The 120,051-nt window shown below is 38.3% G+C and overlaps 1 protein-coding gene and 2 pseudogenes across 7 annotated transcripts; 2 read left to right on the top strand and 1 right to left on the bottom strand.

The window, feature by feature from the left end:
• Positions 1 to 27,494: 27,494 nt before the first annotated feature.
• Positions 27,495 to 80,084, top strand: TMX3 (thioredoxin related transmembrane protein 3). 7 transcript variants are annotated; one of them, XR_011472167.1, is made up of 17 exons: positions 28,457 to 28,559; positions 28,666 to 28,720; positions 32,330 to 32,369; positions 33,841 to 33,964; positions 42,034 to 42,079; positions 43,434 to 43,514; positions 45,729 to 45,828; positions 46,810 to 46,887; positions 49,545 to 49,611; positions 50,577 to 50,675; positions 51,622 to 51,679; positions 51,868 to 51,921; positions 52,689 to 52,745; positions 56,502 to 56,631; positions 58,158 to 58,226; positions 59,694 to 62,228; positions 70,139 to 70,205. XR_011472167.1 is itself a non-coding variant. In XM_070420442.1 (17 exons), exons 2-17 carry the CDS (start codon positions 28,680 to 28,682, stop codon positions 79,879 to 79,881), a joined length of 1,188 nt encoding a protein of 395 aa, XP_070276543.1. In that variant the 5' UTR covers positions 28,544 to 28,559; positions 28,666 to 28,679; the 3' UTR covers positions 79,882 to 80,084. The 7 variants fall into 7 exon arrangements, 6 of the variants coding, with proteins under 6 accessions (XP_070276542.1, XP_070276541.1, XP_070276543.1 ...); XM_070420442.1 differs by lacking the exon at positions 59,694 to 62,228 and adding an exon at positions 79,780 to 80,084 and having other exon boundaries at positions 28,544 to 28,559; positions 70,139 to 70,180; XM_070420443.1 differs by lacking the exon at positions 59,694 to 62,228 and adding an exon at positions 79,780 to 79,855 and having other exon boundaries at positions 28,544 to 28,559; positions 70,139 to 70,210.
• A 144-nt stretch (positions 80,085 to 80,228) lies between these two features.
• Positions 80,229 to 81,055, top strand: LOC139013938 (mitochondrial pyruvate carrier 1 pseudogene; annotated as a pseudogene).
• A 33,839-nt stretch (positions 81,056 to 114,894) lies between these two features.
• On the bottom strand, positions 114,895 to 115,524 carry LOC139014583 (glycolipid transfer protein-like; annotated as a pseudogene).
• Positions 115,525 to 120,051: the final 4,527 nt, after the last annotated feature.

The raw sequence follows: 120,051 nt of genomic DNA, 5'->3' as shown, positions 1-120,051 counted from the left end.
CTGTAACAGTATCTAGCTGCAGAAACAATGGGGAATAAATGTTAATCAGAACTGATTTTACCCCAGATTCTTATCACCTAACTTGGGAGTCCAGACAAAACCATGAAATTGAAAACTCCCACAGCAACCTTTCCCAATGTTACAGCTACTTCTCACCACCTCTGTGAGGCTTTTTCTCGCCCCCACAAATAGCTCATGTACAGCAAAGGGCTGGATTTGTATGCCTATTTACAACTCTGCTTTCTCAACCAACTGTGAATTTCTTAAGGAGATAATATATTATTTGAATCTGCTGCAAATAAACAAATAAATGCATAAGTGAATGAGCTATAAATGTATGTTCCATGAAAACATTAAAGGAAACAAAAATAATGAATATATCTCAGAATTGGACAAGTTGTAGAGAAAATAAATTAGAAATATATACCTTTATAACATTGATTAAATGTATGGCAATTTTTTTATTTCTCCTAATTTTACTTTTATAAATTGAAACAATAGAATCAGGAATATATATATATATATATATATATATATATATATATAATCAGTGACCAAGTAAGAATAATAGAAATACTGACAAAGTAAGACAAGTTGAAAAGATTTTCTGTGGACTTAATAACTATTTGAATCAGTTGTATTGTTAAATATCAACTGCAACCATTTTAATGGCTTTAAAAATATTTATAGAATTATTCTAAAGCAACACATGACTATCTCAGTAACTGAAAATTTCTTGCAAGGAGGCCAATTTTGGTTTTGATTCAAATGCACTAGGTCGTTTTAAACCGCAGATTAGAAACGTGTGTGCACAAAGTCACACAGTGCACTGTGATTTCATAAATACATGCTTCACTAATCAAGACAGACCAGCTGGGAAGCCACCATGTTTTATTGAACTAACTGATGCCTACTCACATACATCAGTCACATAAATCAGAGCCTCAAGATGTGAGTCTCATCACCTCATTATAGGAAACATGTTCTTCCTTCTCACTTTTGTAAATAGGAATTATTTCATAGTCCAGAATTTCTTTACAAACACAAGGTATATTTTCTATAAAAATGTATTAAGTTGTAACACAATCCCAACTTTATTTATATTTTTTTCAATTGAGGGAAAAGTTAAGAAAAAACTGTGAGGCCCAGCTGGTGTGGCTCAGTGGTTGAGCACTGACCCATGAACCAGGAGATCACAGTTTGATTCCCAGTCATGGAATATGGCCGGATTGCGGGCTCGATCCCCACTGTGGGGCATGCAGGAGGAAGCCAGTCAATGATTCTCTCTCTTAATTGATGTTTCTACCTCTCTCTTTCTCTCCCTTCCTCTCTGAAATCAATCAAAATATATTTTTTAAAAACTGTGAGAAAAATAAATCTGACTTACAATATAGCACACTTAAAAGAGAAGCAATCCTGATCTCTGACAGAGCTGGGTTTGAGTGTCAGCTGTGAGAGCTCAGAGTTACATCTATGAGCCTCCATTCTGTCATCTGTAAAATGGATGTATAACCTATACAGAGGTTCTAAGGGTTGAGATACAATGGGTATAAAGCCCTTAAAACAGTCCCTAACACGAAATAAATCAAAGTCATCCTGAGTAGTAATTGCTTTAAAAAATAGATATGTTGACCTAACTACAATAGTTTTAAAACAAATTTTATATTCTAAATAAGAATATTAAGCAGATGTAGGCACGGCCCAGTTTGACGGCTAACTTATTTTGCTATTTCCCTGAGTGCTCACTTTGTAGTTGTGGTCTCATTCTGTACCCAGTGCTTTGCCCTGACAAAAACCACTGGATATGTTTCTTATTCTTTAATAAGTATGTGACAGATTCAACTTTGCAAGATTTTGTGAAATTATTATTAATTTATCTTTGTAAGACTTTGAATGTTTCAGGAGCTTTCCTTGGGAATACCTACTTATGAGAAAATGGCCCAGAGACAAACATTACCTTTTAATTTTTATTTATTTATTTATTTATTTAAGAGAGAGATGAGAGAGAGAGAGAGAGAGAGAGAGATCAAATTGTTGCCCCATATGCATGCATTCATTGATTGCTTCTTGTACTAATATGTGCCCTGACCAGAGACGGTGCCCGAAACCTTGGTATACTGGGACTATGCTCTAACCAACTGAACTACCCAGCCAGTACCAAACATTACCTTTTTAAATAATAAGATATATTTACTATAACTAAGATTAAAGATTCAGGCATTGTGTTTTTTATCAAGCTCATAGCAGAATAAATGACTAATTGTTCTTTCCTTGCTTAATAACAGTGTGATATATTTCATGTTTAGGAAGGATTTCCCAAACTCAACATTGCTGACAATTGGACCAAATAACTTGTTATGTGGGACTGGCTTGTGCATTATGGGGTGTTTAGCAGCCTCCATGGCCTCTGCCCACTGGTTACCAGTAGCTCACCCACGATGTGTCAATCAGAAATATGTCCAGACATTGCCAGATGTCCACTGAGAGGCACAATTGCTATCAGTTGAGATCCATTGTTTAAAGTAACGGAGTAGTGGAAAGATGAGACTGAGACAGGCTTAGCTCTGCTAGTAACCTTCATTAGCTTGGTTATCCAGCTGTGGTCTTGGAAAAAGTGACTCTATTATTCCAACCCTTATTTCCCCATACAGTGTATATATAGTCAGGAAATTAGACTAGATAATCTCGAAAGCTTAGTTTATTAAAACATTAAGCGCCTTAATCTATCTATCCCTCAAACACACACACACACCACTACCACCACCACCACCCTACTCACACCTTTCAAACATAGTCACTCATGTAATTTGTATGCATTAAGTTATCAAATAAATAGGGAGCAAAAACAAAAATGTTACCAAAACCATTCTAATGCAGGTAATCTCTTCCCAATTCAGTTTTACAGTGTTATAATTAATTTTTTTGTAGTAACTTCAACTCCAGGATTACCACATATACAGAAACAAAACAGCTTCTCCTTGATAAGTCTAAATTGATAACATCAAGCATTGTTTTGTGTGTGTTTTTTCTCACAACTCAACATTCACTACATTGATGAAAAGTACCTTTTCTACTCAGGATTTATATTAAATTACAATTTAACTTGTTGACCAAACTGAGGAAAAACAGTCCATATAGAGAAAAATTAATTTTACTGAGATAATTTGGAAAATGTATCTCATTTTTTATTCCTTAAACTAAACGTGCTAGGCAGCCTTGCTAAATAATCTCACCCAAGACAAGAACTAGTCCTCCTCAATGCATTATTTTTTTTAATTCATGTGAGTAAGTATTCTTGGCAGCAATATAAAGTACTATTTGCTAAGGCTTACAAATAAATTTTTTCCACATAAAATGAGTTTCACCATTTTGAAATTTGTTATTTTTGCTAATCTATCCTTTGGAATTCTTGTAAAAAAAGAATTATTTATACCACTGTGAAAGAAAAAGATACAATTTCCTTATTGTAAGGGGCTGCTATATTTTGGTAATAAATCTCAGCTATGAACAAAATGAAATAAGAATTATCAAAACAGCAATGCTTTATAGCAAATCTACTGTTTTAAAGAAAACCAGAATCAAGCTCTAGGAGTTCAGGGTGTGTTCTTGACCCCAACCTGTTGCTTAGGCTAGACCAGGTACTTAACTTCACTGAAGGAAATTTTGGGAAGTAAACATGTGTACATACAGAAAGTTATTATTTTTCTCATAAGGATCGGATCTCTAGAAATGGTAAAACATAATCTTTAATAAAAACACTATCAAGTCTATCATGATGAATCATGAATTCTTAAAGGATTGCATTCTATTAGCTTTTAAATTGTTTTACAACATGAATTATTATCACAGTATTAACCAGACTTGAAATCTCTTAATATTTAAAATTCAGAGTAAATTTGAGGTAAACCAATGACGTTTGATATTTTTTTAAGATCCTATGAGACAGTAAAAAAACAAGGATGATGTTGATAAATTCAAATCTCTTTTATTTCAAACTACTGGAAATTAGAGTTAAAATGGCATCTCTCTGCCGAAACTGGTTTGGCTCAGTGGATAGAGCGTTGGCCTGCGGACTGAAGGGTCCCGGGTTCGATTCTGGTCAAGGGCATGTACCTGGGTTGCAGGCACATCCCCAGTAGGAGATGTGCAGGATGCAGCTGATCGATGTTTCTAACTCTCTATCTCTCTTCCTTCCTCTCTGTAAAAAATCAATAAAATATATTTAAAAAAATAAAAAATTAAAAAAAAAATAAAATAAAATGGCATCTCTGAACTGTGGAAGGACAAGTTTGAGCATCACCAAGAGTATCAAACTCCAGTGGAAAAGCAAAAGACATTTAAAAATCCATTTAATTTAAATAAAAATGATATAGGTAGTACCATTGCTAATTGAGTAAAGATCCTAATATTTTTATTATATAGGGGTGGGCAAAAAAAGGTTTATAGTTGTGTGCAAGCAAAACACAGAGTTTATTCTTGTATTGTTATTTATTATCTAGAGGCCTGATGCATGAAATTTGTGCAAGAGTAGGCCTTCCTTCCCTGGGCTGCTGGCACCGGCTTCCCTCTGGCACACAGGACCCGGGCTTCCCTCCAGCTGCCAGCAAGCACCCAGGACCCAGGCTTCCCTCGCAGCCCCTGCTTCGTCTGGAAGGATGTCGGGAAGGACGTCCGGTCTAATTAGCATATTATGCTTTTATTATTATAGATTACTATATTATTTATTTGTATTACAGCTGTAAACCTATTTTTGCCACACCTATATATCTCCCATTATCTAGGCATAATTTCTACTGATTTCAACAAAATATGGAAAAAAAGCAACAAAGGAACCAAGGTTCATATTTTTTTAAATGAACATTTTTGAAAGGTGATTTTATTTTGGATATCCTATACAATGAGGTCATAAAGATAAATATGTTGATCTTTAAAATGAATTTTAAAATATCCTTAATCAATAAAAATAGAAACTTTGTTGATGAGCCAAGCAAAAATTTACAATTTCATCTAAATGCTAGAAATAGGAAATTAAAGATATCCTAAAATTAGGCCTACAAATATTAGTAAACATCATTCCAAAAGAATTCAATGATGATAATGTGCTTGGTTAGTACAAGAATAGAACTATAATGTTTTCTTCAAACAGAAGTTGCATACTTATTGGTTAAAATATTCACCTTTCTGGTTAAACGATAGAAATGAACAAAAAATAGCTATACTAAAGGCAGCTTCTGTAGCTATGATCTTCTTTATCTGTTGATTTCTAGAAACTCTTGAAAACACCCAATGACTATTACCCTATTTATAATATCTCTGAGATATCAAAAATTGAAATTAATGTATATTATCACTTTAATTAAAATAATCTACAAGGGTTTGGCAATGCATGTTATTATTAAAACTTTTGAAGTATTCACAACCCAATACTTTGGTCTTCTATTTATTTGCAAATCATTACACATGCCAAGATCAGATAATGTTCTTGGCAATTTGAAAAAAATACCAAAATAATAATTATATTTTAACATTTTGACAGCATATAGTCAGAATTATCCTAAGAAAATATTTTTCACACAGGCTTTCAAAATGTTTTTTTAAAATAACAGAGTGTTTTCTTTTAAGAATTTATAAATATACATATGTATTTATGTTTACACAGAAGTCACGTACATCAGAAGTGGAACTTCTCCCAATAATACTTGGAGGATGATTGGAAACCTGCCACTTGGCAACTCTCCTCACATCTAATTTCCTCCAACAATGGCCCTTGGAGGTCATCCACTGACTCCCCAGCCTCTAAGGAACACTTGGAAACCAGCTAATATAATAAAACTGTTATTTTACAGATCAAGAATCTTTACTTCAGTGAGAAAAAAAATCATATGTCCACATTTTTCTTTTTACTCACTCATTTATCTTTATTAATTTTCTAACAATTTAAATAATTTTTGTTTCAAATATTTATTACATAAGTAGTAGGCATTTATTTTAAAGTGACTAGCACCAAATGGTGGCAGCCACTACTCAATTAAAAATACAAGATTGTCAGAGTTAAAAGAGTCTTCTTGGCAATAAGAGTCATAAATTTAGCATGTATCAATATATTAATTAAGAAAGTTTGTTTGCTGGACAATAAAGATTTTGGACCCAGTATCCAGTAACTCTTGTCATTAATTAAAAGAAATATGCTAGATCATTTAGGCATATGGGGAGGGCAAATTTCAACATCCCAAGGTACATCAAACTATCATAAAGTTGTTTTAGATCATAGATGCAAAAACCTTGAGTGATGTCTCTTATTTCCTTGCCAGAAAATGCTACCTCATTTATTAAACTTACTAGCTTAATTAATATCCTTATGTAATCCATACACATATACATATATATTTTACTAAATATAATATACATTCAACATATTTTATGTTTGGTATACTAAAATCAATGGATAAACTATAATATTTAAGTAACAACTATGAGTGATATTGGTTATATAATCAATATATATTAAAATTATAGAATAAAGTATACTATTTGTAAGTGACAACTATTGGAATGGTTTGATGGAGAGAACAAGATAGAGGTTAAACTTCTTTGAGTGTATCTTGTCTAGTAGATTTGACTTTGTGACCATGTAAAATTAAGTAAAAGCAATCAACCTCTAAAATTCCAAAATAAAATAAAACCAATGAGATTATATGTATATCCAGTTATCAGCATAACCACACAGTGAATAACAATTCCAAACTATTTGAATCATAACCTGACCAAAAAACTGCAAAAATTTAAGACTATTTTCAATAATCATGTTCTTGGTGGTAGTGTTGGTAATGTTATTCTGGGACTGTTGTTTGTATATCCTGGTTAAAGCAAATGACATATGTGATCTGTGACATGCTAATATTACCATCGACAGTCTTCAAGAACCAGGATTTGTAACATGAAAGGAAAGACATACAGATGGAAGATGTTAGTAGAAATTGTGGTCCTGATTGTTAATGGAAACATCCATGAGAATTCATTCTATACTTTTACATAAATAGGTAATTATTATATAAAAGTATTTATAAAATGATATAGTTTATAAAAGATATATCCTGGCTTTGCTAAATAAAGGGGCCTAAGGATAATGGTAACCATGTTAGCAAAGATCCTCCTTAAAAAAACACCAAATAAATGGTCTTAAAATACAATTTTCTTTTCAAAGAAACCAGAATTAAAAAGGAGCAATTTAAGCATGAATAAAAATAGTAACTTCAATGTTGCCTATTGGAGGACACTTGAACCACTTGCCTAATTTTAAATTTTATTGTGTTTTAATGTTTCCTTTTTTAAACAGAATACTTAAACTAATAATATTATGGTTGCTTTTATTGACCCTTTAACAAATAATAACTACCATCTGAAGAAAAGGCATACATTCTTCCAAATGTGAGTTTTTTTTCCTCTTAAGTACAAGCAAAATTTCACTCATGAGCAAAATTCATGGCTGAAATGATAAATATAGTATTTGACCAGAATAATTATGGTTTATTATTATTATCCAAAGAAAAGAATGGGTGTTTGAAGAGAATATTTAAGTCAAAGCTAAGAATGTGCTAATGTGAAAATCAATTATGCCATCTCTGTTTTTCCACTCAAATATTTTAATCCCAGTCAACATCAAATATGTTTATTTTTCAGACAGCTATCTTTAAAATGAAAGAATGTTTTTACATCTCTCAAAATCTTCACCCTTAATGACAGCCAATAAATATGCTTTTTTTTGTATAAGCTTGAAGAACAGAGTTCTTGTAATGAAAACTGTATTCAATTTTAAGACATAAAATTATTTTAAGCAAAGCTGCTGAAAAAAGTCAACTTGGCATTGACTACTAAGATAAATTTATACTAGGATGCTACGTAGGGTTTTTGTCATTTAAATTCTTAGAAATCCCAGCAGATATGTTTTATATATAAAAAAAACTTGATGGAAGAAATTAAGATCTAGTAGATTAACTTTAAAAACATTTATTTGAGGTAAATTTTATCTGCTCTTTACCACATATGAAGTAAACTAACTTCTTGGATACCGCAGGACGTATTAAATTAACCTCCGTTTTCTCCCTGGCTCCTGCCCAGTGTTACTAGTACTTCACTCTGCCTCATTCTAATAACTTCAGAGTGCAAATCATTCACAGCTGTAGGCATCCTCTAACACTGAAAACAATGACCAGGTTTACAATGTAAGAGAGAAAATCAGTCTGATTCCATCATCTTGGCATTTTTTTCTAGTTATGAAGAGATTACATCCAAGAATGAAAATATACTACAGTACTTTGGAAGAAGTTCTTACAGCTAATGATACATTTTTGAGTGCATGTTGATATTGATTTGATCCTTTTCTTTATAATTTTTCTTTTAGATTCCACCTTTCATAGTCCATGCCCTAGGAAGCAAAACTGTAACATGTATTTGCCTGTCTTCCCCTTAACAGAAAGCTTTAACTCCCTTTTCCAGACTCAGCCCAGCTCTCTCTCTCTCTCTCTCTCTCTCTCTCTCTCTCTCTCATCTATTTTTTATCTCCTTCATTTTATTTCTTCCAGAAAGTTTTCTGTTAAGCTATAGAACTCTCTGGAATGTGTACTCGCTAGCTTTCCCAAATAAGCTGTTAAACCTGTTCTTTTCATTAGGCTGTTTAGAATGATCAAGACAAACCTGGCTATACTCCATTGTTAACATTACTTCTTTCCTTGGACTAGAAAAATTATTTCTAAATCTCAATTTCCAAATAAACATAAAATCAATATTTTGATTTAAATTATCTATCAAGAGATAGTATATCTTAATGAATAATAAACAACGTATTAAATAGTTCAGCTTCATTTTACAAAATTAAAAACAAATTACCCAGTAATAGAGCTGTCCAGATTTTGCCCACGCCTGTGAAATACAAAGCAAATGGAAAGTTGGCCATAAGGACTGTAGAGAGAGCCAAGCCAGACAGTTTGGGTCAAAAAGCAAAATTTTTACCCAGTGCTTAAATATTAGAAGTTATTCACAGCTGCAGATCATTTGTACTCTACGAGTTCTAAGACTATAGTGCTGAGTTTAGCTTTGGCCTAATTATCTGGTTTGGCTGCTGCTGCTGACCAGCTTTTTAGGCTTATTTCCAACTTTCCATTTCACCTTGTGCTGGCAACAAAAAAGGTTTCAGTAAATAAATCCATTTGAGTGGATAAATCTTCATTCTGTTGAATGGGACTAGGTTGTGTACAGGCTCTGGCGGGCTGTGACTTTGATCATCCAGCCAAGGCATTCGCATTGGGGGTCGAGAACTCTTGGATCCTTGGCTGATATCATGGGGGAAGAATTTGATTCTGCTCCTCATTACATTTGATTGTGTACCTTGTTACATTAATCTCTAACCTTGGACATGTGTGGAACTGAGACAATAAAAATCCCAACAACCACATGGTAAAACAATTATTCTAAAGTGTTTCAAAACAGGAGGGACCTATTTACCTTAAGAGACCCTGACCAGACATTTAAGAACTAAGCATCTTGAGAATTCTTAGTTCCAAATATGTTCTGTGTTTATATTTCATAGTAACAACTCATATGTGCAGAAATGTAAATTTCCCTCTTTTCTAATGAAGAAACTCAACTTCCAGGTGACCTCAATTTTGACTCCTACTTCCATTGATGGCAGAAAGCTCTATTTTTCCCTAAATCAAGGTAACTCAGTCACTTCCAGGTTGAAAACTGAGATTGATAGATATCCAAATGTATTCATGGCCACATGTTTGCATGGCTCCAAAGTACTTGCTTGCAGGTACCACCCTTCCTCATTCTGTATAGCAAGTGGTCCCATCACCCTGTTTTACAAGCTCACCCGTGTGATACAAGCATTAAAAAAATGTATTCGAGATTTCTCCAAACCTCCCTCTCCTTTCCTTTTTATAGGACTTACCTAAGCTGCAAGAAGCAAGGGGTCGGGAAGCTGTATAATTGTCATTCATCCTGAGCCAGAGATGTGAGCACCTGATTTCTGAGCCATCTTCAATCATTGCTGTCTGTGACATAAGACATCCTGGTGATTTTAGGTGTTCAGAAGGTATACCTGCCGTGGGTGTCACTAGTCCCTTATGGCTGCTCATCTTGACTTGTCACACATTCTACATTTTCTCATTCTGATACAGGTCCCTTCTAATGACTCCCTTTCCCTGTTACAGGCTTGGGAACTCTGGGTTGCTATGGTTACAGCACCCTGGAGTATATCGAAGTCTAAAAGACTACCTTCAGGCCCATTTGCCTAAACACCATCCCTTTGGCCATTGATTATTTAAACAGATTTTCTGTCAATCTCCCAAGTCTATCACCTCCCCACTCAGAGGCTTTCTTAATTTACAGCATTAATACCAATCTAGGTTCCCTCGGAATCACCTCTTCTAGCCTACAGACTAAAACTTTTTCTCCTTTCATGGTAAAGCAAAAAGTACTTTACAATTTCAAATAATAGTCCATAATATTCATTGGCCAGAGCACTACATGTCATTTCATGGGGGTGACCTTTGTCCCAGCCTGGAGACCTTAATGTGGTGTGACTTCTTCCACACCAGCTCAAGGCTCGCAGAAAAGTGTCCTGGTAGGTTTTTAATAGTAATATATTTATCAATATACTAGAGGCCTGGTGCATGAAAATTCATGCACTGGACGGGGGGGGGGGGGGGGTGGAGGGGGGAGTCCCTCAGCACAGCCTGCCCCGTCTCACAGTCCGAAAGCCCTCAGGGGTGGGAGGCGACCCAGAGATCAGGGGAAGGTGATGCTCCATCACACCTCTGCTGCTGCCACTGCCGGCAGTGCAAGCCTTAGCCGGCCCTGGTTACCTGAGCCTTGGGTAGCTGGGCAGCCACCATCTGAGAGTTGCCTGCGCCTCAGGCCAGCCCAGGGCAGCTGGGGGCCTGAGGAGACTGGGGGACTCTGGAGGCGGGGCTAAGGACTGGGCACCGCCATCTTGTGGCTGTGGTTGCCATCTTTGAGGGTGTGACAGTCAATTAGCATATTCCTTCCTTATTGGCAGTGGGCACCACCATCTTTGAGGACAGGGAAGTCAGTTAGCTTATTCCCTCTTTATTGGCTGTGGGCGCCATCATTTTGTGATGGTGTGAGGGTCAATTAGCATATTCCCTCTTTATTAAATAGGGTTCTTTCTGCTTGGAGATTTTTTATGTCTTGTTTAAGAAATCTTACCCTGCCATGCCACGATATTAACTAAACATTTTTTCAGTTTAGCTTTTTATATGCCTGTCATCTATGCAGAATATTTTTAAGATGTGAGGTAGGAAGCCAGTTTCAATTTTTCCCATAGGGGTATTACCCCCTACAAATTCATTTACATACTACTCAGTAATCTAGTTACAACGTAAGCCTTAACAGGTGGTTTTCCTGCTGAAAAATCTTGAATGGTTCCTCATTATTTATCAAATACAGTCCAAGTTAATTGGTGTTTAATGTAAAGTTCATTATAGTGACAGCTTCCCCCAGATTCTTCCACTTCCTTATGCTCTAGACATACTAAATTACTTAATTTCCCAAATATGACATATTCTTTTCTTTTTTTAATATATTTTATTAATTGATTTTTTACAGAGAGGAAGAGAGAGGGATAGCGAGTTAGAAACATTGATTAGCAGCCTCCTGCACACCTCCTACTAGGGATGTGCCCGCAACCAAGGTACATCCCCTTGACCAGAATCGAACCGGGGACCTTTCAGTCCACAGGCCAATGCTCTATCCATATCCACTGAGCCAAACCGGTTAGGGCAACATATTCTTTTCTTAATAATTTACCTTTAACTTATAACAGTAACCAAGTAATGATATCAATTCTCTGCAGCTAAAGAGAAAAAGTAAGCAGCTAATTTAAGGGCTAATATTGGTAGGACTGAAGTAAAAAATCAAAAACTCAGATGAAGGAGAATTTCAGAAGTAAAATTTTTGCCTGTAGAGATAAAAGTTTCAAGATAGCATTTTTCTTCAGAGCTAAGAGGATAGTGGGCTCTCACCAGTTCTAAAGCACACATCACAGATGCTCAGAAACCCTGAGACCAGGGGCTGTGTTTTCCTAGGCACAGTCTCAGTGTGGTTTAGATTAGGAAAGAAGCATACCACCTTTCAGAGAAAAAGTTAATAAATCTTCCAATGGCCCTTTAAAATTTCTTTTTTTTAGAGTAGTATTCCCAGCTGAAAACATTTAAAGTGTGTTTTTAGTAATCTCCAAATGTTTTATCTCCTCTTCAGGTGATGAACTGCATTCAGAAATAAAGTGAGGGTAACCCTAAGGATCCCGAAATTATGCAAAGTTTGATCCTTTCAAAAGAAGCTCTGAATGTGGTAGGACTGTGTTGCATGGCTGGTTTCCAAGCATGCATCTGGAGTCTATTTCTAAGGATTAGGACAAGATGTCCTACATTATATGTAATATTTTTAATTTGCTATAAGTTAGTAAAAGCATTAAAGATCTAGTCTCTCCTATGTTAGATAATTCACATGACTTTAAATAACTTGATTGAGTAAATGATAGAAATACAGAGGGATTGTTTTGTCATCTTAAGGAAGCCCAATAAATGGTACCCTTCATCCCTACCAGAGTTCTGAACATAATAAAAATTAGGTTAGGAATAAGGCTGTTAGAGAGAAAACACCATCTTTGTTTTTCATAAAAGTTGTAGGAGGTAGCATGCAGGATAAGATGAAATAAGCTACAATCCTGGTAATAGAAGAGGTTATAACACCACATGTTTTCCCTATAAGAGCTGGGCCCCTTAAGGATATGATGTGGTCAAAGGAACACAGAATGTATGTTGCCTGTGGCCAGGCTGGGTCCCAAGGAGGGAAGCAGAGGATCTAAGCTGAAACAAGCATAACCCATTTCTTCTTAAAGTTACAACAAGTCCATCGCTCCCACTCCCACCTCTTACGGAATGACTGAGAAGGTAGAGAGACCAGGAGCATTGAAGGATCGCCTCTCCTCCTGACTCCAAAAGTGGGGGAGTAGATGCCTTCCAACATTGCTCAGCTTTTCACTCTTAGCTTACTAGACCCACTCCCTGGTCCACAGGGTTGTGGCTAGTCTTACAAAGGAATGGAAACAAATATTGATAAGGATGTCCTGCTTCAGCCTTAATTGAATTGCATCTCCAATGCCACTACTGCTCCCTTGGATAGATTTCTGAGTCCAGGCGCCTATTACAGTTGTATCACTAATCATTCAAACCTCATTGGCACACAACAATGACTTTTTAATGCTCACAGAATGACAAAGTCTAAGTGTCTTGTCTCTGCTCCACCTTCTTCATGGCCTTGACCAGGGCAAGTTGACAGTGGGGGTAACTGGATAGGTGGGGAGTCATCTGGAGGCATCTCCACACGTCTGGTGAATGACATGAAGTGCTAAACCTGTTGGCTGGGACTCAGCTGGTGCCATTGGCCGGAGCACTACATGTCATTCCATGAGGTCTGACCTTTGTCCCAGCCTGGAGACCTTAATGTGGTGGAACTTCTCCCACAGCAGCTCAAGGCTCCCAGACAAGTGTCCTGAGAGAGCCAAGTTAAGCCATATGATTTGTCCTGATCTAGTCCAGGAATGTAGGCACTTCACTTCCGCTGCATTCTATTCTCTACAAGCAGTCATCGAAAAGGTCCACATTCAAGAAAAGGGGACCTAAATCCCCAATTCTCATAAGAAAAATATAAAAATATTCCCGATAATGTTGCAAAACCTCCACAGTCCAATTGTTATCAGTGTTGATTTTTGTCTCATAAGGATCTGAAATTAGTCTGAAGAATATATGAACTTCAAGACAAGTCTTCCACCAAGATTGAAAATTACCTTTGTTCTATCTCCTATCCATAGTGTGTCCAGGTAATTCAACAGAGCATATCAGAAGCACTTCAATGAGATTAAATGACAACAATAAGGTCTCCAATAATAAAATTCCAACAACATAGAAAGGTCCCTTATGTTGTATAGTTTCTCATTAATAAAATTTCTAGTAAAAACTCAAATACCTGCCCAACTGGCTTGTCGACCTATGATCCAGGAGATCACAGTTCATTCCTGGTTAAGGCACATGCCTGGGTTATGGGCTTGATCTCCAGTAGGGGGGGGGGGGGGGGGGCAGCCAATCAATGATTCTCATCATTGATGTTTCTATCTCTCTTGCTCTCCTTCCCTCTCTGAAATCAATAAAAATATATTTTCAAAAAATCAAATACAAACACTGAAAGTTTTCAACTTCAAAGCCTTCAAAATCCAAAGGAATTAAATTCCAAATTAAACATTTTTTGCACCTGTAAAAGTTCAAAAAAATAATTCCTCCCCAATTTCTTTTTCTGAAAAAAAAGAAAAAGAAAAAGAAAGGTTCTTAATAACTGGATAGACCTGAGGTTTTTTTTCAGCAGCTGCAGGATAGAAAATTGCTTTCTGAAATGATGAAAGTTCTTCAAGCCTCAAAAGTTGTGTTTATTCAATCTCAAGTCTTCCATCAGCCTCTGCAAAGATTTCAGAAGTCCAGATATCTGAAAGGACACAGCTCCACGGAGCTTACTCATGCAAGGCTCTCATTAAAGGCAAAGGATTTGACCCATTAGAAAAAGAATGGAGTCAAGGCAAGCCCTAGGCTTTGGGAGACATCCAGGTGCTAACCCCAGGGGACTTTTTGTACATACACTGATGTGCTGTCTGGATTAAACCACCAAGATGTGTGCCATGAATCTAGGGTACCCAGGAGCTCAGGCAGAAGTGCCAAGAGAGGTTTTTAATGCACCTCTGACCACGCGCTCAGGCCAGGATGTCTAACCCATTATGCCAGTTGAAAATCTTAAGAAAACAAACTAGCCCCAAGGTTCAGAATTTACACAGCACATTACAAATGTCATTACCCTTATCCTGGTCAGGAGTCAAAACCAGATCTCCAGGCATCCACGGAAATAAAGATAGAGCTATTATTACAAACCAGCTTGTAAATTCCCTTATCCTACAGAATTTCTCTTGTGAATACCAGTAGGTCTTCAGGTTATGTCGGAGATCCATTCCTACGGTGCGACGTACCGCGATTTTCGCTGTAAGTAGGAACCTACCTACATAAGGACCTACGTCACTCACATGGAATACACACACAGCAGTAATGAAGTGAAACAGTAAACAAAATTTAAAGAAAGATAACAATTCCTGACCTTTACTTGTGGCAAATAAATAATAAAAAACATAAAGCACATATGTACATACGTCGAAATGACAGAACTTTTTTTTATAAATAAATGGGAGATGGCGACGTAACTATGAAACAACATATGTCGAGTCTAAGGTAACCTGAGGACTGTCTGTAGTTCAAAGATGATCGCTACAATGTCCTCATACCCAGCAAATTCAGAAAATAAAGCAATCTGCAACTGCTAAAGCAGTTAAGCCGCTGTTGTACCTGTTACCTAATAGTAGTGATTCCAAGGAGCATGGCAGATGCTCAATGGTAGAGGGAAGGGGGTAGATGGAGAAAATTACTACTTTCGGTTCCATCAGAACATCCAGCTGTCTTTAATGGATGTCCATGACCAATCAACTTAAACTTACATTATGGATACGTTAGCCATCAGGAAGTTAATTCTGGTGTGTGTCCATCTTATAGCCAGACACATACCACTTCCGCCAGAGAGAAGTATATGGAATTGAACTGTCTATTGTGGGTTGAATTGTGTCTCCAGAAAGATATACTGAAGTCTTAACCCCTGGTTTCTATGAATGTGACCTTCGTTGGAAATAGAGTCTTTGCAGAAGTACTTGAGATGCGAGTTAAGGTGAGGTTGGTTGGACTGGAGTAGAGTGAGCCTTTAATCCAACATGACTGGTGACTTCCTCAGAAGGGGACAATGCCATTTGAAGACGGAGGCAGAGCCCTGAGTGACACACCTACAAATGAAGGAATGCCGAGGACTGCCAGCCTCCACCACGTGCTGGGGAAGAAGCATAAAAAGTGTCTTTCCCTCAGCAATTCCAGAAGGAACCAACTTGGCAGAGTCATCTTAATATTGCAATTCCAGCCTCCGGAACTGGGAGAAAATAGATGGCTATCATTTTAAGACCAGTTCATGGTCAGTTGTTAGAGCAGCCCTAGATAATGGATACAGGCATACCTCGTTTCATTGCACTTTGCATTATAGAGCTTCACAGATAGCACATTTTTTTACAAATCAAAGGCCGGATCATGACGCGCTGGGTTGCAGTGGTCTGGGACTGAACCGCAGCATCTCTGAGGTCTGCCTGTACCCAGCCTGACTCCGTTATTTATGTTTGACTGCTGACAGGTTTTAAGCCTCACCCCTGCCTCTTCTGCTCCTGCCCCACATCTGGGAAAGCAGATAAGAACGCCCAAGGCTCCTTCCTTTGGCTCCAGCGGAACTTGAAACCACCTGCAGGAGCCCTTGCTCTGGCCACACTAACCACAGCCAGCCCTCCACCAGTCTCCTTTCCCTGCTCTCTGAGGCCATTTTTGGATTTGCTGTGAGTCACCCTGTCTCACCAGAAATCCTCATCATGTGGGTAATAAACATTTTCATAACTTCTCTGTGTGTCTATGGTGTCATCACTCTTGAGGTCTGGACCACAGTTTGGAGAGGTGTCCTTTCCCTTTCCTCAGGATGGCCAAACAGATCTGCCTGATGGCCAAGTTGGAGCACATGCATTATTGGCGATCCTATCCCTCAGTCTTATTTGCAGCACAATTCTATCCCATTCACCTCATTCAAAACCTCCTCATTTCTATTTCCTGCCATCCCAGGGTGGCACTGAAAGTTCTGTTTGGTGGCAGAGGCATCGGGTTTGGCTATGAAGAAGAATTCAATCCCCGGATCAGTTGCCCCTGCTGAGGAAAGGGGCATGTCACTGGCTCAGCCCATGAATGTTCGCAAAGGCTAGCAGCTAGCTGGACCCTGTGGGTACAAGTTACAGCGCTGGGACCAGCCCCACAGCAGGGCATCCTCTGGAATCATGGAACCAACTAGAGTCCTGGAGAATCAGAGCCCACATTGAAAATCTTAATGTGAGAAGCCAGTGGATGTGACCAGTGCGGGAGCTGCAGGGAATGCGTTATTGGGGGCCCAGATGCTCTTCCTTGCAAAATGCACAGATGACACCTTCTCCTAAGAATCGCCCTCAGCCAACCAGGAGCCATGCACCTTCCAGGTTACTCTTCCCCACTGTCTGAGGGCAGATTATGGCCAATAACCAATTGAAAACGGGGGGGGGGGGGGGGGGGGGAGGGGGGAGGGCGTACAAACGTTTACTCTTTTGCCTGGGGCTAGGGCCAATTTTTGTGTGCAAATGATGCTCTAGAGCTGGGCCGGTGAATGCGGTAGCCACAAGCCGCGTGTGGTTATTGAACACTTGAAATGAGGTAGGCTGTTTACATATTGCATTTCAAAAATTAAGTATGGAAAAAAACACACATAAGCTATCTCATCAATATGTATTACATTGATATATGCTGAAATGACAATATTTTGTTGTGTTGGTTTAAGTAAAATGTGTGTAGAGTGTCTGTTTTTTACCTTTGAAAATGTGGCTACTAGACAGTTTTAAATTGCATATATGGCAGGCCTATACTGAGTGTATTCTTTCTGGGCAATATTGTTCTAGAGCAGTGGTTCTCAACCTTGGCTGCACATTAAAATCACCTGGGAATCTTTTTAAAATCCTGATTTCTGGGCCTCATCCTCCGGAAATTCTGTTTCTTTGTTATGGGGTGAGGCCACAACATTAGTAACAAAGAAACAGAATTTCTGGAGGATGAGGCCCAGAAATCAGGATTTTAAAAAGATTCCCAGGTGATTCTAATGTGCAGCCAAGGTTGAGAACTACCGCTAGAGCAGTGGTTCTCAACCTTCTGGCCCTTTAAATACAGTTCCTCATGTTGTGACCCAATCATAAAATTATTTTTGTTGCTACTTCATAACTGTAATGTTGCTACTGTTATGAATCGTAATGTAAATATCTGATATGCAGGATGGTCTTAGGTGACCCCTGTGAGAGGGTTGTTCGACTGCCAAAGGGGTCGCGACCCACAGGTTGAGAACCGCTGCTCTAGAGCTTCCTGTGGGATCAGTCTGAATCTCATCTCCAGAAAAGACCACCTTCCTGCCTAGCTGGCTTCCCTGCCCTGCCCTGTTTCTCCAACACTCTTCTCCAGAGAACACTCCTCGCTAAATCGCCAAAACAGAATCCCACCTTGGGCTCTGCTAGGAACCAAACCTAAAACAGTTGATGTTTTCTATAAATTAGGTCTTCAGTGCTTTATAAGTAACTAGATGTGATAAAGGTCATCACATTAAAACTATGTGAAAAAAGCACAGTGCATATATAATAACTAGAACTATGGCATCAAGAAATGATTGCATTAGAATGACATGCTTATGTCAAGTGATATGGTGGAGGAACGAAGTAAATAATGATTTTGATCAGAATGCTAGAAAAACACAATCTAAATCGTACAGGTTGTATAATACTAGCTCATACTTGGTCAATGTTAACTCACTCTCGTTGGGAAGAGAGCTTCGTGTTTTATAGATGCCATTCCTGGGCTCAATATTTAAGATTATCATCATTGTTTTGATGAGCAAATGAAAATCGACACTTTATTTAAAATGTAGGAATCCATAAGATGTGATCAGGATTCAATTTTAAATTACCTTAACCTTCAGATCTTCTAAAAAATGACATCCCCTGGGAGTTTTGTTCTTTTGATCAGTGTTTGTCGTAAGATATTCTTCTGAACTATTACTCCAAATATGTATTTTGAAAACAGGTGTTTTTTAAAATTTTGAAAATTCTTGTCTAATTTAACTCTATTATTCAGTGATAAATTATTGTTTGGGCATAAAAGGGCATCGTATTTGGCATAAAAGAGTGCTGGAAAAAGTGTATCTGGTCACTGAAGAGTTGGCCTCATGAGAAAAGTGATTAAGCAAGTTATGTTGCTAACAAGCTGGCCTGCATAACCTCACACCACCACATGATGTCGCTCTAATGCAAGTTTCCAAGGATGGAGGAAAATCACAAGAAATTGTCAAATGAAATACAGTCAATAATATTGTGATAATTTTGCATGGTGACAGATGATTACTAAATTTAGTGTGGTGATCGCATCATAAGGGACCTAAATGTTGAATCACTATATTGTACACCTGAAACTAATATAGTATTGTATGCCAAGTATACATACAGAAATGCACAAATGAGAGGTAAATAAAAGAAATACTTTGAAGATGAAAATGTTCAGTTCGAACTACTGTGAGCAACACAGATCTTACAATATTAGGTGTTTCTAATTGGTGGGTTTACGTTAAATCTTGTCTCACTTATCTAAAAAAGGGGTTTCTTGTTGCAAAGCTCTGTACATACACAACAATCTGCAGTTTGTTCAGGACACCTGGTGAGAAGTGTGAGTAGTTTAGGAAACCAGGGGTCTGTGGGCACTCCAGTTTCCTTACCAGATCTACCTTCGTGCCAAACAGGATACATAAAAAATGTATACTTGGAAATCATGGAGTGAAATTTTAGAACATCAAAGATTATTTGATTATTAAATTTATAGATTATGGTATACTCTCACTATAGAATACATAATATATGTAGAAATTGTAATATATTATATTGTTCATCTCTTATAATTTCCCCATATAACATAGAGCTATATTATATTTCCAATTTATTATAATCTATATATATACAACATATATAGATGTGTTATTAATCTATAACATAAATGTATAAAGCTTACAATCAGAATAGATCACCTGCAAAGAAACAAGAATCAGAAGGATACAGATATTACAACAAAAATGGACACAAGAAAACAAACAGTGGCATGTTTTAAGTATTTAAGAAAAGAATTTCAGATATAAAGTCATATACCCAAGCAAATGTCCTTTTAAGTCTGTTGTTATAATAAAACTATATTGTTATAATAAAATAAAAATATATGTCTACAATATATGGCTTCAGAAATGTTTCTAAACAAAGAATTCCTTTATAAACGTTCATGAAGGAAATACTGACAAGTTGCTGGGAGAGACATGTCATCATGAAAGTGTCATGTGGTCTAAAACACCAAATCTCAAAGATATTCAAAAGAAATAATATCCATACTCAATTCTAGAAAATACCAGCAGGTCAGGGAGGAAGAAGACAGAGGAACTACTTGTCCTTTTCACACACTCTGTCTCTGTCCTGCCAAGTTTGTGGAAAACAAGATGGAAAATGTCTAAAGAACGGTAATTAGAATGATCACGAGTTTCTTTCAGGACACACACTTAATCAGGTTACCTCTAGCTTGAAGAACATATCTGAAAACAGTGACATTTATTAAAGCCTGAGAAGAAATGAATGGGGGGGGACTCATTTTCAGATGACTGAGTTAGGAGGCATTCCTTACTCTTAAAATTGTGACTTATAAAACCCTTGGCATTCATGGATTCCCATTCATGGTTTAAATATAGGTGATGCATAATATCTATCAGAAACCAGTTTATGAGGGTGATCTCTTGCTATTGTCATCTGGTGGCATTCAAGACACACTGCATCACACTGACTTTAAATGCAATTTGGACTTTGAAGATAATACATACATCGGTGCCTGATGTTTTTGCTCATCTCTACTCGGGTGCAGCAGCCCTGTGTAATAAATGCACTTAGAGACACTTCTCTGGCATTTGCCTTTTCAGGGCTGGGTACCTCCTGTCATCCTGGGCCTCTTAATGAGCCCTGGAACCTGGGGCGGCTCACTATTCTCCTCTGCTTCTCCCAGAGGACAGGTGTCCTTTTGCTGCTATAGCAACCACTGTGAAATGCTTTCTGTCTGACTTTTTAAGCTTCTTTGTAATATGGGTTTCTTTGCAAAGATATTCTAGAAGCTTTCAGCTCTTTCAAAATCTTGTTCAAAGAGCTGGGCTCAGTGCATAATAAAGCTTTATTATAAATAAAGTGTGGGCTTTGTTATTTCCCCATCTGCATGTGTATCTGTGACCTCTCCTGGGAAAGGCAGGCAGGACTTGGGTCAAATTTGGGAGCTGCTCAGGCCTACCTCTTTGGTGCTGAAACACAGGGTACCAACAGATGTCACCATTCTCTTTACTAACAGAAATTCAAACCTAAAGCTCCTTTCAGGCACAGAATCTATCTTCGCTCTTAGGAAAAGACCATCACCAAATGGAAGGAGCAAACCCATGCAATTAAGTGTCAAGTTCCTGTCCAATAAATGAACGTAGAGAGGAGGTTAGTCAGAAGGCCTCTTAGGTAACTTCTCATTATAGGGAAGTTATTGCTAGGTTATTTCTTAAATCTCAGTTTACTCATCTGCAGAGTTTACCAAGTGCTAAAAGTTGAAGTTGGTGTGAATGCGTTAGATAGTAACATATGGGATGTGCTTTGGGTGTGGTATGCCTTTGACAAATGCAAATTTACCTTTGTTTCAGGAGTGTAAGAATTTATTTGTCAGAGCCCAATTATGAACAACTCGGCCCCAGGTAGTCAGTAGTTTGAACAAGATAGTCAACAAAAGGACAGATCCTAAATATTGTATTAGAAAAGTATTACAACGCCAATGAAAGCTATATTTTCAGTGACTCCTTCAAACATCTTGAAGTTTCCTAACCCAGGACTTGGAGTCCAGCATCCCTTCCCCTGGTCAGCCTCACAATGTCTACTCTTCCCTGTCTGCTCTTCTGTTAACCACACAGGAACTGTCATTCTCAAAGGGGCTTAACCAGGTCTGTAATTGTAATGTATTAAGGAAGCAATACGTGACGTGCACTCCTCCCCTCTCCTTTATTTATGTTTTTCTTGTGTTTTTAAATTCTGAGTCTGTGGTCTTATTTTCCAGGACAAAGTCAGAACACGTGGGAGCTCGGTCATGGGTGTCTCACTTTCAGAACCACCTCATTTTCACCCCTTTGCTGTCTGGAGCTGACCTGCCAGGCTTTGGCTCCATTTCTGAGCTGTTTTAGTTCAGAAAGACTTTTGAATTCACACAAGGATCATAAACTAAGTCTGTTTGGCCTCTGTATCACCTTTTCCCCAGCTCGTATATTTCTACACAGTTCTCCTAAATTGGACATCTTCCTTGCCCCTAGGATGGATCACTCTATGGTAGGTTCTCAGCCCAAGGATGGGGAAGGGCTCCTGCCCTTGTTCCACTCACGTGTAACTGTCATGGCCCCTGGTCTGTAAACTTATCACTGGAATGACTCAAAATTACAGTCTTCCATTGAAGTGGGTCAGAACAGGCCTCCCCAAGATCTGCTACTTTGTAGATTATTTGAGCTAAAGGCAACTGAGACTCAAGAGAAACTTTTACCTCTCCCTTGAAGAATTTAAATTGGGGGCCTTCCTCATAATAAGAGTTATTACCAGAAATAGCTTTTTATGGCCTATCTGTATGACAGGACAAACACCTAACTACTGAACATCTGCTCTTCTTACCATCCTGCCAATGACCTTCCTCCCCCTCCACAGGCCCAAGTCACCTGACCTCATCCTGAGCTCAGAATGCCATACTTGTATATACCTCATTTTCCCTTTCTGTCTCTGAACCTACCATGTATGTGGGATTCCCATATGTATTTATTAATTAAGTTTTATTATTTTCTCTTGTTAACTTATCTCATGTTGCTTTAATTATTGTCCAGCCAGAAGAACCTAGATGGGAAGAGGAAAATTTCTTCCTCCCCAAAACTCTCCATAGTTCTGTGAAAACTGAAAAACTTCAGCCCTGGATAGATGAAGCCATTGCTTATCCGTGGTCAGGTCAGAGTTACAAAAGAAAGATAACCAGGAGACATTCCTCAGAAAAGCCCTCAAGAAATGCCAAACCGCCACTTAGGGGAATAAGACCTCAAGGTCTGATGACTATTTCATGAGCCCTTTGTGGGGCCCCAGAAATACTAGAAATATTAAATGCACAGGGCACTCACGTAAAAGCCTGGACTCCAACAAACTCCAGCCCTCGTGAAAGAGGTTCAAGATTCCTCCTCTGAAGCAGAATTTTTCTGAAATTAACTCTTCCACTCCCTGAACTTTAACATTTGAATACTTGAACATATATCCAAATGGAGAAAGTTCCTCAGAACAACCTTAGAATATTAAAGTCAGAGGACTGGAAAATTATTTTTATTTGAAGGAAAAAATAGAAAATATTTAGAAGATTCTAAAACTTAAATCTGGAAAACTGTAAATTATTCTCCTTTGATATAAGATGCAATCACAGTTTTATAAGAAAAAAATGTTTACTTCAAAAAGAGCTTGGACTACACTGACTCATATAACTTTCACTAAAGGGGAAATGGTGTGCAGAGATTTCAGTCTTAGGGACAATGGTCAGTTTGAAGGGCTTCTCTCCAGATGAATTTGACAAATGATGTACACCTGAATTAACATTAATGTGTAGATTACATAACAAGTATATATTTACAGAGACATGCTATTATTAATAAAATTGTTTTTCCTTTTGCCCACTGAAATGGCCTAGAGACCTGGCATCCCAGATAGGGCCAGACTGATAATGAAGAGGTAAAGACACAGGTACCAAATTAGAAAGGTTGGATTGTGACAATATGAGCATCAAAAATGAGATAATGAGCCCTAGCTGGTTTGGATCAATGGATAGAGCATCAGTCTGCAGACAGAAGGGTCCTGGGTTCAATTCTAATCAGGGGCACATGCCCGGGTTGTGGGTTCGATCCCCAGTGGGGGAGCGTGCAGGAGGCAGCCAATCAATGATTCTCTCATCATTGATGTTTTTATCTCTCTCTCCTTCTCCCTTCCTCTCTGAAATCAATAAAAATATATTTTTAAAAAATGAAATAATGACTATGGTTCACTAAAATACATTAAATCTTCTAAAGTCCTGAGTCTGTGATACACAAAAAGACGTGTTTCTTCATGGTCACAGACAAGAATTTAAGGTTCTTTATATTCCATTATACTCTACGGTCTAACTCTCTAGATGTGAATAACCTCATTAACAGGAATATTGTTTGACTCCCACAATTGGGTTAGCACCTTTCATCCCCAGGAGACTTAGAAGTAAATATAGATATTTTTATAAAAAAGAAAATAGAGCATTACATTTATATACATTTATCTTTGTAATAGGTAAGAGGATCTGACCTGTTTTAATGATAGCCTTGAATCTCACCTAAAACACTTAATCAAGGAATTTATTTTTATGAAATCTTACATTTTATATTTAGTATTAAAACACCAAATATAACAGGTACTCTTATATTACTCTTCTAAAGATTTTGCTTATTCATTTATCTTCTTTCTCCCTGGAATTAATTTTTGTCAATGGTGTAAGATTTGGATCCAAATCAATTGCATTGTGTTTATGGATATTGTCTCAGTGCAATAAGTTTTTTTGTTTTTTTTAATATACATATATTTCAGAGAGAGGAAAGGAAAGAGAGGGAGAGAGGGAGAGAAACATCAATGATGAGAGAGAATCATTGATCGGCTGCCTCCTGCACACTCCCTACTGGGGATCAAGCCAGCAACCTGGGCATGTGCCCTGAGAAGGAACTGAACCCTGACCTCCTGGTTCAAAGGATGATGCTCAACCACTGAGCCATACTGCCCGGGTACAGTAAGGTTTTTTAAATGTATGTGTTCTCTTTATTGCTATTTTAAAGAAATACAATTAATTTTTGCATGACCTTAAATCTACCTATTTTGGTAAAACTTTATTAGTGTTAATAATTTGCATTATTTTTTAAAATTTTCCAACATAGTCTTATCTGTAATCAATTACAGTTTCCTTTTCTTCCCATCCTTACACTATCCTTTTTGCTTCTCTGTTTTACTACACATGCCAGAACATTCAATGCAATATTTAATAGGTGTGGTAATAATAAACTTCTTATCTACTTCCTTGATATTAAAGAAAATTACCTTATTTTGTTTTACCTCTTTAGGGGAGTCTGGGAAGGACAATGGATCTGTTTATGCAAATTATGTAGATGAGGAGTATGAGAGGATTTACAAAGTAGCAGAAAACATAGGTGCTCAGCTGAAACAAATGGCCCAGGATCTGCAGGACAGTATTGAGCACCTGAGTATATCTGAAAGACCTGACACTATTGACCTGTCCCAGCAGATCTGCAGAATTCTGAATGCTCATATGGACTCTCTACAGTGGATCAGCCAGAATTCAGGCTGCTGCAAAGGAAGGTGGAAGCACAGGTTTTCCAAGATTCATCTTCACCAGCAGCCACAACGCAACGTCAGGATTGCTTTCTATTGAATGACCATACCTTCAGCACGTAATACATTATCTACAAATATTGGTGACATTCAATAGAGCAGAAGTTAACAACTGGTATATAACTTTTGGTTGCAATGAAGTGTGTGGTTTTTTTTTGTTTTGTTTTGTTTTTCACTGTGCTGCTGCCCTAGCTGGTTTGGCTCAGTGGATAGAGCATCGGCCTGTGGACTGAAGGGTCCCAGGTTCGATTCTGGTCAAGGACACATGCCCGGGTTGCGGGCTTGATCCCCAGTAGGGAGAGCGCAGGAGGCAACTGATCAATGGTTCTCTCTCTCATCACTGATGTTTCTATCTCTTCCTCTCCCTTCCTCTCTTAAATCAATAAAAATACATATATTTTTAAAAATATCGTGCTGTTGAGAATTATACTGTAGTCTGGCTTTTAGTATTAGCAAATCAAAGAGATATTAGCCCTTTTGTCTATTAGATGTTGACTGTTTTGTAATTTGTATCTTACTCTCCTAGATTCCATATCCTACCACCAGCACACATCCTTCTCACTCCAACCAGGTCATAAATGCTTGCCAAAAAATAAATGCCAGCTAGTCTTTGATGGGTGCCTGTTACATAGCAGAAGTAGATCAGTCAAGTCTCTCTCCTCAAGGGAACTTACTGTCTAGCTTGAGATATAATGAATGGCTATCTGTGTAAAAGCAATATAGATAATACAGAATTACAGAAAATGTGTTATAGAGATTCACAGACAGGAGGAAAAGTTAGGGTGGGTTTGGGACTTGGATTAGGTTATTTTTGAAAGGGTAAGTTTCAGGCAATTTGTTTATTTGTTATATACAGTTACCTTGGTGTTTTTACTTGGTGTTAGCATATGATGTATAGTTATTTGTTTTTGTGTATTTGTTCATTTGTTTTTCAAAAGAAGCCTTGTTCTTACCTTGAGAACAATTTGATCTCTTGTGTTTCATGTTTCACCTAAGGCACAAATGAAAGTAATGTTCTAAAAAACAACAAAAAAACAACAACAACAAAGCCCCAAAACAAAAGAACACCGGCTCTGGAGTCTGAGACTTTGTTTCGATAACAACTTCATTCTTTTTAGTTATTAAGGAAATTATCTCCTCTGAGTCCCTGGATCCTCATCCATAATATATTCTACTTTGAGAACTTTGAAGAGGATTACATATTTATGCATGTTTAGCTCTTAAACTAAACGCTCAATTAAAAATATTTTTGAATCTGAACGTCTGCATTGGGTACTAGACTAAATGCATAAAAGGGAGGAAGCCTGGGGCTTACTCTCAATCAGATTATAATTTAGCCTTCGAATCATGGGGAATAGCAATGTTTATGAGATTTCTGCCTGTTGGAATTTTGAACTTAAAGTGAATCGGCTGACATTGCAATCCATTTCTGTTCTCACAACAAACATTCAATAACTATCTAAATCCTGAAATTTTATGTTCTACAAAAATTTCATTTGAATTAGGTGTAGTGACTGCTGCTGAAACCATCCTAAAAAACTTTGTCGCTTTTACAAATCATTTTTGTTGTGTAGAAAGACAGCAACAAAAGTTTTATAGCAAGTACTTTATCTCTAAAAGAAAACATAGAGGAACAAATCATCAAAAAATATATCCTATGATCAACTTCATTTTTCCAGGTTTCAAGATTTAAAATTTTTTTTAAAGGTATTCCTTTAGTTGGCAAACACGAGCTTTCCATCCTAAGACAGATATCCTATTTTGCAAACAGGTTCAAAGACTGTTGAAATAGTACATGGAGGGTCCCGCAGCAAAAGAACCTTTCTAACCATTGCTAGCTACCGCACCTCTGCAGGAATCTCATCCTTCACTGCACTTGAGCAGCGAGGGAAAAACCGGGCAGAATCCAACCTCAAGCTGCGCTGTCGGAATCTACCTCCTTCTTCAAGTTCAGCCGGAACTGAACTTCCCTGAAACGCACCCACGCGGCACTGGCCGCTTCGCCCGCCCGGGTCAGCGACCTCACTCGCGGTTCCCACGCTCCCCGAGGCCACTGAGAACGCCAACCTGCGTGGACGCGACTGCGCATGCGCCCCAGTTCTGCGCGTGCGCTCTGGTTCCGCGCATGCTCCGAGGCGGAGGCCGGCGGGTCCTGGGAGCTGCCCCGCCCCTGCCCTCAGCGCCCAGCTTCCCTTCCGCGCCCCGGTTCCCCTTCCGGGAGCGCAGGCGGCCGCCGCTACTGCTTCCCCTCGGCCTGCAGCTCTCCTGCGGCGACCATGGCAGCTCGGACACCCGGGGCTGCCTTGCGGCTCTGCGCCACTGGTACAGGCCTGGCGGGGGTGGTGCGGGTGGGCGCGGGGACCCTCCCCGGATGGGGTCGGGCCTGGACCGGCCGCGGGGTCCGCCGAGATCTCCCTCACCGCGGCTCCTTCCTCCCACGCGGGCTGCCCGACACCAGTGTCACGCGCGGGAAGGATGCGTTTTCCTCCGTTCGGTTCTGATTCTGGGGGTGGCAGGAAGTTTCCGGAGCGCTGGCTCCACTTACAGGCGTGAAGGATGCTCCCTTCCGAGGGTGCAGCCACTCAGGGCTTTGGCTTTAGGTTCCGAGTCTTGTCCTGTGGGAAGAAGGGGGCGAAGGGAGGGGTGTCCCAGGGCCGAACAGACTCAGGTGCCCGGGGGAAAGTGCCCCGAATGTGGGTCGGCCTTTGCTCAGCCCCCGCGCCCCTGTTTCTCTCTGGGCTGTTTTCACTCAGTAACCAGGACGTGCCAGATCCTCTTCCGGAGTACGTATTGGTGGTGGAGCTCAAGACCTATAAAATTGGGAATAAAAACTAACCGTTTGGAAGAGATTAACCTAAGAACGTAAATGCATAAATGCAAAACTCATGGACACAGTCAGTAGTGCGGTGAACACCTGGGGAGGGGAAAGGGTGGGGAAGCGGGGGTTACTGGAGGGAAAATGAGTCACCTGTAATGCTTTCAACAATATAATTTTTTTTTTAAAAGCTAAGGTATGTGGAATGGTATTTGGAGTTTATACCGAGGAGATCATTGGTATTAGAGAAAAAGGAAAAACTACGATTTCTATCCCTATTCCAAAAAGATGGCATGTAACAAGGAAAAATGGGATGAAAGTGGAAGTATATTTAAAAAGAACCTCTGTGATTTACCAGCTTTTACAGTATGGTTGCATGCAGAGTGTTTATTAAACATTTGAACTATTTACGCTTTTTCATCACGTGTGCCCTGGGATGGTTCAATGAATTTTTTGGTAGGTTGATAAAAATCAAAAACATTTTTTTTAGATGACTGAGCTTATAGTACAAGCCAAATGATACACCAGCATTTATTATATATGTTTTGTCTGTTTCTTTCAGTTTTTTTACTTGAGATGGCTTTCTGTAAAGGATTCGTAGAAGATTTAGATGAATCGTGAGTATATATATTTTTAAGTAGTTTCTTCTTCCAACTCTGAATATTTGTATGAATCTAGTCTTTTAATAATAGAGCCAGTAATAACCAGTGCTTACTATATATAGCACTAATTTTGTTCAAAGAGTTTTACTAAGTTGTAAGATTTTAAAAAGTGCCAAACTCATCTGTGTTCTATTTTATCATTTCACCTGTATTTGCTATGTTTTTCTGCTTTAATCAGTAAGTGGCTGCTGGAATTTGGGACCGTGTGTGTGTGTGTGTGTGTGTGTGTGTGTGTTTTACAGTACCACAGCATTAATCACAAGGCCTTGCTTATAGTAGGTGAAGAATCGTGCTCCAGACCAAAACCCAACGTGTGATCTTTCAGACAATTTTAAGGCTTTACCTGGCAGGCCTCCGAGGGGAAACTACCCTCCCCACACTAAACTCGCTGTACAACCAGTGCCCCGCAGTCTCTGGAGGGAGTTGTAGTCATAGACTCAGGCCTCCAGGGCCAGCGCGCTAGCTAGGCTACATATTTGCATTCCTAGCCCACTTGCCTTTAGGCAGGAGGCAGGGGGCTCACCTAAGGCATTTCCTGTGCACCTTGCAGAGACCTGCTTACTGAGGGGCTTGGCCGAGGCACTTTGCTCCACCTGGACTCAGCGCTTTTCACCTCCTGTCCCTTTTCCCTGGCCGTTCCTCTACCCAGGGGTCCATAAAGAGGCAGAGGCAGAAGAAGCCTTTGGTTCACTGCTCCTCTGTATGTGCTGACCCTTGCCTGGTGCAATTCCACTTGGGAAAATGGAACACTGAGGAGCTGGCGCCTTTTTTGTGTGCCCCTTGGCTTGCATCGTAGCAGTAAATGAAGAAAGCCTCCATTGTTACTTTCAGTTTGACTTGTTGTCCTACTTACCACCTCCACATGACAACATTGCTGTAGCAGCAGGGTGGTCAGTTGAGCACATGCCGTTCTGACAAGCAGAAGCCTCAGGGGCCTATGGGGTCCTTTATCAGCCATGCCAGTGAGTACTGGGGAGTACTAGCAGATTGTTTACAGAAACTGTTTGATCCTGGGAGAACCATTGTCAACAGGGAGGTAATGTTCTTAAATGTTAAAGGTTAAAGTCAGTGGTACGGAGACAGGCTAAATAGCCATCTTAGACAGTGAAAAAGAATAATTGGATTTATTTAAGGAAAAGGGGATGGGTGATGGAGATATCCAAAGGGATGGGCTACACAGCACTGAGCCAAAGGGTATTGGGTCATGATGGCAACAAAAAATGTATTTAGGACAGTAAAACGAAGAAGGGCATAGAAGAAGCAACAGGAGAGCCTAGGCTGGGCTGCTTTGTCTCACTGGGAAGTTAGAGAAAAGGGAGCCTTGGAGACAGGTTCAGGGGTAGAGCCTGGGACAAGCTGCTGCTGCTCATTGCTCCCCTGGTTGCAAGTCTCATAGGGTCCCTTAGAGGTTGGGGGATACATGCCTGTGGAGGAATGGCAAGCGGTTGCTCTTTGCTGAGAGAGTGCGCACTGGGTCCTTTGCCTTGAGCATATTTCTCTCTCTTGCAGGTGGAAATAGAGGTTTCCCGGGAGAGTCTTAATAGAATATTCATCAGTTTTCCAGATGTGCTCTTTAAGCATGGTGTTCTCCACCAATTGGTTAGTGACTCCACCAGGGGGTCATTAGTCAATATAGTTAGTCCTGAGGCAGCCAAGGCACCACTTGTCTGGTTTTGCTGCTTTTCTGGGCCTGAAGCTGAAATACAACTGAGGCCTAGATGTTATCTTTAGAGAGAAAAGGGCCAGGGGTGGTCTAAACAGCCTGACCAGCGATATGAAAGATCAAGGGTCCAAACTGCATTACCAGTGATATTCTAGGGGAGGATACGTTGCCCCGGGGGCAAGGTTCTTGTTTTCTCAGGTTTGCCCCTTGGTAGGCATCTGGAGCTTTCTGCCCTAGCTTTCTGTACCTGGCCCATCGTCCTGTAGACCTCCTCCTTTAGAATGGCCTGACAGCCATGACTTTAGCCATGAGTTTACCTGGGGAGGAGGAAGGGAAGATGAACAGGCATAGGCACCCAAAACCCTCACCTTCTTTAGATGGATGTTCTGTTGTCTGACAGATATGGCCCACCATCATGAGGGGTGCAGTGTGTGCTACCTGCTTTGAATTCCCTGAACCACTGATGCCAGGGTTTGACAAGAAGGACAGGTTTTTCGTGCTAGTTTAGTGTCTTCTCACACCAGCCCAATCCAAGATGGTATCTGAATTTCTGTCCTCTGATGGACCCAGCAGGCAATCAGTTACACCCCTGTTTGCTCTGGGGTAACAATTCATTTCCATGTTTAGCTGACAAGCCTGGTATGCTTCTCGATTCCGTTTTCCTTTGTCAGCATAGAGGCCCGTGAAAATACAGCAGTGCTTATTTGCTAGGGCTGGAGTGAGGAATGGGAGGTGGGAGAGCAGTGGTCAGATCATCTTATAGTCCTAGCCATTAGGAGTAGCCTTACAAGTTCAAAGTACTCCACCATGTGTCAGGATGGCCGAGTGGTCTAAGGCGCCAGACTCAAGCTCTGCTTCCCAAAGTACTCCACCATGCTTGGTGAAGGCTGAATGGTGTCCACACCCAATTCTATTCCAGTAAGTTAACCCAAAGGAGCCATCATTGACCCAGGTCCAGGGGAAGTCCAGGAGGACTCTGTCTCTGGTTCCCCATTGGACTAGAGGAGGCTCCTGGGATGTTATTCCTGAGAGGTGGAGGGGCACTTGGGAGACCTTTTCATGGAGTCGTAAGACTCCGGCTGGGCTCCTGTGCCTTTGCCACTACACCATAGAGTCCAGGGTCTCCCTCATTAGCAGCATGATTGGAATTTCTGCTCATGAGCCTACTACTGCACTTGGCTGCCAAGGCCCAGCAACAGGCCAATAACTGCCTCTCAAAGGGGTGTATCTTTCAGTCAACTTGGGGAAGATATAGATCCGTGGAATCCAAGAGAAGAGACCCCTGGTGGCCTGCTGGAGGGCTGCCAGGGTGTCCTGCTAGTTGGGGCCCAACTCAAAGGCAGTGGCCTTTCTGATAACCTGGTAGATGAGTGCCATCCAGATCCCCACATGGGTTATATGACAGCATCAGTAGCTGATTGGGCCCATCAATTCCTAGAACTCTTTTCTATTTAGGGGTTGGAAAGAGCAAGAAGGAGAGCAGCTATTCTCACACAACCACGTTGTTTGCTCAGTGTAAAACCACTGAGTCATCATTATCAGAAGCTGAAATTCAAGTTCCCAGATGCCAACTCAGGGCAACCCAAGGCAGGCAAGCTTTACAAGGATAGCAGCCTCAGGTCTGCTGCATTAACTAACTCTAGGTGTGAATGGAGCAGAAGGCATAGGTGCTGAGCATGTGTCTGTGTTTCTACCAACTGCCACTTCATTACTTCAGTTCTCTACTTTTATTATGATGTTTAATGAATAAGATTTAGAGATCATTGAGTAAAATTTGCACGTAAAAATTTATTAAAAGAATTTGTTGCATGCCCCTATATTTATCAACTGATTATCCCCACCTGTTATTCAGTGGTAAAGTAGAAACATACAAAGACTTGTTTCCTTGTTTTTTTTTGTAGGTTTAAGGACAATCGAAAAGATGACATTTGGCTTGTAGATGTGAGTATGTAAAATTTTTGTACTAATTAACCACCCCTACAATTTTAAACATTATTTTCTACTAGAGGCCCAGTGTATGGATTCGTGCACCAGTGGGGTCCCTCGGCCTGGCCTGCACCCTCACAATCCGGGTCCCCTCGGGGGGATGTCAGAGAGCCGGTTTCGGCCCGATCCCTACAGGTCAGGCTGAGGGTCCTCTAGTATGCATATAAGATCTTTGGTTAATCTCTTCCTGCCCTCCCTCACCCCCCTTTTCTCTGAGATTCATCAGTCTGTTCTATGTTTCCAAGCCTGTGGTTTCCACTCCTGTGTTGAGCGTCTGCCCTCTGGTGGTCAGTGCACATCATAGCTACTGGCCAGTTGGCCAGTCACTTAGGCTTTTATATATATAGATTCTCTTTCACCCAAATATATACAGTTAGTACTGAGATACATTACTCAATTTGTTTTCTTAAGTAGTACTGTTTGGGTTTTTATATTAAAATGAACCTCAGAGCCTTAAGGTTCCTGGGAAGGAACTTGACTTTGATGAAGTTCTGGTGAGGTTGGCTTGTGGATTGTGTCTGAGGGAGATTATTGTATGATTTTTATTTCAGAATTCACTCTCGGTTTGTCATGTTACCCAAGAGACTGTGTATATTAATCACTTGGCAGTCAAAATCATCTTTCATCTTAATAGTAACAAAGTCAAATTTTTCTCATTTTCAAGTGTGGATTATATTCACACTTTATGGTGTGTGGAGTTCATTTTCACCTGCCTCAGTAAAAGAGGAGAGTGGCAGCGGAAGAGACAGACTCACGGTAGCAGAGCTGTGGGCTCAAGGTTCACTGTGTATTTCTCCCTCTCTCTCATGCTTGTATTTGAACATTGCCAAAGTATAGTATTCACAAATAGATAAGTCCTATTTCATGAAAGTACAGCAATACCATTTAACCTAACACCAGTTACCACCTCAGCCTGCTGGTGATTCTGAAGAAGGAAGAACTGTGGTTTTAGTTTTACCTGCCTTATTTGTCCCTCTGCCAAACCAGTCATCTTAATGGTTTCTCCCATTTTATCAATGGTTACTCTTAAACTAGTAAAGGCACCTGCTGTGTTGGAATTTTTGTAGTAGAAATAGATTCAAATTTATCATTAACACCTAAGGGGTGTGCACATGATGTGTGTTGTATGTGATGGTCTCATTTTATACATAACATGGACACATCACTTGGAAACAAAGATGCTTTTATTGTAAATCATGTATCTATATCAGTAATCATTTAAAGTTACCTTAAAATAGTGTCATTATTGAGGGGTATGCTTTATGTCTATGTTTTATGTTAACCAATTGAAAGTAATATTTAGTCTTTGTTTTGTCTAAAACAGATTATTATCAGATCATTTTGTCAAAGAGATTCTTTAAAATGAAGGCTGATATCCACAGTAGCACAGTATTTTAGTGATTGTTTTTGTTTGTTTTTTAACAAGTTTTATGCACCATGGTGTGGTCATTGTAAAAAACTGGAGCCGATTTGGAATGAAGTTGGTCTTGAAATGAAAAGCATTGGTTCGCCAGTTAAAGTTGGAAAGATGGATGCTACTTCCTATTCTAGTAAGCATTTACTCAGTTTACTTTTTAACTGTTAGCCTAATGAAACTAAAATTGCAAAGCTGTATTCAAGGTAAGAAGAAGGAATACATGTTTTTTTGCCCATGTGAAATTAAAGTTATCTTAAATTAAGACTGCTTTTTGAGTTAAATGAATTAACCATTGGATGTGTAATATGAAATATGTTAACCTAAAGCCTATTGGAGATGTGTAAGCTATTGTTTCTATTTTGAGCCCACTTGAGATCATTTGTGACTTACGGCAACTATAGAAATTTGAGCCCTGACCTATTGATATTGCTGTGTGAATTAAGAATGAGAGTTTGTTGTTTGAGTAGTGTGAGACGGCATGGCTGAGGATTAAATGGGAATATGAAGGACGAGTTGAGTTAGGATAAATGCAGGTGAGGGTCAGGAAAGTATTCACTTTAGAGAGAGTACTAGAGCAAATGAGTTTACTGAGTGCGTACCACAGAATAGACTGTTGTTGGCAGACTATGGCCCATGGCCGAAATCTGGCCACTACAGTATCTGGTTTTGTAAATAGAGCTCTACTGGAACACAGCACACTGGTTTGTATACTATTATCCGTGGTTGTCTTCATGTTTCATTGGCACAGTGAGTGGTTGTAACAGAGACTGTATCCCCTATACAGAAAACGTTTACCAGTGCCTGTCTTAAAGGATTTGGGAAAAGACAAAATTAAGTTTAGAGAAGTATGAGACATCATAGAAATTTGGAAAGAGGATGGCTTCAGAGAACAGATTCTGGCTCTGCTGTGTATATGCTTTATTTAGATATGCTCTTGCTGTACAGCACCAGGCAAGTGCCTTAGCACCTCTAACTTCGGTTTCCACACAGGTAAATTTTTATTGTAAGGCCTCTTAATGATTATTTTGAGATTTCAAAAATGTAGCACATATAAAGTCCCTTGTTCTATTTAGTAAATGTAGGTTCCTTTTTCCTTTAATTAGTGAAGAAAGAGGAAGTATGTAATGAGTAGTTCATTTTAGAAAATCAGGGTTATACTCTGGATACAATTTTGGAACAAGAAAGACCTATGTTTTCATCCCAACTCTTCCATGTCCTGCTTTTTTGGCTTTCGGGAAATACTTAATCTCTTCATTTCAGTTTTCTTGTCTGTAAATGGAAGAGTAATAATCTTCTAGGTTATGATTGTACTGATATTTCATATTCAAACCCCTTACCACAATAACTACTACATACAAGGTGCTAAGAGGTAATCCCAGATTTTAAGGGGCCCTCATGTGGGACAAAGTGTTTTACGTTTTATTGCTTATCAATTAAGAGGCAGCCGAAACCGGTTTGGCTCAGTGGATAGAGTGTCGGCCTGCGGACTGAAAGGTCCCGGGTTCGATTCCGGTCAAGGGCATGTACCTGGGTTGCGGGCACATCCCCGGTGGGAGATGTGCAGGAGGCAGCTGATCGATGTCTCTCTCATCGATGTTTTTAACTCTCTATCTCTCTCCCTTCCTCTCTGTAAAAAATCAATAAAATATATAAAAAAAAATTTTTTTTTTTAAAAAAGAGGCAATACACATTTTTGAGAAGGCCAATGGCTTGCTACATGTAGTAAGGAAAGAAGAGTAGAGACAGGAAAATCATCTAAGTCGACTTGTGTGCATCTTGGTGTAGAATGCTGGGAGCCTTGACTTGGGTGGTTGGCAGTAGAGTAAAGAGGAAACAGTAATTTTTAGAGACATTTTCAAGGGTGAAGATACAGATGTGATAGATTAGCTCTGTGGTAGAAAGAAAAACAGTTAAAAATAATAGTATAGGATTCTTAGCATAGTTATTGAACTGGTTATGTGGAAAATAATACTAAATTGAAATTTGTATGCATTTTCATGTTAGCAGCTATTTTGAATTTGTGGTATTTTGCTTTATGTTTTGGAATAGGGCATTAGAGTACATGTATGATGTTTGAGCTGGAATTACTGAGTCACACAAATGAATTGTTGAAACTTTGAGAGAAGAGATCAGTGGTAGAAGTTACTGTAGAGACAGACTAATATGCTTGAATTGGTATTTCTTGAAATAAGCTTTTAAAAATTTTTAAGAAATTACTCCTTTCAACTGTTACTCATGAAAGTAAATTATTGTTTCTACACTTTTATGTTGATTAGACATGCATGGAAAGATATATTCTTCATATGGTCATTTATTCATGGTCACTCGGTCAATGTTTGGTTTGTCAAGCCTGTACTGGTCTGTAGAAATTAAACAAGAACCAAAACAAATCCTTCTTGTCCTGGAAATACAGTTAAATGGAGGGAGAGAGATGAACAAACTAACAAGTGCAATAACGTCATAAACATGCCACAGTCTGTGATCCTTTGAGTCATTCAGTGAAGTAATAAAATAATGTGTAAAGGAATATGGGAGTATAAAGATAATGAGAAAAATAGTACCTATAAGTCAGTAAGCATCTTAATGGAGAACTACTCATGTGATGCTGCAGTGATAACAGTTTACATTATGTCAGAAATTCATATATAATTCATTAGCTTATTCAGTGTTTATTAAGTGCTCTGTATGCACTATTACATGGCATGAGAATCGGAAAAAAATAGTGAATACTTTTTCCTGAGTAGCTTAGAGAAGAAAGTATTTTAATTGCTGGGACTAAAAGCAGTTTTCTTATAGGTCTTAAGACTTTGTATATAGTTTGTAGCTTTTTAAATACTTTATGATGGACTTTTTTTTCATTTCATTTTCATAAACCATTAATAGGTTTAAATTTGCCTCTGATCTTACGATAGTTAGGTCTTATTTGTTCACTTAGCATTGTGTAATATGTTATGCTGAATTAAGAGGAGGAAAAATCTCGCCAGAGGTTATATTGTGTGAAACGTAGACATTTAATACATTATCTGAAGCAAACCTCTAGCTTTAAGAAAAGGGACCAGGAACTGGTGTGTGCTGAGGACTGCCCTCTGCCAGGCATTGTGGTAGATGCTTCATTCATTTTCTGTCCTTTACTCCTTGGATATTGAATAATAAACCTCCACTCCTCTCCCAACCAGCATACAACCTGTGAGGCTTGCTTGTAGATTCTGTGACTGCTTGACTCATACAAACAGCTTATTGAAAAGTCATTCTTTTGTTCCAGTGCTGTAGAGTAAGCATCCATTCAACAGGTATTTGATGAGCGCTTACCATATTTCAGGATATGACAGACATGTTCTAGGCATTGGTGATACATGAGTGAGCAAAGCAGACAAAAGTCTCTACTCATGGACCTTACATTCTTAGTGGGAGAGACAAACAGTGACCAGTAAACTTAAGAATATTGAATGGGACTATTTAGTGTTTGATGTCAGTGATGGATGCATTTTTCATTTTATTATAGAATCATGGAGATGTTTTATGTGCTATGAAGAAAGAAAAATTTATCTTCTTAGTATCTAAAAAAAGTTGATAAATATTCAATAACTATTATCTAGAGATTACAAATAGTTCTTTTGCATATAATTCTTAAAGTTTCCTTAAATACTTCAGGGCAACTTCAGTGCAGGTAGTTTCATAGAGCTTAGAATCAGAGGTAAACAAATTGAATTTGTTTTCCCAAGCTAGCTGCCAATATGATTCCATGTCTAACTCTAGGATACTAACAGATTGGCTATTTCATGGGTAGCTCTTCCATCCCCCTAGGTGGCTATCAGGCAGTCACGGAGCCAGTGTTTCTCAATGTGTAGTCTGCATACTACCTGCATTAGGGTTACTTGGGTTGCTCATATAAACTCAGATTCCAAAGTTTACACCAGCTCTACTGACTGAAAATCTCTGAGATTGGGTCATGAGAATCTATTTTTACATGGACTTCAGGTGATTGTGCTGCATGCTTAAGCTGGAGAATCACAAAGTTAAGTATTTTGATGGATAGTTATTTATAGAACCTTGATTTGAGTGGGATAGGATTATTCACTGGTCAACTGTAGAATACCTCATAGAGTATTTGTGAGGGTAGCTTATTTCTCAGTCGTGCACATACTTGCAGTGAGTGGAAGCAAATGCCATCACACTCCGTCCAGCAAATCTCGGTATAGAATTCTTGAACTAGAGAAATTTGAACTATCATGATTTATTCTGCCCTGTGGTTTTGTACCAACAATTTTTTGATGCATGGTGTCAACTAGTACTGTAACCAAATAACATTAAAAATTTGTGTAATGTCCAGTGCGAATTCATATATGTATTTTAGCTTCTCTCTTTGTACATATCCCTTCAACAGTGAGTGCTAAAAGTATGTCTTGTTTGGAATTTTAAAAAGTTATAATGTTAGCTGCAATGATGTATTGATTTTTATTATGAAACCACTGAAATTCTGTTTATTCCTCAACCTAAGTTGAGGAATTGTGACAGTTGTATGGTAAAGTTCATATTTTACCTCTCTCTGATTTATAAACTTGCAATGACATTCGGCCAATAACATTTGTATTCTGATTCCTTGTTCACAGATTATATTTGCACTAGTGATATTTGGGGCCAAATAATTCTTTCTTTGGAGGGAGAAGGAGTTCCTATTCATTGTAGGATGTCTAGAAGTAGCACTGTCCCCTTACTCCCAAGTTGTGGCCACCAAATAAGTCTCCAGACATTGCCCAGTGGCTCCTAGAGGTCAACCCTCCCCCCAATTGAGAACCATTGCTATATTTTATTCCCTTTCATGTCAGACACATAGTAACACTAAATGTTAAGAAAAACAGCATTTTTGAGCTGAAAAGGACTTTAAATTAAGTTCAGCTCTTTACTGCTCCTCCCTCCCATTGTATAGATGAAGTAATGGAAGGTAATTAGCAGTGAAATGACTTTTAGTGATTTCAGTCACTGAATTTAGAGGTAAAATTAGACCCAGAATCCAAGATCACCATGAATCCACTGCCACGCTTGTCTGTCCCTTCAAGTTTTCATTTCAAAGAGAAAATAAAAAATAGCGGTTTCACATTTCCCCTCAATTATGATTATTTAAAATGATAAGTTATTCATGTTACAAATGGATTCTTCAAGTTGTAAAGGAATTAATCTTAGATTTCTATACAAACTATTCTCTAATAATGAAACCAACAAAAAATGTAAATTAAAGCCAGTTATAAGTTTTCTACACATGCTAATGCTTATTAATATCATCTGTACATAGAATTATCAGCAGATAATTAAAAGTAAAGTCGGGATCAAGAATAGAAAGGAAATGGACCTAGCATTTGAGGATCTCTGTGTGCCAGATTTTCTGTTAGATTCTTTTTTACTTGTGTTCTCACGGTAAAGTCGCACCCGTAACCCTACAAGATGAGTGGTATCTTTAGATGGGGAAGCAATCAGAGAACTTAACACATTGCGGACCAGTAGTTTTATTGCTAGTTTTACCCAGTGGCCAGATAAGTTTCTATTGAACAAGTACAAAAAAGGTTTCACATAAATGTTAAAGGCACGCTTTAAAATTAAATACCCATTGCATTTTGAAGTTATTTATTAAATGTTCTTACAGGCTAATACCTTTTTAAAGTATGATACTTTGTAAAACACTGTGTAATATGAAGTGAGAATTCTCATGATTGTCCGCAATTTGTTAATAAATTATTCAGAGCTGCGCAGATGATAAATGAAGTTGGAATGCTAACGTGGGTCATTATATGTGTATAACTCATGCTTTGCTTGTGTGCTTTTATAAATTATACAACCATTTTCCTCAAGGGAAACCTAAGTTTGAAGTTTTAGGGATCACTGTCAATTGAAATTCTATCAGAAATAAAGATATGATCAAGGAGCAAAGGGACTGCAGAGTGGGTGGTATTATAATCTCCAGCTTATAGCTGGGAAACACTGAGGTCAGGGAAATGAAGTGATGGGGTTAAATTTTTCTGAAGCCTATTGTGAGAAACAACACCAAGTTACAGAATACCACCACTATATTTTCTTATTTGATTGCATATTTCATTTTTTCAATTTGATTTATATATAAATAAATGTTACACTACATTGTATAAGGAGTTGCTAGTGGGATGTGTCCTCTCAATCAATTATGTTAGTCTTTACCTTTGGCAGTTTTTAATGAGCTCTGGTTGAAGGTGATGCGGGCTTGTATTTATCTGCCTTAATTTGGAATGAGAAGTATTAAGAACAATACTTTACTCACATAATGTCTCCCAAATCATTTCTTTTTAAAATTTATTTTATATATTGATTTGTAGAGGAAGGGAGAGAGAAACATTGATTTGCTATTTCACTTTTTTATGCATTTATTGGTTGATTCTTGTATGTGCCCTGCCTGAATATTGAAGCCGCAACCTTGGCATATTGGGACAACGCCCTAACCAACTGAGCAACCCAGCCAGGGCCTCTCCAAATCATTTCTTTGTTTTTACTTGGAAGAAGGCAATCTCTATAACAGCAGTCTTCAATTAGAATATACTTGACAGAAGTAAGTCCTGAATTAGAGATGGCCCAGATAAATTATATAATTGGTCTAAGTCAGGGGTGGGCAAACTTTTTGACTCGAGGGCCACAATGGGTTCTTAAACTGGACCGGAGGGCCGGAACAAAAGCATGGATGGAGTGTTTGTGTGAACTAATATAAATTCAAAGTAAACATCATTACATAAAAGGGTACGGTCTTTTTTTTTTTTTTAGTTTTATTCATTTCAAAGGGGCCGTAGTTTGCCCACGGCTGGTCTAAGTTCATATGACAGTTCAGAAGCAGGACCTGCATCTTCAAAGCCTGAATCCTTATTTTTGTTACCGCTTCAGTTGCGTTGCCTCTAATAAAACCCACTTTCTGGTTCCCCCCTCCCCATGTTTAAGAGAGAAGCTTTAGGGTTGACAGAGATTTTGGATGTTATTTTGCCACAAATTTGCTTTGTCGTTATTCTTGTATATTGGTAAGGAGTGATTTGAAACCAAAGGTTAATAATTACTAAAATGATGACAGGTAAACCAGAACCCACGTGGAGACATAGTTTCCTTACACCCAGCTGTGATAATAAAATATTGTGGGAATAAAAAAAATTAACAAATGGAGAGATCAGTAAATACAGTGTACTTGTATAGTCCTGCAAATATATTGTATATAGTCTGTTAACTGAGAATTGTTACTTTTTCTTTACTGTTCTAGTTGCCTTGAATCTGTGAAGGATTAGTATTAATTTACTATCATGATTTCTATAATTCTTAAAGCCTTGAGTCTCTATTCTTTGCTTGTACTTGTTACTATTTCTTCTTTCCTTTAAAAAGATGCTACTGTACCAAATGTATCTCATTTGAACTTGAGGATCTATCTATATATATAAAAGCCTAATATGCAAAGTGTCCCCTTGGGAGTTTGACTGGGGAGTTCGATCGCTAACTATGATGTGCGCTGACCAACAGAGGGTGGTGCAGAATGAAGGAAGGCCCCAGCTGGCAGCCTCTAGGGACCCTACCCATGCACGAATTTTGTGCACTGGGCCTCTAATTTTAGAATAATCTTTGTTGTCTGTTGGAATTATTCTAGGTTATTACAAAAGCAGAAACTTCTAAAACCTTTTGGATAAAGTTGATTTTTAGATCATATACTGACTATAGAAATTAAATAATTTTGCAGATATGACTGTTTTTAAAGGTAAAATGCAATGCAGTTCTTTTAAGACTCAGAAAACATTAAAGGAAGAGATGGGCCCTCCCACCTACCCACCCTTTTTTTAAAGAAATATTTGTGCTGGAAAATAAGTCAAATGAGAAGTGAGACTTTATTTATATGTGTTTATTTATATATTTTAAAACAAAAGACTATCTTTTTAAGTACTTTAGAGTCAAAATTTTAACTATTCTTTTGGCACTTATTTCTTACTTTGTCATAGGATTTTGTGTAGGGTGTAGGTTAGATTGTTAAGTAATTGTTTTGTATGAGAACGTCATGTTTTTCTTTTTGTGAGTTTATATTCTCTTTAGAGGTAAAACAGCATATCTATATAAGTTTGTATAAACATATATGTTTTTTAAGTAAAAAGGCTCATTTATGACCTAGTTTCTCATTTTTAAAAAAAATTTAGAATTTTTATTCTTTTTCTTATCAAGGCATTGCTTCAGAGTTTGGAGTTCGAGGTTATCCAACAATTAAGCTGTAAGTTGAGTGTTGTATGTTTATATGTGTATTTTTATTAGTTCACTCTACTTACATTTTATTAGATTAAGTCCTAGTACTTTCCATGGAGGAGTGAAGTTTTGGGTTCAGTAGTTCTTTCCAGGGGCAGGATGTGATCAAAGGAGAGGGACTGCATCTTTATGCTTGTTTTTGTATTTAAGTGAATGTGCTGTTTACTAAAGGCTGATACATTAAACAAGATTTGACTGTGACAGGCCAGTTGTCTACTATATTTTATGAAGGACAAGGTAACAAATCCTAGTTACAGAAGGTCTTTTACCCTTGAGCAGCTCCAGAGTGTATTCTGCTTTGTCATGTGATTCCTCTGTCTCTAACAGATTTTACTTTCTGTAATTATGAAGGATATTTCATTAGAGTGAAAGAAAGAGGATCAAATTTATAGATGTTAATTGTAATCTGTAGTTGTTGATCAAATATAACATATAGTATATATGTTGGAAGAAATGGGGTAAGGATTCTAAAGGGTTTATTTTATAATTATCGTTTTACTGAATTTTCTCAGGCATTTCATCCACTCCTTATTTTGATAATATGGGGAGTGAAATTGTTTTAAAATTTATTTTTATAATGAAGTAAGTTTTTTTTTCACTATTTTAAAAATTTAAATTTCAAAATTTGAGTAATTTTATTTTTTTATTCTTGGGTTTGTGTTGACCTCCCACCTTCCCCCACTTTTTAAATGTTTGCTAAACCTCTTTTACTTTCTTGTGTTAAGTAAATTATCCTTTCCATTCTTTAATTATAGATATTCTGTTGTGCTATCACAATCTTTTTTTTAATTCTTAGTTGGACATGTAATTCATTGGCAGGCTTTTAGAAATTACCTAATTTTCAATAAGAGATGTTTTTATGCATTGCTTTACTCTATAATCTTGGAGCACCTTTCAAGTTACTATGATATTGTAGGGCTTAAAATTTGTTTAATCACTACCAAAGTCCTATTAATTCCCTGGCCGTTTACTTGCCTTTAAAAAGAGAAAACAGTGAGAATTATAATGCTTTGACCAGTGCTTGACCATGAATGTGTAGATTATTCATTATTTAGAAGACATAGATGCAATGCAACTATCAAATATACAGTAAATTATTTTCGTGTAATTTTAACAAAATACAGCCTTTTTCTTTATATTTGGAGTTGCTGGTCCCCTGAAGCCAGTTGTCTACTATATTTTATGTGGTTATGCTATTTCTTCTCCATATTCCATTTACTATTTTATATACTGTAATTTTATATAATAATATTGATTGATTAGCATTAAATATTAAAATAGTTGAAATAATCCAAGCTTTTTTCTTTTGTTTTCTTTTTAAGATTAAAAGGGGACTTGGCATATAATTATAGAGGACCACGAACTAAAGATGATATTATTGAGTTTGCTCACAGAGTATCTGGGTAAGTTTTTACTAGAAAAGGCCTTTAATATATGGTATCAATCTTTGAAAATTAAATTATTTTTATAGGTCATTATTGAAGGACTTAACCTGAATAAAATTTGTCTACTTATTTATGAGCAAAGGTAAGGTTACATAGACTATGCAAAGAGATTCTTTAAAAAAAGACAAGGGGGAGAGCTGTGATACTTATTAATCTCACATTTAAATTTATTTACAGTATCGAAGACTTTTTCTCCCAATTTTTAATTGATTTTCAAAATTTGATTACTTTTAATAACTTGGTGAATCTTAATTTTTATTTTATTATACTTTTGCTTTTCTACTACCTGGCTTACATCATTTTATTTTTATTGTTACCTGGTTTTAAAGTTTCATAAGAAACCTCACAATATTATTGTTCTGAATAGACTTGGGCTTTTAATCCCTAGGCTGTGATGATGGGTAGTGCTTTGTAGATACAGCTGAAATACTTTCCCTGATCTATCACACACTACTTTATGCCAACTCTAAGGTATTACTACACATTTTGCCTAGAATGTGACATAACTGAAACCTATGTGCTTCCATAAGCATTTCCTGTTGGTTTGAAAGCAGTGATCCTATATTTTAATCTACACTTTGCTCTGGGGTATAAAGAAAGTTGTTGTTTATTAAAATGATTATGTGCAACTTTTTGAAGAGAACATTCATCAAGATAGTTTAACCTATATTGACTTTAAAAGTATAGGCACTTTCTTATGAGTTTGACAGGATATATTATATTGATAGCTTTAAAGTAAATTGAAATATTGGGATGGATTTGTTGGGTGGCATGATTCTCTCTGTTTTATATTATTTGAGGAAAGGCAAAGAATTAGGAATGATCTTTATATAGTATAGTTTGCAAAGCTTATTAATATAATTTTCACTGTATTTTTACATTGATTACACATTTGTCTATTTGCTTTGTGAGTAAGTAAGTTTTACAATAACTTTATATCATATGAGGGGATTGCTAGTAGGTTGTACTTTATTCCCTCATAATTTACTTAGTCTTTATGCTTTAGCAATGTTTAATGTTTTAGTTTAAGCTTAAGAAGGGCTCTCCTGATGTAACCAGGGGTGACTCTGTTGCAAATGAAATTTCAAGAGTTGGTTCTGGAGTTACATCAGTTACCAGTTAATTACTCAAGTAAAAATAGGAGCTAGAGTAGAGTGATGCAATGCAGCTAAAGAATTGTATGTTTTGAAAATGTGTTTGCCTTTGGAAAATGTGTTTTGTTCTTTTTGCAAATTTTGAGAAGTAAAAAATCTCATAATATAGGGCACGTTTAAAAGAAGACTGTCTCTTTTAGTTTTTTAATAATATTTTATATGTGGTATGTTTTGTAATAACCTTTGATGTAATCTCTTAGTCTTGTTGGGTTTGACATTGCTTATATAATAAAATCTTTGCCCTAGCCGGTTTGGCTCAGTGGATAGAGCGTCGGCCTGCGGACTGAAAGGTCCCAGGTTCGATTCCGGTCAAGGGTATGTACCTTGGTTGCGGGCACGTCCCCAGTAGGTGTGCAGGAGGCAGCTGATCGATGTTTCTCTCTCATCGATGTTTCTACTCTCTATCTCTCTCCCTTCCTCTCTGTAAAAAATCAATAAAATATAAATAAATAAATAAATAAATAAATAAATAAATAAAATCTTTGTTCCATTTGGTTTTCTCTTTATGAGTTTCTTATGTACTATTATGACTACTATTTTCCATTTTATTCTTCCTAAAAAAAATAGCATACTTATGAAAACTTTTAGATTTTAACCTCTGTAGGGCATTTTAAAATTATATAGCAATTAAATGAACAGTGTAAGATGTAAATATTCTTATTATAGTATCAGAAACTCCTGGGATAGTATTTCACATATGCTTGTGTGAATGATCTTTTGGAAAAAAAAAATACTCTTATGTGGATTGCTTGTTGAATATTGGCTAAGATGGTACTCTATTTGAAACTTAATATTTAAACTGATAGATTAAATTGTGGGTGCTATATTTTTATTATATGGGTATAATAGTGGTCATGGGCTATAGTTTTATTAGATTAATGTGGATTGGGTGATACACTTAAAATGCAGTTAATATAGCACTTAAACATTATAAATTTAGATCATATAGGTAGGATTGATTTGTTCTGTCTTTAGTTCAAATGCAAGTTCATTTTTTGTTTTTGTTGTTTTCAAACAGAGCACTAATTCGGCCACTTCCAAGTCAGCAAATGTTTGAACATGTGCAGAAAAGACATCGTGTATTTTTTGTTTATGTAGGTGGAGAGTCAACTTTGAAGGTAACAGATGACTTTATTTTTTAATACAAAAGTTTACCAAAGACTCAAACTTACTTCACTTTTGTTGGACATACTTTAGCTCAATCTAAGTATTTTTATAATAAAAATATTTTCTTATATATCCTCTATAGTGTTTGCCTTCATGAAGCAAAAATAAATAAAAAGTGGGCAGATGTTGCCTGCCTTGGTATTTCTTTTGTTATTGACCTGGTTAAAATTTTTAGCATTTTGAACCTTTGAGACTAAAAAGTGCAGTTTAAATGTAAATTTTTTAAAGGCAACATATCATTATCTTAAATTATTTTATATGTGTATATGTGTGTGTATGCACACACATTCCTTCCTATACTCATCAAATTAAATTAATAAATATGAATTGAGCTTATGTTGTACTTAAACTATTTGGAAGAGTTTGAAAGCTCTTAATTACAATGGTCTTTTGCCATACAAACAGCTTATTTTATTTGCTTATAGTCTACTAGAGGCCTGGCACACAAAATTCGTGCACGGGTAGGGTCCCTAGGCCTGGCCTGCAATCAGGGCCAATCTTCCCCGGCTGCCAGCAGCCGACAACCCCCTGCCACCGCCGGTCACCCTCTGTGTGGGGGGCGACCGGTGGGGCAATCGGGGCCCTGCTCTCACCTGCCTTGACCTGGCGCGTCCGCTGCAACCCACCCCCAGTTCCCCGTTCTCCATCGGGCGATTGGAGCCTGCCAGCCGGGGGTAGGGAGCGGGGGGGCAGCTCCTGCATTGAGCGTCTGCCCCCTGGTGGTCAGTGCACGTCATAGCGACTGGTCGTTCCATTGTCTGGTCGATTTGCATATTATACTTTTATATATAGATCTTTTCACATAAAAGGACTTAAGATAGCAGATTGTTGTATACTAGTTAGTGAATGATACAACTTGCTCTGATTGTTAATGAAGAATTAATTTTGGTCTTAATATTTTAAAGTCACCTTTTTTGTTTGTATTTTCACAGGAGAAATACATAGATGCTGCTTCAGAATTAATTGTATATACATACTTCTTTTCTGCTTCAGAAGAAGTGGTTCCTGAGGTAATATTTAAAATTAGACTTCAATAACTTAATTTTAATCTTTAACTTATTACTTGATTTTATCTGTAAGATTTATTAACTGTGATTTGTGTGGAAACAGTAAACATGTTCAATTGGTACCAGATTACTTATTGTTAACAAGCAAATATCACTAGATTGATAGCATTTACAGATTTTATTTACATTAGTTTTTTTTCTTTAAAATAATAGCAGCTGTGAGAGGTGATATTCATACCCTTAATTGTTATTCATACCCTTAATTGTTTTGAAAGTAGTAGATTTACTTATGTATGTCTGTAGAATAAATGACTACTTCTTAGCCTCTAATCTTGTGCCAAGCACTGTGTAAGTTCTGGATTGATGATGAGCCAATGCCTCAGACCCTGATAAGATGGAGCTCACATTCTCCTGGTGGAGGAAGTGGACTTCATGTTAGCATTGCAGGTGATCTCCTCTGTTGGGTCTTCAGACTGAGGTAGTGATCCTTAGTAAACAGATCTATAAATAGGATATCATAATCACTATCTATACCAGCCATGGGCAAACTACGGCCCGTGGGCCGGATCCGGCCCGTTTGAAATGAATAAAACTAAAAAAAAAAAAGACCGTACCCTTTTATGTAATGATGTTTACTTTGAATTTATATTAGTTCACACAAACGCTCCATCCATGCTTTTGTTCCGGCCCTCCGGTCCAGTTTAAGAACCCATTGTGGCCCTCAAGTCAAAAAGTTTGCCCACCCCTGATCTATACTAATAAAAGGGTAATATGCTAATTAGACCGGTCGACTGGACATCTTCCAGACATCTGACTTCCTTCCAGACAAAGCCATGGTGGCAGGGGCCGAGGCAGAGGTGGTTAGGGACAATCAGGCCAGCAGGATAGCAAGCAGTTAGAGGCGATCAGGCCGCCGTGGGGGAGCAAGCAATTAGGGGCACAATCATGCCAATGCGGGGAGCAAGAAGTTAGGGGGCGATCAGGCCAGCAGGAGAGGGCAGTTAGGGGGTGATCAGGCCGGCAAGGGAGCAGTTAGGGCGCAGTCAGGCCGACAGGCAGAGATGGTTGGGGCGATCAGGCAGGCAGGCAGAGGTGGTTAGAGGTGATCAGGCAGCCAGGCAGGTGAGCGGTTTGGAGCCAGCGGTCCTGGATTGTGAGAGGGATGTCTGACTGGGATCAGGCCTAAACCGGCAGTTGGACATCCCCTGAGGGGTCCCAGATTGGAGAGGATGCAGGCCAGGCTGAGGGACACTGTTCCCCCTCCCCACCCCACCCCCCACCTGTGCACGACTTCCATGCACCAGGCCTCTAGTAAAAATAAGGGAGCAGTGCATTTGTGAGGACAGTTAGAGGTGGGATGGCTGCTCTAGATTCCTTGATCAAGAAATGTCAACCTGAGAAGAAATAGTTGAACTGGGACTTAGATAATATGAAGGAGCCATGTAGAGATCTGTGGCCAGAGGAAACAAGAAGCAGGGAACAGATACTACAGGTGCCCACAATGAGAACCCACCTGGCATATTTGGGAACAGAGTAGTAAGCCAGTGTGGTCTTAATGCAATGAGAAAGGAAATAGCAGGTAGGCAGAGGCCTGTGGAGGCCTTGCAGGTCATGGCCAATTATGTGATCAGTTGAAGTTGGTGAAGGACTTGGTCTTATGTTCATTTTAGGAACATTACTCTATGCCAAGCGCAGAATGAATTGGATAGTGATGATAGTAGGTCCCAAGATCAGTTGAACTCTTGAAGTAATATAAGAAGTTTGGGCTTGGAGGTTAGTTAGTAAGAGAATCAGGGAGAAGTGAAAGAATTGTTGTGCTTGGGAAATAGAATTCTTTGTGCTTGCTGATCTGGAGGGCAAAGGAAGAATTAAGAATGACTTTAGGTTTTTGGTTTGAACAGCTGGGTAGATGGTGGTGTTTTCATGAGCTTTGGGGCTATTGCCGAAGGAAAAGGTTGGGGAATGGGGTGGGGGAGGGGAGGGCATGAACAAGAGTTTTGAATTGTTCATTTTAATTTGATTCAGCATATTAGATATCCAAGTACAAGCATCAAATACACAGTTGGGTTTGGGGTCTAGAGTTAAGTTTGTGTAAATAAACTCCTTAAACATTGGATGCAAAGTTTTAAGGAAGTAAGGGATCCCAGGACCTAATGACAGCAAAGGAAAATGACCAGAAATAGCCAGTGAATAGGAAAACAAGTTGAGTGAGGAAGCCAAGAGAAAAACTGTTTAAAGTAGGAATGTTCAGTGTGTAAGATTCCGAGGTAAAGCAATGTAATCATCGCATAGCCCTGGGGTGGTGGGGAGGGACGGGAACCTGCCTGTGCTGACTAATGCCTTAGGCCCTGCTCTTTGGCCACTTCACAGTGCCCCTCATCCTTTCCTTCCTACATCTTCAGGTCTGTTGTCCACTCTAAGAGTATTCCATTGTTTCCACTAGAGCAACCAGGGCACTATGCCAGGTGATGGGTATATAAAGAGATCAAACCCAGTCCTTGAATGAACTTGGGATTCACTGTGCTCTTTTTAAATAATTGTAACAGTTTGTCATTGTTAGGTGTTTTTTCTCCTTTCCTGGCATCCTTTAATAATCCTGAAATCATAGCTACAAATTGAAAAATTTTAACTAAGATTGTTTACACATCTGATCTTTGCAGTATGTGACTCTGAGGGAGATGCCCGCCGTACTTGTTTTCAAAGATGAAACTTACTTTGTTTACGATGGTAAGTTCCCAAAGGTTTAGCTTACATAAAACATTTTAACATTGAAATGCTGTCTCTCTTACAGTATTTGGGTGTTGATGAAAGATTTTGTAAATGTAACTGCTTCTTACAACTGCCATAATCTACCCAGTTAGTTGAATGACTGACTGACATATTTTTCTTACCCTTCAACTTACTGTTCTTTCCTTCTGGGTTGTGGTTTTGAATGTTTCTTTTATTTTTATTTTTTGGTGAGGTCATTTACCTTTTTCAGAAGTGAACCCTATGCAGTTTCTATACATTTGTTTGAATTTTCAAAATTAATTTTTTAAAAAGATATATTTTAGACACAAAAAAAAAGTGAAGAAATATAACATCCTCAATAGTGGTGACGTCTGTATGTTCTTGCCTACCACCACCTCTTCCTGCTCAACGGAAGCATCCACTACTCAGCATTGCTTCCTTGAAGCAAACACTCAGCCTGGCTTTAAAATATTTTTATTATGTTAAACATACACAATAGTAAGCAGAATGCTAAATAATAAATCCCTACATACATACCCATCACCCAGATGAAACAGGGACCAACCTCTTACCCACATTTGCTTGAACAAGTTTTCTCTTCAACAAAATTTGAAGTGTTTGAAGGCAAGTCCTGGTGGTGTTTAATTATTGTGTGCTTCATTCCGCATCTCTTAAAAATGTGGCCTTTTTTTGTTTAGGTAACCACATGCTGTTATAGCACTTAACAAAGTTAACAGTAATTTCCAGATGCTGCTCTGAGGTATGCAGCAAACTCACTGTGAAGCATTGCTCTGTGCATCAGACCTTTACTGCATCTGTGTGTTTAGAATACACCTCTATAAGTGGAATTTATGAATTGAAGATTATGATTCTGGCATTTTATACATATTGCTGGAGTAGAATATTGAAAACATCATAAAAACATATCTACACTATAATTATCAAATTTCTTTTGTTTTAAGAGTATGAAGATGGTGACTTGTCAGCTTGGATCAACAGGGAGAGGTTTCAGAATTATCTGACTATGGACGGCTTCCTCTTGTATGAACTTGGAGATACAGGTAGAAATATACATATAGCTCTCTATTACTGCACAGAATTTCTCCTTGATTGATCTGAGAAAATTAATTTTAAGCTCTATTTTAAAATATGTTTTTGTTTACTTATTTATTTTTAGAGAGAGAGGAAGGGAGAGGGAGAGAGAGATAGAAACATCTATGAAAGAGAAACAATGATCAGCTGCCTCCTACCCCCTATGGGGGATTGAGAAATGGTTGCTTTAATAGCACATGTATATACCTGCTTTGAGCCAGAAACTGTCCCAATATTTTGGTGCATGTAATCTCATTCAACTCTCCCAGTAACTTTGAGATTTATACTAGTTTCTAAAGTAAGATGAAGTTACTGAGGTAAATCATACAGCTAATAAGTGATAGTGCTTCACCATTGTTCTCCAAGGCAGAGAACATAATAGACACTGAGGGTCATGCTGCCTTCCTAGAGAATATCAGAGATGAATGGGGTTTATATTCTGTGCAGGGTTAAATAACTTTGCTTCAATTTTATTCTGTGTATTATTACTGGAAAGTAGTGACTTGTGGTACCGAAGGGAATAGCAATGTAAAAATTATTCTCCTTATACCCCGTTCTTTTAGAGCTACAGTAATTAATAGTAAGTTTTGTTTATTGACTTATTTCTTACGGTTTTTGTTATTGAAAGACTTCTTATTTTAATCATTTTGTGGGTTGTATGAAAAATACAATTTGTGTATGTGAACTATTAAATATTTACTGTTGTTTAATTATGAGGATGGGAGCTGGGAGGGAACTTAACACTTGGAGTCCACTAACTCACTGATTGACTCTACTGAGTGTAACGTGTGTGAGATAACTGGAATTTAATTCTAGAAGCAATGTTTACTAATTCCCCATTCACAGCTGCAATAATAATTGAAAAGTCTGCATAATGAGGGTTATTGAATTTAGATATGTTTTTCTTAATTTCAGGAAAGCTTGTGGCTATTGCAATTATTGATGAGAAAAATACATCAATTGAACATACCAGGTAAAGTGCCTTGAAATCGTTTTAAGCTTCCAGTGTCACCTAACTCAGACTTTACATGGCTTCAGATAAACTTAATATAGAGTATCTTTTCCTGCAGTTTTAGATCAAGTGGCAGATGAGATGTTATAGTGGAGTAATTATATATTTCAAGTGAAAAATGAAATATTCATGTGTTTGTTGTTCTACAGATTGAAGTCAATTATTCAGGAAGTTGCTAGAGATTACAGAGATCAGTTCCACAGGTAGGTGCTTGCACTCAGGACAATTCCTCTATTTTTGTTTAACTGTGTTTTGTACAATTAACCAAAAAGACTAGTATTTCATACTTCCCAGATGAATCAAGGAGCTGAGTGATTGCATTTCTGTATGAATTGTCTAGACTTGAAGTTTGTTGATATGTCCCCTCAACAAATTTGCAACATACCTGTTTCTTGATAGGATTTGGGATAAGTTTTGCAGTAAGATGTACGTAGGCTCATACATTTGAGATAAAGGTAAATGAGCAATCTCGAGTCAGATAGACAAATGATGCTTATAACAGAATATTAAAATAAGTGATATTTTTGCAGTGTGCTAAATCATTCTATTTGTTGCTGGCATGAGATAGTCAATATAAACTTGTTATATTAGTTAGTTGCTATTCCCTTTTATTGCATCTTCTAATGAGGTATCAGTGACATATACTTATAAATGAGCCATCTTTTGAGTAGTTCTCTTGTTGGGTGTGTAACTTTTCTTAAACATGTTGTATAGTTTGAAAGACTTATATTGCCTTGAATTTAAATATATACAAAGTAGAAATGTCTTAGAATGTGTTTGATTTTACTTATGTGTATTCATATCTCAGAAGTCTGTAGAATTCACACTCTTCTACATTTATTATATGTAACTTACACGTTAAGCATTTATTTACATGCTTACCAAGTTCCGTTCTTTTTTTGTACTAAATATTGCTTCCTCTCTCTCTCTCTTTTTCTCTCTCTCATTTTTGGTTATTGTTGTTGGTTAGGGATTTTCAGTTTGGACATATGGATGGGAATGACTATATAAATACCTTGCTGATGGAGTAAGTACTAAATGATTTCCTATCAATTCTGTCTATTTTTAAATTTCTGTTTTTTAGAGACAGACAGAAGATCTAATCTAATGCACACAATCTCTCAATAAATACTTTACATTTTTAAGTCTACATTTAAAACTTTTATATTTTTCTATACTAAAAAATGTCTTTCAATTGAGTGTTAATAATTTATAGTTTTGAAAAGAAGCATCATTCAAAAACATACAAAATTTACAGTTTCACTTAATACACACCTTACCTTAAGTTCAATTTCAGTGAACAATTTAACTTAAGAATTAATTTTTAACATTCAAGAATTAATTATCCAAAAGAATTTATTTTAACAGACTAAAATAGTTTTATAGGGAAAATGTGCAATTTTAAAATAACTTTATCAATTATATTATAATGTAAAGATCTGAAATATTACTTCATAAAGTTGTTATTAGGAACATTTGCCATACTTATTTTGAATTAATGTTTCAAATAAGAACCTACTCAATTCAGTGGACATCTAGTGAGTAGTTACGGTATATCATATACTGTGTTTGGCACTACTGATGCAAAAAAATGAGAAAATTAGTGTCCCTGTCTTCAGATGCTTGTAGAAACCTAAGATGTCTTCAGATGACCTTGTAGAAGTCTTTAAGAAATTGCTTTGCTATACTATCTCCTAAAGGGTGATGCTCTATCATAGAAATGCATTTTGAGTAGGATATTTACTATATATAAAGTAGGATCTTTGATACCACCATTTCTAATAATGGCCTTCGAGGCAAGCCAACACATTGATTCAGTTCAGTAGCATTTGCAAGAGGCCAAAGCAGTTTGGGTCCAATAAATAACTGCTTGCCCAGGACAATATTCAGAATATGTAGAGATGGAGAGACTACCTTCATGAGAATTATTTCTAATACAAGTTGTGAGATAGTAGAATTTTTGAGCTATAGTTGTGGTGAAAGAACAACAATAATCTCTACCACCAACCCCTTATAGTTTGGGGTGGTTGGTTTCTCTCTTATTCATACTATGCTTCTTTTGGTGGTGTGTTTTTTTTGTTTTGTTTTTTGTTTTTTAAGGAGAGAAGTTATATAGTGGTGGTATATAATATAATTGAAAGTCCATATTGAGCACTTACCTGTGACCAAGGCTGAACTGAGTGGTCAGTCAGTAAGGTATAAGTACTGTAATTATCTCCATTTTATATAGGTGAGGAAATTCAAATTTCTTAGAAGAAACTCAAAGGTGTTAAATATGCCAAAGGATGCATCAAATAAGTTAGAGATCCAGTTCTCAAATTCACATCCCTCTTGCTCCAAAGTTCTTCACTACTGTAACATTAACATTGACACATAAATCAGTGGAACTTTTAACATACGGCAAATACATATTATATAAAACAAGAGGCCCAGTGCATGAAATTCATGCACTGGTAGGGTCCCCAGCAGCTGCTGGCCAAGACTTCCCTCCCTTCCCCTGGTTGCCTGCTGCAGCCACCATCACCAGCCTGGGACTCCCTTCCTTCCCCCGGCTGGCCCTGCCCCCTGGTTGAACTCCGGGACAAACTCCCGGTTGAGGAGACAATTTGCCTACTACGCTCATAGCAACATTGATTATATTTTTTTTCTCAAAATAAATATGATACTATCAAATCTTTGGTCTATTAAATTATTTTGTATTGAGTTTTGTGAATATATAGTTTAAAGGAAATAAAATGAGTTGTTATCTTGCAGTATTACTCATATGGAATTTAATTACACAGTCAGTTAACCATTACCTAATAACAATGCTGGGAAATAAACCACCTTGAAACCCAATGGCTTACAGTAGGAATCATGTATTCTCTCTCCCTGGTCTGGGCTTGGCTGACTGGCTGGGCACAGATAGATGTGGCTTCAGGTCTGCTCCACATGTCTTTAATGCCCTTGACCTTGGAAGGATATTTCCTTGGGAATATCCTTCTCATGGCAGTCACAAAACACAAGAAAGCAAACCCAGCAATGCAGACACATGTCCAGCCTCTGCTTTGTCAAGTGTGTTACCTACCTGTTGACCCAGTCATGGCCCTGCCTCAGTGTCAGGGGTCAGATGAGCATGTTTCACCTTACCTTAATGGACAAAGGGTGTGGCTTAGGGAGGGATAGAGAATTATGAGCAACAAAGTAATCTCCTGGACTTAGTTATTATTTGCAATAATTAGTGGTGTAAATTCATTTTCTCCTTTTGCATAACACTTTTATATAGACATACAGAGAACTGTAAGCTAATGTGTAGGTGACATACAAAATTACAAGCCTTTTTATACACACACACACACACACATATATACTAGAGGCCCGGTGCACAAAATTCATGCACTGGGGAGGTGTCCCTCAGCCCAGCCTGCACCCTCTCCAATCTGGGATCCCTCTCACAATCCGGGACTGCTGGCTCCCAACCACTCGCCTGCCTGCCTGATTGCCCCTAACTGCTTCTGCCTGCCAGCCTGATCACCCCCTAACCACTCCTTTGCCAACCTGATCGGTGCCTAACTGCTCCCCTGCCGGCCCAATTGCCTCCAACTGCCCTCCCCTGCCATCCTGGTCCCCCCCCAACTGCCCTCCCCTGCAGGGCTGGTCACCCCCAACTGCCCTCCCCTGCAGGCCCAGTCACCCTTAACTGCCCTCCCTCCCCTGCAGGCCCGGTCGCCTCCAACTGCCCTTCCCTGCTGGCCTGGTTGCCCCTAACTGCCCTCCCCCGCTGGCCTGATTGCTCACAACTGCCCTCCCCTGCCAGCCATCTTGTGACCACATGGGAGCCACCATCCCATGCCCGCTGCCCAGAAGTCCTCCGCAGCCTGGTGGAATGCTTGCCTTGTCACTGTTATTAAAGCTTTTATTAGATATATCCTATCTAGTGAAAGCTTTAATATGCAAATTGACTGTCACTTCATCACAAAGATGGCAGAGCCCATAGCCACAAGATGGTGGCGCCCAGTCCTCTCAGCCCCACTGGAGTCCCCCAGTCCTGGGGGGTGAGGCCGCTGAGAGCAGACAGCGTTGAGCAGCCTGGCCGTGGCGACGTGGCAAGCGTTCCACCCGGCCGTGGAGGGCCTCTGGCCAGGTCGGGCGTGGAACGCTTGTATCGTTGCAGGCCGGGCTGAGAGGACACCCAACCCCCCCCACCCCCTACCCCAGTGCACGAATTTCGTGCACTGGGCCTCTGGTATATATATAGTAGAGAAACATTTAAAGCAAAATTCAAAGTAATCGAGAGTTTGACAGAACCACAATCATGGTGAAACAATTTATTCACTAGGGTTTTCAAAATATAAGGCAGAAAAAATACACTGGACACATAACACTTTTATATAGACTAGAGGCCTGGTCATATCAAAACTTACAATATGGATAGATAGCCAAACAAACATAAAATACACTTGGGTTGTATGTGATTAACAGAGATGGTATTTAACTATATCTGTAGCAAGGAGTAATATTACTCAGAAATTGATACTTTGTACATAATTTTTCTCCTTAAGTTTAATTATGAGAACTCAGCTGTTTTATATTATATGTAGCATGTTCTTCATGTAATCTTAATTTAGCTATTTTTCAGAATTGATGCAAAATTTGAAATTTCGTGTAGTCAAAAGAAGGCAAAGCTATTAATACAGCTCCCTCTTTTTGTATTATAGTTACATATATAATATAAGCAAATATCAGAATGTTTTTTATCTGTGTGTTTATGTGGATATTGATTTCTTTGTTTTTCTATTTCCAGTGAATTGACTGTCCCAACTGTAGTTGTACTGAATACTTCAAACCAACAATACTTTTTACTAGATAGAGAGATCAAGAATACTGAAGACATGGTCCAGTTCATTAATAGCATTTTGGATGGCACAGTAGAAGTAAGTTGTTCACTTTTGTTTGAAAGGATGATGACAGGAAATGGAGGAGAAAACAGTTCTTCTCTGATTCTGAAAGGCACAGTCAGTGGCAACTGGGGAGAGGGGAGGCCTCCCCTCTATACCCTGCTTCTTTCACATTGTGGCAGATTCTTCGTGTCACGACACTGCTGAGGGGTGGAAATAAGGGTGATTTGGGGGCATTTTTGGTTTTTTTGGTGATTGGGAGGTGCTTCTGGCTTTAGAGTCAGGGTGTAGGGATGCTTTCATGTGCAGTGCATGGAGCTGTGCCAATAGTGAACTGTCCTGGTTCTTAGAACCTTCCTGGAGTCCAGAGCATGATTGGTTAAGTTATTTGGATTGGTTTTCCTAGAAAACCTGTTAATAAGACCAGTTTCTTAAGAGATAAGGAAATATATTGAGAATTAGAGCCACAGTGGAGATTTCCATATCCTATAAAATATTTCTCAGAAATAATGAACGAGAAGTCTTAACTTTTTCATTTTCTATAAATCTTACTGGAGTGTTTTTTGGATTGTTTCAGCCCATTATAGAGGGTCATGAAACCACATCAGCAGATTAAATTAGAAAGAAATGAGTCTTCTATGCTTCCATGAAGTTTAGTTATCTTGTTTCAACTTTACACAAACTTTATATGAAAGTTGGCTCACAGAGTAGCAAGTATTTCTACTGTTATTTAGAAATAACAGTAGGGATTTTATATTTCTGAAGGTAACACCTGTTGGAATATAACTCACCTGTGTGTGTAAGAGAGCCCTTCTATTTATGGGTTAGTGAAACCCAACTCAGACTATTAACAAAGAGGTCTCACTGGCTCACCTGGCAGAGAAAGTCAAGGGATGGGGCAGACTTCAGGGGTGACTGAATGCCATGAATGTGATTGATTTCCATCAGGAATTTTTCTGTAAAAGCCTTTTGTTACTCTTTTCTTTATTTTTATTTTTTTTAAAATATGTTTTTATTGATATCAGAGAGAGGGAAGGAGAGGGAGAGAGAGATAGAAACATCAGTGATGAGAGAGAATCATTGATTGGCTGCCTCCTGCACAGTCCCTATTGGGGATTGAGCCCATAACCGTGGCATGTGCCCTGACTGGGAATCGAACCTTCACCTGCTGGTTCATGGGTCTGCGCTCAACCATTGAGCCACACTGGCCAGGTGGCACTCTATTTTTTGAGCTTCATCCTCAGGGAAAATGTATACAGTAGCAAAGACCCCGGCAGCATCTAGAATTGAATAGTGTCAGCTAAATTCAGAAATGGGGCAGGCCTGGACTTGGGGGGATGTTAGTAGGGAGGATGGATTCACAGAGTCTGTGTCTACACAGGGAAGCAGGGGAAGGTAAGCCAGGGAAACAGGGCATGCTTACACCTGGCCCTTCAGGTGCTTCATGCTATCCATCCTCAACCCTTGCCCTCAACCCTGGACCAGCATTTGTAAGATTACCTAACAGAAAATTGAAGTAATAGTACTTAACAGTGTAATTGTCTTTTTCTGTTAAATTTAAGGCCCAAGGAGGTGATAGCATTTTGCAGAGATTGAAAAGAATGGTATTTGATGCTAAATCTACTGTTGTGGTAAGTTGTGACAGTTTGCTTAATTTTGTTGATAATAGACAGTATATAGGTGTATAAGTTTTTTATGTCTAACTAAGGTAAAATCTGGGATTTGAAAGGATTAGGTAAAAATATTTTCATTTGCTAGGGAAGAACAAGTCTGTGTTTACATTAAGAATTTATGTTCATGGGTGGAAATTGTTTCTCTGGTCTCCATCTCTTTGTGTTTGGTGAGTAACTGCCATTCAGAACCAGTGAGCGTGACAGCGGTGTTTTCCAGTCTTTCCTCCCCGTCTCTGTAAGTTCTTGGATCCGAACCCTTCTTGCTTAGAGCTCTCAGAAATCTTCTTATTACCCAGCTTTGGCTCAACCAGCTTGAGAGTAGAGGCCTTCCTGAATCTGGTGGAGCCTTACGTTTGGCTCTAGTTGCCTGTCTGGATCTACCCCCTGCATGTTTTCATTCATTCTGGCCAGTACAGCTGACCTTCTCTTGGTGAGAGATAAGTTCTAATAGTTTTACTCCGTGCATTCTTCAGTTTACCAGTAGTGACCTTCTTTACCTTCCTATTGACACCAATGTGGATTGGCCCTCAGCACCTTATGTCCAGCCGCTGCTCTGACGTCCACTTGGTTTTCTCATTTCCTCTTGCCGTCTCCAGCCTTTTCTTACACCACTGCACAACTGATAGCACGAGAATAGTCTGTCTTGATCACTTTCCTTCCCCTCTCAGTGATGCACATCCAAGTCCTCTTTGCATCTCCGGTGCTGTCTTCCTGCTCTTTGCTGTGTCAACCTCCCTGCTGTGTCATGCTGGTGCTTACACCTTACCATGCCCAGCCGCATTCTCACTCTTGCTTACATTTCTGCCTCAAAACACCTTAATTTTATGAAGCTTTCTTCTGTTTCCTCAATCCACAGTGCCCTTGCACTTCTCTGAATTTGTCTACGTGGTTCTAAAGAGTTAGTCACTCAGAATGTACTGTAGTTGAAAACCTAACCAGGGAAATTGCTTTTACTTTTTTGGGAGCTGAGGAGACAGCAGATAAATTTACAGAAATTATTATGTGAATGTGGCCTTACTACTAATTAGATAAGTACGAGTATTAAAAATGTCATGCGAAAGCAATGTGTTACACCTTCTTTATGGTAAATAGCCTTCCCAGTGAGCCGAGTTCTGGAGCCAGGAACACCAGCTGCCAAGCACACAGGAGCCATCACACAGACCTTTGTGGTTCATATGAGAAAAAGAAACGGCATAGAGCATTTGGTGCGTTTTCTACTGCCCGGAGCTGATTACACTCACACACACACGAGATAAAATTTCTATCTTTTACAGTATTTTTACCATGGTAGTTACTGCAGAAACATTGACATTGAGCAGATTGGACAGCAGCAAGAGAACAAAACCTGTAGTGGTTTTTCATTCATTCATGCTGTTTATGTATGAATGCACTTGAGGGGACTGAGCTGTAATTCTCTCTCCACAGTCCATATTCAAGAGCTCTCCGATCATGGGCTGCTTCCTCTTCGGCCTGCCTCTGGGTGTCATCAGCATCATGTGCTATGGCATCTACACAGCCGACACAGACGGAGGCTACATAGAAGAGCGGTATGAAGTGTCCAAAAGCGAAACTGAAAGCCAGGAAGCGACGGAGGAGAGCAGAGAACTGCAGGAGCCAAGGAGCGGACAGTCTCTAGTGCCTGCCAGGCAAGAGCCCAAGGATGTATTAGAGAAGAAGACAGATTGAGACTCTGCTATGATGTCAAATTATTAAAGAGTCTATTTATTGAATTTAGACATTTAATCATGGTCTTTACAGAAGAGAACAAGTTATTTGTATTTTGCTAATATCAACTGCATGGATTACAGTAGTCCTTAAAAATGGGGAGATGTTGGGAACAAAGAGAGGAAATATGTATCTAAAAAAATATTCCATGGAAGTTTACCTTGTACATGTTAAAACAGATCAGTTCTTTGTGCAAGTTTCTCTGTCTGAATATTCGGTGACAGAATTAAGATTCCTGGGCTGAATATTTAAGTGGGTCAGTCAGGTAGGAGATAGTGTTTGATAGAGAAAAATAGGATTCCACCTCCTACCATCATTCTCTTATATTTTGAATACAGTTTATATGGACATAATTAAGTCTTTAAAATGTAGGGACTTTTAAGGGGAACCAATAACTTTTTCCATGTATCATACTAAGATTATGAAATTTTAAAAATTTGGTTTTATATGGCATAGCAATTTTATTTTGTTATTTTTAAAGGAGAGAAAATGTTACTTTTTAACTTTATACTTAGTTGTGTTATAAAAATTTCACATTGGCCTAAATAGTGGCAAAAAATAGTCTATGTTTGATCTTTGTAACAGAAACAGATTTTCTTGGAGCAGTGATTATTAACCATGCCTGCGAAGCTGTTAGCAGGCATCTCAGCAGTCACTGTGGGAAAGGAAGGTGTCTGTAGCTCCTGCCCTGCATTAGCCAGACAGCCTGCTTTATTTCTCTGTTTTCTATATTGAGATTCTAAAAATTTCCTTAGATTAAAAGCACCTGCTGCTTTTTAAAAAGTAATATATGTCATATTTTATGTTTATAGCATTGTAACTTTTTGGTAACTTATCTGTGTATGTGTGTGTGTGTATGCATGTGCGCACACACATATATACATATCATATTTATTGGCATACATTTGTTATGTAATACTATGGGCATGTCTATGTTCATAACGGGTAATGAGTGACATAATCAATCTGTCAGCAAAATCATGCTCAGTGATTTAAGAGGTCGACCAGTTATCTTCTCCATCCTCTCAATTCTGTCAGCCCTCTCAGCCTGTCGTCTTCTCTCTATAATAAGATGTAGGAAATCTCTATCTGACGGAATGCATAAAAATTGGTGTGTTTAAGTAATAGTTTGATATGTTTATTGTAGATTAGTTTATCTTCGAGGTCTTGATTGTAGCTAAGTTTAGAATTTTTATTAGATGGCTTTTTTTCCTTGAGTAATTGGGTTATCCAATATAAAGATTTTTATCAAATGTTTTAAAATGTTCACTCACTTTAAAACTGTAATTTGTGGTCCTGACACTGGAGTTGTTCAGGGTTTTGATCCCCAAGGGCAGTCTTTGGTGATTTCTAATGCCCCACTGATCACAACTAAACTGAAGCTGTGTCTTAAGTACTGAGGAGTTACTAGTAATTGTTTTATTATACCCATGTACTTTATTAGTATGTAATAATTACTAATTCTTAATGTTTGGCACCCTGTTAGTATTTTATAGTAAGGAATCACATATGCAGTCCCAAGGAATTTGAGGAAATATTAGAATGAAGTGTTCTTAAATGGAATTTAGAGATAAATGCTATTAATTTGACCAGTAGATTCCTCTCCAAAGAGTAATGAGGGATTCTTTTGGAAGATAAATATTAATGTTCCTAGGGGTCAGGCTTGTTTTGCAACAGTGAAAAGCCAACATAAATACAGATGCCTCACTTGAATCTCAGCCTAGTAAGGAAGTTAGCTATTGCCCGTGAAGCAGGAAATGGTAGAACATGTTATTGCTTTCTGCTTCGTGTTTATCACTATCAGATGTCCATCATTTGCACGTTTTTTGTCTTTTCTCAAGTATCAAATGAAAGACCTCAAGAGGAAAAAAAATTTAAAGAAAGAGTAAAGCTCAGTATGTATCAACAAACAAAAGTCCAGCGATTTTTGTCTTTAGTCTCTGTTACCTTTTTCACAACTCTATACTGTTGTCCCGTATTCTGTTTGTGTTTCAAAGTGTGTCTGTTGGGAAAACATTGTAGATGGTTTGTAAGTGAATAATTTGACTTCTTTTTTTGTACTAGTATTTTGCTTTTTACATGTCTCTAGGATATTGTCAACTCTTTGCAAAACAAATTTAAATTTTGCTCACTGGTATGCTTTTCCCTTCAATGTGATGTTAGAGCTTACTAGAAATGCTTTTTTTTTTTCTCATTTCCAGAAAAGAAAAAAAAGAAAAACACTTCAAAATAAAGGTAGATTTCTTAAGGAATCTTGTAGAACAGATCCTAATTCTGTGATGAATCTTCCTGTGATTACATAGAAAGAAAGAGTGGGAATTGCCTTCAGTCTGTGGGCCTTGTTACAGTAGTAAAGTTCATTTCTAACTTCCAAAATGCAAAATTCTAGATGTTTGCTGTTGCTGAATCTGGTGTCCAGACAGTTGTCAAAGATAATTCAGAGAGAGTGCGTGTTTTTAATCAAGCCATGCATCCCATGTGCTTGCAATTCTTTTAGTTTGTTTTACTGTGTACTTTAATATTTCTCTAATATTGCTGCTTCTGAAACTTCTTTGACATGGATTAGATCTAGAATTTTAATTTTCTTCTTCACACATGCTTCCTGGTATCTGATTTAGTAGTAACATTAGGAGTCAAATGCCTAGAAGTTGAAGAAGGAGTCTGAATGAGTAAACAATTAACTGTATTGTTTTGTTTAGTGGATTTTTGTTGTTTCTTGTGATTTGTTTCAGGGGTTTTATTTTGTTGTGTTTTTGGGTTTTTTTTGTAGGTTTTCTTTTGTTTTCATTTTGCAAAAATAATTTCAATATTTTCATCAATTCAATCTGATACGAAGGTATGACAGGGAAAAATCCCTGGGCTGTTCTTCTGCAGAAATTGCCCAGTTACACCAATGTGGGATGTTAAGACAGTCAATAAGTGGGGTTAGGTTTGCCATTTTATTTTTATAAATATCTATTTTTCCTGAATGTGTCCGAGTCCAAGTGTGGGCCAGCAGTTTTCTACTTTGGACTAATCTATAAAGGTTTTTTGAGAGTCTGTATTACTAGTTGAATCCTAATATCCTGCCTTAGGACGCCAATTGTAAACCTTTGTTTTTCTAAAATAAATTAACTGAAAACATGTAATCGCTTATTTTTACTACTTATTTTTTCTTGTGACATGAATAATTCTCTGTTCCACAAAGTGTTTTTTCCTTTTAATTGAGTTGTAAGTAATTTGTAATTATAGAGACAATTTTAGAGTTTGAGCAGACTTGAGAAAATATTCTAATATAATCCCTTTATATTATACATGAAGAACCTGAGAGTCATAGGTTTGATAGATTTTATGAAATTTTGAAAACAGATTATTTTTAAATATTAATTACAGTGTTTAAAGTTAGAATAATTGGATTTGAGTCCATGATCAACTGCTCAATTGTGATGTTGGACACGGTGCGGTCACCCCTCCCTTTTTATGTTATTATAAAACGAGACTCCAGAGCAGTGGTTCTCAACCTGTGGGTCGCGACCCATTTGGGGGTCTAACTACCCTTTCACAGGGGTCGCCTAAGACCATTGGAAAACACATATATAATTACATATTGTTTTTGTGATTAATCACTATGCTTTAATTATGTTCAATTTGTAACAATGAAAATACATCGTGCATATCAGATATTTACATTACGATTCATAACAGTAGCAAAATTACAGTTATGAAGTAGCAACGAAAATAATTTTATGGTTGGGGGTCCCCACAACATGAGGAACTGTATTAAAGGGTTGCGGCATTAGGAAGGTTGAGAACCACTGCTCCAGAGCCTTAAGATTTTCTTCTTATAAAATAGCATCACATAGAGGGAATAAATGTTGATGGGAAAAATAAAATAAAAACACCAGATGAGGAGAGTCTATTATGGAAAAACAAATGTTTACACAAATGTTATTTTTAAAATTCATGTTTCATGTTTTATACCATGGGCTTATCTCTTACTGAAAATTGCTCTGGCACAGGTATAATAGCTTAAAAGTCTTTCCCACACATCTTGAGGACATATACAGAGTAGCTGGTTAGAGCAGGCTACTTCTAATAAGAGTGACAGAGCATGTTCAGCTGTGTATAAATTCAATGTGGGTATGACAGTCCCCTCTCCCTCCCAAGCGGCTGAGTCGTGTTGCAGGGCTGGGCAGCCCTGGTGTCACACTGCCTGGCTTCCAGGCCCTGCTTCATCACTCACCTGTGTAAAGTGGGTAACAACCTCCTGCTCCTAGGCAAATGGTGGCATCTATTTCATTGGATTATGAAAATTAAGTGAATTACACGTAGGGCATGTTTTAAGCATGGCTGGCACGTAGCAACAGCCCCACAATTAACTATAACATTTACTTACCCAACTTCATGTATTTCTCTTCTCCATTTGAATTTATATAAAAACAAGGGCATTAAGAATGTAAAATCCTAATATGTTTTAATTTGCTTGGCCTCTATAAGTTATAACATTTTGGGTAGAAATGAAAAAAATTATTTACTATTGAAATTACACTTAATTTTAAAACTGAAAGTGAAAAATATCCTGTTCTACACAATTTTCAGTTTCACTTAACTCCTTCATACACCAACTATATAAAAGCTGGATAAAAATTAATTTCGTCTGAAAATCTTTTGAATTTTGTGCTTTTAATGGAAATGAATACACTTAAGGGGATATAAGTATCCAGTAGGGTTTAGGTAGATATAAATGTGATTTAGACACAGATTTAGAATACTAGTGGATATTGAATTAAGATAGGAAAATCATTTTTTATTTTTCTGCATGTCTTTCTGACAATAGTGATAAGCCCTCAACATTTCTCTAAGCCCTCAATATTTCTCGAATCTTCTATAAACTGAAAAGGTCTTTTGAACAACTGGTGAAAAGTGGCAGTTACTGCCCGGCTGATGTAACTCAGTGGTTGAGGGTTGGATTTACTCAGCATATCCGAAACTGACTGTATTGTGGATGGGTGACAGGCAACACAGGTCAAAGTAAGGGAGAAGTCCACAAAAGGAATCTACAGATAGAACGGGTTGTCCTTGGGAGGCCCGGAGGTCCCACACTAAAAATATTTAAGTATAAGCCAGCCAGCCGGTTGATATTATTGCCTTCTGAGACCCAGATGGTGTGAGGCTATAAATGTAAGGGCTAATGCCATCATCAGTGCCCATGTTAATGCAGTGCCTTCTCTTTCCAACAAAAAAATCCAAAAACATTTTGTCCAGCATTTATGAAGTTGGGTGTATGAGGCAGTTAAAATTGTATAGGAGAAACAGGACATTTTTCACTTAATTTTTTTCAATGAATCCATTCTCTCTGTCTTCATCATTCTGGCCACTTGTTTTAGAGAACTTGGTTGATTTCAATAACCAACCACGTGGGCAGCTTGTTTTCTTCTTTCTATGCTTTAAATTCTTGCTCTTACGTTCTAAATTCACCAATAAAGAGTGAGTCCTCAAAACCCTAGGCCCCTACCCTGGACCCCAATAAATGCAGAACCCAGGCCAGAACCTCGAGTGTTCTCTACCCGTGACTTGCTGTGTGCCCCTGGCATGCCTGGTGCTCCAAGGCCTGTAAGTAATAAACTCTTTGTCTCCAAAGTGTCCTAATGGTTATCTTTTGGAAGGTGTCTTGGAATCACGAAATGAACCATCAGGAAGTAGATCTGGGGTAACACTAGTTTAGAAAGGGGAGATGACAGTGGGAAGCTCACCAGACCCAGGGAAATTGCTATTTCCTCGATCTGGGTCCTCAGGACTCATTCCCTCCTTAGTCTAGGTCACCTTGTCATTCACACCTTTATTAACCCTCCTATCTAAATTAGACCTGGCCTCCAGCTCTCTAACCCCTTCACTCTGGTGCTTTATTTTTTCAATCATGTTTTTATAACATAGTAATTGCTTACTGACTGCTTATTGCATAAATACACACTAAATGTGTGCGCTGAATGGCCAGAGACTTATTTTTTCAAGGCTATAGTCCCAGTTCCTGAAACATCCTTGGCATGAGGTATGCATTCAATAACATTTTGTGAAATAAACGAATGAATAATTGAATATGTTTATATAATGATGTATTTATCACTAGTGTGTCAATAGTTAAAGGTTTCTAATTTTTAAAAAAGCATAGGTTTTATTTTAATTGAAGATTTTAAGTGCATGTTCTAAAAGTTAATTGCTTAATGCTTAAGCAATCAGAAAGATAAGTAACATAAAAGAGTCATAAGCTTTGGAAATATTTTGTTTTAATATGGAAGTTTTTTTGTTATTTAGTTTAAAATCTAAAATCTTAACATCTGTGCAGCCATTGAAAATAAGAATAGGTTTGAAGTCAAGAACTATGGAAATTTTAGGTAATGGACAGATCGGTTGTTAGCTCTTTTGCAAATGTAAGTCTAAACTTGCTAGCCTTTGTGTTAGTGACCACTACATCTAAAGTCATGGATTCTTAATCAGTGGTGCTTATCAGAATCACAAGAGCATGGATCACCTCAGATGATTTATAAAAAAAAAAAAAAGAACACTTTACCATTCCCAACATCATGGATGGACATGGAGAACATTATGCTAAGCGAAATAAGCCAGTCAGAGACAGGTAACTATCACATGATTTCACTCATTTGTGGAATATAAAGAACAACATAAACTGATGAAAAAAAATAGTTCCAGAGACAGAGAAGCATCAAACAGACCATCAAACTTCAGAGGGAAGGGGGTGGGGAGGTAAGAGATCAACCAAAGGATTTGAATTACTATGCATGCCTATAACCATAACCAATGGACAGACACTAGGGGAGTGAGGGCATGTGCTGGGGGGGTAGAGGTGGCCAGGGAGAGGTCAATGGGAGAAAAGGAGACATGTAAAACTATATGTAATACTTTAAACAATAAAGAATTTATTTTAAAAAAATACACATAAACCCTAGAAAGTCCAATTGGTTGGTCTTGGGTGAACTTCTGCTTGAAGCCAGAACAGGGAAAACAACCTTCCCCAGTTGATTTTGATGAGTCCAATCTGTGAAGCAATGGTTTAAATGATTATTGGAAGTAAAAGTTTCAGTGCCTTTGAGAGAAGTCATATTATTCATGATTTCCTAAGGAGCACTCAGAGGTCAAGTATGATACAAGAGCATGATATGCTTCAGTAGCCCCATCCTGACCCTGGGGCCCTGGCCAGCTGCAGGAAAGCAGTTTTTATTTTTATAAGCAAAGAAGTATGTGATGTCCTGCTGGGACGATTTACCTCTTTTCATTCTACCATCTTCCCTCTAGAGATGAGCAGTGGCTCAGGGATAAAGTCAGCCTATGCTGTTGAGGACACTCATGATGGGGGAGCCCCAGGGAGGCAAGGACCTCCAAGGTTAAACTTCTGCTTGGTCCTCAAGAGTCTTGTGTAGAAAATGAAATTTAAAATATGCTTTGGTCCTGTTTTGCTTCTTCTACACTGCCTAATGTAAGACAAGGTTTGATGTGACTATTAAATGTGTCCCAAATAAAAAAAAATGTACCAAGAAGTATAATGGATGATAAAAAGCCCAGAAATAGGCAAAGCACAGCTCTGTAGGAGGGCATTTCTGCTCAACATCTTATAAGCAGGTATAGTTAATTTCTAGATAATTGGACTCATGATCAAAAGCAGTTTTTCCCCCTATGAAACTGTATTGTGTAACTTCAGATGGTAGAATAAGAAAATGAGAGGAGTGAAAGTTCCCAGTCTTCAGTGGAGTGAACCTCATTTGAAAGGGAGAAGGACATAACCAATGCACACAGACACTAAGGGGTAAGGGCATGTGCTGGGGGGTGGGGATGGCCGGGGGGAGGTCAATGGGAGAAAGGGAGACATATGTAATATTATATGTAATACTTTAAGCAATAAAAATAAATACATTTAAAAAGAAAGGGAGAAGGAATAGCACATGACTTTGGCCCCGGTCCTCTGACTATAGTCACTTCTAGCTTTTAAAAACACGTTATAAAGACTTTTTATTGTATATATTTGAAGTGTCAAGTAGACAAAGCAAATGTGGCTAAATATTTACAATTGGTGATTCTAAGTAAAAGAATCACCCGGATGTGGATCTGATGTAACTTTCACCTAGAATCACTAATTGTACTGTTCTTGCAACTTTTATGTAGGTTTGGGAAGTTTCTAAATAAATGGTGAGGAAAAATAGAGTAAGCATTATAGTTAATTCTTGTTTCATTGTGATAATCTTGAATATACACCGAGATATTTTTTTTAAATATCAAATATAATGTAAATATATATTGTGTCTTTGGATAAAATTGCTATGACAGCAGTACACATGGAGTTTTAGATGTATTATATTTCAAATAACTTAGATAAAAAATGGCTATGACATCCAAGGTTAAATTTCTGCAATGAAAAGCTTAATATCAAATATGCACATAAAAGGTTTGGACAAAATTGTTTCATGGGAACTTTAAAAAGGCTCATCCTATATAATAAAAGCCTAATATTCTAAGTGTCCAGTCATCTGTTGTCTGTTCAACCAATCAAAGCATAATATGCTAGCCTGCTCAACCACTCACTATGACGTGCACTGACCACCAGGGGTCAGAAGCTCTGACTGGTAGGTTAACTTGCTCCTGGGGTCCAGCTGATCGGGACTGAGCAAGATGGGTCGGACACGCCCTGGAGCCCTCCCTCGGCCCCTCCCTGGCTGGCCAACTTTCCACATCCCTCCCTGGTCCCGATTGTGCACCCGTGGGGTCACTCAGGTCCCTGGCCTGCACCCTCTTGCAATCTGGGACCCCTCGGGGGATGTCAGAGAGCCGGTTTCGGCCCAATCCCGCAGGCCAGGCCAAGGGACCCCACTGGTGCATGAATTCATCTACCAGGCCTCTAGTTAATAATAAATGAACAAATCATGTTCAAAAGCCATGAGTATAGATAGAAAGTTTTATCCATTTCATTCAATTTAGTAAATTACAAATATATAAGCAGACACTGATTATAATTTTTTTCAGGAAAGTATTTAAACATCTGACCACTGTCATGTTAATTATATATACATATATCCTATATAATAAAAACCTAATATGCTAAGTGTCTGACAGTTCGAATGTTTGACTAGTCACTATGATGCACACTGACGACCAGGAAGCAGACACTCCGACCCCACAGGTGCATGAATCCGTGCACCGGGTCTGACCTTGGGTATGTGTTTAACTATATTAGTTAGTCACCTACTCAGATTAGACCTTTCCTGTTCACTCCTCCTAAGACTAATGTTTTAAAGGAACTTGCTTTTTAATAAAATTAAAAGTTGCTAAAAACCATTCCCTACTCTCCTGAACCAGGTGTTATTATACATGAGAACCCTTAAAATCAGAGTTTAACCTAGTTGCATAACATCTCAAAGCTAGAACATGGTGGTCACCAAAACACATAGCTTTCCCACAGCTTCCAGTTTGCTCTCGGTGTAGAAGGAACTTTTGAGTTGTCCTAGGCCAGCAATGGCGAACCTTTTGAGCTCAACGTGTCAGCATTTTGAAAAACCCTAACTTTGGTGCCATGTCACATACAGAAATTTTTTGATATTTGCAACCATAGTAAAACAAAGATTTATATTTTTGATATTTATTTTATATATTTAAATGTCATTTAACAAAGAAAAATCAACCAAAAAAATGAGTTCTCGTGTCACCTCTGACATTCGTGTCATAGGTTCGCCATCACTGTCCTAGGCAGACAATTTTCAGATTCCTCTATTGCAGTGGTTCTCAACCTTGGCTGCACATTAGAATCACCTGGGAATCTTTTTAAAATCCTGATTTCTGGGCCTCATCCTCCGGAAATTCTGTTTCTTTGTTATGGGGTGGGGCCACAACATTAATAACAAAGAAACAGAATTTCCAGAGGATGAGACCCGGAAATCAGGATTTTAAAAAGACTCCCAGGTGATTCTAATGTGCAGCCAAGGTTGAGAACCACTGCTCTATTGCCTATCTTGGCTAACTCCTGCTTAGTTTCAGCTTTTCTCAATATACTCAATCTTCTCTTCAACAATTACATCACTGCTTTATCCTAAAACTCTTTCACTTCCATCACTAATGTATGCCTGTTTTGTTTGTTTATTTATTTCTCCAATGTTTTGTTACAGGAAGAAACTCTGAACACAAATGCCTTAATCACTTGTGAAGAGGTAATGAAATGTTAAATGAGATCCATCAAGGTAAATGCATTTGGTAATCTATGTCCTCATCCAATTGAATGAATAAGAGGAAGAACCAATCCATCTATAATCGAATTGTACTGACTCACGTGTATGGCCAGCACTGTACCACATGCTATGCAGAACACAATAAAAGTACTGTATACATTCTTGAGCCTCACAAAGCTTGCCATCTGCCCTGGCTGGTGTGAATCAGTGGATTGAGCATCGTCTGGTGCACCCAGAGGTGGTTAGTTCAATTCCCGGTCAGGGCATATGCCTGGGTTGCAGGCTCCATCCCCAGTAGAGGACATGCAGGAGATTACCAATGGGTCTTTCTCTCCCTCTCCCTTCCCCTCTATGAAATAAATAAAAACCTATTGAAAAAAAAAAAGAAGAAGAAGCTTGCATAGATTCCAAGTGCAATAGGAGCTTGTGGAAATTTGAAAACAATTTATACATTATAGCTTTTGATGATTAATTTTTAAAGTTGTTTTAAAATAATTGTGTACTTGAGAAATAGATATAATTATCCAGTTTTGTGAATGAGTCTAGAGACTATATATAGGAAATAAAGAATGTGCTTGTCCTAGGACTAGTAAAAACTAAGTCTTATCACTATTTTTTCATTGCACACTCCTGAAGAAATCTGTGGATTACAATAGATGGTATAGGCTCTTGAAGTGAGTATTGTTTATGAAATGGTTGTTAAAATTTAAATGAGCATCGGAAATAGGGAAAGACGTGCAAGATCATAGAATAGAATTGAGACAGGTGATGGATCAGTGTGGCAGTACTAAATGAATTAGTGTTCACAGCCTGAAGGGTTCGTGTGGAGAATAATGGTGGATAATACTGTATTATACAAACAGCAGTCGATACTGGCTGTTGATTTGCACTTTCATGTATAATATGTCACTTACTGCTTCTGAAGTTCTGAGATATATTGATGTATAATCGGCAGATATAAGCAAATGACGTTGAAAAATGCTAAAGGCAACATGATTCATAACTGATATATTTCTGAAAGTGTATTTATTGAAAAATCAGAAAAAAAATCTAAATGTGCACTCAATATACCCAGGTTTGTATTATTTCTTTAGCTAAAGATGAAATATGACTATCTCAGCAGACCCAGAGTCCATGATGTGATATAAAAGAAGAAAAAAAGATGTCATGGAATCTGAAAAATCATCAGCGGATCAGTGATTTACTGACAAGTCTGTTTGAGCAGAAAGTTGGCTTTAGAAAGTTGAATAGCAGTTTCACATGAATTATAGGTATAAATTGTGAAGAAAGTAATGGTGATTTAATTCACATTATACTATTTATTCCAAAGTTTTCCACTTGGTTGAAATATGAATCCTCTGAATAAAACTCTCAAACTAATGTGCAAGGACATCCCACCTGATCCTTTATTTCTCCTACTGAGTGATTTATAGAAGCAACCAGAAGATAATAACGTACCCTTGAAATAGGGCTACTCATCAGAAGTGTGATAGCCAAGAGAATAAGAATTATAAAGCACTTGGCAAATCCAAAGTGCTATAGGTATGCTAAATACTGGGGCAAAGCCAGCCAGGTGGGTGGCTGTAATTTGTTAAGCAATTCAGGTGATATTTTATTATTTAAAAGGGAACAAAATGGGTATAAGTAGTTAATTTCTCAGTGAATAAGTGTACTATTGAGAGTGGATATGGTTGTGTGTTTGTGTGTGTGAGTGTGTGTGTGGGTATGTTTCTGGTTTTGTCTAAGATTGTGCACAGAAAAGAAATAAACAGTTCCAGTTATTTTATTTGAAAACTGTATTATGAATGAAGTGGATAGTTGAATTGAATTCAACTACTCTGCATTCACCACCCATATATATACCCAATGCTATGTCTGGTAACTAGAATACAGTAGGGGTCCCTCACAGTCTTGAGCTGGAAGATATATATGGGAAAAGTATTGTGGAATGTAGTTAAGACTGTAAGAAACCCAGGCAACTACCCAGCCTATACCTGTTTTCACCCTCAGGGAGTTGAATAATGCCTTTGGGTGAGTGGTTTGTGGGGGCCCTGGAGCGGTCTCTCTGATCCATCTGTAGTTCAGACTGCTGAAATCGTACCTTAGTGATAATTTTGAAGGTAAGAAAATACCTGTCACAAATCTTAGAATAAATTGTGTGAAGCTTACATTTACAAACCATTGACCCAGCTTCAAGAAAATCTGGAATTATAAATTATTAATGTTCTGGTTGCTTGTGTGACTTACAGTAAAGAGCATCTCAAAACAGCATTTTGTAAAAAGTAGGAAGGACCCCACTGTTGTTGGTATCAGCTCAGAGGATCTTTTCTGCTGGGTGACATAACAGTGTTTTTTTCCTAATGACACCTCTGCAGGTTCATACACTGACATGTTGCAGAGCTTGTTATCAACCTGGTCATATAAGTGGGAGGCATAGAATATTCTCAACCTCCTGAAGAGGAAAAGAAAACTCTTCAAGGCAATTCCTTAATTTTTAACCAAAAATATCCTAATTCCTAATAAATGATAAATAATGTTTATAGCTTGCCATATTTCAAATATTTCTCTTATTATAAAATAGATTGCTGTTATCTTGTAGTCCAATAAATAAATATATCCGCCCTAGCCATTTTAGTTCCGTGGACAGAGCGTCGGCCCTCAACTGAAGGGTCCCCAGTTCCATTCTGGTCAAGGGCTTGTACCTCTTTTGCAGGCTCGATGGGAGGCATGTGTGGGAGGCAACCAATCGATGTGTCTCTCTCACATCGATGTTTCTCTGTCTCACCCTCTCCCTTCTACTCTCTAAAAATCGATGGGAAAATGTCCTCAGGTGAGGATTAACAATAAATAAATAAACAACTTCCTTAATTTTAGTCTTTTGTCAATTAAAATGACCAATATTTGATTACTCTGGTATTGGTCTTAATTCATAAAGAAATTCATTCTGATAACTTTTTTTTCTTAATCTATGCAGTTATTTCAGTCTTATTATTTGCACTCATTTTGTACCGACTTGAAATTTTAGGATCAGCTCTTGACATCAGATTAATTAAAAACCAGACATGCAGCTTAGGTTATTTTCAAGAGGAAAGGAAAGGAACTCTATGGTGTGCTAAGAACTTCTTCCCATTGTTTATACTTATTTTTTTTAAATGGAATCTTGGCAGCAAATAATACCACAATCTGTAAATAATAACCTTTTGGGGATGACTAGAGGGGCAGCAAATTGACAATGGCGCTTATAATTAATAGTGTGGGAGTCAGTAATGTTACATGAATTATTTAGTTTTATATTTCCGTTAGGAAAAAAAAATCCAGTGTTTGAGCACACAAACATTCTCATTACATCCTGTCACTCAGCTCTAACCGCACCTTATTGGGTGGTTATTTAGAGAAAGATTTTATCTGGGGACAAAAATACCAATTCTGTGGCTCTCCAATAAAACAAAGCAAAACTCTGAAAGAGCAGGTTTCCAGGGAGAAGTCAACCCCCTTGGCTTTCCAGTGAAGTTTATTAACTCTAAGCCACACTGAGCAATATTTCTTAAATCAAGTGGCAACTCTGCACAGATCCTCCTGAAAGAGTGGGCAGAATCAGTGCAATATTAACCCAAAGTGTGTTGACCAATGGGTGAGGAGCTCTGTTGAAGATTTTGAATTCATTATGGGTGAGCAAACCCGGGCCTTCCTTCGACTATTCTTTCCTTCCCAGCTCTCCAACAGCTCAGGGCATGCTGAGAACCCAATGGAAACATAAAAAAAAAAACAGTTTAAAAAGGCAACTCCTGATCTCACTTACATGTGGAATATGAAAAATCTGAACTTGTGAAAACAGAGAGGAGAATGACAGTTAGCAGGGACTGGGTGGTGGGAGAATTGCAGAGATGGTGTTGAGGAGTACCAATCCTTTAGTAGATAAATCAGTCCTGGAAATTTAATACACAGCATAGTGATTATAGACAATAATACTGTATTGGCCTTTTCCAACACACCTCCCTCTGACCTACCTTGTAATGACATATTTATTTTGTGATCAAACCAGTAAATAATTCTAAGTTTGTTCCACTTAAAAATTAATCTTTGCTATTATATGCAAATTATTAGTTAAAATTCAGGATATTTTTATATTTTAATGTATTATGTTCTCCTGATTTGATGCATATTTGTAAAGGGAATGCAACTCAATATTTCAACCCTGTTTCATAATCTGTGTTAGTTGATATGGTAATTTGATACTTTTATATTTATTAGAATAATGATGATTATCATTGGTCTTATTGATATTTACTTGATATTCTCTATATGTTCCATTTTTTTTGTTTCATATTTTTCTTTTTATTTCAGACTTTTGTTCAATTGTTAGAATTTCCTCTATTGTTTTTTATTCCTCTAATGAGTTTGGAAATAGAATGATATTAAATCAAATATATGGTTATTTTTTAAAAATTGGAGAATCTTTATCTTGAACATTATACCAATATATTTGGAATTTCATATTTTTAGATCAAATGGATAATTTCTGAGAAAATATAAAGTATGAAAAAATAGAATACAATATGTCAAGCATATAGGGCCAAAAATCATAGAAGTTATTTAAGAAGTATTCTAGTTTGATCTATAATTCTGGAAATTGGCTTCATTACCAGTAACTTAAATGGAAAGTTCTTCCAAACTTTCAATTAAAGTTAATTTCCATTTTATTAAGTCTTCTGGATGACAGGAAAAGGTAGACATTTTCTCAGTCTGATATGTGTATCCCTTATCCCTAAAAAAACAAAAATAAAATTAATAATAAAGTAAATACAGTCCACACTTAATTGTAAAGAAAGATGTAAATTCACTCATGTATTTAAAGAACTACATAGTGGCAAAATAAAGTTTATCTTAACCCCCTGGAACTGTGTATTTTTAAATAATGGAATTTATAGATGAGCATGGTCTAGACCCAAGGCCATATCTCATAGGAATGTAATGAGGTCCAGCAAGTTACCAAGGTGCTAGTCTACAGAAGCAGCGAGCCCACACTAATAGTTTTGCATGTCTGTCTGTTTTTCTTTATTTGGGTTTTCTCTTGTCAGCAAAATGAACTAATTAGGGTATTACTCTAAACCTGGTTTCAAGCCCAAATTTGTTAGAGATTATAGCCTGCAATTTTAGTGTTTCCTTTTTCTTTTTGGATCAATTCCGAGTGAACTTTTTCTGTTTATTAACCGTAGGTTTGACTGGAAGCAGAAAAAAAAAAAAAGATCTAAAGAAAGAGACCCATGAATCTTCTTACTATTTTGCCATCAGCAGAAAATGCCATGTCACGAGGCAAACTTGAAGACTCACATTAAGTGAAGGGAGGACACTTACTGAAGTGTATTAATGTAGCACCTGTATCTTATCAAAGAACCCAAAGATTAAACCATCTAACTCTTAAAAGTATTAAAAACATGCAAAATAGAGCCAGCAATATAAGGTAGTCCCTTCCAGCTGACTGCATTTTATTTGTGAAGTGTATAAAATGTTTTCACACTCTGAAATCATTTTCAGATATTCAACAATTTCCTGAAATGGTTAGCAGTTCCTTTAAAGAGGTAATCACCAGCCCTTGAGCTATATGACATAAAAATGTGCATATACAAGGACTATTTTCAAAGGGCAGAATACAAATAGATCTGCTTATGCCCCACACATCATCAAACAATTGCTTTTTCCTAATACATGTTCTGCTGGAGAAAGGCATACGATTCTAGTCCATTCCATTATTTAATTCCAGATGACTCACTCCAGTCTCAAAACTTCTGAAATGAATCCTTCATTTAAGGGCAATTACATATGTAAATATATATATATATATATATATATATATATATATATATATAGTCATTTAACTTTAGTTACCATGTGTTGAGCATTCTGATTAGAACCAGCATCTTCCTTTTGATGCATGCAGTCACTTTTTTTAATATGAAGATAGCAAAAGTCTTTTGAAGTTTCCAGGAAAAATACTTCTACATGAACAGAAAAAAAAAATCCATCACTTGGTTTTGTTATTAAATGATTTTTCTTTGTGCTTCCACATCTATATCTACCTTTTATAACTGCATGCTTTTCCCATACCTTATTACCCCCACATGAATATGTATGTTTGTCTTTCATGGGGATACTGTCCCAGCTCAGGTTCCAGACATTCATCATGGCTGTTAAGAAATTGCCATTTGGACTAAACTCAGTCCGTGTATTAGTCTGCAAAGGCTGCCATAAGAAAGCAACACTGACTGGTGGCTTAAACAACAGAAATTTATTTTCTCCCAGTTTTGGAGGCTAGAAGTCTGAGTTCAAGATGTCTACAGGGTTGGTTCCTTCCAAGGGTCAGGAGGGCGAGTTCTATTCAGGCCTCTGGTCTTGTAGAAGGCCATGTTTGCTCTGTTGTCGCCTCATCTTTCTGTCAGTTGCTTTGTTCAGATCTTCTTATGCTTATAAAGACACCAGTCATTGGATAAGAGCTTGCTCTAATGACCTCAACCTAACTTCATTACCTCACCAGAGACCTTATCTCCAAACACTGTCACATTCTGAGGTGCTGGGGGTTAGCATTTCAGCACATGAATTTCAGGCTAGGCTTTTGTTACAGGGGACTTGGGGGTCATCTCTGAATAGGACATGAAACATTTGACACGACTAAGGAATTATTTTTCCTTCCTGGTAAAGCACAAAGCTAGTAGATTATCTCTTGCTCTTAAACATGGTTGGTATTGTCTTTATGCACTTCTTAAAACACAATTGCAAATGACCCTGAGACTGAATAAAATTTGTACATTGCTGTTTAAACCCCTCTGTTTAGGAATCAACTGGTTTATATGCCTTTAACAAGATATAATATAAAGTTTTCTGCTTTATATTTCCAATGACACAAGAGAAAGTAGTCATGGGATTTTACCCTGGATCCCCAGCTTTTTCCTCCTGAAAAGGAATATAATACGAATAAAGATTGTCACTTAGCCACATAAATAGAGCTAAAGGAAACTGCAATTGGATGCCCTTATCAATCATCAGCCATGAGTTGGGATCCTGGCAACCAAGTTTATTTACGATTGTTACTAGTAATAATAACTCATGTCTTATATTATTTTTGGTGTTTTTTAATACCTTCCATCATCATTTTTTCTGATACTTGAATCTGTTTTTTCAGTTTCATTGAGGTGTAATTGACAAGTACAAGTATAAGGAATTTCACATGTATGACGTGATGATTTGATCTACATGAACATTGTGATTGGATCACCCCATCCAGTTAATTAACACATCCATCACCTCACACATTTACCTTTATGTTTTTGGTGGCAACACTTACATTCTACTCTTGTAGCCAATTTTAATTATACAGTGTGGTGTTATGAAGTATTAGCACCATGTTATATGTTAGATCCTCAGACCTTATTCTTAATTATATAAGCAAAAGTTTGTACTTTTTACCAACCTCTCCCTTTTTCTCCCACCTCCCGTTTCTGGTAACCACTTTTCTCCTCCCTATTTCTATGAGTTTGACTTCGTAAATTTTTTTGAGATTACCATATGAGTTTCAGTGACAATTGTGTAACTATGCTGTGTGAAAACTATAAATCCCTGGATAAGTGCAAATATTGCAACCTACAATGTTATATAAAGTTTCCGAATTATTTTGCCAGTTGTCTTCTGTCTTTAGACTTTGCCTATGATGTTTACTGAGATGTGAAGAATTTTCACTTTTGAATTCTGTAACTATATTAGTCTGCCTTTTTAAAATTTTTATTTTACTTGACTTTTTCCATCACCATTTATCCCCTCTATGCCATCTTCTACCTCCCCACACCTTGATCACCATACTGTTGTCTATGTCCATGAGTTCTCTTTTTTTTCTTTTTTGCTCAATCCCCACCACCACCAGAGCTGTCTACCTGTTTTCTATGAGTCTGTCTCTATTTTGTTTAATAGTTCAATTTGTTCATTAAATTCCACATATGAGTGAAACCATATGGTACTTGTCTTTCTCTGACTGGCTTATTTCACTTAGCCTAATGTTCTCCAGGTCCATCCTTGCTCTTGCAAAGGGTAACACTTTCTTTGTCTTCAGAGCAGAGTAGTATTACATTGGGTAAATGTACCACAGTTTTTTTTATCCATTCATCTACTGATTGACACTTGAGCTGCTTCCAAATATTGATTATTGTAAATAATGCTGCAATGAACATAGGCGTACATATATTCCACCAAAAGCAATGAGAAAAAAGAAGGGTAGGTAATCCACCCTTTTCCCCCTCATTGCTATTGGTGTGGTAGTATTGTGATGTGCATTGACTTCCATGTAGAGAAAATGGCTTTTCTGAACATGCATGATGTTGTAATATTTAAAACATAAAACAAAGTTGAAAACAATATAAATATGAGTACAGTTTGCAAAAAAAAAAAAAATGCAAAAACCCAAAAAGAAAATTACTGACTTTCTAAGGTTACTACGGTATGGCAAAAACCATATGTGAGTGGACCGTCCTTGAAAGGCTTAAGAGAAAAAAGAGAAGTGAAAATAACAGCTACCTTCAAGGTACTGTGACGTTAGCTAACAGCAGAGCATGTTAAAACCATAAATCACTCTGCAAATGCAAAGTGTTATAACTCACAGTGACAGATGAAGGTGGTATCTCGAGATAGAGTCTGCTCATGGTTCTACATGTGCAAATAATGCATTTCCTCCAAATGGAGCGAAAATAGAAATGGAGGTAAATTACCCTCTTTCTGTGACGTGTATTTTGCATCAGTCAAATCTATCACACAGTGGAGTACAGTGAGAGGCTATATGCACACGAGCAAAGGAGTATTTGCTATGAATCTTTTATCTGAATTTTACTTGGAGGGAGAATCTGTTGTATGACTTCATAGTCATGCCATAGCTGTACTCAGCCTGATGACGCTCTTTTGTTTCCAGCTTTGGTCTAGAACGAGTTTTGCTCATCTTTAGAAATCAGATCCACTTTCAGAAGATGAGAACGCCCCAATTTTACAAATGCGAAATTGGAGAGAGTTTGGAAAACACACAATTTGTAATACTTGAGTTACACAAGTGACCTTCCTATGTCTATGGCAGACTACTTTGAATTGGACACTTATTTTTATACAAAACTTTACTTCCTTTATTTATTAAACACTTACTGAGCTTGCTGTGAGTACAACAAGTCAGCCAAGCATACTGAATGCAAACATTTAATAATTCAGAGTTGCAACCTTGGTGCAGCTTATGCCAGTGTGTTTGTGAATATCCTTGTATGTTCAAAAACCTCTTGCTATGTGATAGTCAGGATTCTGGACAGTAAGGCATACACAGACAGATCTGATACTTACTGGCCCTGTTGCTTTTCTAAGCCTTAATTTGAAATCTGTAAAATAAGTTATTTACTCACACATTGGTTTTGAGAGGTACCTGAGGGGATAAAATTAAATTCTTCACCCCAATGACAGGTACATAGTAAGCACTCAATCAATAACCACATGAGATTTTTAAAGATTTATTTTTTGTCAGAACATTTTTTAACTGCTCATATTTTTGTGTTTATTTTCCTTAGGTTGGAGGAGCAACAAGATACTTATTTCCATATATAGATGTCATTTCTATATCATCTCCCACAGACTTAAAGATGCATTCCATTTGTTCAATCCATGTTTAATGAGCAACCACTTAATGCAAGAAAACTTCATGTGTTAAAATATTGAAACCTCTCAAGAAAGCCGAGAAGTAGGTATGGATGGCTTCATTTCACAAGGGGCGAAACTGAGCCTCAGAGACGTTGGTTGGCGCACCCTCCTCCACACAGAGTTGACACTTGAAGAAAAAGTGCCTCTAACGTGGAAGCCCCTGCTCTGCTTAGTACCACACAGTGTCTCCCCGTCTCCCCTTTCATCGGGGTCAGAAGGTAAGGATCAGAGCGGCGGCGGCTTCTGTCTCCACGCCCACGTCATTGTGAGCTGGCTGTTCGGCCGTTGGCGCCCCCACGGCTCGGTGACCACAGCGGTGACCACGCGCCCCCACGGCTCGGTGACCACGGCGGTGACCACGGCTCGGAGACATGGCAGCGATGATTGCGCTGTGCCGGAAGGCATGGGACTACGTGAAGACCAAGGAGTTTCGGGATTATGTGACCAGCACACACCTTTGGGGTCCCGTATTCAACTGGGGCCTGCCGCTGGCTGCCTTTAAGGACATGAAGGCGTCCCCGGAGATCATCAGCGGCCGCATGACCACGGCGCTCATCTTCTACTCGCTGGCCTTCATGCGCTTCGCTTACCGCGTGCAGCCCCGCAACCGGCTGCTGATGGCCTGCCACGGCACCAACGTGGTGGCGCAGAGCGTGCAGGGCAGCCGCCTGCTCATCCACCGCTACGGCGGCGGCCTGAAGGCGGCTGCTGACACCGACATGGACACCAGCACCGACACCAAAGCCGACACCGACACCGCGGAGTGTGAGAGCGAGTGCGTCTGCGACCCTGGGGATAGCGGCTTCTTCTAGGTGGCCGCCGGCCCCCACCTGCAGGCCCCGACATGAGATTCATAAAGGCTGAGACGGCCCCATCGAATCTTGGCAGCTTGCCAGCTCCGAACTGTTATTCTTCCGAAAGACGAATAAAAGTTTGGGTTTGACTCTAAGATAGTGCAAATCTCATTTAAACCTGCAGGTTGGTTAATAAAAAATAGAAAGTAGCACAGAAAAAAAAAAATAGAGAAAAAAATAAAGATTTGAATATCAATTGTGTAATTGTGGTGGGGTTTTTGTTGTTGTTGTTGTTTTTTAAGTGTGCCACTGGAACTATAGTTCCAAGCAGGCAAGAACTCTTAGGTGTACTCTATGGTCCCAAATAACTCCTCAATAAACTTTGGTTGGATAAATACCTGGAGTATAAGAAGCTATATGTGATCCCCAACTCTGTGCAGTTGATGTCAAAACCTGTACTATATGGAATTAAGAGAAGGTAGGGAGGAGATTGGGAATTAGGTGGGAGGGACATGTTGGTTGGAGAGCACTGAGCAGGGAGGAGAATGAGGAGGACTTGGCCTGCATGCTCCAGCGAAGGCAAGGAGCTGGCAAGGTAGACCAGGTGGCTTGAACCATCCCTCCACGTGGCCAGAGAAAACAACAAGCAGGGGGATCTGCAGCCCAGTTTCACCGGGCCCTGAATAGTGGGTTGACATTATCCTGTAGAAGCTGGAGGGTGGGACTAAGTACAGAGAGAGGAATTTAATGGCCATTCAGAGCTTCTTTCTTTGACCCGCTGGGCTTCAATGTTGTGCGTCTCCATAAGCCAGGAACACTGGCTTTGCATTCTATCAGTACATATGCTCGGTATCATCTAGAAATACAGAGACGTGGAACTATGGAAATGTCTTCAAAGAAACTCGCAAGGCAGGGGTTTCCTTACCCCCTGCAGAGACATCTTCTGTCCAAGGGGAAGGATTCCTTGTCATGATTTATGATGCAGTGTTTCTGAGGTAGGACTGACTGAGAGATCAGACCGCCAGAATTCCGTGGGACAATGCCTGCCCAGGGGGCTGTGCTAGGCCCGGGGCTGTTTTCACATTCACAGAGGTGACGCCCTCTTTGTTTTCAGGGGTGTTGTGGCAGTTTCTGCAGGAGCTTTGCAGGGCTCCAGGGCTGGCACTTCTTCTGAGCGGATAAATCAGGAGAGGAAGTGTTATCTTTGTGAGAACGCAGGAGGCTGTGCTGACTATTTGGAACACAGGGAGCGAAATCCTGAACACTGATTCGTTTTGATCTGTTTGCAGGCATGTGTCTTAGGGCGCGTTGAATGCCGCTGGGCTGGGATATTCTGGGCTACCTAGTGGTTACAAAATGGGCTGTGACATTTACCTACCTTGTTTGCATGTCTCTTCTAGCTTAATAAAAATAAAGTCCTTCCTCCACTGTTTTTTGTCCTACGCAACCTCTCTCACTCCTGCCTTTTTACAGTTGAGTTTATAGAAATGGGACATTTGTTCACTGGATAACGCACCCTTGCAAAACAGACCAGTCACCAGTCATGTGGAGCTTCAGTAGAAATAGTCTCCCCAGATATCTCCATCCCTCCCTTTCCTACCCCCCCCTCCTCCTCCTCCTCCTCCTTCTTCTTCTTTTCTCTCTCTCTCTCTCTCTCTCTCTCTCTCCCTCTCAGAATCCAAAAGGGCAATTTTTGAGCTTATCTTAGTTACCCTCCTTATAGCATTGCCTGATCTTTCTTTTATACTTTTTTTCTCTCACTTTTTCGCTGCCAGGTCTCCCACACCCGTGGCTACTCTTTTCCAGTCTTCGCAGGGGCTTCTTTTCTGCCCACCTTCAACTGTCCCTGTGCCTTTGTTCCCTCTCTGATTCACTCCGCATAGTTACCCAAGTTAATTCCATTTCTTCTCGCTGCTGCTATCTTCCAAATCCCTACTTAGACTTTTATCTCCTAAAGCCCCACAGACAAAGGAACACAGTGTTTCCACATTTTAGCTCACTATTTTCTTTTCAATTTAGCTGATATTCTTGTTTCCTGACTCCCAGTTGTACTACACAGACCTGAGAATCTTTTTTAACCCTTTCCATTCCTTTATCCACACACCCATTCATTCCCTCAGTATCCTAAAAGGAGCTTATGGAGGGGCAACTCCTTTCCAAGGCATTTTTGATACTAAAGCTAGAAGTATCTTCCTTTTCATTATTATCACCTAGCTTTAAACTCTTTGATGCCTTCCCTCTGCTGCAGGATAAATCCCAACTCCTAATTCCTTTCCATGCCTGTTCTCACACGTGGGATCTCACTTTCTGCCTTCTGGCTGCAGTGAATTTACATTAACCTCACTGCACGTTACTGAGCACAGAGCGCTTGGCCTCCACCACAAGCCTTCGGGTGGGTTTTGATCAGGAGCTTATGGTAGACCCCTGATGTCCTCCTTCCTGAACTCTTGCTACCGCCCTCGAAGGCCACGAGGTTGGGGACTGTACCTGGCTCTTGGCTGTGGACCCTGATGGATCTAAGGCTATTGTGGTTCAGAAAGTGTTTCATTGATCTATCATCAAATAAGTTTATTTGTGGTGACAGAATGTTTTAAAGATGAAATAGAAAATAGAGTGCATTACATGTCATTGTAAGCAGCATTTCTTGAAGCCTTTGTTGAAACCCACTTATAAGCAACATTAATCTCATCCTTCTTGCCAGCAATATTTTCTCTGCTTCTTTTAGACATTGTGCCTGTTGCACAGGCCACCTATACTGGCTGTAGCTTTATTAGCCAGAAGATGAACTGAACACGCAAAGGAGGGCAGAGATGGGAGAATCACAGAAAAAGGGAGACAATTGTAGGATTAAAAGCCATGATGCTTGCCATTCCTCCGAATAATGCATTACATGTCCTTGTATTGTAAGTGATAATAACTTAATTTTTTAAAGCTGTGTAATAGTCTATTGTATGAATGTGCCATTATGTGTGTATGTGTGTGTCTGTATTCCTATCTATATAGTTTTTAACGTAACAGTGCATCATCACTATTAAAAATATGGTATTGAACATATTTTTAATATTGATATTGATTTTTGCCTGTAAGTCTCATGTTAAAGCAGGCATATTTATAATTTTTATTTTTGTGTATAAAATGACACAAGTGCATAGACATGAAAATGTAATTAATGGGTTATACAACTAGGCTTCAAAAGATTGTCAAAGGAAGCTTTACAAGTTATTAGATATGTGAAACATTGCAGATGATTAAAATGCTCGAATGACCAATTTTGCCTTTAAAATATCTCCTCCAAAATATGAGGGAAATATAGTTAGAAAAAAATTAGGGCATAAAGTCTTAAAGCAAAGAAAAAAACAAAACTTTTGTCAACTCATCATTACTAGGAGGGCATACCACAAACCCTTCAATTGCATCGTATAAGTATGCAAGAGCTGTGATATATGGGAGTTTTGTTGCAATATGGTTATATGGTGGGATAATCTTTTCTGTCGGTTTATTTTCAGAAAGATATTCTCTGCACACATCTCTTGATGTTTTTGCACTAGCTTCCAACTCTGCTGGGAACTTTTCCTCTCTCTAAGACTGCCACTAAGTTATTAGCTATGGCTGCAGGCCACACACTGAATGAAGTGGTTCTCTGTCAGGGGTTAAGTATCCAAAGTTTTAAAGACAAAGAAGGTTGCAGAACTTTCTTTATGTAAATTACTGTAGACTTATAAGTTTCTTGTCTAAAGAAAATAAGGGATTCGTGAAAATTGGGTATTTCATAAAGGATATAAAGATTTATATATGAAAAATAGCATTCAGTTTATGTAAATAGAGCAATAATATAAAGGAGAGGGATAATAAGATTATTTTTTAAACCTTGAGAATGTTCATTAGGATTTGGAATATTAAGTATTTCGTTTATGCATAATATTTCCATATATTTTCTGTGTTTTTTCATAAAGGTAATGTATACATTTTAAACCAGGGCATTTATTTCTGTGATATAGCACAATACACAATGATTTTTTAGTAGTTAAAAAAAAGAGAGATGGCATTGAAAACATTTTTAGGGGTTTCTCTGGAAACCAAAGCATGTTAGAAAGCCTCAAATATTTACAAGGAAATCTTTTCAGTCTATATTTAAACTTCTTCTAGTAAGTGTTCATTTAATGTGAGTTCAGATATTTTCCTCCTTCCTAACAGGTGAGCATCCTTCATCGATGCTTCCTATAATGACTGCCCAGGGAAAAGCACTGAAAAGCTAGCAGGTAACCACACGGTGAAGGCAGTTCTCAAAGTTGTGACCATTCAAACTTCCCAAACCAGACACGTTTTCCTAATACATCAGATTTTCTGACCTGCAGTATTAGTCCTTTAAAGTTTTGGCAATAGAAACAGATCTTGCTCTGAAATATAGAAAACTCTTTCCATGGTTGGTTGCCTTAAGGAGAACACCCTTGTTAAAAGTTAAATTAACAGCCTGTGTGGCTCAGTAGTTGAGCATGGACTCAGGAACCAAGAGGTCAGGATTGGATGCCTAGTCAGGGCACATGCCTGGGTTTCCGGCTCAGTCCCCAGTAGGGAGTGTGCAGGAGGCAGCCGATTGGTGATGTTTCTCTCTCACTGATGTTTCTATCTCTTTATCCCTCTCTCTCTAAAAATCAATAAAGGAAAAACTTTTTTAAAGAAGTAAAATTACATATGTGTACATATATATACATATATACACACACATATATATACATACACACACACACACACACATATATATATATAATATTATCCAGTATGACATTGGTTAAACTTACGGAATTTTTCACTCTGTATAATTATGTTTCATTTTTAAAGGCCATTGCTAATTTCAGCTGGTCATAAATATTTTGGGTTAATTCCAAGTTAAATGAGCCATTGGAGTATGAATAATATACAGATCTTATTCTTCTCCCTGTACTAATGAATACATTTTTTAAATAAATAATCATCCTTTCCCATATTCCTATTTGACAAAGTGTCTGAGAAGGTAATTTAATAGGAGATATACACTGTAAAATTTATATTCAATTTCATTTCCTTGTGGTAAAAATATTTGGAAATTTAGTCATGGATTTTTTGAATTTCCTTCATAATAGGAAAGAATGAGTGCATTATAGAATGACTGTGCTCTTGTATGTGTGAAATAGGTGGACCCTATTGTATGTTCCTCTTTGAATGGTAAGAGGTCTCAGGAGACTACCCTAATACAACTAAGGCACTTGTTTGCAGGACTGGGCTTTTACAGGTTGCCCGGGGCAACCGTCATCCTCAATTCATTTAAAATCCACCTGTGCAGAGCACCATGGCATGTGTTGTTTAAATAGGTCACACTCTAATGATATAGTGATATAGTGTGTATTGTGTCAATACCTGTTCACCTATTACTACAAAGTATTTTCTTGGTTTCCCTCCCAGACTATAAACTCCTCCTCAATTCTACTTGGTTATACTCTTCTTCAACTTCCCAAGTCCCTAAGAGAACATTGGAGATTCATTAAAATTTGCTTAAACAAATGAATGAGGGAATTGAATTTTCATGAGAACTTAATTTTACAAGAGTCATTCATCTCATCGATAGTTTTCAATCTCTATGCCACCTTGTCTTTCTTTTTTCCACATTAACTAGAAGCATCTTAAAGCAGAGACTTCTATTGTTCCCAAATATTTGGTCTCCACTTTTTTTATTTTTCTAAGATCTCCAATGTGTGGTTGGGTTGATGAGGGATCATGAGAGAGACTACTTTTCCCAGGTTCCTTTGCAACTTGGTGTGACGATGATACTAAATTCTGCATGTGAGATGATGTGATTTGTGCCATTTCAGGCCATGCCCTTAGGCGCAGCGGTTCTCAACCTGTGGGTCGCGACCCCTTTGGTGGTCAAATGACCCTTTCATAGGGGTCGCCTAAGACCATCCTGTATATCAGATATTTATATTACGAGTCATAACAGTAGCAACATTACAGTTATGAAGTAGCAACAAAAATAATTTTATGGTTGGGTCACAACATGAGGAACCGTATTTAAAGGGCCAGAAGGTTGAGAACCACTGCCTTAGGGTATCTGTTATGGCAGCCTAAGCTACATCCTAACTACTACTAATATATATAACATGTATCATATTATAAACAAACACTAAACACCAGCCTAGGGTGTTAGATACTACACATACTATCTTTAAGCCTCAGAATATCATAAAGATTGATATCATTATTCCCATATTTTCAAACACTAAAAGAACTCATAGGTATTGAATAATTTGCCCAAGATCACCTATAGTATAGGCATATCCTAATATGGTATGAGCTGACCATAAATGTGTGGACTTATTTCTGGGTTCTATATTCTGTTTCATTGGTCTATATAACTGTTTTTATGCTATTACCATACTGTTTGATTACTGTAACTTTATAATATATTTTGAAATCATGCACTATGATGCTGCCAGGCTTGTTCAACAAAATTGCTTTGGCTGTTCAGGGTCTCTTGTGTTTTCACATGGATTTTAGGACAGTTTTTTCTATTTATATAAAAAATACCATTGGATTTTGATAGAACTGCATTGAATCTGTAGATACTTTGGGTAGTGTGGACATTTTAACAATATTCATTCTTCCAGTCCATGAACACAGGATAGTTTTCCATTTATGTGCATGTTCTTTACTTTCATCAATGTTTACTAGTTTTCAGCATGTGGATCTTTCATGCCCTTGGTTAAATTTATTCTTAAGTGTTTTATTTTTTGATGCCATTATAGAGGTGGTTACTTTCTTAATTTCTTTTTTTTTTTGATAGTTTGTTGATAGTGTCTAGAAAAGCACTTATTTTTATCTGTTGACTTTATATCCTGCAACTTTATTGAAATCGCTGACTAGTTCTAACAGATGAGTGCTGAAAACATCACTCTTCTCAGCCTACCCCAATATAATTTTATATCTGTTCTTGTAAGTTAAATTGTGAATAAGGGTACTCTGGCCTGCAGCTCAGTTGGTTAGAGTGTCATCCTGATATGCCACGATTTTGGGTTCAATCCCTGGGCAGGACACATACAAGAATCAAACACTGAATGCATAAATAAGTGGAACAACTCGATGTCTCTCTCTCTCTCAAATCAATAAATACAAATAAAAATAATTGTGAATAAGAGTGCTTTTATAATTCTACATCTAATTCATTGATGCTATGAATACATGATTGCTGCCACTGGGTAATTACTTGCAGGGGCAGACAATGACTCCATATTGAGGTGGATAATGCTAATAGTTTATATATAATTTGGCAGTTTACTCTGTACAAATTAAGTTTTTTAGAAAGATTGAATTTCATTTGAATATGAAAGTGTGATACATCCCTCTAAATTTGTTAGAATAACTCTTAGATATAGTATCTTCTCAACAGTTTAGTTTTCTTTTATGTCATGAAAGAGCAGATGCGTTCACATTTTAATTTTTTAATTTATGAATATCTGTGATTATAAACAGGGTTCTAACATATATTGCAGCTAGTGGATGTACAATTATCCTCAGAGTTGAGCTAACTGATGATTAAAGCACCATTAAATTCAACTGAAAATGCTTAAGAGGGACTTTTAAAATATATATATATATCTTAAACTGGCATAAGCAACTAATAATCCTCCTTTTTTATTAGAAGGTACAAAGACACAAATAAAGTACTACACGATTCTCATTAATTAGTACAATACACAATAAAAATTCGAACAAAGTTTCTGCAATGTGTTCTTTTTAAAAATTTTATGGTTTATATTAAATATACAATGTTTCTAGTCCAACTGGGGGGGGGGGGCGGCGTTCTCTGATAATAAATGGTCACCATGACATTAGCTCCACCTTAGATTTAGGATTATAACATACTACACGGGGAAGTGAAAAAACTCAGAGCTACACATTGTCATTGAAAATATTTTGCTTCTTGTGGTGTATTGTTTCAGAATTGACAGCAATAACTCATTATTTGGGGAAAATACTATCTTGAAATAAATTGTGGAGTAATTAAACTCCCCCAAGCAATTCCAAGATGTTGATTCTCATTCTTCTTTAAGTACAACTCTTGGTTTTCTGCAAGTTAATATTTAAATCTTCACCTCTCTATGTTTAATCAATGCTCCATTTTTAATATTTTAACATGACATTGAAATAAAGTTAAAAGCTCTAGAGGTCTTTTGTAATCAAGTGCCTTTAGTTCCAGGAGCAACAGTTATTTTACCTAATGAAATGCAAGTCCCTGTAGCAACAAAATATTGTGAGAATTCTATTAATTTCCCAAGGAAATTTGTTTTTGTTCTATAGAGTTTTATTAATAGCCAGGCTGGTGAGAGTAGGACTTCCCTCTCTGGGCTCCCAGAGAAAGGAGACCTGCTTGACGGTGACAGACAGTCACTATTGTCTGTCCTCAGAATAGTGTCCTCTCTACTTCCAAAGTTTTAGAAAGTGAAATGGACTCAATTTAGGTTCAAGAATTTAATTTATATGAAACGTTACAATTGTCAGAGCTCCATGTGACCATCCAGAGTTTTCTGATGGAGACATTTATGGCAGCAATTGTAGCAGAGCTTGTTTTCTACTGTCATTCAGGTGGTCAGAATAAAATAATTAATTAAAGGAAGGACGGAAAGGTTGGGAAGGCACATGGAGGAGTTTAACAGATGTGGCTCGTGCATGTCAGTAGGAAAGTATGGGATGTTGCTAAGTAGTGAGCTGAGAGATCAGAGTATGGCGTGGAGGTTGGAAGGAGGAGGGATGGGCATTGACAGGTTTCTCACAGATCGATGCTGTAGCTAATTGCATCTCAACTTTTACCATTAAATTTAGTGCAATACACTTTAATTGGTAGGCAAACCCCTCAGTCCATTTTTTAAAGTGTTGATTTTTAACTATGTTAAATGTCTAATCTACAAAATGCTTATTAACTTAAAATAGCCCATGTGTGCAGGACAAACTTAAGAATTTTTTTATTTTGGGGGGGGAGGGGAAGAAAAATCCTCAGAGGTTACAGAGGTTAAATACCAGCCTTTTAAAAATATAAAATTAATTTCATAATTTGATGGACCAAAGTCATACTACACATTATTTAAAAGCAAATGAAACTCAATGTGGATATGTTAGGTTTCAAGTAACAGGCAGTCTGACCCCTGACCTCATCAGAGCCCCACCCGGACTGGTTCTAAGTTGCACCCTGTTTGACCTGGAACTGGATCTATTTCAAAGTTGGACTCAGCTGACTCCAGACCCGGTCAGGTTTTTAAGTCGGACCTGATTCAGCTGGGGCAGTTTTCGGACTCTGGCTGTGAAGGAAAGGCTCCAAGAACTCTGAACGCCCTTAACGCGGAAGCTGCGGAGCTGAGACCTGCATCCTGGGAGGACTTACCTGACCTCCATCTGACCTTCATCTCCACGGGCCAAGCTGCGGAGCTGAGACCTGCATCCTGGGAGGACTTACCTGACCTCCATCTGACCTTCATCTCCACGGGCCAAGCTGTGGAGCTGAGACCTGCATCCTGGGAGGACTTACCTACCTCCATCTCCACGGGCCAGAGAGCAGCGAGGCAGGGGCTGCCAGGTACCTCCCTCCTGAAGCTGTGCTGGGCGCAGGGAGGGAGCTCCTTCATTTCCCTCTTCTGACACTAGCACTGCATAAAGGTAAACTGAGGCATGTTACAAACTGTTAAGAGTTTATGTGCACAAATATGGATTCCAGCCAGGCAACCCCACCCGAAGGGGTTAGAAGGGTTGGCTGACGGATGCTGGGGAGGAGCAAACCTTTCCAGAGAAAAGGTGGGAAGCAAATTATTGATTGGCTGTAGCTTCCAGCCTAGTTGGCTGTTTGTGGCCGGTGGTCCTTCGTGTTTTGATTTTGTAACCTTGAGGCATTTGTAGGCATAGATTGTGGGTAGCTCACATGAGCCCTGGGCAGCATCAGAGCCACATAAGTCTAATGTTCTCCTCAATTAATTGATTTAACAGACCCAGCTTTATGGCTCCAAGGCCAATACAGTTCTGGTGTTGTCTGTAAGAAAAATGATGCACATTAAAAAACAACGACAACATAAGGGCATGTGTAATAGGGTTTCTGAAGTTTAAGCTCATTGACTTTATGACCAATGGATTTGGGAAGCAAAACATGACTTACCCTGACGAACACAGTCTTGGCCAGTGGCTCAGACCTATGGGAGTTGGCATTTCATAGCTGAAAGTCAGATCACCATTTGTTAGGGGCTCCTTCCCATGCAAAGACTGGCTGTCTTGTTTGTACGCTGGGACTCCAAGCAAGGAGACCTGGGAAGTGAGGATGATAGATTATTGATTGGTGGTGACTCAGGGACTTCACTGGATTGTCACATCCCCGCTCTTCTGTTGTCTCTTAAAGTCTTTTCTACATTTTATAATCCTACTAGAGACCCAGTGCATGAAATTCATGCACAGGAGGGGGGGGCGTGTCCCTCAGCCCGGCCTGTGCCCTCTTACAATCCAGGACCCCTCGGGTAGGGTCCCTAGGCCTGGTCGGCAATCAGGGCCTATTGAGGCTTTCCTTCCCCTGACTGCCGGCAGCTGGCCCTGCCTCCACTACTGCCACTGCTTGCCATCTGTGTGGCGACAGGCGTGGGGTGCGATCACTTGGCTGGCCTGGGCCTCCTTCTGCGGGGTGATTGCTGGCTGGCCCCACACTCCTGCCAGTGACACTGGCTGGTGGTCTGGGCCTCCCTCTGTGGGGGGATCATGGGGCAATGGTGGGGCCCCCCTACCATTTGCATCGCACCAGCCTTGGCTGGCCTGGCGCCAGTGCATGTCATAGCTTGGTCATCAGGAAGGTCGTCCGGACGGTCATTCTGCTGTTCAGTCATTTGGTCGATTTGCATATTACGCTTTCATTATTATAGATAATCAAAGGCATCCAATTGTGGTGATGTCACAGTGTATAGATTTCACAGAAACTCTTCTTATAACCACTTTATATGCAGATACTTTTAATTTAAAAGGGTTATATTCTTCTCTTTTGCATAAAAAAGGAAAAAGTGTGATTCTGTTGAGATTAGAGTTCAGAAGAGCAAGCATATTAGGGCTCATTGAAACAAATCTTGTTATTGATGTTGACTTCCTGCTGATGTGCTTCTTGCTTTGATGGTGTGAAATCATTTCATTTTGATGTTTTCTGTCTTTTATTTGGGGCAGATTTGGCAGTCAGAATATAAGTAGATGCTTTTTATATGCAAATATGCATGTGATTACTACATCAAGCTATTATGTTTATTCTGGAAAGAAAGGTAAAATTTAAAAGGTTAGGTATTTCAATCTCTCTTCCTCTCCCCCTCTCTTTGTCTCTGACTAAATAATTTTTTTAAATCTAATGATTCCAATTAATAAGAATCTTTCTGTCTTCGATCAGTCCAGCTCACACTCCCTTATTGAGATTCTGTGTTATAAGTAATAAAAATGCAAGCAAGGGTCACTTACTATGCAATTATGTACTTAAACACACACACACACACACACATATATTATACTGTTGGTCCACACAAAAGAAAAAATTATTCTGTGATATTTTGTGTACCACAATTATAATCAGGGCTTAGATTAGATAAAAAGTTAAAGAAGAAAGAGTTAAAGTGAAACAAGTTTTTTAAGGGGCTTGATTGATCTTGTGTTTTCTTTTCTTTCTTTCTTTCTTTTCTTTTCTTTTTTTTTTACTTATTTTTGTTTTTTCTCCACTGGAAAAATGGAATTTTCGTGTGGTATTGTCATTTCAAACTGTAATGTGATCTCTTTTTCCTGTTTCATTATTCCTATTACCCCGGTCCCCTGATAAACAATTATTACACAGTGTACTGTACCTTTCTATTTTCATGTGTCCTTGAAAACTACAGTGCATTCTCTGTGTATGTTTTTAAAATTTGTTTTACTTGTAAAATTTACAATGATATAAAAATGTTGAAAGATGATTAAAATGAAAAATTTCAAATCACAATCCTTAGCATGTTGCCTCTTTTCTCTCTGTCATTCCTTCAGTCTCTCTCTTATTACCTTGGGAGTTGCAAAACTATTATTTTCCAGCTATTACATTCACCTGTAAAGAAGAGGTTTCCCTCTTTCTACAGTGTTATTGTAGAATCTACACCCTTCTTTTTGATCCATTTATTTTTAAATTTTATTTCAATATGTCAAAACCCCTTGCTATCATTTTTCTTCTTGGTGTTCAAATTGACCCACATTTGGAATGTGAGACCCTGCAGGTGGCTCCACTGAGCCTTCAATGTGACCCTATCATTTCTAAGCGCTTTCTGGTTCAACAGGTTTTGTACTTTCATTTATTCATCTTGTGCTTTCTCTGCACCAGAAATAGAATTACTCCAAGGAGCCCTGGTTTCTTTTGGTGAGAAGTGGATAGAGGCACCAAGATCTGGGTTTGCTCAGGGCTACTGGGATCTTATTGATCCTTGGGTCTTTCTGTGGGCAGAACTAAAATATACACATTTTAGAAAGTGAGAGTTTATACTAATACCTGTAATTAAAATTCAGAACTGAGTTCTTTCTTACCAGCTTCCCTTCTTCCCCAATGAAAACCCTCTCACCCAACAATAATATATTATTCATTTTTTCAATAGCACAATACATAAATATCATTTAAAAATTACAACCACAATATCACTAATGAGACACCTACTAAGTTCAATATTTCTTTGCAATTTGAGTTGTCCCATCCAATTAATTAAAACATATATGTATATATGTATATAGGTATATATATATATGCTTTGAGTTTATCAGATACATATTAAAGTTTTCCTCATGTACATGTTACTATGCATATATATCTAATTAAAATATATTATTGTGATATAGACCTCATTTTGTTTCTTACTTTTTTCAATCAGGATTACAGTAAAATCATTTGAAGATCTAGCCATATTGCTGGGTTCATCTAGTCCAGTGGTTCTCAACCTTCCTAATGCTGCGACCCTTTAATACAGTTCCTCATGTTGTGGTGACCCCCAACTATAAAATTATTTTCATTGCTACTTCATAACTGTAATTTTGCTACTGTTATGAGTCATAATGTAAATATCTGATATCCTATATGTGTTTTCCGATGGTCGTGACCCACAGGTTGAGAACCACTGAAGTCCATTGCTCCTAATTCTCATGGAATTCCAAATAGTGTGTCCACCCCTTTGACTCATCCCTTTCCCCCAGAGATGGATAAGAGGGTTGCCTCAGACCCTTGTGAAAGTGCTCACAAAGCTGCTATTACCACCCCATAGTGTCTCTCATGGAATTCTCTGAGGATTTCTCTAGAATACATACTCAGGAATAGGTTTGATAAATTATTACATACAAGTATACTTACTTCTTTGATCATCCGGTTATTCTTTGGAATTGATGTTCTGATTAAACCCCCACCAGAAGTACTTGAGAATACCTTTATCCACATTGCCACCATTAATTGATAGTATCCTTCTTCCTTTACTTTGCTAATGTGAGGGTAATAAAGAAGTACCTCATTGTTTAAGTGGCTTATTTCTAGATATTAGTGAGTTTTTAAAATCTCTTCCTATGCTTGTTAGCAATTTTCATTTTCCCCTCTGTGAACTGCCTGTTCTTACTTATTGCATGTATTTCTATTGAGTTTCCTGTCTTGTTTGGATGGGAAAGGAACTTTCTAGAGTTAAAGTTTTCATGAGTGGTGATTTTATGTTATTGTTTCAGATAATTCCTTTGCTCTATGTTCTAGGGATTCATCTTTTCCCCATCACTTTAATATCATCGAAGTTCAGATTCTAACATATCCCAGTCACTTTTGATTATGTTGTCAAGTGTAGTTTAAAATTTCACTCTCATATTCTTTTCAAAATTTCTTCTCTCTGTAGGGTAGGGTGCTTTTCCAAGTGAGAGGATAAAAGTTTCTTCCATTATCAAATAGCAAATGGAATAAAAGATGGAACATTCAAATTCAAGGACACTGCAGGGTTAAGTAAACAGAAAAATACCTGATCAGGGTACGTAATTAAAACAGCAGTCAACGCTTAGCACCTCCTGTTAGGAAGAAGAAACATCTAATGTAGATTATGCTTATGGTAACTTTTGAAGATGTGAAGAAGCAGAATTTTAAAACTAATAAATAATTGTGGACTTACGCTAACTATGTGACAGGCACTCTTCTATGTGTTTTACTTAACTTTGCCCTCATAAAACATCTTTAGTGTAGATACTCATTACCTCTTATTATTTCAGATTAGGAACTGAGATACAGTAATATTACTCGTATGTAACTTGTTAAATAGTGGAGAAAGGGGGATTCAAATGCCATCCCTCTTACTCCTGAGTGTACCCTCTTAATCACTATGGAGTACTGTCCTTGATTATTCTGAAAAGTCAGTTAAATAAGGATGTGCCATGTGGAAGGACATGGGGGAAATGTTATAGGACACCAGAGATGGGACAAAGCAATGAGAAGGTGTTAGAACACTTTTTATATGGCTTTGTAGATAGTGCCAAGGAAGTGAGTAACCAGTCACCGGTAAAGGTGGCTAACTTGATAATGCATCCTTCTGGTGGCACTTCTTGCTTTCCAGCTCCCGATTGCTCATGCATTAGCCTTTGTCATGGGCCCTAAGGGACAGTAGGAACAAAGCAGTGGCAATGGGTCTATAACAGGAAGCTAGCTGTGGAGGTGGGGAGAGGGGTTTGTGTGCAACTAATAGGTGGGTTGTGTTTTTTATTTTTTTATTTTATTATTATATTTTTAAATATATTTTTTTAATTAATTTTTTACAGAGAGGAAGGGAGATAGATAGAGAGTTAGAAACATCGATGAGAGAGAAACATCGATCAGCCGCCTCCTGCACACTCCCCACTGGGGATGTGCCCGCAACCAAGGTACATGCCCTTGACCGGAATTGAACCTGGGACCTTTCAGTCCGCAGGCCAACGTTCTATCCACTGAGCCAAACCGGTTTCGGCGGGTTGTGTTTTTTAAATCATAGAACGTTTAGACTACTGATTCTTAACCCTGGCTGCATAATAAAATTATCTGGAGAGTGTTGTTTGTTTTAAAAAAAAAAAAACAACTTCATTTTCTAGGGCAGTTTTAGGTTAACAGCAAAATTGAGAAAAAAGCACAGAGATTTCCCATTTATCATCCCTGCCCCCACACACATAGGCTCCCCCATTATGAACATCCCCCACCTGAGTGCCTGAGTGGTATGTTTGTTACAACTGATGAACCTACATTGACACATCATAACCCATGGTTTACATTAGAGTCCACTCTTAGTGTTGTACATTTCACACGTTTGAATGAATATACTATAAGGACATGTATGCATCACTGCCTCAGAGTGTTTCCACTGCCCCGACCATCCTGTGTGTTCTACCAACTCAGGTTTATACTTCCCATCCACTCCCACCATCCCAAACCCTGGCAACCACTAAGCTTTTTACTGTCTTTGGAGAGAATTTTAAATATAATTGTATCTGTGGAGATCTTGTTAACATGTAGATTCTGATTCTTTAGATCTGGGGTGGGAGCTGACAATACCTAGGAGATAAATGAAATAATGAATTGTAAGGACCTATTAATAGTGTACAACCCAAACAACTGAAAGTTGCTTAGGCTGTGCACATATTTTTTTAATGTTTTAGGTAAAATGAAATAACTTCTACTGTACCTACTAGATAATGTTGCAAAACAGTTTGGAATTAGGACAGATAATGCAGTGAAAAGAAGGAACTGCAACCAAGAACAGGAAGGAGTGAGGAGGCTGTCAGTTATAACACAATCTGGGTGTGAGAAGACAACCTAAAGTTTTGCAAATAAACCAGATTTCTCACTACGTGTGGGATGGCCAGCATTCCAAGGCTAGATGCAGGACCCCATAGGAGGGAATGCTCACAGGTGGAAGTAAATTGAAAGCAGCTATTTTAAAAATATATATTTTTATTGATTTCAGAAAGGAAAGAAGGAAGAGGGAGAGATAGAAACATTAATGATGAGAATCATATTGGATATTTAGTCCTCTTAATTTAGTTTGAATTTCCCCAGGTTTGAATTTGAAGCAGCATTCTAATCCTTGCACTGACAGAGTAATTCTCTACTCTCATGAAAATTCAGATCTGACGATATTTAAAAATGGGAATATGTTTAATTTACAATTTGAAAGATATGGCCCTGGAATGAACAAAACCATGAAAAAAGATTGAAAAATATTTGGACTTTCACATAATAAAAAAAAGCCTGTAGTTCAAATCCCACTGGTGACATTAGCCAACTGAGTAACCTTTGATAATTTGCTTCTCTTTTTTTTTTTTTTATTAATTTATAATAATGGGATTTTATTCCTCTCTGGAGTCCCTTTTTCTGACTCAAGGAGGCAGACTTAATCTTTTCCTCCTTTGTGTATTTCTCTGCTGCTTATTGACTTTTATAAGGAGACATCTCTCTTTGCCATGGGACAATGCTTATGTGCCTTGTGTACCCTGGAATGTTGAGGTCCCTCCAGAAGCCACACCCACTCGTGGGAACCAGCAGAGCCTGGCACACATTAGATGTACAGGAAATGCTGGTGGAAGTAACCTGAGCAGGAAGGTTCTTTTAGGTCCAACACTTAATGATATTGTGACTGACAAGACAGTGGCCTTTCCCAGTCTTCCCTAGAGGCTGAGCTCCTCTGGTTGCTTATGAAGGTTGTATGTTCCTCCTGACCCTTTTTTGTTTTAATTATCTTTTCACACAGGTGGAACAGCCAGAATATAATTAACTAGATGCTTTTTATATGTAAATATCAGAGTAATTACAATACCGGACCTCACTAGGTATCAAAAGGGATGACTGTTTTCTAAAGGAAGATTTTAAGATTAGATAAAATTACCATGACTTCCAGATTTCTTTTATTCTTTCCTGTAGACAATCCTATCTCTCCTTTCTTTTTCTTTTGAATGGACATTCTATTTAATAAGAAAACTCTTTCCAGTCCCCTGACCCCCAACATATTCCCTTCCTGTGCTATCCGTGGGGCCATCTGCCAACCTTGATGAAAATGCTAATGGTTCTTCCTCAGGGCCTGCCAAGTGATTCTTTGTTCCTCTGGGATCTCAAACTCAAAACAGCGTTCTGATGCAAAATAATAGCAAGAGAAAGTTCAAGAATAAAGAAGAGCAGTACATTTTATCAGTAGCTATCCATTCTGTAACCTGAATCAGCTTCTCAGCATAACTAGCACTGATTTCCTTTAGTGAACGGAATCATGGAGATAGCCTTGGCTTTCTGCCAAGCACTCAGCTCTATTCTGCATATGCAATCGGTGTTAATTCATTTAATCTTCAAAACAAACTTATCTCTGAAAATATTGTCATTATCTACAATTTACATGAAGGCAGAGTGAGGGTTAGCAATTTGGCCAAGGTAATGTCCCTAACAAGGAGCCTATCCAAGGTTCAAATCCTGTCTAAGTGGTGATAAACAATTTATATAACCGCTGCGACACATCAGAAATCCTGTTTCCCCACATCCCTCCTGTTGCAAGCCTCTCTTTCAATCAGTGGCTCTTTCTTTTTAGGCTGAAAGGAACTTCTTCTCTAGAACATTGTCAGTCTTGTGGCAGAGAGAAAGGGACATTACTGCTGGCTTCTAAAGCTTCTGCTCAGAAGTGACACACATCACTTTGGTCCACATTTCATTTTCCAAAGCAAGTCACATGACTACTCCTGAAGTCAACCAGTTCATCATACATGATTTTCCCTCCCAGGTTGGGCACACTTTGCTGGGGTCCAATCCCAGCGGGTCCAGGGGTCCCCAAAGGTGTGGACGGAGTCGGCGAAGAAGGAATGACACGAAGACAGCCTTCAGTTGATCAGCAGCCTAGTCAGGACCTCTAGCCAGGATCTCCAGCCAAAGTTCTGGTCGGAGCTCTGGTTAGGAACTGATGAGGATCTGACGTTTATTGTCTTGTTACATCCGTATTTATACCAGCCGATTTTAATCCTGTCAATTTCTATTACAAAGGTTAGGGTGTTTCTTATCTCCATTCCAGGGAGTAAAGATTATGTAGCTTAACTACCCGCCTGGCACTTAATTAAGGGGTTGTATCCCCTCCCTAACCTCAGGGAAAGATCCCCACCTGGGGAAACAACCTTTCTCGGAGAGGTGACCTTGGTTAAAACACATGGCGCTAAAGGGAGCAAACATATTAAGAACAGTATGCTATATATGCCAGGTCCATTGAAACATATGCTGTGCAGATGTTTCTTTCCTGCAGTGACTGTGTCAAGCAGCAAGGATGGACCGGCTTCCGGCAACACTTCACATGACCAAGTTGACATCAGGGAACGACTCTTGTAAGCCACACACAATTTCAAGTCACACACCAAGCCTGACATCAGGAGAGCTGATGGTTTGATAGTGTAGTTTCAGTTGGAAAGCCTGGAGGTTTAAGACCCAAGAAAAACCAATGCTTTATTTTGTGTCTGAAGACAGAACAAACAAAACAAACAAAACCTCCCACAATATCTACATATTTTTAAGTCCTCAGCTGAGGATATTTTTTCCATTGATTTTTAGAGAGCCTGGAAGGAGGGAGGGAGTGAGGGGGAGAGAGAGAGAGAGAAAGAGAGAGAGAGAGAGAAACATCAATGTATGAGAGACATGATTGGTTGCCTCCCACAGGTATCTTGACGGGGATCCAGCCTACAACCAAGGTACCTGTCCTTGGCCGGGAATCTAACCTGCAACCCTTTTGTCTGTGGACCGACACTATAACCACTGAGCCAAACCAGCTAGGGCAAGAACATTATTTTTTATTTCATCTTTATTGCAGAAGAAAGGTTAATAGATTTTTGACTGTTAGATTGACAGATAACCCTTCTTTAATTTTTGGCACAATTCACCTCTTACATTGATTGTAGGGTTCTTTGAATTCATGGTTTTTCTTCATTGCTGTAGAGAGCTCAGAAATAGTGTAAAGAAGTGTCAGGGAAGACTGTTGTGGGAAGGGAGGTGACACATACGATGACAGTGGTGCTGATCGATTGAGAGCAGGCCACTTTGATTGCGTCTGTGCTGACTCTACTCCAGGGATGTTCCTGAATGAAATGTCCCACATGCAGGATTGATTGAGTTAAAAGACATACTTACTATAAAAATCCGACTTGCAAGCATCTTCTGGCCAGTGCAGGGCTGGTAAATGTTTTAGCACCACCAGAAGGAAAACACTGTGATGATTTCTGTGGTGTAAATACTGTCTCAGTGGCCAATTTCAACTACAAATGGTTTAAGAACCAGCTTGCAAAATTCCTGAGAATTTTACAATTGGCTCTCATGAGCCAGTACAGGCCAACCCTAGAAATCCACTGAAAAATTTCCTTGTGTAAGTGTAAGATAGCAGCACAAAAATAAAGAGAATTGGTGTTCTGTGATCCACTCAACTGGCAATCAATTTAAAATAAGGGCCAAATTTTACACCCAGAAAATGGTGTCCCACACAAAGACAAAGATGAAAAACAAAACCAACAACTATAATACAAATCTCCTTTGATCTCCTTCTGTGCTCTATCTTATTGTTTTTACTGGGCTTTATAGAGAGGGCATAAGTGTTTGTTGAGTAGTAGTCTTTTTTTTTTTTTTTTTTTTTACTATCTAAGGAAAAATTCAGTTTGCTTGAAAAGGACTAAATCAATAGAAATCAAGAGATTAAGTATCATTGCTTTTAAACACCTTAACTTTAATGGCTCATAGACTGACAAAAAGATGATTCTGCCAATAATTAATCTGAAAAAAATGAACATATTAAAACAGAAGAGGATTATATGACACTGAATTATGGCAATTAAACTGATTTTCTTTTATTTCAGAGAAAACTCACTTTCTATTACTATGATATTTTATCTTGTTTAATTTCTTCCAGATATTATAATGGAATAGTTCTATCTTTTTATTTAACAATGTTTTTATTGATAAATACAATATTTTAGTAGCATTAATTAAAATGTTAAAATGATTTACTCATAATTTTATCATTGTAATTAGATATTACATATTGCTTTCTTGTTCTTCTAAGTGCATGCTTTTTTATTGCTATACTTGTCACTAACATAGATTATTACACATTTTCATATTGTTAGTCTTCATAATATTATCATGGTTTTTAGCTATATGTAGGTGCTATAAATTTTAAAATAGTTTATTTGGATTTTCCAAATGGAATTAGCTAGACTATAGTTGTCATCATATAATGAAGTCATCCAAGGGCATCTTTTTTATCAGTGCTTAGGTAATAAAATAGATGGTATTATCAAATATAAGGTACATTTTTAGAATCATATTTCTCTGTATATAAGATTACTAAATGTTTTTTTTCAAGAAGCATTATCTCTTACATAAGGTTTCTGCCCCAAAGCATAGTTCTTCTATTATCTATAAAAAACTATAATCTCACTTAAAATAGTAAAGTAAAATGTTGAATTAAAATAATACCTAGATATAATGTTTTAGAAGTGTGACTGAACATTCTTCCATTTTAAATAACATTAATGATGATAGTAATGTTTACAGAAACTTAGATTTATTATCACTTGACCTTTAATTATAACAAAAATTATACGAGGTAAATAATAGCATTACCCCCAGTTTACAGATGACAGATAAGAGTCACAGAGCAGTTAAATAATATGCCCAGTGTAACAGGTAGCAGCTGACAGAAGGTAGGATTGCAGCTGACTTCTCTCTTATCAATTTATGTTTAACTCTAGCTGCATACGGAAACAAACAGAAATTCACTACTAGACTTTCGCATGTATTTTTGAAAAGCTTTAAGTCAAATATCATGAACATGGATAATGCCTTCTGAGGGAGATGTTTTTCTTTTTAAAATGTTGGCTTGATAGGTTTAGGGTTGTTTTTCCTTTATATTTGGGAATGTTTTGAAATTCCTAGCTGTGTTATCATAGGCCTCTATCCTACTGTAATGCAAGCAAAACACTGCTGTGGATGGGTATATGACAGTGTCAGCTGGTGTCCCAGGGGACCACATCTTGAGTGTGTTAACAGAGATCTTTCTGATTGAGTAATTCTAGTTTTGCCTAGTAAGTATATTGCCTGTAAATAGTCGACTAGATTTTTCTCCTTCCAAACATTTCTCCTGTCATCCATATAAAGTAAGGGTGGGGAACGTCTGGACCATGAAATCATTTGGTCTGGCCCTGCCAAGGCATTAGGGGTGAGTTAATTAAATGTTTGACCAAATACAGCAGGCTAATTTTTAAATTGATACTTTTGTATGGCCCTTGAATGATGTTAGAAATATCCAATGGCCCTTGGCAGAAAAAAGGTTCCCCATCCATGAATAAAAGATATAATGAGTCAGTCTGGAAGAATTGAGTTTGGGGAAACATTGATTTATTCAAAATTGCCATTGGAGAATGGCCTAATTGTTGTTTATCATGTATTCTTTCTCATTTGTAAATTTTATGAAAAACGGTGAATTTCCTTAAAAATAAAGCTTTTTTTAAAACAACTTATAGGGACTTAGATTATATATAAGTAGTTTAATTATATGTTACCGTATTACTTGTTAAAGTTCATATCTGTGTGAGTGTTATCCAACATTTTTATTGTATTTATTGTAAACAAACTACCTCAAATTCTATTTGAAATAAGGTGGGATAATTTATAACAAGTAAATCAGTATTTGTGATCAAATGAATTGAAATTTTTAAATAATCTACCTTTGTTATCAGTTTAGTAGCAATAATGTTATATTATTTTAAATACTAAAATTCCAAGACTCTTCTATATTTGGGAGGGAATTAGTGCCCCAATGCATCAGAATTATCATAATATGTATTGGTCCGTGGCAAAGACAGCCAGAGATATCAGCTTCTTGTTTCATATATTGCCATGTGATTTCAATGGGACTTAGAGAAGGGGTAGGATACAGACCTCATTTCCTGTGTCTATAGGAAATGTAATTCTTCTGCTTTGGAATGGGATGAGTAGGGTAAGTTATGTCCAATGGAATAGTTTCAACAAGGAAAAAGTGCAAGTTATCGTATTCTTAAAATTCTAGATATCAAAGACTATTGAGAGAAGGAAAACTTCCCTGGAGGTTCCAGCTGAGAATTTTTTTTTAATTCTCCTTCAAACCTAGGACCACACATTAGCTCTCATCCTGTATTTCTTTACCACTCTAATGCAAAGCCATTTCCCTGGAATGAAATCCTTTGATTTTCAGTGAAAGAAATACTTTTAACTCTCTTTTCCTTGAGCTCCCAAATGGAAACTGAACCCACCGCCAGTTAATCTCTTTCACCCATTAATAATCCATGTACCTTTTTTTCTTCCTCCTACAGAATCAACTAACTGTCTGCATTGTTGAACTTAAAGCCAGAATTTCAAATATCTAGTTTCAAAAAAAGTAATGTATTTTGTACTAAATAAGCCCAATTGGGACAAGATATTCAGTTTCAATGCAGTTCAACAAGGCTCCTGTCAAAATGTTATGCTGTATCATAGCAACTCCAAGTAACCCACACACTGGTGTCTACAGCCAGCCCAGCATAACTTTTTTTTACAACAAAAAGCTCTCCTTTTCTCACTTAATACTAAAGACCTGTTACTGTGCCTAAGTCAGATTGTGTGGTAATTTTTATTATTAATCATTTTCTTGAGAACTATTCATCAGTTTCCTCATCTGTAAAATAAATGGGTTACTTATGTTGAAAGGTCTTTAAGTTTTTCTACAGATATAGTCTATAATTATTCTATTCTATGTATTGTGTTGGGATAATACAAGATCCCTCTTAGGAAATTAAAAAAAACACATGATTTAAGATATTTAAAAATATACGTGTTTAGAAATAAAATCAGTGAAAAATGTTAGAGAAAATAAAGTTTATGCCTGGCAGGTGTGGCTCAGTGGTTGAGCACCAACCCATGACCAAGAGGTCAGGGTTTGATTCCTGGTCAGGGTACCTGCCTGATTGCAGCTCGATCCCTAGTAGGGGGCATGCAGGAGATGGTCTATGGATGTTTCTCTCTCATTGATGTTTCTATCTCTGTGTCTCTCTCCCTTCTTCTCTCTCTAAAATAATCAATTAAAATATTTTTTAAAAGAAAATAAAGTGTGTATATGGGAGGAGTATAGGGCAGAGGAGAGTTATGCTGGGCTGGCTGTATTAGATAATTCCACTTCTCCCTCCTACTCCTGTACTGCTCATTGCTAAATACCCTCAAAATTAACAAAAACACCACCACCTTCATGGAAGACTGCACTGTTCAGCTGTGAATATCTGAGATGTTGAGAACCCTCTATATCAGAGGACAAGCAACCTCCCTTTTCTAGCTTTGTCTTCTGTACTCTGACAGGACCCGGCAGTATCCTATAATAATTATACACTCAACACATCTCATCTCACTTCATACTGGTGTGAAATTTGCACTCTGTCCCAACCTTTCTGATTTCTAATCCTCACTCGGGGTCTGGCTGAAATGCTGTCTTCTTCCTGAAGCCCAGCTTGATTGATTTCTTTCTCAAGTATATTACATACAGCTTTATGTAATAAAGCGGATTTGTGCACCAGTGGTATCCCTTGCCTTGGCCTGTGGGATCGGGCCTAAACCGGCTCTCTAACATCCCCCAAGGGGTCCCGGATTGAAAGAGAGTGCAGGCCAGCTGAGGGTCCCCACTGGTGCACAATCAGGGACGGGGAGGGACGCAGGAAGTTGGCCAGCTGGGGAGGGACCACAGGAGGGCTCCAGGGCATGTCTGGCCTGTCTCGCTCAGTCCCGATCTGCTGGACCCCAGCAGCAAGCTAACCTACCAGTCAGAGCATCTGCCCTCTGGAGGTCAGTGAATGTCATAGTGACTGGTCAACCGGTTGACTATCTGCCCCCTGGTGGTCAGTGCACGTCATAGCGAGTGGTTGAGCAGCCTTAGCATATCATTATCATATTACACTTTGATTGACTGAACGGCAGACCTGTCAAATGAACACTTTGCATATTAGGCTTTTATTATATAGGGTTCTTTTTAAAATTCAAATTTTTATTTCATAGGAAAACACAAAAACTGAATCTCACTCATTTTTGTGTTTTCTCTCTTCTCTTGCCTCATCTCTTAAAACAACACTCATAACAGGCAAATTTAAAATTTGTACAGATTCATCTCCTCTCTAATAACTTTTTTCCCTGCATTTTATTGGTATGAGAGAGATCACTGTAGGGCAGATAGCATCCAATTAACAGTAATGAAATGAATGGCTTACAGTTTTAACATGTTCTAGTATTAACCATATTTTCTCTAGGTAGTTAACATTATATCTTCCAGAAAAATTTTTTATGTTATACAACGTTTTTATAGAAAAGATTATCAAAAGTGGATGTAGTGAATCAAAAGTGAGGAATATATTTTATTGACAGATTTTGTCAAATTATTCATTGAGAATTCTTAGTAATGATGAATATTCCCATTTCCCCTCACTTTTGCCAACACCAGTTACAATCAGCTTTTTCCAATCTAATGGACAAGATCTGGTTTCTCCTTGTGCCTTCAGTATGTTCTTATCTTATTATTCATGATAATATTTGTCTTTTGTTGATTTTAAAGATTATTCATCTATCGATATCAGCTTTTGTGGGATATGTGTTGCAAATATTTCTCCCCATTTTTTTCTCTTTTAACTTTCTTTGCAATGTCTTTTATAGCATGGAAGCTTCATATCTATTCAAATTTGTCAATATTTTGTTTATGGCTTTTGCCATTAATATTCCATTAATTAAGAGATTAGACTAGTATTATTTTATGTTTTCCTATAGTTATTTTAGAGCATAAACATATTTAGCTCACTAATAAGCCTAGAATTCACTTTTGCATATGGTGTGACTTAACAATCTAATATATATACTATATAATAAAAGGCTAACATGCAAGTCGTCCCCTCAGGAGTTCGACCTGGAGACCGGGAGTTCGATTGCTCGCTATGATGTGCGCTGACCACCAGAGGGCAGCACAGAACATGGCAAACAGCAGCAGCTGCAGGTGCTGAGGGAGCAAGGGAAGGAGGAGGTAGGGAGGCAGGGAGGCAAGGAGCCTGATTGGCTCTGATTGCCGGCCGGGCCTAGGATCTCTAATACATGTATAAAATCTCCAACTTTCCAATCCCATTATTGATGTCCAGTTATTTGAATTTTATTTACAATAAAATTCCATATATCTTGGGTCTGTTTCTGTACTTTCAATTCTGTGACATTGATATATTTGTCTATTCTTATACCAATTTCACACTTTAACTTTTTAAAAAATAACTTTGGGGTATATTTTAGCAAATGGTAGAGCTAATCATTCCTCAGAGTTCTTATAAAATACAATTGGTAGTTCCCAAATTTTTCAAGTGAAATTTAGGATCATCTTGTCAAATTCTGTTTTAAAAACTCCTTGGAGGTTCACATTGAATGAATAAAATCAGAGAAGGCTGAAATATTCATTAGGTTGAGTCTTTTCATCCCAAACATAATATATCTTTTTCTTGTATTCAGTACTTTTATGTTTTCTAATGAAGTTTTATAATTTTCCTCATCAAAGTCTTGGACATTTCTGGTTTTATTCATTCATCTGTACAATTTAATTCATTTACTATTGTAAATTAAGGTTTCCCTTTTTATCATTGTTTTCAATTAAACATTAGTATTTTGTGGAATAATTATTTATTTTTGCTTGTTGATTTTGTATCTAATCATATTAATGAGTGCTTTTATTTGTTATGACTACCTGAGTTGATTCTATTAGATTATCAGGTGGACAGTTAAATTGTTTTAATAATAATGCCACTTTGGAGTATTTTTTCCAACAATTTAAATTTTATTATCATACATATTTTTATTGCATTTGCTGGAGTTCTAGGGAAATGCAAGATAATGATGGGAATAATGTGTGTTTTTAATTTTTTCCTTAACTTTAATGAAATTCTTCTAATTTCCCTCAGTAGTTATATTGCTTATAATTGGGTTTTGCAATATAACCTTTATCAAATTAAATAAATATATATTTTTTAGTTGTGCATGTTGAATTTTACCAAATGCTCTCTTGCCATTTAGGGAGAATAGCATATGCTTTTTGCCTAAAAGTGGCTAATATCATTAATTATAGTAATAAAATTTTATACCTTTAAAACATCTTTGCATTTTTGCTTAAACTATTCAATCCTGATGTATTTTTCTCTTAATACGTTGCTGAATATGATGTGTTAGTATTATATTTAGGGTTTTTGCATCTGGTTTCATAAATGATATCTATCTGCTGAATTTTGTGTGTATGTTTGTGTGTGCCACTATTGCCTGATTTTGTGCCACAATCTGGCAAATCTTGCAGAAGGAATTAAAATACTTTTGTTGTTGTTGTTTTTTAATCATTTTGTAGGTTCTGATTCACTTGCTTCCTAGCCTGGTCAACGGTGATTCGTTTCTGTGCAGTAAGGTCTCTAATGGGTACATTAGTTTCTGTTGCCTTGTCATCATATGATGCTCTTGTTTCCTTAGTTGCATATGATTATATCCAATGTTGACTCAGAGGACTGTACTTCTGTTCTAAAGTTAGCATATAATTAACTTGCATTTTAATAATTCAAGACAGGTCAAATCCTAGATTACTTGTTTACAAATAGAAAGCAGTGATGGTAAAATTAAAGATTTCACAGTGCTTCTCCAACTTGACTGTCTCCCTGATGTCTCTAGTTGAGTTGCTCATAGTAACCAACTCTCTGATTGTTTTCTAGTGTTTTAGGAGTAGGTTTTTTGGGAAGAATTTATCCAGGTTTGTTGATATGATCCTGGGTGACTTTTGCTTTCTTTTTGCTTTTTTCTCCCCATTCTCAATTAGAATCTCAAGTGGAAAGTTTATCATCAAAGGAGAATCTTCCTAGTGTATGTTGAATATCCAAGACATAGAATCCAACCTAGTATTTATTTATTTATTTTTGTTAATTTTAGATGTACCTTTCATATCCATTTACTTTGAATAGAGAGAATTATTTTAATTCCTCGTCAATGTATAACATACAATACCCAGATGTTCTTTCTTCTCTGTACATATACACAAATGATAGAATTATGCTTCTCCATAGGCTAAAGGCTTTACCTTTCTCATTTTCAGAGCCTTACATGAATCCCGTCTTTGATTTCTGACTGTGGATTTGGGGGAAGGAAAAAAAAAACCACACTATGTACTTTTGGAGTTTGTGCAAAAATATGATAAAATATTCTTATATTAGCAGCTTAAATAAATCCAAATATCAATGCTTATTAGAAAGACTTGATGTTGCCTTAGTAAAAATGAGATATAAAGCAATAATTCAAAACCTGTGACTATAATGTTATAGAGACTATACATAGGAAGTGATAAAAAGGCCTCCAAGCATTTAGGGTGATAAAAGGCCAAAATGGTGTCAACCATTCATTGATTTCAACTTCATATTTATAGACTTATCATGAGAAAACTTTTACCTTAACAAATTATAATAATGATCTGAGCAGAAGACACTTGTTTCTGTGGAGCACAAAGTGTGTCCAAAGTAAACGTGGTCCATGTGGGAAACATACAACCATCTGCCAGTGGAGTCGGCCAAGATACCAGATGCTGCCACGGGAAGAGCTTCCTTCAGTGACTCGGCAGCTGGGCAGGCTGGATTTTATGAGGTGCATTTCATTATATTGAACTTGGGCATTTTCCTTGCGCTGTATCCTGGGATAAGCACAGCACAGCGGAGAAGGAGGAATATGTGTATCCTGCTCTAAGTAAACCCAGAAGAGGTGAAGAGAGTTGGAAGGACAAAGACATGGCCTTTGTCTCCACTTGCCAGTGAAATCAGGGAGAAATGGTTCATTCACTTCTGGTTTCCCCATCTTCCTTTGCACTTCTTTTGTGGATCAACATAGCCCCAAGCATTTCTTGTAATCAAATCTTAGGAAGAGGATGCTAAGCTACCTACATCCCAGGAGACTAATACTGTGACACACTTAGGGGTTAGTAGAGGATCTGGCAGGAGGTGATGGAGATAAGAACTTGTACACTTAGCAGTAGAAGTGAGGAAGGTTGTGGCAGGAAAAAGGAGAGAGTGGATTATGTACAAAGAAAATGAAGCAGGTTTTTGTTTTTCTAAATTTTATTTTAATATATTTATAGTAGAGGCCCAATGCACAAAAATTTGTGCACTCAGGGGGTGTCCCTCAGCCCGGCCTGTGCCCTCTCTCAGCCTGGGACCCCTCGGGGGATGACCACCTGCTGGCTTAGGTCTGCTCCCGGGGAATTGAGCCTAAGATGGCAATCAGACATCCCTCTGGCAGCCTGGCAGCCTTCAGGGGATGTCCACTTGCCAGCGGGGAACAGACCTAAGCTGCAGTTGGACATCCTTAGCGCTGCTGAGGAGGCAGGAGAGGCTCCCACCACCACCGCTGTACTGGCAGCCATCAGCCTGGCTTGTGACTGAGCAGAGCTCCCCCATGTGGGAGCACACTGACCACCAGAGGGCAGCTCCTGCATTGAGCGTCTTCCCCCTGGTGGTCACTGTGTGTCATAGTAACCAGTCATTCCCAGTCTTTCTGCTGTTAGGGTCAGTTTGCATATTACCCTTTTACTATATAGGATAGAGGCCTGGTGCACGGGTGGGGGCTGGCTGGTTTGCCCTGAAGGGTGTCCCGGATCAGGGTGGGGGTCCCCACTGGGGTGCCTGGCCAGCCTGAATGAGGGGCTGATGGCTGTTTGCAGCTTGTCACACCCCCTTCAGGGTGGGGGTCCCCACTGGGGTGCCTGGCCAGCCTGGATGAGGAGCTGAGGGCTGTTTTCAGGCTGCCCGCACACCCTTTAGGGTGGGCGTCCCCACTGGGGTGCCTGGCCAGCCTGGATGAGGGGCTGAGGGCTGTTTTCAGGTGGGCCAAGCCTGCAACTGAAGCTCCCAGTCTCTCCTTTTTTTTTTTTATTCTGGGATTTATTTACCTTCTGTAATTGAAACTTTGTTGTGGCTCCAGCTCCGAGGTCAGCCGGCTGGCTGAAAGCAGGTATCTGAGGTTTGTTTAGGTTCTATAATTGCAACATTGTTGCTTAGAGTGCAGCTCAGAGCCCAGCTGCGGCAGCTGGGGAACCTTTGCTTCCTCCATCGACGGAGCAACCAAGCCTCATGTTTGCTTCAGCTGCCTGGCTACGGGCCGACATCTTTGTTGGCAGTTAATTTGCATATCGCCCTGATTAGCCAATGGGAAGCGTAGCAGAGGTATGGTTAATTACCATGTTTGTCTAGGAGGATTGATTTCAGAGAGGAAGGGAGAGAGAGATAGAAACATAAATGATGAGAGAGAATCATTGATTGGCTGACTCCTGCTCACCCCAGACTGGGGATCAAGCCCGCAACCAGGAATTGAACCATGGCTTCCTGGTTCATAGGTTGACACTCAACCACTGAGCCATGCTAGCCAGGCAAGTTTTTTGTTTTATTATGTGTGAATCTTCAGATCTACAGATGCGCGCCTTTGTCTTAGGTATATCATTGAAACCTTGCAGCATGCCTGGTACGTAGCAGCTGCTCAGTAACCTCTGTGAGTTGCATGAAATTGAACTGATCAGCTCAAGTAAGTCAAATGAGAAGTTAAAGCTGACAGCATTGAAGGAAAACAAGATTTGAAGTACGTGACAAGATTTTCTTGAGTTGTTCCGAAGAATGCATCGGGGAAATCAGCAGAAATGATGCTGATGAAATGGTAGCCTGGAGTTTAGTGAAAGGTCTTGAGAGCTATGCAGTCTTTTTCATTTAATAGGATTTGTAGTGGTCCCAGGATAGAAAATTTGCTATACCTTGTGAATCCATTTTACTGCATAACCAATGGATTCTACAAAGGATATGTATGAAGACAACCACAGTGGGGAGTTGTGGGTTTTCCACTGTCATAGGCTAGCTGATAGAGCCGAGCAAGCCACCAGAATATTAAAAGAGCAACACTTTCAACAAGAACAATTTTTGCATTCTGATCATTGTGTTCTTCTGACCATTTATTAGCTTTCTCTTCAATTACTTACCAACTGTATAAATACATGTTAAATATAGACATGTGTTTCTAAGGCATTTCTAAGCCAAATTCTCCAGTCTCTCATTACCTCAGGAACTTGTTTGCAGCATTTGAACACCAAATGTGGATGTGAGGAGTTTTTGCCCTCCTTGAGGCACTGTGTGTGTGTTTTATGAACATGTCATCATTGGTAAGTACAATAGTTCTTGTTTTCAACAAAAATATATTCAGCATGCTGTATAGTAAGTTGGAGAGGCTATTTTCAAAAAGACATTTATAATATATTTTACTTATACATTTTAAATAGAAGGAATTTATTGAGGTTTTTTAGAAGTAACACTATTTGCATAGCTTTGAGAGCCCATATTTAAAATTTTAAAATTGACATTGGGGTTATTTTTGAATAAATATGATATTTAAATTATACTAGATATATCAGCATTCAATACGTTGAATGCTACAGAGGAAGAGTTGGTTCTAACCTAAAAAGTGAGATAAAGCAGACAGATAATTCAAGATAATGCCAAAAATAAACTAAAATCTGAGTGATGTGAATAGCACTATTTGCCATATAAACGTTTATAACTGTGAACGTCCAACATGATACCTGAATAGGAAGGTCTGAAAGCAAGGACATTTAGTTCCAGCTTCAGTTTGGTAAGTGATGGTGGAAAAATCTCTTGCCTGAGTTTCCACATTAACCAGATTCATAAGAATGAAATGAAATAATCTCTATACCTTCAGGTATCCCAGGTATAATAATCAATCAAAACAATATCCTTTCTGCAACACAATTTTTGCTTATAATATGATGTGGTGCTATGTAAGCTCTCCTCAACCTAGTATTCTAAAATTGTAATGGGATTTATAATATATTTTAATGTAGTTCTTTTATATTATATTAGATGTAGGACTTCACACATAGTAAATTTGCTAAAGACCAGCACAGTGAGTGTTGCTGTCTCTTCTGGGTCGGTTGTGTTTGTCAGGGGAACATTAAGGTTCGAAATGAGACTCTCCTTTCTAGGCTTATCTTTACTTTCTCTGGTCTAGTCAGTCCCTTGGCATAATAGGTGGTTTCACAAAGAGAATAGATCATTAATCAGCACATTTTTACAAAGGATTTCTGTGGGTTTCATGCTTTACTGGGCCTACTTGTGGCAATGCAGTTACTGTAATGAGCTTCGGTATTTAAAATCATAGATGAAAGTAATTCACTTTTTTGAAGGTCAATTTTATTCTATAATTTGCAGAAAAAGGTTAAATATTAAAACACATTTTAAAATTTTAAGTGAGATGGGAACTTTGTGAAAAACAATGTAGTATATACACAAAACATGAGATGTGAGGTCAGTTTTGTGACCCCTGAAATGACAGTTATCACTGGCTTCCTCTTCCAAGAGCAACTTTGAACCGTTCATTCAAGACAAAATAAAACAAAGCAAAAAAAGAAAAAAAAAACCACGCAGTATTATGACTAACAATTAAGGTTACGAATTTAGTTTACAATTTCTTCGAAGCTTTATTAATGGTTAGGTAATTTTCCTTTATGGATCTGTAATCAAACCACTGTTTGCTAAATTTGGTTGAAATTATATTTTTCACTTGAAATAATATATATTTTTCCTGGGTTATTGATTTATCAGTGTCCTGTGCAGTGTTTTATTTTTTCATTTTATTTTTTTCAATTTTATTGATTTATTTTTCATTTATTTTTAATCATACAAATATCAAATTTTTATATTTTGAAAAATAAAACTATGTCCCTAAGAGAATTCTCACTTCTAGATTGTCCTCTGCTATATTCCTTCTCTCTTCTTGTAGGGAACCATTTTTAGTCTTTTCTTTTTCCTTCCAGTATTTATTTTTGAAACACTGTTCTGGACTTGGTTATTGTCATTTTTCTCACTCAGTGTTTATGGTGGTGGTGTTGGTTTTATGGGTATATACTTATCCCCTAAATTCATGGAGTTGTAGACATAAAAATCAACACAGCTTTTATATACCAATCATACCTCGATAAAGTGGTTTAAATAATAATAATAATAATAATAATAATAATAATAAATGTTTTCTTAAATTAAGAAATCTAGTCTAAAGTTCACTTCACAAATATTTTCTTCTTTTTGAGGTTACATGGTATTCAGTTGTATTGATGTTCCATATTTTATTCATGCTTTTCCTGCTGATGACATTTTAGTTTAGTCCAGTGGTTTGCTTTTGGAAGTAATACCGCAATAAAGGCCTTATTGTTTCATACCTCTGCCTCTTTATGTTTGTGATTGTTTAGTCAAGGGGTAAATTCACATGTTTATCACTCCCTTGCAGTAATTAATAGTTTCTTCACATATGTATTTATGCCTGAACAATGTAGTGTGGGTTTTAGTTGCATTGATATTTATTGATATACTAGAGGCCTGGTGCATAAAATTCGTGCACTGCGGGGGGGGGGGGGGTTGTCCCTCAGCCCAGCCTGCACCCTCTCCAATCTGAGACCCCTTGTGAGATGTCCAACTGCCCACAGGGATCGGGCCTAAACTGGCAGTTGGACATCCCTCTCACAATTCAGTGCTGCTGGCTCCCAACCACTTGCCTGCCTGCCTGCCTGATCACCCCCTAACCACTCCCCTGCCAGCCTGATTGACACCTAACTGCTCCCCTGACGGTTTGATTGCCCCCAACTGCCTTCCACTGCTGGCCCGGTCACCCCTAACTGCCCTCCCCTGCAGGCCTGGTCCCCTCCAACTGCCCTCCCTCCTCTGCAGGCCCAGTCACCCCCAACTGCCTTCCCCTGCCGATCTGGTTGCCCCCAACTGCCCTCCCCTGCTGGCCTGATCGCCCACAACTGCCCTCCCCTGCCAGCCATCTTGTGACAACATGGGGGTGGCCATCTTGTGCGAGGATGTGATGGTCAATTTGCATATTACCTCTTTATTATATAGGATTTTTTTATTCTAAAGTAGAGATTTATTTATTAAGAATTATTTTTTTAAAATATATTTTATTGATTTTTTACAGAGAGGAAGAGAGAGGAATAGAGAGTTGGAAACATCGATGAGAGAGAAACTGCCTCTTGCACACCTCCCACTGGGGATGTGCCCACAACCAAGGCACAATACCTTGGCCAGAATCGAACCTGGGACCTTTCAGTCTGCAGGCTGACGCTCTATCCACTGAGCCAAACCAGTTAGGGCTATTAAGAATTATTTAGTGTTTGCATAAAAATCACCAATTGTTCCTCATAGGGTTTTTAACACACATGAATTCTTTGGGGGCCCCTCTCTTCACCCCAACACTTTCAAAATACAGCTCTTGTTAGTGCCAGGAGGGACAGTTAAAGCAGCAAGGTGATTCCTTGGATCTCAGCATAGGGAGAGCTTGTGGTCTCCCCTCTGAGAGAACACACATGATAGGTAGTTTCTTAGGTAGGGTAGGCTGTTCCTGAAGGAAATACTTATGCAGAAAAATGCAAATTCAGTCATCTGTGGTCAGTTACTCATACATGATAACTTTAAAATAAAGTCCCCTTGGGCAAGGTCATCAAAAGCTTGCTGGTTGTTTTCAACTATAAAAAACGGCCTGGAAAAAGACAGTAGGAAAAAGTGGGGTCTATACTGACAGCGCTGTGAGGCTGGGCTGTGCAACCACAGGAGCACATAGCAGTTTGCTTTAAAAAAAAATCCTATATAATTTCAAATCAGACTTCTCTTGATCCTTAGATGACCCGAAACACCGAAACATCACTGCACCAGATCCTCATTTTTAAAATGAGGTGTATGACAGGGCTCCCCCAGAGTCATGCACCACGTGGGGGGACGGGGACAGAAAATCCTAAGACTTGACTTATTAGCAGCATTAACTGATTTTTATCACACTGAAATGAAGGCAGTCTGTCTGTGCCACCGTGAAATTCAAAGGTGATTCAGAAGTAGGGTGGTTATTTACTGCTCTGTTAGGATAGACCCCAAAAATGACTTTTCAGAAACCAGAGATATCCCCTGTAACCCCAGCCAGACTCTGGGCCACTCTGGAGGATGCAGGCCAAGGCAGCCTCCAGCTTGCTTCACAGTGATTCTGGCTTGTCTGTTTCTGGGAGTGCCAGCTGCTGGGCATGCCTATACCTTGTAGTTGAGCTTGGTGTTCATCTTGGTGTACATCTCGTAGATGACGTCAATGCTGGCCATGTAGTTGACCAAGGTCAGGCAGACCTTCTCCAGGCACTCTTCCTCCATCACGTTCTGGCCCTTGGAGAGCACTTTCAGGGAGTTGGACGTGTAGGACGCGGCATACAGCGCTATCTGGAAGATCTACTGCAAAATCCAGCTGTGGTACTTCTTGAGCGCCATCATGTAGGCCTTGGTGGCGTTGATGTGGATGAGGTTGGGGTGGCTCTCATCCTGCTCCCCCTCTCAGATGCTCTGCAGGTAGACCTGGATGAAGCGGAGGCCCCTTTTCAGCCACATCAGCACCAGCGTGGCCCCCACTTTGAGCCACTCTGCTCCATACATTTCCTTCTTCCCCTCCAGGATGTTCTGCAGGGCCTGAAACTTGGCCGTGTCAGTGTTGTACACAGCTTTGATTTTCGTGATGTGACCACTTATGTCTGCCTTGATGGGCATAAACACTGGGGACCCAAGGCAATCGAAGAAGGGCAGCAGGTGGGACACCGCCTCCAGGAAGGGCCCGGTATTGATCTGCTTGTCCGCAGGCAGCGGCTTCAGCAGGTTCTCGGCCAGCAGCACCATTTCAGGGTTGAGGCCGGTGTGATGCCCAGCTGGTGCTGCGGGCATCCACGCCACACACCCGCCGCCCCCAGCCGCTGCCCCCTGCACCTGGGCCGTCACTGTCACCCACCACCGACTCTGGGGATGCCAACGTCGCCACTCATCCTTTCTTTATTTTTAAAAGACTGCTCCACACACACCCGGCCCCCAGCGCCTCCCAGGCCTGGGCTAGAGGCCACCGGGTGGTTTGAAGGCCGCCCCCACCCCCATCCAGTCAGGGTCTCCTCATGGTGACTGGTCAGCCATCTGGTGGTGACAGCCCTAGGCTATTATTAGTATAGATGATATCAAACTGTTTTAAATATTTTAGGATATTATATTAGTAAAACTTATCTTGCTATGAGTAGTTGTAGTTTGTTTGTCTTTGTACTTTGAAATATTACTATGAACATTTTTGTGCCTCTATTTGGTGCACATTTGCAAGAATTACTCTGTGTGTGTGAGTGTGTGTACAGAAAATCCTCACATAGACATGTAACCATACTCTGCTTAATAGACAGTAATGGCTGCTTATTGCCTACCAGATAAAGCCCAAATGAAAGTATTGCAAACATGTGTAGCTATTGCTTTTAGCCTCTCTCCTATGAGCAGCTGTTGGTAAACTTTGCCATGCTGTTTTCCCTCTCTGTTACTTGGGACAAGCCAGTTCCTTTGCCTGAAATGCACTTTACCTCAGTTAGTACTCAAGTTCTACTTGTCTTTCAAGAGTCAGTTCAAATGTGTCTTCTGCTGCCATCAAAGATGAGACACTTGTCTTTCTTGTCTGTTGGTTGAAGCCCATATTTGAATACTAAGCACATTGTGTTAATTGTTTGTACACATAACTGCCTAGTTCACTTAACTGTGAGTCCCTAAAAGGTAGGAACAAGATGGGGTCATCATTGTATTACCAATATCCAGCATAGTGTTTGGATTATAGCAGACACTCATTTTTTTTTATTGCTTGAAGTATTACAAAGAGTATTACATATGTCTCCTTTTTTTCCCCATCCTTGACAATCCCCTGGCCTCCCCTACCCCCCAGTGTCTTATGTCCATTGGTTATGCTTATATGCATGCATACAAGTCCTTCAGTTGATCTCTTAGCCCCACCCCTACTGCCCCCCAACCCTCCCCGGTCTTCCTGCTGTAGTTTGACAATCTGTTCGAGGCAGCTTTGCCTCTGTATCTATTTTTGTTCATAAGTTTATAATGGTCTTTATTATCCATAAATGAGTGAGATCATGTGGTATTTTTCTTTCATTGACTGGCTTATTTCACTTAGCATAATGCTCTCCAGTTCCATCCATGCTGTTGCAAATGGTATGAGTTCCTTCTTTTTTACAGCAGCATAGTATTCCATCGTGTAGATGTACCACAGTTTTCTAATCCATTCATCTACTGATGGGCACTTAGGCTGTTTCCAGATCTTAGCTATTGTGAATTGTGCTGCTATGAACATAGGGGTGCATATATCCTTTCTGATTGGTGTTTCTGGTTTCTTGGGATATATTCCTAGAAGTGGGATCACAGGGTCAAATGGGAGTTCCATTTTTAGTTTTTTGAGGAAACTCCATACTGTCTTCCATAGTGGCTGCACCAGTCTGCATTCCCACCAGCAGTGCACAGGTGTTCCTTTTTCTCCACATCCTCTCCAGCACTTGTTGTTTGTTGATTTGTTGATGATAGCCATTCTGACAGGTGTGAGATGGTACCTCATTATTGTTTTGATTTGCATCTCTCGGATGATTAATGACTTTGAGCATGTTTTCATATGTCTCTTGGCTTTCTGAATGTCCTCTTTTGAAAGATGTCTATTTAGGTCCTTTGCCCATTTTTTGATTGGATTGTTTATCTTCCTTTTGTTGAGTTGTATGAGTTCTCTATAGATGTTGGAGATTAAACCCTTTTCGGCGATAACATTGGCAAATATGTTCTCCCATGCAGTGGGCTTTCTTGTTCTTTTGTTGATGGTTTTTTTTGCTGTGCAGAAGCTTTTTATTTAGATGAAGTCCCATTTGTTTATTTTCTCTTTAGTTTCCAATGCCCTAGGAGCTGTATCGGTGAAGAAATTGCTTCGGTATATGTCTGAGATTTTGTTGCCTTTGGATTTTTCTAGTATTTTTATGGTTTCCCGTCGTATATTTAAGTACTTTATTCATTTTGAGTTTATTTTTGTGAATGGTGTAAGTTGGTGGTCTAGTTTCATTTTCTTGCATGTATCTGTCCAATTTTCCCAACACCATTTATTGAAGAGACTATCTTGACTCCATTTTATGTTCTTGCCTCCTTTGTCAAATATTAATTGAGCATATTGGTTTGGGTCAATTTCTGGGCTCTCTATTCTATTCCATTGATCTATATGTCTGTTCTTGTGCCAGTACCAGGCAGTTTTGAGAACAGTGGCTTTGTAATACAGCTTGATATCTGGTATTGAGATCTCACCTACTTTGTTCTTTCTCAGGATCGCTGCAGCTATTCAGGGTCTTTTTTTATTCCAGATGAATATTTGGAGAGTTCGTTCTAGGTCTGTGAAATATGCTGTTGGTATTTTAATGGGAAGTGCGTTGAACTTATAGATTGCTTTGGGTAGTATGGACATTTTAATAATGTTGATTCTACCAATCCAAGAACATGGTATATTCTTCCATCTGTTTATGTCTTCCTCTATCTCTTTTTTCAACGTCCTGTAGTTTTCTGAGTAGAGGTCTTTTACCTCTTTAGTTAAGTTTATAGCAGACACTCATTTTTTAAAATTGATGTATCAGTATTTAAAAAATATTGAATGTGCATTATGTGAGATGGATAAGATGCATAAATGTTAAATTGGAAAAAGTCTCCCAATTTTTAACCCCAAGAAGATGCAAACACCCAGAAAAGAATCAAATATTGAGCTAGTACCTTAACAAAGTTAGCAAAAAAGACTCTTTCCTACTAAATCAGAGGCACTCACCAAGCCTGAACAAAATTAGGATTTTTAGAGCAGGAGGCCAAGAGAAAGAAGCAGTTCAGGGTTTTGTATTGGGTTTCCTTAATTGTCTTTTGTCCAGTCTAGAACTTCAAAACTCAAAAGGGGAGGCTCAAAGGGTAGTAGACCATAGAGTTAATATCTTAAGTATCAGAAGGGAGGATAAAGAAAGACAGTCATGACATTTCTCCAGGAGGAAATAGAACAAATGGACATGGGTGAGGGTGTTTAGAGGAAGTTCATTCCTTCCCCCTAGAATTTCCTGGTCCTTTACCCATACACTAAGACCCATGAGTTTTTCTTCTCCTCATTGTCATCAGTTGTTGCCACATGTTCTCTGAAATCATCTAGGAGAATGCCAGGTGTCCATGGTTTAGGTTAGCCTCAACTCTGAATTGAACTCCCACACTGTCAATAGTCTGAGACATTATTAAGTAGTCTCCACCCCTGCCCACTTAATGGTAGAATTCTTGACATCTAGAAGATAAGTATCTACATGAAAGAAAAAAGCCAAACATGAGTATCTGGGTAGAACTAGAACAGGGGTGGGACACCTTTATAACCACTGTGAGAAGTTTGTATCATTATTCACCTTTTGCAGATGAACTGAAGCTTAGTCCTCTAACTCACTGGGTCAGAGTCACACATCTAGCAACTGGTTGAAACAGAAATATGAACTCACTATTGTCTGGCATTATTGAGGATTTGTGTTCTATTCTCCCCCTTGAATTGAATAAAAAAGAGATGAGTTATTTAGTTTGACAATAGAAGCTTTTGTCCTGTCGGCCATGGCAGGCTCCAACCACTGCTTATCTACAGAGGACGCATTCCTGGTTGGCAGGTCAAGTGTGATGATTTATATGTTTTGCTTTAGACTTAGCTGACAGAAAGGGGCTTATGCTATTTTTTATATAGGAATGTATTAAAGAGAGGGAAGAGAAGAACGTGGATTTAGGCCTTAGGAACTCTGAGCCAGTACTTTACTCATCGGGCTTCTTGCAAGCTGAGGGACACTTAGCGCTCCAGTCGTTTTGCTCCTCTTCCACAGAGGGGATAATATCTGAGTTCATTTTATTTTTTTATGATGCTTGAGGGAGATGGTGTCTATAGAACCATGGTGTCTGTAAAAGTAAAGTAATGTATTAAAGCATTCGTTCATTCAACACATTTACTTTGTGATGTATTAATTAAATACAAACATGAATCATATATGTATCTTGACCTTAGGGTGCTTTTATTTATGATGGTGATAAGGTGTGCACAGAAATAACTATGAAAGAACATGAACAATAAAAAAGAAAGAAAATGGAGGTTCGACTAGTTCTCATGAAACTGACTGTGAAAAAAACACTCATAATGTAAACTAGAGGCCCAGTGCATGAAATTCGTGAACTGGAAGGGGGGGGTCCCTCAACTCGGCCTGCGCCCTTTCGCAGTCCAGCACCCCTCGCTCCTTACTGCCCGCCTGCTCACTACTCCTTACCGCTTGGCTCACTGCTCCTTAGCGCTGCTACTGAGGCAGGAGAGGCTCCTGCCACTGC

The sequence above is a fragment of the Myotis yumanensis genome, unplaced genomic scaffold, assembly GCF_028538775.1.
Source record: "Myotis yumanensis isolate MYYU_CA2020_CCGP unplaced genomic scaffold, mMyoYum1.0.hap1 SCAF_7, whole genome shotgun sequence".
Lineage (NCBI taxonomy): Eukaryota > Metazoa > Chordata > Mammalia > Chiroptera > Vespertilionidae > Myotis > Myotis yumanensis.
This window is presented reverse-complemented; position numbering and strand designations above follow the sequence as displayed.

Bases quoted from the DNA above. Each gene is read 5' to 3' on its own strand.
- TMX3 (XM_070420440.1), top strand. From the start codon at position 28,472: ATGGTTGCATGCAGAGTGTTTATTAAACATTTGAACTATTTACGCTTT. The intron at 28,560-28,665 runs GTAGGTTGATAA...TGTTTCTTTCAG, and splicing joins ATGGTTCAATGAATTTTTTG to TTTTTTTACTTGAGATGGCT. The intron at 42,080-43,433 runs GTAAGTTGAGTG...TTTCTTTTTAAG, and splicing joins GGTTATCCAACAATTAAGCT to ATTAAAAGGGGACTTGGCAT.